Source organism: Hyla sarda, chromosome 6, assembly GCF_029499605.1.
Source record: "Hyla sarda isolate aHylSar1 chromosome 6, aHylSar1.hap1, whole genome shotgun sequence".
Lineage (NCBI taxonomy): Eukaryota > Metazoa > Chordata > Amphibia > Anura > Hylidae > Hyla > Hyla sarda.
In genome coordinates, this window is record NC_079194.1 from 141,464,494 (window position 1) to 141,594,926 (window position 130,433).

A 130,433-nucleotide genomic window follows, 5' to 3' on the forward strand; every position below is an offset into this window, starting at 1 on the left:
ACAGTGCGACCCAAAATCCATTGGTAATCCTCAGATTTCATAATGCCTTGCACACATTCAAGGCACCCAGTGCCAGAGGCAGCAAAACAACCCCAAAACATAATTGAACCTCCACCATATTTCACTGTAGGTACTGTGTTATTTTCTTTGTAGGCCTCATTCTGTTTTCGGTAAACAGTAGAATGATGTGCTTTACCAAAAAGCTCTATCTGGGTCTCATCTGTCCACAAGACATTTTCCCAGAAGGATTTTGGCTTATTCAAGTTCATTTTGGCAAAATGTAGTCTTGCTGTTTCATGTCTGTGTCAGCAGTCAGGTCCTCCTGGGTCTCCTACCATAAAGTTTTATTTCCTTTAACCCCTTAAAGGGGTACTCCGCCCCTAGACATCTTATCCCCTATCGAAAGGATAGGGGATAAGATGTCAGATCGCGGGGGTCCCGCCGCTGGGGACCCCCAGGATCTCGGCTGCAGCACCCACCTGGCAGCGCTGGAGGCTCTCATCCTAACGCCTCACGACCACGGTGACAGGAGATCGTGACGTCACGACTCTGCCCCCGTGTTACGTCACGCCCCGCCCCCTCAATGCAAGTCTATGGGAGGGGCGTGATGGCTGACACGCCCCCTCCTACAGACTTGCATTGAGGGGCAGGGCGTGTGTCACACAGGGCAGAGTCGTGATGTCACGATCTCACGTCACCGTGGTCGGGACCCGAAGCATCCAGCGTTTCCGGAAGCTGCAACAGGTGGGTGCTGCAGCCGAGATCCCGGGGGGACCCCCGCGATCTGACATCTTATCCCCTATCCAAAGGATAAGATGTGTAAGCACCGGAGAACCCCTTTACTAAGGTTCCCAACTGCAATGGTAACCAATTGGCACCCAGTCATAGTCATGGTGTGCCAATGAGCTGAAAGATGCTTAGAAACTTCTAATATGAAAAACAATAATAGATGGTAGAGCACTTGCACATGTCCTTACAACTGGAGTAATAAAAATTTCTTGGTCGCTTCTTCATTGGGGGACACCTTACTGATGGGTATATGCTCTTGCCACTAGGAGGCGCTGACACTAGAAAGAAAAAAGTTGGCTCCTCCCTGGCAGGATATACCCGCCCACCTGCAGTGAGGTAATCAGTTTTAGCTAGTGTCAGGAGGCAAGACACAGGTCTGGGAGCTCTCCAGACCTGGTCTTTTTTATTTTCTAGTAAGGGCTGTTTAGTTAGGTTTTTATCTCCTTTTTGTTTCCCTTTTACAGGTGGGGGTTCAGGAGCATGGCGCTACCTGTTCCCCCATATGCGGCTGAGGGGCCAGGGTCATAAGAGTATGCACCGTTACTCCTTCCCGCCAACGGCCAGTGCCTGGGGTTGCACCTTGGGTCCAGGTCCCCCTATTTTCCCTGCTCGTCTTGGGCTGTAGCAGCATGACGTGATGCAGGTGACTAAAATGCTGGCTGAAGACATCTCTAGGTGAGTATGTGAAGATAGGCAAGTATGTGAGATGGTCGGGTGAGTATGTTTGGCACCCTCTTGTGGCCTATAATTATATTGCGCCTTCCTTTCCATGCAACTTGTGACCTTTGGGGACACAAAATTTACAGTCTTAGCATGTACTATCTATCGCTTTTCAGCCTATTGGCTAAGATCTAATGCAGCACAGGTTCTTATCAGTTTAATATCTGATACTTTCCCTATCCGGGGACCATATAGTCAATGGATCTTCAGGACATGGCCAATTGGAAGCTGGCTTCCGTCGCCCCATGCATTGACCGCTAAGGTGGTATCAAAAAAAGATATGCTTATATGGGGGTCACACTGCATTGAGTCAGTGGAGGTATGCCTCTGGCATTTTCTGAATTCGCCAGGTTTCTCACTCTCTGGGAGACATGCGTGACTCGCTGTGGCGGGTCATGCCAGGGGTTTTTGATTCCTTGGAAGTATACCGGGGTTACAATCAGAACTGTTTCTCCTCTACCACCGGTTGTCATGACATGTTGGCCACTCCTCCACAGGCTGCCACAGCCGTGGCTGCTGTCCCGGGTAACCACGTCCAGTGCAAGGTCTCCATGGAAATGTCCCTGCGTGGCCACGGTTTGCATCTGCTCTCATTGGGCCGGACAGTAGTGTCACCTGTCACTCATCTCACAAATGCCGCTTCTGCGGCTGGATTCGGTACCCCACTATCTGTGGCAGGCGACCGCCGGAGTGCACTGTTGTCTACATGGACCCATACCAGTAAGCCAGACAGTGGTCTGCATGGTTTTTCTCTGCCGCACGTCGTTTCTCCAAGGACTGAAGTATCCGCGGCTGAAGTAACGGTACCCCACTACTAGTGCGAGGTGATCGCTGGAGTGCATCGTTGTCTACTTGGACCCATACCAGTAAGCCAGACAATGGTCTGCTTTTTTTTTTTTTTCTGCCGCCTGTTGCTTCTTCAAGGGTTGAAGTTCCGGTACCTCATTGCTAGTGTGCGGTGTCCGGAGAAGTGACCTGGCGTGTCCTGTGGACCCTATGCTGGGTGAAGAGGATACCATCCATGGCTCCTTAGCCTCACCCGATCTTCCAGGGTGACTCTGATTCTATTCACGGCTTCACTGCCTTTCCAGAGGCATCAAGGGGCCCAGTTATTGCTATCTGACCGTGTTCCCTTATCATCAGCGTCAGCAGGGGCACTCTTTACGCCAGACCGTTGTCTACACAGTGTCCTCCACTGTCGGTCTCCCATCTTTGGGCTGCCACGTGCAACGGTCTGCCGCGTGCAACGGTCTGAGGGTTCCTGCAGGCAAGGGTCTGCTGTTAGTCAGACAGTTTTCGTCTGCAGGGTCTCCTACACCACTGGGTGGCTCATACGTTTGGCTGCACTCCTGTGCCCCACTGTCTGTGGAAGGTTTCTGTCAGGAACCGGACCGGTATGCGGATAGGATACGGATAGTGCATCCTCCGTGTCAGTGAGGCGATGGCGTGGGCCGTACCAGGGGACCGGTTCTAAGAAGTTACTGGTTTTCACCAGAGCCCGCCGCAAGGCGGGATGGACTTGCTGCGGCGGTAACTCCCAGGTCGTATCCCCTCATAGCGACTCGACCTCACTGACAGCTGAGATAGGCGTGGTACACAAGGACAAGGCGAAGGCAAGTTCGGACGTAGCAAGAGGTCAAGGCAGACGGCAAAGGTTCGTAGTCAGGGGCAACGGCAAAGGGTCTGGATACACAGGCTAGGGATACACACAAAACGCTTCCTCAGGGAACTAGGGCAACAAGATTCGGCAAGGACAGGAAGAGGGAGTGGGTTTTTATGTGTAGGGAGTGATTACACTTAATTGGGCCAGGCACCAATTAATGGTGAACTGGCCCTTTAAATATCAGAGAGCCGGCACGCACGCGGCCTATGCCTCATATACCCCTGATGACGTGACTGCTGTCACGAAACATGTAGGGGAGGCATTGTTTGTTTGGTTTTAAGATACAGCGGAGTGTCCACAATATAGGTCCTGTAGCACTGCAGGCACAGGATATATACGAATTTGGAATACCAAATAGGAATATAATCATATTAGTTGGACAAGATTGGACAAATGGAGATTTGGAGGAAGATTCAGAATTTTTGAAGTTGTACGAGAATTCAGCCCAGGGCAGGAGGTCAACCCAATCATCTTGGCGGAACATCTTGGAAGTGGAACAAAATGAGCCATTTTGGAAAATCGATCAACGACCACCCAAATGACAGTGTTGCCACAAGAAGAAGGAAGGTCCGTGATGAAATCCATAGCTATATGGGACCATGGTTGTTCAGGCACAGGCAGAGGAAGGAGAAGACCAGCAGGCTTCTGGCGTGGAGTCTTGTCACGTGCACACACTGTACAGGCCCGTACAAAATCCGTCACATCTTTCTCCAGGGAGGACCACCAATAGTGACTGGCAATTAACTGTATGGTCTTTTTGATTCTAGCATGAACAGCCTGTGGGAGGAATGACCACATTTGAGAGTTTGGAGGCGAAGACGTGGAGGAACATAAGTTTTTCCCGGAGGAATTTGCACCAGAGAAGCAGGAGCAGAGGAGATCAGACAATCTGGAGATATGATGTGCTGAGGAAGAGTTTCGGATTCGGAGGCATCGGTGGAACGTGATAGTGCATCTGCCCTGACATTCTTGTCCGCAGGGCAAAAATGAATCTGAAAATTGAAACCGGCAAAAAACAACGACCATCTAGCCTGGCGAGGATTTAAACGCTGGGTGGACTGAAGATACGACAAATTTTTATGGTCCTTGTAGATGGTGATGGGATGAAGGGACCTTTCCAGAAGATGTCTCCACTCTTCAAGAGGCAACTTAATGGCCAATAATTCACGGTCACCTATAGAATAGTTTTATTCAGGAGGAGAAAAAGTTTTGGAGAAAAATCCGCAAGTGACGTTTTTTTCCCTTAGCGGTTTTTTGAAGGACAGCTCTGGCTCCGACTGAGGAGGCGTCAACCTCGAGGAAGAAAGGCTTGAGAGGATCTGGCCTGGACAAGACTGGTGCAGAGGCGAAGGTGGCTTTGAGGTGGTTAAAGGCTTCCTCTGCCTGCGGTGGCCAGGATTTCGGATTAGCATTTTTCTTAGTCAATGCTACAATAGGAGCAAAGATGGTGGAGAAGTGGGGAATGAATTGTCGTAATAATTAGCAAATCCGAGAAATTTTTGGATAGCTCGCAGACCAGTGGGGTGTGGCCAATCTATTACCGCCGATAGCTTGTCAGGGTCCATTTGAAGACCTTGAGCGGACATGATATATCCCAGGAAGGGTAGACTGCTGCGCTTGAAGAGACATTTTTCTATTTTGGCATAAAGTTGATTTTTGCGTAGGCGCTGAAGCACTTGATGGACATGGAGACGGTGTTCGTCTAGGTTGAGGGAAAAAATTAGGATGTCATCAAGATAGACTACCACACAGGAATACAGCAGGTCCCGAAAAATCTCATTGATAAAGTCTTGATATACTGCAGGGGCGTTGCAAAGCCCAAAGGGCATGACAAGGTACTCAGTGTCCATCTCTAGTATTGAAGGCGGTTTTCCATTCATCACCTTCTCGAATACGGATGAGATTATAGGCACCCCTGAGATCGAGCTTGGTAAAAAAAATTTTTGCTCCCCGCAGGCGATCAAGTAGTTCTGAGATGAGAGGCAGAGGATAACTGTTCTTTACAGTGGATTTGTTAAGACCGCGGTAATCAAAGCAAGGCCGTAGGGATCCATCTTTTTTGGCAACGAAAAAGAAGCCCGCTCCTGCAGGAGATGAAGATTTTCGGATAACCTTTTTACGGTTTTCTTGTATATATTCAGACATGGCCTGCGTTTCAGGAGCGGATAGTGGGAAAATCCTGCCAATGGGACAGTGAAAGGGTCTGTGTGGCGGTAAGACTTCTGCTTGCTTTTTAGAGAAAACATCAGAGTAGTCCTGGCTTTAGGAAGACCTGACAATGGTGTGGCGAAGGAGACTTGACAGGTGGGAACAGACTTGAGACATTGTTTGTGGCAGGAAGATCCCCAACTTTTAATGTCCCCAGTGGCCCAGTCGAGGATAGGTGCATGATGCTGGAGCCAGGGCAGACCAAGAAGAATTTCAGAGGTACAGTTGGGTAATACAAAAAATTCAATACTCTCCTGATGGAGATCTCCAGTGCTCATGAGTAGAGGTTCTGTGCGATAACGCACGGTGCAGACCAGTCTTTCTCCATTCACAGATGAAATGAAGAGAGGTTTGACGAGACGGTTAACAGGGATATTAAATTTATTGATGAGAGAAGCTTCAATGAAATTTCCTGCTGAACCTGAGTCCAGAAAAGCCACAGCGGAGAAGGATGTATTGGTACTTGGGGGTAGAGAAATCTGCACAGGTATAGTCAGACATTCACACCTAGTAATGCCTCTCCCACTTTAACTAGGTGCGCGCATTTTCCCTGACGCGGAGGACGAATAGGGCAGTCCTTTAGGAAATGTTCGGTACTAGCACAGTACAGGCACAAATTTTCATTTCTGCGGCGAGTCCTCTCTTCTTGGGTCAGGCGAGACCGATCCACTTGCATAGCCTCCTCGGCGGGAGGCACAGGAGTAGGTTGCAGTGGACTCTGGTAGAGAGGTGCCAAGCGAAGAAACCGCCTGGTGTGAACAAGATCCTTTTCTTGGTGGAGCTCCTGGCGTCTTTCAGAGAAACGCATATCAATGCGGGTGGCCAACTGTTCAGACAGGGTAGCAGGAATTTCTCGTGCGGCCAGAACATCTTTGATGTGGCTGGATAAACCTTTCTTGAAGGTAGCGCAGAGGGCCTCATTGTTCCAGGCAAGTTCAGAGGCGAGGGTACGGAACTGAATAGCATATTCGCCCACTGAAGTATTCCCTTGGACGAGATTAAGAAGAGCCGTCTCAGCTGAGGAAGCCCGGGTTGGCTCCTCAAAGACACTGCGTACTTTGGAGAAGAAGGACTGGATGGAAGCGGTGGCAGGATCATTATGGTCCCAAAGCGGTGTGGCCCAGGACAAGGCCTTTCCAGACAACAAACTGACCACAAAAGCCACCTTAGACCGTTCTGTGGGGAACTGGTCCGACATCATCTCGAGTTGCAGGGAACATTGAGACAGGAACCCACGGCACATCTTAGAGTCCCCATCAAATTTCTCAGGAAGAGACAGGCAGACTCGAGAGGTAGAAGCGGCAGCTCGCGGTGGAGGGGAAGCTGGAGCTGGTGGAGGAGATGATTGACGCTGTGGAAGCAGAAGCTGCTGGAACATGGAGGTCAACTGCAACAGTTGTTGTCCTTGTTGGGCGATCTGTTGAGACTGCTGGGCAACCACGGTGGTGAGGTCAGCAAGACTTGACAGCGGCACCTCAGCGGGATCCATGGCCGGATCTACTGTCAGGAACCGGACCGGTATGCGGATAGAATACGGGTAGTGGATCCTCCATGTCAGTGAGGCGATGGCGTGGGCCGTACCAGGGGACCGGTTCTAAGAAGTTACTGGTTTTCACCAGGCGGGATGGACTTGCTGCAGCGGTAACTCCCAGGTCGTATCCCCTCATAGCGACTCAACCTCACTGACAGCTGAGATAGGCGTGGTACACAAGGACAAGGCGAAGGCAAGGTCGGACGTAGCAAGAGGTAAAGGCAGGAGGCAAAGGTTCGTAGTCAGGGGCAACGGCAAAGGGTCTGGATACACAACGCTTTCTCAGGGCACTAGGGCAACAAGATCCGGCAAGGACAGGAAGGGGGAGTGGGTTTTTATGTGTAGGGAGTGATTACACTTAATTGGGCCAGGCACCAATTAATGGTGAACTGGCCCTTTAAATTTCAGAGAGCCGGCACGCGCGTTCCCTAGAGAGCGGGGCCACGCGCGCCGGGATGGGACAGAAGGAGGACGGGGCAAGTGAGAAGATTGGGATGCGACCCGCGGCCGGCGCGTCCCGCCAAGCGGATCGCATCCCCGCCGGTGATAATAGAGCAGCGCTCCCGGTAAGCGGGTCTGACCGGGGCGCTGCATGCATGAGAACGCTGCGAATGCTCCGGGGAGGAACAGGGACCCAGAGCGCTCGGCGTAACAGTTTCGAAGTGGAGTTTCTGTGTACTCAGGAATCCACCACCTGTCAGCCAGGCGAATGTCTCCGTAGTTTTCTGCTACATCTGGTCAACTACCATACACTTCCCACTCAGTGGGGGATGTTTTGGTAACCCACTGCTTAGGTGTGGTTCCGAGTGGGTCTCCCCATTTTGCTCTGTGAGCCATCTGCAATGCACCATATGCTTATTCATGGAGATTCCTAATTTACCAGGTTCCTCTCCACATGCCTGCCGCTCTCATGGCTCAAGGCTAGTAGCCCACTTATGGTGTGTGGTTCTGGATGCGGGACCCGGTGTGCCCATGGTCTCTATGCCAGGTGGCCAGACTGTGTCTGCATGACTTTTGAATCCACCAGGTCTCCTCCCCCATTCCTGCCACTTCCGTGGCCACAGTCTGGTGTCTCCTTCAATGGAAAGTTTACCAAAGTGTGCCTGTGTGTTCATGAGACCTCTTCTGGGTCTGCACGTTTCCTGCCCCAGATGCATCCCTCATCTCTTTTTTTTTTTTTTTTTAACTTGAATTTTATTAAACATTTTTCAAGTTAATACAAACAAGAGGTATCAAAATAAATATGGATCAGATTCGCAGTATTTAAAGCAAGTCAAGAGACCCAATTACATTCCATTTAGTTTAGCTATATGATCAATAGAGAACCAACACAAAAAAAAGGAAAATTAACCATAAAATAAAAGGTAAAAGGTGAAAGCTCCACGGGTGTGAGTCTAAATAGAGTAAGAAGCTAAAGTGGAGGGTGATAGTAGTATTAAAAAGGACTAAATCTGAACAGTATTTTGAGGGCTGTGTAGCCAAATGTCCCATCTGTATAAAAAGGAAGACAGTCTGTCCTGAGATTCGGCAATCTTATATTCATGCCAGCAGATGTTGTTAATTCCGGCAATTACCTCTTTCAAAGATGGTATAGTAGAGGAATTCCACCTACGTGCTATCTTCAACCTAGTAACTAGAATGGTATGCAAAATAATTGTTCTGTGTAAATGAGAGGAGTCCAGGTTTATATTAAGGATAGTTAATGTGTCTCTCAATATAACTGGAAATTTGCAAATCTGGGACAAAAACCTGCCTATCTTTCTCCAAAAGATCAGTAGAGGAGGGCATGAACACCAAATATGAGAGAGAGTACCGTCTCCATTACATCTCCAGCAAGTGTTTGGCGTATTCGTGAATTGAGCCATTCTCTGGGGGGTTAAATACCATCTGTGGAGTAATTTTTTAGCATTTTCTAGGTGATTAATACATTTGGATAGTGAGGGTATAATCGAGTGGGCTTGGGACCACTGGCGGTCTGAAAATTTAACACCAATTTCCTCTTCCCACTTCAATTTGTATATATCAGGTATGGAAATATAAGAATCTAGGAGAAGAGAGTAACAATATGAGATCCCCTTTATAACAGTGTTCGGGGTATTCAACCATTTGGTTAGTGCCGATGGCGGGGTCTGGGTTTCAATATTAAGCGGGGACATCAGGTGCCGTATTTGTAGATATTTATAAAAATCTTTGTTAGTAAGATGAAACTTACGTTTTATGTCTTCAAAAGAAGCAAAAACATCCTCTGACCAAAAATCAGCGAGTGAGTTTAGTCCTCCAGCTATCCAAGAGGTAATACATAAATTTGGAATAGCAGCCTCAAGAGTTGAGCATGAGGCTGTAGGAGCTGGCATGTGGAATATTTGCTTAGGAAGTACATACGAGGTCCACAAATTAATAATTGCTCCCAATGTAGGGTGTTTATTAAGTGGCCGCAGATTAAACAAGTATGATGCCGTTAAGAGATCGCGTAATGTGTGTCTTCCTATAATAACAGATTCTATATGTACGCAGTTTTTGGATACATCATTAGACCAAATACCAAATACATTTAAGTTGATCTAGAAGAACCGCCCTGTAGTATTGTAAAACTGAGGGGCAACCTACCCCTCCCTTATTGAGGGGTTTGTACAATATGTCTGCTTTGACTCTAGGTGCTCTATTTCCCCATATATAGTATATCAGAACAGACTGTAACTTTCTCATATAGGACAGTGGTAACAAGATAGGGACATTACGGAATGTGTACAGTATTCTAGAGAGGACCATCATTTTTATCGCTGCCAATCTCCCTAGCCAGGAAACACCAGCTGTAGACAAGTGCGATACTGATTGTTTAGTTTCTTTTAACAAGGTACTGTAGTTATCACGAGTCGTGATGAGGGATAGGACAGTTTAATGCCCAAGTATTGCAGGGACGAGGCTGACCAGCTAAAAGGGAACTTAGCTTTAAGAAGTTTAACTTTTTTGTCTGGGATACCTAGATTCAGTATTTGAGACTTGGATTCGTTGACCTTATAGTACGAGGCATCCCTAAACTCTGAAAGGATTTTAACAATAGAAGGCAGAGATGACTCAGGGCTGGAACAGAAAATAATAACGTCGTCTGCAAACAATCCTATTCGATGATCCCTGCCTCCAATATTTAGTCCGTCCATGATTGGGTCCGATCTAATTTTTTCTGCTAGAGGCCCCATCAGCATAGCGAAAATTAAGGGAGAAAGGGGGCACCCCTGTCTAGTTCCATTGGTAATAGGGAATTTACAAGAAAGAAAGCCAGATGAATAAACCGAAGCTTTCGGATTAGAGTACAGGGCGCCTATAGCTTTTTGGATATGACCCACAAGTCCAAATTTAGTTAATACAGAATTGAGGAAACCCCAGGACTCTATCAAAAGCCTTCTCTGCATCCAGAGATAACAGCAGAGAAGGCACCTTCCGGATTTCAGCCTCATGAATAAGGTCAATGAACCTATGTGTTCCATCTACAGTTTGTCTATTTTTTACAAATCCGACTTGATCACAATGTATTAAATTGGGAAGGATGTTATTGAGTCTGTTGGCAATGATTTTCGCATAAAGCTTTAGGTCGTTATTTAAGAGGGAGATGGGGCGAAAATTTTCAGGTCTATCTGGGACTTTGCGGGGTTTTGGAAGGGTCACCACCAAAGCCTCGAGCATTTCAGGAAGAATGCATCCTGAGTGGAAAATATAATTAAAGACTAATTGTAATTGGGGTGCTAAAATTCTTGAAAACTTCTGAAAATATTCACTGGTGAATCCATCAGGGCCAGGAGATTTACAAAGTTTTAGTGATGATATTGCTGACAAGATTTCCGTAAGTGAAATGGGTTCATTTATGGAACCAAGCGACTCCTCATCAACCACTGGTAACTTAATGGAGGACAGGAAGTTGTTAATGATCTCACTAGTGGGTTGTGGGGTATTAGGGTCCATTCTTAGGTTATACAGTTTAGTGTAATAATCTGCAAATGTGTCCGAGATCTTTTGAGGGTTAATAATTTTTTAATTATGGGCATTAAGTATAAATAGGATTTTCGTTTTTGCCATCATGGTTTTAAATTTATTGGCTAAAAGTTTGCTTGCCCTGTTCCCATGCCAATAAAATTGAGTTTTGGTTTTCTTTAACATATAATCAAATTTATACTGAAGGGATTGATACAGTTGAAAGCGGAGGGATGTAAGTTCTTTTAGTATCTGGGAGTCCTGATTTTGTTTGTGTAAGTTTTCTAGCTCTCTAATTTTATGGAGTAATTCTCGTGTTTTGGCTATCCTATTTCTTTTGTTAGTTGCGGCTATTTTTATAAATACTCCCCTTAAAACTGCTTTGTGAGCACACCAATTATTGAGTATACTCGTATCCTCTGGATTATTATTCTGGAAAAAGGATTCTAGTTCGTTTTCGACAGTGGATCTGGTCACCAGGTCATTAAGCAGGGAGTTGTTGAGTCGCCATGGTGAAAACGGGGGGGGGGGGGGGGGGGAATTAAATTCCTCACGGACGGATATCGAGACAGGGGCATGGTCAGACCAAGTAATGACTCCTATTGTAACAGAATTAAGTTTTTGGAGAAGCCATTTGTCCGTCACAATGAGATCTATGCGGGAATAGACTATGTGGATGGGAAAAAAAGGTGTAGTCCCTATCATTTGCATTGTAAACTCTCCATGCATCAAATAAATCCTCCTTAAATAAAATATTGCAGAGGGCAGTGTTTTTTTCCAAAGGTTTAGAAAAGGATTTATCTATTGTTGGTGACAAAACTTGGTTAAAATCACCGGCCAATAGTATTGAACCATATTTATGTTTATTTATTATTTCCATTATGTGGTTGAAAAATGTAGTTTGTTTTCTATTGGGGGCATAAAGTGAGATCAATGTAAATTTCTCATTATTAATATTGCTTTTAGTAATATGTACCTACCATTGGAATCGTAGATAGCCTCAACCAATTGAAACGCTATTGTATTTTTAACAGCTATCAACACACCTTTTTTTTTTTCGTTTTATTCGGGGTGAAAAAAATATGAGGAAATCTTTTGTTTTTAATCCTCACGGTGTCGGATTCAAGAAGGTGTGTTTCCAGAGTGCAAATAATATCGCACTTTAGGCGGGAACACTCATTCCAGAATAGAGACCTTTTAAAGGGGCTATTAAGACCCTTAACATTTATTGAGGATAGTTTAAAAACCATGTTGTAAAGTGAGGAGGAGTTGTGTGGGCGAGTCACTTACCCCAACCCATGACCGCTTAGTTCTCATGTGATCTCTAGAGCAGAGGATATATGGAGCACCCGTGGAGCTGTAATGAACAAATAATGTAAAAAAAACAACAAAAACAAGTATGAACAAGTGACATATGTTCAATCTGAGCTTGCCTATATCTATTGGTAAACATAGATCAGGCTAATTTGGGGGGTGGGGAAAAATAATCAGATTAAGTACAACAAGGTGCACCAATAGAGGTGCAAGTAAGTAGTCACAGTAGATTAGCAGTAAACAGATCCTGAAGAATCAAACATTGGTTAACTTAATGCAATAAACAAATGTATCCTGAGCAATTCTACAGTAGTACACAGAAGTTAGAAAAGTGATATCACTAAACAGATACGATTAAACAAGTCAAGTTGGAGAGTCATGCATACGGACAGAGTTCGGAGATCTGGGTGAAGAATTTGCTTTAGATGAAGGATGCTTTCGTGGGATCGGTCCCACTTTCCTCCAATCTTGGGTTAAAGGTTCAGCCTTCCTTTTTGGTGATTTTTCTTTATCTTTATCCGGGAGGGAATCTGGAAACCATTTTTCAATTAACTTTAAAGCTTCAGCTGGAGAACGCATTTCGTGTAAAGTTCCATTTTTGGTGACTAGGAGCTTGACAGGGAATCCCCATCTGTAAGGGACTCCCTTGTCTCTAAGTATACTTGTGGAAACTGAAAAGGCTTTTCTTCGTTTTAGAGTAACTGCAGATAAATCAGCATAGAGCGATATCTGAGAGAATCGGTCAGGAAGAGCAGGAGGCCTTTTGGCTTTTTTAAGTACTTCCTCTTTAAAATGGTAGAAGTGCAGTCGCGCCAAGACATCCCTCGGTACCTCAGCAGGTAAGTGCGACGGTTTTGGAATCCTGTGCACTCTGTCTATGATCATATCTCTTATCTGTTTCGGGAAGGAGGACAGTAAAGTAGTCAATCAGGAAGTCTCTGAGATCCGCCGCTTGCACAGTTTCAGGAATACCACGGAACAGGATGTTATTTCGGCGCGACCTATCCTCCAGATCAGCAAGTTTTAAATGAACTGCAAACATGTCTTCATTTAAGTCATTTTGATCATCCACTAGAGCATTGTGGGCCTCCATAAATTCACTCATTTTGTCTTCTAGGTGTCCCGTTCTCTCACCGATATCTGCGACTTCCTTAGTCAGTGAGCTCAGAGAGGTCATGAAGTCTTTCTGAAGATTTTCCCTGAATTCTTGAAAAAGGGATCTCATTGCAGCCTCCATATTAGATGGAATGGTAGAATCATCTTTAGATTGTTGAGACGCCATTGTAGTTGGTTGTGTTAAGGGAGATGATAGCTTAGGTGAGAGGGAGACCAGTTTAGCAGGTGACTGAGCTATGCGCTCGCGCGTGAGCTTGGCAACGATGTGGTACCTCCCGAAGTGGGTGAATAAAATTTGGTCAGTTTTGTGGGTGCGTTTTTTTTACCCCGTCGAGCAGGCATAACTTGTCATTGATAGGTTTCGAGTAAAAGTTGTCAGGTACGGATAAGTAAAGTCGTAAAGAGGTACAAACTGAGCAAGATGAATGGGTTTGCCAGGGTTAGCTGCTCGACAGCACCACCTACTGGTAGTAGAGAAGCAACTTGGTAGCTTGAAGTTAGGCACTGATCAATTAGGCAGGAGTCTCTACAGTGTGCTTATAGAGTTAATGCGGCTAGATGAAAGAATCCACCTCCCTGCCGTGCAGGAAGAACTTATGTATAGTTCTTAATCAATAGTTGGCAGTTCTATATAGGTATAGATCAAATAGATGTGCAAATATATGAGCTAGATGGAGTCACAGCGTTATGTTGCACAACAGCACCACCTAGTGGTAGAAGGAAAGCAGTGCTTTTCCTTCATGCAGGATGAAATTCAATTAGGCAGTATTTTTTAGTACTGTAGTGGAGAAGTGGCACAGAAGTTGTCATTTATCAGAGAAAGTTGCAGGTAGATCGACTCTCACAGGTAAGAGATGTAGAATTAAAGTAGAAGAGTCCACTGCCTATTGTATAGTGAAATTAAAGGGTGAAGTCTGTTGAACTCCTCTATTGTGTCCAATTAAGTGTAGCTTGAATATATATAGTGAAAGCAAAACGTTCTGTAGATTTAAGCTTTACTGATCACCAGTCTTTAGGTATGAGTCCCTGAAGAGCTTGAGTTTATGGCATATTCGACAGGGACAGCAGCAGGGAAGCCTCAAGATGGCAGGGGAGGGGTATGACGCAGCTCTAAATAGCCCAGGCACCCGTGAAGCGCCTCACACCAAGCACTGTGGGGACAACTGTGGCAGTCCCAGTAGAACTTCAGTCTCAATATTGGTGGGGCGATAGGGTGTTAATATGGGTGGCTGCAGGGTTGTATGGCTGCACAGGTACTCACTGTGTTACAGAGTGTCGGGAAGCTGCGTCCCTCAGAGGCCCCTTGCTGGTGTATTGCTGTGAGCGTAGCTGAGCTCCCCTCTCCTTGCTGATTCACAGTCCGAGCGCCGGAGGCGAGGCGCAGAACGGAGTTGCCTGTATGTCCTGTGAGCCGCGATCCGTGCAGCGCCAGTAATACTCCGCTGGTGTGGCTGAAGAGAGGCAGGAGAAGGAAAGCCCATTCCCCTGTCGGCGGTCCGTTCACTCTTGAGAGGCGCAGGAGTGGGTAAAATGGCGCCGTCGTCCTACCCGGGCCTCCTCCTCCCGCGGGCTGGCACGGGGTGGAGAAGCTTCTTGGGCCCCAAGTTCTTGCTGCAGGTTAGTCCCAAGGGTACCGCTGATCTCAGGGATGCTTTTGGGTGAGATTGGATAGGTTGTTAGCCGGGTTAAGCCGCTTTTCTCAGGAACTGTGAGGGAGCTACTCAGGCATGTGTCTGCTCTCCTCGGCGGTTAGCCACGCCCCCCTGCATCCCTCATCTCTTGCAACTGTTCCCCTTTTCTGGAAGTGCCACGTTGGTCTTTGAGGGACATGATGGTGACACACCATTGGGTTTTCCATTCAGTAGGATTTTGGGATGTCTGCGTTTTCCTTTGTGTCGGCAGGTTGGTTCCCCTCTCCTATTGTGAGGTAACCATGTCTGTGTCCCTACATATGCTAGGTCCTCTGCACATATACAGTCCGCCCTCTCTTCTGCTCGGTGTGGTGTGCCTTGGGCCTTACTGTAGTCTTGTTCGGCTCTGTAAGCGCTATCCTCTGCTTAGATGAAGCTCTCTCTCTCTCTCCTGTTTTTTTCTGGTTATCTTCCGCTGCTCCTGCAGCCTTGGCACTCTCCTCTGTTGAAGGAGTTTAAGCGCTCATGTATGGCTCAGCGTCAGCCAGTCTAGCCACTGCCTGTTGTTTGGGTTCGGCCATTGCTCTCTTCATCCTTTGACGCAATCTCCCTGGGATTTCTCCTTGACTGTGTCAATTGTGCGACACTGACACCACAGTCTCCTGGAGTGACCTCTCTGGGCCCCGTACCGGGGGTCTCTGCTGGGTTCCCTTTTTGTTTTTCCTTTGTTTTGTCCTGACAGGATGTTGCTTTGGAGTGCTCTGGTCTCCTTGGGCCGCTAGGGTCCAATTCTGGTTAGTCCTTGTGTCGGACACTATCCTAAACTGCTGTGGCGGGCCTTCCTTTTTTGCTTAGCCCTCCTGGTTTTATGGGCCTTAGCGTTTCCATTGTGGACAGTCCTTCTGTACTCCCGGATGGTTCTGGACTGGCTGGCTTCCTAGTCAACCTTTTTTCTTGTCTCTCCATATGGACCGTAGATTTAGTCTCAGCATGCAACGGTCCTTTTTCTTGGCGTCCTAGCCCATCTCCAGGGATGGGGGATCTTCCGAGAGCTTTGTTCCTGGACCTTGGTTGTACTCTGGCCTGGGGTCTTGTCCGCGAGCCTTACAGACGAGTGGGTTCGGTCTCTGACTGTTTACCCTTTTTTTTTCTAGTGATTGTTATTCCCACCCTAGGGGACTGCTTTGGTACGTCCCATCAGTAAGGTGTCCCCCAATGAAGAAGCGACCGAGAAAAGGAGATTTTTTTGTGCTTACCGTAAAATCTCTTTCTCGTAGCCTTCATTGGGGGACACTGCACCCATTCATATCTTCCTTTTTTTGTCCGGATGATCTTTTCAGAGTCATTTTCTGGGATTCTTTTATGGGTCCTTCAGACATATTTCCTTGTTGGCTTTTCCTACTGCTTTGTGACAAAACTGATTACCTCATTGCAGGCGGGCGGGTATATCCTGCCAGGGAGGAGCCGACTTTTTTTCTTTTTAGTGTCAGCGCCTCTTAGTGGCAAGAGCATATATCCATCAGTATGGTGTCCCCCAATGAAGGCTACAAGAAAGAGATTTTACGGTAAGCACAAAAAAATCTCCTTTTCTCGGTCGCTTCTTCATTGGGGGACACCTTACTGATGGGACGTACCAAAGCCAACATTTTTTATGAAAAATAAATAAATGATCTCCTGGGGCACTTCCTACCCTATACTGCTAAACAAAATTGCATATAAAACATAAAAAAAAACACATAGTCAATTCGAAACACACAAAAGAAATAATAGCAATAACACTGTCCTATCAAAAAATAAGGTGCTCCATCGGATCATTTCTTGTTTAACCTCCATAGGTCGAGTGCACATCAGCAGTGAAGTGACTTCTGTTCAGAGGAGCTCCACTAGCCGAGACTGTTCAGATTACGGTAGCTGAACAGAGAAAATGTTCTAATATTTTCTCCACTAAACAGACACCAGGCGGGAACCCAATGGACCTCACTGAAAGTCAATAGAACCCATTGGGTCCCATTGGTGTTTGTTTTCTATAAAAAGCTAAAGTCAACAGAAAAGTCAACATTCTGCCTTTGTTTTGATGTTTTACAGTTTTGTGCAGAATTCCTTTACAGGTATCAACCCCCCCCAATTGAGGTTTCACAGTCATTAAATAGCTTAGGGTACTATGACCACATAGTTTCTTGATATACCCCTCGGTTCCTGAGGTATGAGAGTATATAAGTTGTCTGAAAATTTAGTGAATAAGTAGGATGGTAGTGAACTTAATTTTAATAATGAGAGTGGCTATCAGGTGATGAGCGGGATTATACAGTTAGGGTGTGTGAAAGTTGTACATTGACGGGTGTGTATGTCTAATACACACCCCCAGACTATATAATCCCACCTTTTACCTAATATTCACTCCTATTATTAAAACTAAATTCACAGCTGTCCAACTGATTCCTTGAATTGTCTGACAACCTATACACTCTCACATCTCTGGAACAGAAGGGCGTAAAGTGGTTCTCCAGTGAAAAGACAACTCTCTCTGGGTCTCTTCTGCGCTCCCGTTAAAATAACAGGAGCACATGCTGTCTGCAGAACGTGCTCCTCTCAGAGAGCCGGGGTCTTGTTCAGGAGATCACAGGAGGTCCCGCGAACATACACTTATCCCCTATTATGTGAATCATAAGTTGTCTCTTACCGGACAACCCCTTTAAAGTTATGCCCATCACACTTATTCCCTGAATACGTCCCATATATCTCAGGAATGGAAGGGTGTATTAGGAAACTGTAAAAAGGTGTGTGATTGGGGTACCCTAAGATATTTAATTATCTATTTTTTGGGGGGTTGGTCATGGTCCTCTAAGAGTGTACAACTTCATCTACTATGTTTTCTACAAATTGTATGATCTGCTATGTCTGAGCATTACTTAGGGTACATTCACATGTGAATATTTTGCTGCGTATTTTGCTGATGATTTTCCTACTGGAAGGAAAATCAACAGCAGAAAATCTGCAGCAAAATAAGCTTCAAAATATGCATGTGTAAACATACCCTTATAATTAATCTGTATTACTTATTGAATAAATTAAATCATCATAGGCTGTCGCCTAGCACAACACCATATTTATGATTGGCATATACATAAGTAGCATTTTGTTTCATAATTATTTAACTAAACATGACATATCATTCACATATTTCACCACGGATACCACTATATGAATAAAAACTCTCAGAATAGTTAGAATCAATAAACTATTTAATGATCATAGGAGCCAGTCCCATGTTTACATGAAGAAAGTGGAAACCAGTACCTCGTCTGTACAGGAAACTGCACTGGATCACATATTACATTCTGTGTTATGTACTTAACATATTGTAGCATCTTATATTTCTATTATGAGTCTCTTACACTCAGAATGACCCAGCCTGGGTAAATACAAGTTTTAGGTGTAGAACTCCCTTCCCTCTAGGTTTCTGTAGATTGAATGCGGTTCCTGGGCAGAGGCTGTGGAGGGGCTCTCTTTGAGGGATCTGTATCTCCTCCCTCTGATTTCACATTAGGACCCTTGGCTGGCTGGGGGGGATGAGGTGGGGGCATGTTTGGTACTCTAAGACTTCCACCAACAATCCTCCTAGGTATGGGTCGGGGGCTCTGGAGTTCATCAGAGGCTTCATTATTGGTGGATACTCGAGGTTGTGCAGGTGGAGGGATACTGGGACGCAGAGGTGCCGGTCGCTTCACTGCAAAATAAAGAAAATAAATATTTTCCACCACATAAAAGAAAACAATAATGCATATTGGTGCTGAACACAAAGTAATTAGATAATAAAGATAAGAGCTGCAGCAGGGAAATTCTTTTCTTACCTTTACGAGCTGTAGTCGGGCTGAAATCTGGTTGATTTAATGTATTACTGCCCCCCTCAATAACAGGCAATCCCTTCAAAGGAACTGCTTTCATAGAAGGTTCTGGAGAAACACTCAGGACTTCGGCATCGCTGTAATAGTTATAAAACAACAACAAGTCAATAGCAAACTTTAAAAAGAGGCAAGAGGTTGGAGCCAGCACCATGAAGTCACTAGAATGGGGATGGGGGTAGCAGTTCCAATTGGGAACATCACAAGATTTACAGTACAGTCAGTGCCTCTGGATGGCTGGTATAAGTGTTATGTAAGTACTTGGTACATCTGGAGTATCAGTATTTATGGCTTTATAGTTTTGAAAAGTTGCTGCCTATTACAGAGATAAATGTACAAGCTGCATCCTATTACGGAGATAAATGTAGAAGTTCATCTACATATTATGTTTACATATATACAGAAGGAGGGAAGCTCATTTTGTAATGGGAGGTCATCAGTCTGAATTAGTTTTGTCATAAATCTATGTGTTCTGCTCAGTTCCTTGTCTTTGTTGCCAAAGTTTGTATAATTTGCAGAGCAGACAAACGGGAAGAGGTCCAAGCTTAACACAACTATGGACTCACCTTCCTAATATGGCTGGAGGTGGAGAGCTTGGTGTAGGGATGTGTTCAGTTTTTGAAGTCACCTCGCTCAGTACTGGAGCTTCCGATGCAGGTTCAGAGTCTTCTGGAACCCCAAAATCTACATCTACAAAATGCGATCAGAGAGAAAAAAAGGCTTCTGAAAAAGCATACATGGTTCTTGGCTCAGGTCTACTATAGCAGTACCACTATCATCACTTAGGATAAAATTCAGTACTTGGGTAGGGTCACACGTAAAGGATCTGCAGCGTATTTCACGCTGCGGATCGGCCGGTGAACCGACCGATTTTGTGCCTCCAACTGTTTAGTTAGATTTTTCATGTCTCATTCTGTTTTCTGGCAGAGACTTACTTGTCATTTGTGTGCCAATTTGATAAAGGAATATCTTAATAAATAAGCAAGCCAAATACGTTAGATAAAGGCTGGCGACACTTGATGATTTTGGCTGATGATATAATGATGGGGAAATCCTGACCATCCTTTGGCTGCAGATGTCACGGGAAAGATGGATCAGGCATATTGGGTTTCACCAAGCCCACTCTTTTAATCCTGCTGAAGACAGCAGTTCCCAGAGGAGCCTGAATATGGAGAGAGGGCTATGGCGGCTGCCGAATTCCCTCTCCTCATTGATATAAACACACAGACTGAGCATCAGCTGAAAAGGACTGACAGCTACTGCATGAGTATGGCTAGCTATAGACAAAATACCTTTGGCCAGATAGATCGAGAATACCTGAAGCCAGACTGACGAAACACAATGGGAAAAAAGAATCATGCAAAATCCTATTTCTAACTACATAGCAATACAAATGGATGCTTGGCTTATTCCTGGACAAACGACCAAACTGTTTTGGTGTATGAACAGCTTGAGACTCGTAAATCTATTTTACCTTCGGGGAAAACTTCAGCAGCACAACTTATCAATCCTTCAACTACATTCACTACCAGGATGGGGGAAGCAGAAGCCATGTCAATTATAGATGGATCACTGCAAAGATGGAAAGAGCATATGATGAGAACAGGAGTGCTTTTCATATGGCTTCATATTATGTCCAGACAGAACAAGGTATTGTTCTTACCCTTCACTATGAGCCCATAATAGATTGGGACCTAGCACAATCGCTATGTTACTAGGGGTCATCTTGTTCACTTCCTGATGTTCCGCCAACTTTGCCAGAAACTTTATTAAATACCTGGAATAGACAAAATCTACAAAAGTGATCTTTAGAGAGACTGAATGAGTCTTCTCACACTCACACACTCACAGAATCACAGACAAGGGGGAGCGTTGTTTATTGGTCCTGGCAGGCTAATAAACTAAACCATTAATAACTTCTGTTGACTTAATGCATCTTCTCTTATAAACTGTATACCTAGATTTAATAAACTATCTATCTATCTAAACTAACTATCTAATTCTTAGACACCGTAAACATTGACTAGACAGTATACGTTTTTGGCACTCAGTGTTGCATCCTAAGCCATGTCCCTTTTAGAAATAGCACATTTGTGAAGAGGTTGAGGACATTTTACAACCTATCACGGCGCAATTGACGTCCATGCAGCGACAAATTAAGACTGTACTTGACAGGGCAGACGACATGGAGAATAGGCTTAGGTGCAATAATATCTGACTGGTGGGCCTGCCCGAAAAAGCTCCTTCAGAGACCTTTTCACCCTACTTTACAGTGGAGAGGGCTCATCGGGTCCCGGCTCTGCCCCCCCCCCCCAGGGGCCCCTTCTAGACCATTCCTGGCGAAACTTCTCCATTATAGAGACAGAGACGCTATCCTTAGAGCTGTGCAAATTAAAGGAGAAGTACGCTATAATGATAGCAGGGTGGCATTCTATCCGGATTTCTACGTGGAGCTGCGAAAAAAGAAGGAACCAGTTTACTGAAATTCGCTGCCGCCTCCATTTCAAGGGATACCGCCATGCAATGCTGTTCCCGGCCCACCTTCGGGTGGTGGATGCGACAAATACCCGATTCTTCACGTTCCGACTGAGGCTTTGCAGTGGGTGGATGTGGCTCCGGACTGACCATTTGAAAATATCCTTGTCTTCACTTCTTATCTGCCTTAATGTGTTAATTAGCTAGAGTAAGGGGTTAGGATGTCTCCTTAAGTCCCCTTCCTTGAGTTTTGGTCATGGACTTACTCTGCAGATTTTCCTCTCCTCATGCTGGGTCCCTTTTGTTGGCCCTTTTCTTTAGTTAGTTGGAGTTGGGTTGGTGGGAGGGTGTGGGACTGTTTGGATCACTAGGACTTTTGCTACCGTTAGGTTAGTGTTTCAGGGTCTAGGTCTACACAAGTTTATAGTGTTAGACAGGGTTTTGTTGGGGATGCATTTGTTATGCTTAGCATTTGTTTGTGTTTATTTTCCAGTTTTTCTGTCTGGTCCTTTGTTTCACCTGTGGTATGCAAGGTATATGTTCCCGGAGTCCCTCAGGTGGTGGACTTATGTCTCAGGTGCACCTTTACCTATGATCTGTCCCTTTGGTAGGGAGGAGGTTTCCCTGCCATGTTGTATTTATACTGTCGATTGTCTTTTCAGGTACAGATAATGGGATCCCTTAAAATAGTGAGTTGGAATGTTAGAGGCCTTAACTCCAAATTCAAGTGAGCTCTGTGTCTGGACTATGTAAAAAAGCAGTCCTGGACCTGATTTGCTTACAAGAAACCCATTTAACTGGTCAGAAAATACTTGCCCTAAAGAGAGCATGGATAGCGAGAGGTTACCATTCTACTTATTCTTCCTCTGCGCGGGGAGTGTCTATTTTGGTAACTAAATCCCTTCCCCTGGTCATTAATCAAGTGGCTTGTGATCATTTTTGTAGGTTTGTGATAGTCCAATGTTCCCTACATACCTTTAGTTTCCAGTTGGTGTCTGTGTATGTTCCCCCCTCCGTTTCATGTTGAGGTCTTAGACTGTATTAAGTCCAAATTGTTAACATTTCCTTCTCTGCCTGTTTTTCTTATAGGTGACTTTAATGCGGTCCCGGATCCAAGTGTCGATCGTACTGATGCAGCAGTACCTGGGTCTCCTGGTCTTAACAACTGGAGTATACCGCTGTCCCTTATTGATGTTTGGCGCTGGAAGCATCCATCTGACCCATTATTTTCTTTCTACTTAGCGGTGCATAAATCATTCTCCAGGATAGATCTGGCATATGCCTCTTCTGATCTTCCACCTCTGGTAAGAGATGTCTTGTACACCACTAGGGGGGATCTCTGAACACTCAGCTCTTATATTGTCCTTGGGTTTGGGCCCTTGTCAATACTCCAAGGTCTGGCGGATGCATCCTGGCTGGCTGCAGGAGGAGGTGGTGACGGCATCATTGTAGAAGCCCATAATTGCTTTTGGGAACACAATAGGTCCCATCCTGACAACTTAGTGCAATTTGGGGATAAAAATGGCAGGTGGCTGGCAGGGGCGGACTGACACCACTCAGGGCCCCCGGACCAAATAAAGCAAGGGCCCCCAGCAAGACTCCACCCCTGGCCCCACCTCTGCCCCGCCCAGTATGTACATGAATATTTGCCATAGAATAGGGGGTGCAGTGCACTTGAGGCTATGGTGTACTTTGAGGGATGGCAATGCCAATAACCTTAACTACACCAAGCGATTAAAAACACTGAACTATACTCCTCCTTTTTGTGCCAACTTGGGATCTCTGTCTGTGATACCCAGTCCAACTTGGCTCCAGCCTTCACTCACCTTAAAGAGGTACTACAGTGGAAAACATTTTTTTAAATCAACTGGTGCCAGAAAGTTAAACAGATTTGTAAAATGACTTCTATTAAAAAATCTTATTCCTACCAGTACTTATTAGCGGCTGCATACTTCAGAGGAAATTCTTTTCTTTTTGGATTTTTTTTTCTGTCACGACCACAGCGCTCTCTGCTGACACCTCTGTCCATTTTAGGAATTGTCCAGAGCAGAATATGTTTGCTATGGGGAATTTCTCCTGCTTTGGACAGTTCCTGACAGACAGAGGTGTCAACAGAGAGACCCGTGGTCATGACAGAAGAGAAATCCAAAAAGAAAAGAATTTCCTCTGTAGTATACAGCCGCTAATAAGGAAGGATTAAGATTTTTTAATAGAAGTAATTTACAAATCTGTTTAACTTTCTAGCACCAGTTGATTTAAAAAAAATAAAAAAATAAGTTTTTCACCGCTCCCTACATGATGGCACAGTCAGATATATAACTCATCTCTGACTGTGCCATCATATAGTGAGCGGTGAAAGGCAGGTAAAAAATAGCAACTAGTCCATTTATAAGCCGCACACTTTACCTTTTTTGCCTCCTGCTTGGGTGAGGCCGAGTCCTCTAAGATTTATTACAGAAATAGCACAGCAGCACAGAGGGAACGACAGTTCCCTCCAGAAATACTCTGTGCTGCTGTGCTATTTCTTAAATAAATCTTAGAGGCCTCAGCCTCACCCAAGCAGGGGGTGGGAAAAGGGCCGTAATACACAAAATGCACTATATCTACACAAAATGCACTATATCTATTTAGCTGTAGATTAAAGTGCTGCTTTAGACAGCAACTCACAAATGATGTCTTCTCTAATCAGCCTTGTTCCCTTCTCTTCTCCACCTGGTCTGCGCCATCATGACCATTTCTTCCAGCCACAATTCTTCACCATTAAACCTGCAAAACAAACCTATTAGGCTCCACACTTTTTTTCCATGGGTGACAGAGGGGTGTAGAGGAGTGTACAGGGGTGACAGAGGGGTGTAGAGGAGTGTACAGGGGTGACAGAGGGGTGTAGAGGAGTGTACATGGGTGACAGAGGGGTGTAGAGGAGTGTACAGGGGTGACGGGGGTGTATAGGAGTGTACATGGGTGACAGCGGTGTATAGGAGTGTACATGGGTGACAGAGGGGTGTAGAGGAGTGTACATGAGTGACAGCGGTGTATAGGAGTGTACATGGGTGACAGAGGGGTGTAGAGGAGTGTACAGGGGTGTAGAGGAGTGTACATGGGTGACAGGGGTGTAGAGGAGTGTACAGGGGTGACGGGGGTGTATAGGAGTGTACATGGGTGACAGCGGTGTATAGGAGTGTACATGGGTGACAGAGGGGTGTAGAGGAGTGTACATGGGTGACAGCGGTGTATAGGAGTGTACATGGGTGACAGAGGGGTGTAGAGGAGTGTACAGAGGGGTGTAGAGGAGTGTACATGGGTGACAGAGGGGTGTAGAGGAGTGTACATGGGTGACAGAGGGGTGTAGAGGAGTGTACATGGGTGACAGAGGGGTGTAGAGGAGTGTGCATGGGTGACAGGGGGCGTAGGGGGTGACAGAGGGGTGTAGAGGAGTGTACAGAGGGGTGTAGAGGAGTGTACAGAGGGGTGTAGAGGAGTGTACATGGGTGACAGAGGGGTGTAGAGGAGTGTACATGGGTGACAGAGGGGTGTAGAGGAGTGTACATGGGTAACCGAGGGGTCTTGAGGAGTGTACATGGGTAACCGAGGGGTCTTGAGGAGTGTACATGGGTAACCGAGGGGTCTTGAGGAGTGTACATGGGTGACAGAGGGGTGTAGAGGAGTGTACATGGGTGACAGAGGGGTGTACATGGGTAACTGAGAGGTGTAGAGGAGTGTACATGGGTGGCAGAGGGGTGTAAAGGAGTGTACATGGGTGACGGGGCGTAGGGGCTGGCAGAGGGGTGTACATGTGTGATAGAGGTGTAGAGGAGTGTACATGGGTGGTAGAGGGGTGTAGAAGAGTGAACATGGGTGACAGGGGGCGTAGGGGGTTACAGAGGGGTGGACAGGCATGACAAGGTGGTAACAGAGGGGTGGACAGGCGTGACAAGGTGATAACAGAGGGGTAGATAGGGGATGGACATGGGTGACAAGGATGTGGTCAGGGGTGGACAATGGAGAGTGAACATCATGGGTGACAGGGGGATGGACAGGGGTGACAGAGAAGTGGATGGGGGTGGACATGCATGACAGGAGGGTGAAAAGGGGGTAAAAGAGGGGTGGACAGGAGTGGGAGAGGGGTGGACTAGGGTGACAAAGGGACAGAGGGGTGAATAGGGGGTGGACATGGGTGACAGAGGGGTAGACTAGGGGGTGGTCAGAGGGTTGGATGGGGGGTGATCATGGGTGACAGAGAGATGGACAGGGGGTGACAGAGGGGTGACCAAGGTGGACATGGATGACAGGGGGGGTGGACATGGGAGACAAGGGGGGGGGGTGAACAGGGGTGACGGGGGGGTGAACAGGGGTGACAGGGGGGTAAAAGAAGGGTGACAGAGGGGTGAATAGGGGGATGGACATTGCGGATAGGGGGGAAGTCTGGGGGGGTGGTCAGAGGGTTGCCCAGGGGGGACATGGGTGGACATGGATGACAGGGGGGATGGACATGGGAGACAGGGGGGATGGACAAGGATGACGGGGGGAATGGACAAGGATGACGGGGGTTAAAGGGGTGAATAAGGCTGTGGACATGGGTGACAGGGGGTAGATTGGAGGGTGGACATGGGAGACAGGGGGTGAACAGGGGTGACAGGGGGGTGAACAGGGGTGACAGGGGGTCAGAGGTGTGGACGGGCGTGACAAGGGGGTAAAAGAGGGGTGGACAGGGGTTCACAAAGGGACAGAGAGGTGAATAAGGGGGTGGACAGGGGTGGCCAAGGTGGACATGGATGACGGGTGGGGTGGGGGGGGGGGGGTTGAACAGGTATGACAGGGGGGTGGAAAAGGATGACAAGGGGGTAAAAGAGGGGTGACAAATGGGACAGGGGTGAATGGGGGATGGACATGGGTGACAGGGTAGACTGGGGCTGGACAGGGGAGGTGGTGAACATGGGTGACAGGGTGGACAAGGCAGACATGAATGAAAGGAGGGTGGACATGAATGACGGGGGGGGGGGGTGATGGGTGGCCCGGGGGGAAGGGTAACAGAGGGGTGGAAAGGGTACAGTACCTTAAGCAAGCCGGCACAGGGCGCAGCTTGCAGTTCCACGGCATCTTCGGCACCATTTTCGCCTTACTGTGCCGGAGGGGGACGCTGGGTGCGCAGTACGCACGTATGCTTCCCTTCCCCCCTCCGGCGCTGCCAGTCACAGGCGCACAGGCTGGGGCGGGAAATTATACAAAAAATAATAATTCACGCCAAAATCCCACAGCATCAGGGGAGCACGGCTTGATCTAGGGGGGGCCATGGTCCCCTCTCGCCCCCCCTAGCGACGCCACTGGTTCTCCGGGGGGCGGGCCCGCCGGCTAAATCACAGACACCGCGGTAGCGGTGCCGGGCCCGGGTGTCACGGGAAATTGAAATATATATTTTTTTGAAATTTTATTTAAAGTGACAGGCAGTGGACAGCGGGCCCCCTTCCCGGCCGGGCCTTAGGACGTCGGCCTATTGGACCGGCCTGTCAGTCCGCCCCTGGTTGCTGGCATATTTGGCTAGAGAGAGCAGGCCTGTCGTTGCTATACCCTGTATTAGGGGGGCTACTGGGATACTAGAAACTGACCCTGTGGCTATTAATGTGTTTCAGGACTCTTATAGTGTTCTCTATACCTCTCAATTACCAACTGTTCCAGACTGTTTAGTGTCTTTTTTGCAGAGTTTGCCTCTTACGCCCTTAACCACGGCCCAGGCAGCCGCATTAGATGCCCCTTTTTCTTATGAGGAAGTCTCTTTGGCTATTGCTTCTCTGCAATCAGGAAAGACCCCGGAATTGGATGGCATGATTGGAGACTGGTACAGGGCGAATGAGGAGCGGCTAATTCCTATGTTACAAAATCTTTTCAGTGTGGCCCTGGAGACTGGGAGACTCCCTGACTCCATGAGGGAGGCCCTTATTGTGGTGCTTTCCAAGCTGGGTAAGGATCCAACTCTACCGGATTCCTATAGACCTATTTCCCCCCTTAACATAAATATCAAACTTCTGGCTAAAATATTAGCTAATCAGTTGCATAAGGTTGTAGCCACTGTCATCCATCCTGACCAGACGGGCTTTATGCTGGGGAGAGCTACAGAAATGAATGTCCAGCGGCTGCACCTTAACATAGCTGCGGCAGAAGGGGGATACCTCTGGGGGATATGTGGTTAGCTTGGACATCTATAAAGCCTATGATTCTATGGAATGGCTCTTTCTGCAGGTTGTTTTGGGGGCCATACGGTTTGGTCCATGGTTCCGGGCGTGGGTACGGTTGTTGTACGATAGCCCTAGGGCTAGGGTGCAAACTAATCTGTAGGTCTCTGAGTCATTTCAGCTGGGTAGGGGGACGAGGCAGGGTTGTCCCTTGTCTCCCTTTTTGTTTGCCCTGGCAGTTGAGCCCCTGGCTGCAGCCATCCAAGTGTCCACCTGTATTCATGGGGTCTGTAGAGGTTCTTTGGAGGAAAAGGTGTCCATGTATGCGGATGATACGCTAGTTTACTTAGCAGATGTCCAGGATTCCCTGATGGCCTTATTTACTCTCCCTGATGATTTTAGTTCCTTTTCCTGTCTCAGGGTTAATTGGGCTAAGTCTTCCTTGATGTCTATCTATGGCAGCAGACCCTGTACCATCTCTTCCTCATGGGTTGCAAACAGTTACTCAATTTAAATATTTGGGAGTAGAGGTTTCTGCTTGTGTGAAGGATTTTGTATGGTTGGATTTAGATCCTTTGTTGTTGTCTGTGATAGCTAAATGCCAGGCCTTTTCCCCTCTGCTCCTTTCCCTGGCTGGCAGGATTAATATATTTTAAAATGATACATCTACCTAAGTTTTTTTTTTAAATATAGTTTCCATCTCTCTCCTGTGATTCCCCCTAAGAGGTTCTTTACGAAGTGGCGTTTTGAGATCCTTCTATTGGCAAGACAAACCACCACCATTGGGTCAGGCACTGCTCCAGGCATCCAAACAGAGGGGTGGCTTTGCTGCTCCTAACATGCATAATTACTTCTTAGCATCTCAATCGGTGTATGCTGCCTGGTCGATTGACCTGGATCTGGCGAATGCTTCTACTGCTCTAGCGGGAGCTTTCATGGGTTCGTATGAAACATTGACCAAAACCCTATATAGATATACTCCTACTTCTAGGTTGTTGACCCCTATTAAAACCGTGGCTGAGGTTTGGTCGGTGGTCTCTAGACAAAGTCTCTAGTCAAAGTCGCCATGCATTTGTTTGGGGAGTTTCCTTCTTTCCCCTCATTTCAAGAACTATGGGACCGCTTTCATCTCCCTTGGAGTGCCCAGTTACGGTATTTCCAGTTGAGACATGCTGTGGTGGTGCAGTTTGGCTCTCTTAATGTGACCCCGGCTTTTTCTAATGTGGAGCTGCTTCTGGGTACCACTGACCTCACTAAACCTCTGACTCAGGCATATGCATTACTGCAATCGGCGGGTCCGGATCCGTTTGAGTTGGCTTTTGTAAAGTGGATGGATGATGTTCCTGATTTGACGGTATATCAGTGGCGAGAAATTACTAAAACCTACTACCCCACGGTGGTTAGTGCTAGGGATCTACTTATTCAGGTTCGGCTCATCCTACGTCTATACTACACTCCGGTTAGGTTGTTCCGAATTGGTGTCTCTTCTTCAGATGCTTGTTTTCAGTGTAACACAGCTGTGGGCTCTATTATACATGCTATGTGGAGTTGCCCTTGTGTAGAACCCTTCTGGAGAGAGGTGATGCAGTTCTTGACAGATCACTTGGAATTCCCCTGTTTGTCATGTGTTCTCCCCTGTTTGTCTGTTGGGTGTTAATAATGACCTGGCCTTGGGCCCCCATAGGCGCCTACTTATTCGGTTTCTATTGTTCTCCGCACAGAAGGTTTTGATTATAGCCTGGAAGGATGCTTTCCCTCTCCTCCCATTACATGGTGGTTCAATTCAGTTAACAAATATGTACCATTGTACAGGACACTGTACATTAGCCGCAAATACCCCAAGAAATTTGAAAAGGTCTGGATGCCCTGGCTTACTGATAGGAGAGTCGGTTGTACCCCCAGAACTGGTCAGTTCTCCTGGGTAGGTTGATTGTCCCTATCCTCATCTAGGAAGTGGTGGGGTACTCCTGGAGTGTGTGTGTGCTGTCTGTGTTTTTGTTTAATGTCTTGGTGTCGGTTGGGTGTAGATCTCCTTGATTGTCTATTTCAGTGGTGCCCTCTTACTCCAAATTTGGCTTATGTTACTGGGGGCGGTTGGAGGGGGGGCTCTATGCTTGGCTGTATGTTATTGTATATCTGTGTTGTTTAAAAAAACAAAAAAAAGTAAAGAATAAATACTTTCAGAAATAGCACATTTGGCCACACCTCTTATGGACATAGCAGAAAAGTGTCCAAAAAGTATCTAAGATTTATAATGAATGTGGCACAAGACATGTAAGCCAATTTTCTAGCACATAATGTAATTGTAAATCTGTCCCTATGTGTCTACAAATCATACATTGTTTCATGAGGTGTCTGTCCAGACCTATTTGCAGATATACCGTATATACTCGAGTATAAGCCGACCCGAGTATAAGCCGAGACCCCTAATTTCAACCCAAAATCCCAGGAAAAGTTATTGACTCGAGTATAAGCCTAGGGTGGGAAATACCTCATCCCCCCCTGTCATCATCCAGACCCGTCATTAACATCCTCATCATCCCCTTGTCATCATCCCACACATCCCCCCTTCATCATCCCCTTGTCATCATCCCACACATCCCCTTATCATCCCACACATCCCCCCTTCATCATCCCCTTGTCATCATCCCACACATCCCCCCTTCATCATCCCCTTATCATCCCACACATCCCCCCTTCATCATCCCCTTATCATCCCACACATCCCCCCTTCATCATCCCCTTATCATCCCACACATCCCCTTATCCCACACATCCCCCCTTCATCATCCCCTTGTCATCATCCCACACATCCCCCCTTCATCATCCCCTTGTCATCATCCCACACATCCCCTTATCATCCCACACATCCCCCCTTCATCATCCCCTTGTAATCATCCCACACCCCCCCCTTCATCATCCCCACCCCCCTTCATCATCCCCACACCCCCCCCCTTCATCATCCTCTTCTCATCATTCGCCCTCAGTGGTCTTCAACCTGCGGACCTCCAGAGGTTTCAAAACTACAACTCCCAGCAAGCCCGGGCAGCCATCGGCTGTCCGGGCTTGCTGGGAGTTGTAGTTTTGAAACCTCCGGAGGTCCGCAGGTTGAAGACCACTGCGGCCTTCAACCTGCGGACCTCCAGAGGTTTCAAAACTACAACTCCCAGCAAGCCCGGGCAGCCATCGGCTGTCCGGGCTTGCTGGGAGTTGTAGTTTTGAAACCTCCGGAGGTCCGCAGGTTGAAGACCACTGCGGCCTTCAACATCATCCAGCCCCCTCTCACCCCCTTTAGTTCTGAGTACTCACCTCCGCTCGGCGCTGGTCCGGTCCTGCAGGGCTGTCCGGTAAGGAGGTGGTCCGGTGAGGAGGTGGTCCGGGCTGCTATCTTCACCGGGGGCGCCTCTTCTCCGCGCTTCCGGCCCGGAATAGAGCCGTTGCCTTGACAACGACGTATCTGCGTCGTTGTCAAGGCGACGTGACTATTCTGAGGCCGGGCCCGAAGCGCTTAGAAGAGGCCTCCCCGGTGAAGATAGCAGCCCGGACCACCTCCTCACCGGACCACCTCCTCACCGGACAGCCCTGCAGGACCGGACCAGCGCCGAGCGGAGGTGAGTACTCAGAACTAAAGGGGGTGAGAGGGGGCTGGATGATGTTGAAGGCCGCAGTGGTCTTCAACCTGCGGACCTCCGGAGGTTTCAAAACTACAACTCCCAGCAAGCCCGGACAGCCGATGGCTGCCCGGGCTTGCTGGGAGTTGTAGTTTTGAAACCTCTGGAGGTCCGCAGGTTGAAGACCACTGCGGGTGGGGGAGTTCACTCGAGTATAAGCCGAGGGGGGTGTTTTCAGCACGAAAAATCGTGCTGAAAAACTCGGCCTATACTCGAGTATATACGGTATTGCTATAAAAAGTATTTGATTCTCCACAATTTCTTCTATTTTACTATATTTGTCACACTTGAATATTTTAGATATCCAAATAAATTTAACGGTGTATTTGTCATTATAAAAAAAAAACTTCTGACACATCCTAGTTATTTCTCTATGCCTGATGTTGGATCCGGTGAGAGAATATACATTGACATCCCCTTTACTGGGGTCGCCCCTCAGAGTAGAAACAACTTTTACCTGAGGTTGTTGTAGTTTTCAGTGGGAAGCTTCTGGAGAACTTCCCTGTAACTCTCCTGACGTTGTTCTGTATCTTTGATGCTGGAAGATAATGCAAAGAAGATAAAATGTTCTTATAGCAGAAGTCTCATAAATATCAGTTTCTGTCATGATCTCAGATACCTGGCAGCTTTCATCCAGTCATTGAAGAGTTCTGATGTCATCAGTGGCTCTGGAAGCTCACGGAGATATGACTTTAACGCACCTACAGAAAGGGTCATATTAGAGGGTTACGGGGTAAAAGAAAACAGTGGCAGAAGGTTTGACACATGGGCAAGGAGGCATTTGTAAATGCATTTTTCTCCTTACCCCAGATAAATGCCTTGGCCACTAGGTGTTTCCTTTCTCTGCAAATTGCTATCCACTGCCTAATGTTAGGTGAATTCTAGTTACAGATATAGCAAGATAAAACTTGGAAAGTGGGGTGGGGCTTAGCCACTTTCAGAACAGGAGGAGAAATGTGGCTTTTAATTTTGATGTGTACACTTTAAGTCTGACGCCTGACTACAACAATATGAAATGATAAACGATGCAGTCATTAATCAGCAGGGCCGAACCTCTGGGCCCCAATCTAGAAGTAAAGACCTAGAAGAACTCTTAGATGAGATTGAGCAATTCCAACAATTACGTGTAGACTCTCTATTAACTTCCACTGGATTTTTTAAAGATTTTTCTTCCTGATTGTTCTTGGAGCTGGACATTTCCCTTATGGTATTATCTATCCTGGACTCTACACATTTGCTGACCAGCAGTTGCTTGGTCCGTGCAACGGAATCTTCAGGATCTATCTAGAGGATAAGCAGACTATATCCGTTATAATAAAATGTGGTCTGTCTGTGATAATAGCTATACTACCACATGTAATATTGTTTGCAGGTCGGAGGAGACAGCAGCTAAATGTTTGGTTGTTGTGCATCTGATCTGCAAAAGGTATAACGCCATTGCCACATGATCGGGTTATCCTTTAATAGACATTGGGTAGAAAATATCTATCCTCAATGAATAATTTGCCGCTGTGTATCTCTTATACCAGTGGGAAATGTAACTGTATTGCTGTATCACTTTTTTTTTCATTATGCAGATTCTGAAGATAAAACCTTCATAAAAAAAAAGAGGAGGAGAAACTTGTGAGGAATTTACTGACCTGCAACTGCATGAGGTTCAGACATGAATTCACTCAGATCACTGGCGCCTGCATCAAGGCGAGCCTTCAGTTTCTTGAGGACGGATGCTCCTGCAGCCAATCGGAATAGACCCTGGTGTAGAAATACTGCTTGTAACCTTGAGACCTTGTATCTGTTAATACGCTGAAACCTAAACATCTCTATGTAGATAATGCTTCTAAATGAAGCTAGAAAAGGCTGGCACTTAAGAGGACTTGACAGCTCTTCTGGCATGTCTGTGTTTTACCATAAAATGAACAACGTAAAAATCAACATTTAAGATTTAAAGCAAAACTGAGCTGTGTCCTTAAAGAGGTACTCCGGTGAAAACATTTTTTTTAAATCAACTGGTGCCAGAAAGTTAAACAGATTTGTAAATTACTTCTATTTAAAAATCTTAACCCTTCCAGTACTTATCAGCTGCTGTAAGCTCCGGAGGAAGTTCTTTTCTTTTTAAATTTATTTTCTGTCTGACCTCAGTGCTCTTTGCTGACACCTCTGTCTGTCTCAGGAACTGTCATGAGCAGGATAGGTTTGCTATGAGGATTTGCTCCTGCTCTTGACAGTTCCTGAGACAGACAGACAAGTGTCAGCAAAGAGCACTGTGGTCAGACAGAAAAAAATTTCAAAAGAAAAGAATTTCCCATGGAACATACAGCAACTGATAAGTACTGGAAGAGTTAAGCTTTTTAAATAGAAGTAATTTACAAATCTGTTTAACGTTCTGGCACCAGTTGTTTAAAAAAAAAAAAAATTCGCCGGAGTACCCCTTTAAGGGGTTAATCCACTGGACAAATTTATGAAAGTGAGCCCTTTTTTTAATCCTGTTCTCAGCCCCACTATAACCCAGTGAACAGCCTGTCAGTTTCCCTTTAACTCCTTCCTGACCCATGATGTACATGTACATTATGGGTCGGGTGAGGGGTCATGACGCGGGCCTGCGGGTTGGGTCTGCTTTATAACCAGAAGATGTCTGCTGCTATCAGCAGCTGACATCTGACAGTAATGATGGACATTGGAGATCGCTCCGGTGTCTGTCATTTAACTGGTTAAATACCGTGATCTATAAAGATCACGGCATTTAAACATTTAAATGTGGCTATTCACTGGTGTCTAGTTGTCCCATAAGGGGCTATGGGATGCTAGGGAAGCCCGAGGGCTTACCTTGTCATCGGCGTCTTTCCTGGCTCTGTGATTGTTGAAGGCTGCTGTTGGCAGCCCTTAGCAATCGAGCACAGTTTTCATGGATCAATGTAATGCAATAGCATTACATCGATCTATGTTAGCCATCTAATGATGGCTTATATTAGGGCCCTAGGTAGGGCCAAAAAGTGTGTATAAAAAAAAGTGAAAAAAAAAGTTTGTAAAAATGATTTAAAATTTTTTTTTTACAAAAAACTGTACAAAAAATAAAAAATAAACATATTTGGTATCGCCACTTACGTAATTGTCTGAACTCTAAATTATTGTGATGATACTGTATGATGAATGAGCTTAACACAAAAAATTGCAGATTTTTTGTTACATTACATCACAAAAAAACATAATAAAAAAGTGATCAAAAAGCCAGAACTACACAAAAGTGTGCCGTTGAGAACTACAGCTCATGGAGCAAAAAATTAAACCCTGACACAGCTCTATAGGTGGAAAAAAGTTATAGAGGTGAGAACATGGTAATACATTTTTTTTTCCAAACTTTTTTTAACCATAAAATTAAACAAAAATTATTCAAGTTTGGTATCATTGGAATCATTCTGACCCATAGAATAAAGTTGGCATGTCATATTTAACGTATTTTGAACTCCGAAAAAAAAATTGCCCTACAAATTAAATTGTGCAATTCTATATTTTTTTTAATTTTGTACTGCATATCATTTTTTTCTGGCTTTGTAATACATTATATGAACAAAAAAAAAAAAAGTATCAGTGGAAAGTACAACTCGTCACACAGAAGGTAAGGAGGAAAAAAAACGTGACCCAGAAAAAAAAATTAGCTGGGTCATGAAGGGGTTAAGCTCCAGCATTTCCCTGCTTCTCCTTTCCTCTGCCATTCATCCTGCTCTTCCTCTACTCCTTCATTCACTCCTCTTCTCTTCTGGCACAACAACCCTCATTATCCCTCCTCCCACATTCATCCTTCTTTTTCCCTCCTTCATTTCCAACCCGTCCTCACCTCTTCATGCATTCCATGCATGAGCAGTAATTTTACACACGCAGATATGGGCACAGCAATTTCACACTTAAACCGGGAAAGGTGTGTTGTCAGAGGAAGTCCATACACATCTGCAGATGGCTGTTTCACTGGCATTTGCGCTGTAGGTAAAACAATAAAGAAATCTGATAGGTAAGTGTTTACCTGCTACATGCGAAAATTACAAGATACACACCACAATTGCCTTGTATTGGGCAGAGAAAAAATGTCAACATCTTAAACCATTCCCATCCAGTATATCATGCAATTAAATCCCAGATATGTAACAATGCAGTAGCGAGGAAGAAAAAACCCTTTCAAAGGGCGCTGCTGTTGTCCTAGTGAGATGAAGATAAGAAGCCTGAGGCAGAAATATTTTGCAAGGTAAAGCTTCTTTATTGGTGCAGAATCATAGCAAGCAGGGATACAGACAGGATAGCGCTTTTCGGGGGACAGCGCCCCCTTCTTCAGACCACTGATCTGAAGAAGGGGGCGCTGTCCCCTGAAACGCGTTATCCTGTCTGTATCCCTGCTTGCTATGATTCTGCACCAATAAAGAAGCTCTACCTTGCAAAATATTTCTGCCTCGGGCTTCTTATCTTCATCTCACCAGGACAACAGCAGCGCCCTTTGAAAGGGTTTTTTCTTCCTCGCTACTGCATATCTCTCCAGGACTGGCTAGTCCTGTCCTGTACCCTGGGCTTAGCAGCTGCATCCGGTGGACTATCATCTATACCACTAACCCCACTGAGGGTCTACATGCAAGTTTTTTGCTCGCTCAAGGTGAGCATCCATAACCTACTCTTCGACTACCCCCCCCCCCCCCCCACCTGTCATCAACGGTATCACACTAGGCGCCTTCCCGTCGGTCTTTCCTTTTTTTGCTCCTTTCAGATATGTAACAATGTCATTTCTATCTATCAGTGTGGTAAAAGTGGTTAATAAAGTAACTAAAGAAAATATTTTACAACTGTTTCTTTTTTTATATTCTTAATTCCTCACTATTTTCAGAAGACTATCCTTGTCTCAGTTGCTGAGAAACACCCCTATAGCACAATGATTCCACCACCATGCTTCACTATAGAGATGGTATTGGGTAGGCGACGAGCAGTGCCTGGTTTCCTCCAGACATGACGTTCAAAAATGTCATTCTAGATTTCATCTGATCAGAGACTCCCGTTTCTTGCAGTCTGGGGTGTTTTTTTGCAAACTCCAGGCAGACTTTCATGTGTCTTGAACCAAGGAAAAGTTTCTTTATGGCCGCTCTGCGCCCAGATTGAGTGCTGCAGTGTTGATTGACCTACTGCTAGTTTATTCCATCTGCACACAGGAGCTTTGGAACTCTGCCAGGTGACCACTGGGTTCTTGGTCAGCTTCTCTTTCTAATTATGGGGATTAAGTGAAAAATGATGGGGAAAAATAGAGAAGGAAAGGAAGCTTAAAGCGGCGAAAGGGATTATTCTCTAATAAGACTTGTTCTACTGATTTATGCAAAGTTATTGAAAAGCGCAATGGTCATTGAAATAGCAAGGAGTAGACACCGAAACCCAGTCATCTTCACAAAGATCCAGACCAAACACATTGCTATTGAAAGCAATGTTTAAAGAGGTACTCCGGTGGAATTTTTATTTTTTTTTATCAACTCTGGCTGAAAAGTTAAACAGATTTGTAAATTACTTCAATTTAACCCCTTAAGGACCAAAACAATTAGGTCTGTACGCCCCTAAAAGACCAGGCCTGCTTTTTCAAATCGGGATGTCTGACTTTATTAGAGTATAACTCTGGTAACGTTTTGCCAAACACGATAATTCTGACATTGTTTTTTTGTCACAAGTTGTCCTTCATGTACAGAGTAAAAGTAAGCCGATATCATTTGTAGTTTTTTTTTTTACAATGCAAAAAATCATGAAATTAAAAAAAATTATTTTTTTGTTATTTTAACACATAGTATGCACATATTTATACTTTCTGACCAAATAGTTTATGAAACTTATACTTTCAGATGTCTACTTTTTTTAAAGCGTTTTTTTATTTTTTATTAACATTGTAAATTAAATAGAAGCCTAACAATTGCACTTGAAATTTTCAGTATGTTCAAAATTTGAAAAGAATATCTTTTTATGTGCTATGCAAGGTTTGCAGAAATTTAAAGGTGGTAGAACATAGGAACCCCCCCCCCCCCCCCCCTAAACGAGCCCATTTTAAAAACTAGACCCCTCCAAGGTATTCACTAGGGGGTACAGTGAGTATTTTAATGCCATAGTTTTTTGGCAGGAATTATTACAAAGTCAGTGTTAAAAATTCGAAATTAGCTTTTTTCCACAAATGCATCATTTGTGGGACATATATTTTTTGTACATCACTTCTGATATTGAAAAAAGCACCCTATATTTTATTAAGCTGCTCCTCCCGTGTTCGGAAATACCCCCGCTTAGGACATATTTGGTTCCTTGGCTGCGTGGTGGGACCCAGAAGGAGAGGAGCGCCATTTGGCTTTCAGGGCATAATTTTAGGCCGAATGGATTATAGGCTGTACTTCATGCCTGCAAAGGGTTTTATCTGCCAGAACCATACAGAACCCCCACAAGTGACCCCATTTTGGAAACTACACCCCCTATAGTATTCCTATAGACAAAAAGGGTCAGACAGAGTATTTCACACCGCGGATGCGGGATCACTGCTGCAGCTGGGTAGCTCAGTATGTCCGCTTGTGACTGCTGGCGGGAAATCCGCCGCAATGAGTGGACGCACAAAGCTACCTAGCCGCAGCAGGGAGCTCATTGTTGTGATCCTACACAAAAATGCATACGTAGGATCATACAGCGGACAACTGCAGCATATTACATGCTGCGGATGTCCGCTGTGTGATCCCACACATTACGCATTTTTTTATTATATTTATTTAATAAACATGTTTATTTTATTGTAATTTTTTACACTTTTTTCCTTTTTTTACACTTTTTTAAATATTTTTACACTTTTTTAACTTTTTTTTTTACCCATTTTTAAAACACTTTTTATTAATTTATTTATTTATTTTTACACTTTTTTTTTAATGCTTTGGAATACTTAGTATTCCAAAGCATTGAAGTTATATGCTGCCTGACAGTTTTCACTAGCAGGCAGCATATCAGGTCGTGCCTCTGGCACGTCCTGACAGGCAATAGCCAGGGCAGACCTGGGGGGCTTAGTAGGACCCCCGGCTGCCCAGGTATGAAGCAGCACCCCGCGATCGTTGCGGGGTGCTGCAGGAGAGACAGAGGGAGCCCCCTCCCTCTGTCAAACTCCTTAGAGCTCGCGGTCACTTTCGACCGCGGCTGTAAGGGTTAAACTGCCGGGAGTGAAGTGAACTTCACTCCCGGCAGTGCGGCAGGCCCCGTCCAGCCGCGTATTAGACACAGCACTCTGCGATCGTGATGCAGGGTGCTGCAGGGAAGACAGAGGGAGCCCCCTCCCTCTGCCATAACACTTACAGCCGCGGTCACTTCCAACCGTGGCTGTAAGGGTTAAAACTGCCTGGACTGAAGTTTACTTCAGTCCCGGCAGTGCAGCATGGTCCCGGCTGTGTGATACAGCCGAGTCCCTGCTGCGATCTCGTGGGTGCACTGGGCAGCACCCACGAGAACCATGGATGAGTATACTCGTCCTGGTGCGGGAACGTGCATCCGCCTTGGACGTGTATACACGTCCATGGTTGTTAAGCTGTTAAAAATCTTAATCCTTTCAGTACTTATCAGCTGCTGTATGCTCCACAGGAAGTTCTCTTCTTTTTGAATTTATTTTCTGTCTAACCACAGTGCTCCCTGCAAACACCAGGTTTGCTATGGGGATTTGCTCCTACTATGGACAGTTCCTGACACGGACAGAGGTGTCAGCAGAGAGCACTGTGGTCAGACAGAAAATAAATTCAAAGAGAAAAGAACTTCCTCTGTAGTATACAGCAGCTGATAAGTACTGGAAGGATTAAGATTAAGCATAAACTCATGTTGACAACCATGTGAGTATCTAGACGCCTCAAAGAAGTACCGTATTTTTCGCTGTATAAGACGCACTTTTTCTTCCCCAAAACGTGGGGGGAAAAGTTGGTGCGTCTTATACGGCGAATTTACGCCCGAGGCTGCTGAGGGCGAGAGCGGGAAGTCAGCTGTAAGTACAGAGGCTGCGGCGGTGCGGTACAGCGCTGACTACCCGTTCCCCACCCGCAGCAGCCTCATGACCCCCGGTGAATTTTTCACCTCTCACCGGCTATGTTTATTGCCCTACTCCTGGAACATACAGTTCCGGGCGCCGGGCAAGTGAATTACTAATAACTGTATACTAAAAACCAGGGGGCCTCCAGCTGTTCTGAAACTACAACTACCAGCATGCCCGGACCGGCAAAGGCTGTCTGGGCATGCTGGTAGTTGTAGTTTCACAACAGCTGGAGGCCCCCTGGTTTTTAATATACAGTATTAGTTTTTACCTGCTCTGGCCGGCCCCCGCCTGCAGCCGCACACAGGAGCCGGCCCGGGCAGATAAAATCATAGGTTTTCCTATGCCGGACATAAGGATGTCCGCGGGTCACTCACCATTCCCCGGCCGATGCGCGTCCTCCTCCGGTCTTCCTGCGATCCTCTGCCTCTCTATGGTTGTACGCACGGGACCTCAGTGACGTCCCGTGCGTATAACCATAGAGGCACCGGAGGAAGACTCGCGCCGACCGGGGCCTGGTGAGTGACCGGCGGTGTGTAATCTTCAGCGTTCCGGTCACCGCTCCTCCGGTCCCGGCACCTACTGCTATGGTCCATAGGCCATAGCAGTAGATGTGACACTGGGCCAGAGGAGCGGTGACCGGAACACTGTGGGGCAGCACACAGAGATACAGCCTCCAGCCATACACTGTATATGGCTTGAAGCTGTATGTCTGTGGGGGGGAGCTGCCTACTATTGCGGGGGAACTATACTGCCAGCCATTGTGGGGGAACTATACTGCCAACCATTGTGGGGGAACTATACTGCCAACCATTGTGGAGGGGGGGGGGGAGCTGCCTACCATTTTGGAGGGGGGGGAAGCTGCCTACCATTGTGGGGGAACTATACTGCCAACCATTGTGGGGGGGAGGGGGGAGGAGCTGCCTACCATTGTGGGGGAACTATACTGCCAATTATTGTGGGGGAACTATACTGCCAATCATTGTGGGGGGGAGGGGGAAGGAGCTGCCTACCGTTGTGGGGGAACTATACTGCCAACTATTGTGGGGGGGGGGAGGGGGGAGGAGCTGCCTACCATTGTGGGGGAACTATACTGATATAAAATATTTTACTACAGTATTTGGTTCAGAATCTTTTTTTTCTAGATTTTCCTCCTTTAAAATTGGGTGCGTCTTATATGCCGGAGCGTCTTATATGGCGAAAAATACGATATATTTCATCACTACATCACTAAAGTGCCTTTCAAAATCCTGCTGAATCTGGGACCCTTAGGAGGGATTCTCATGGAATCATAGATATACATGTGAACAGGGCTCAAATCCTGCAGGAATGCATGGGAACAGAGTTTCTGCACTTTTTCCACAGCAGGAACACTAGTGGGGGATATCTACCAAAACCTGTGCAAAGGAAAAGTTGCCCATAGCAACCAATCAGATCGCTTCTTTCATTTTGCAGAGGCCTTGTTAAAAATGAAAGAAGCAATCTGATTGGTTGCTATGGGCAACTTTTATCAAAGGTTTTGATAAATCTCCCCCCCCCCCCTGTTCCCATTAGCAGCACAGTTTTTTTGCCTCCTTTTGAGCCATAAATAGGTGAAAAAAACAGCTTAAAACAAAGGCTAAAAAACATAGCTGTTCAGTAAAATATTTCTGAATACTATGAATAGTCATTTCCCCTATTTATATGAAGGATAGCCTTATGCTTATCCCATGCATGTTTAAACTCCTTCACTGTATTTGCAGCGACCACTTCTGCAGGAAGGCTATTCCATGCGTCCACTACTCTCTCAGTAAAATAATACTTCCTGATATTACTGCAGAAACCTTTGCCCCTCTAATTTAAAACTATGCCCTCTTGTAGTAGCTTTTCTTCTTTTAAATATACTCTTCTCCTTTACTGTGTTGATTCCCTTTATATATTTAATAGTCTCTATCATATCTCCTCTGTCTCTTCTTTCTTCCAAGCTATATATGTTAAGGTCCTTTAACCTTTCCTGGTACGTTTTATCCTGCAATCCTTGTACTAGTTCAGTAGCTCTTCTCTGAACTCTCTCTAGAGTATCTATATCCTTCTGGAGATATGGCCTCCAGTACTGCGCACAATACGCCAAGTGAGGTCTCACCATTGTTCTTTACAACGGCATGAGCACTTCCCTCTTTCTACTGCTTATACCTCTCCCCATACATCCAAGCATTCTTCTAGCGTTTCCTGCTGCTCTATTACATTGTCTTCCTACCTTTAAGTCTTCTGAAATAATTATTCCTAAATCCCTTTTCTCAGATACTGAGGTCAGGAATGTGTCAAATATTCTATATTCTACCCGAGGGTTTTTACATCCCAGGTGCATTATCTTCCATTTATCCACATAAAATTTTAGTTACTCTACTTTACCTAAATCCTTTTCCATTTGGTGTTTCCCTCCAGGACATCAACCCTGTTACATATCTTTACCATGATCTTAAAAAAGACATTCTAGGACTATACAGAAGAGAGAGATAATATAGACACTTACCACTCTCCTTTAAAGTGTCTCTTAGCTCCCCAAGTGCTTCAGTCAGATGAGCCAGGGACTTTTTATGGTATTCTGCCTGCAGTTCCAGAAACTGGAAATAGAGAAAGAAAGCTGAGAAGAATCTACATATACACAGCTCTGCTATACTGTGAAACTGTGGAACCAAAAAACCAATGCTAACCCATTACACAATGCAATTTAGTACAGTATTAAAGAGAGAGTCTGACCCTAACCTTCAGTCTCTCACAACTATTTACTAGGAAATATTGCTCGCTGTTATCAGCCATTTCAAGCTGAAAGGATGCTGACCATATTAGAAGTGTATAAATCTTATGCCAAAAAGTAACCAAGAGAAAAACAGCTAAAATTTACAAAACTTTATTAATGTCCAAAAAATCTTTTTACTAAAATCGGTTATATTTCTTACAAATCACTAGGTATCCGGAGTAAAAGGACACCTCTCAGGTGCCCTAACTCGAAATGGGACAATCCCCCTTAACAATCAACAAAAACAATGCCTTGCATCAATTCCTAAACCCGACGCATTTCCCCGTATCACAGATTATTTTACGGTTCATTGTTACGCCTAGCGCTCCGGGTCCCCGCTCCTCCCCGGAGCGCTCACGGCATCTTTTTCCCTGCAGCGCCCCGGTCAGTCCCGCTGACCGGGAGCGCTGCACTGTCAGGGCCGTTGGGGATGCGATTCGCACAGCGGGACGCGCCCGCTCGCGAATCGCATCCCAGGTCACTTACCCGTCCCGGTCCCCTGCTGTCATGTGCTGGCGCGCGCGGCTCCGCTCTCTAGGGCGCGCGCGCGCCAGCTCTCTGAGACTTAAAGGGCCAGTGCACCAATGATTGGTGCCTGGCCCAATTAGCTTAATTGGCTTCCACCTGCTCACAGACTATATCTGATCTCCTCCCCTGCACTCCCTTGCCGGATCTTGTTGCCTTGTGCCAGTGAAAGCGTTTAGTGTTGTCCAAAGCCTGTGTTACCTGAACTTCTGCTATCCATTCTGACTACGAACCTTGCCGCCTGCCCCCGACCTTCTGCTACGTCTGACCTTGCCTCTGCCTAGTCCTTCTGTCCCACGCCTTCTCAGCAGTCAGCGAGGTTGGGCCGTTGCTAGTGGATACGACCTGGTTGCTACTGCCGCAGCAAGACCATCCCGCTTTGCGGCGGGCTCTGGTGAAAACCAGTAGCCTCTTAGAACCGGTCCACTAGCACGGTCCACGCCAATCCCTCGCTGACACAGCGGATCCACAACCCGTAGCCGAATCGTGACAGTAGATCCGGCCATGGATCCCGCTGAGGTGCCGCTGCCAAGTCTCGCTGATCTTCCCACGGTGGTCGCTCAGCAATCGCAGCAGATTGCCCAACAAGGACAGCAGCTGTCGCAGTTGACCGCCATGTTACAGCAACTTCTGCCTCTGCTACAGCAGCAACCATCTCCTCCGCCAGCTCCTGCACCTCCTCCGCAGCGAGTGGCCGCTCCTAACCTCCGCTTGTCCCTGCCGGACAAATTTGATGGGGACTCTAAACTCTGCCGTGGATTTTTGTCTCAGTGTTCCCTGCATATGGAGATGTTGTCGGACTTGTTTCCTACAGAACGGTCTAAGGTGGCGTTCGTAGTAAGCCTTCTTTCAGGAAAGGCCTTGTCTTGGGCCACACCGCTCTGGGACCGCAATGATCCTGCCACAGCCACAGTCCAGTCCTTCTTCGCTGAAGTCCGAAGTGTCTTTGAGGAACCTGCCCGAGCCTCTTCTGCTGAGACTGCCCTGCTGAACCTGGTCCAGGGTAATTCTTCCGTTGGCGAGTACGCCATACAATTCCGTACTCTTGCTTCTGAACTATCCTGGAATAACGAGGCTCTCTGCGCGACCTTTAAAAAAGGCCTATCCAGTCGCATCAAGGATGTGCTGGCCGCACGAGAGATTCCTGCCAACCTCCAAGAACTCATCCATTTGGCTACCCGCATTGACATGCGTTTTTCTGAGCGACACCAAGAGCTCCGCCAGGAAAAAGACTTAGATCTCTGGGCACCTCTCCCACAGTATCCGTTGCAATCTACGCCTGGGCCTCCCGCCGAGGAGGCCATGCAAGTGGATCGGTCTCGCCTGACCCAGGAAGAGAGGAATCGCCGTAGAGAAGAAAATCTCTGTCTGTACTGTGCCAGTACCGAGCATTTCTTGGTGGATTGCCCTATCCGTCCTCCACGCCTGGGAAACGCACGCACGCACCCAGCTCACGTGGGTGTGGCGTCTCTTGGTTCTAAGTCTTCTTCTCCACGTCTCACGGTGCCCGTGCGGATTTCTCCTACAGCCAACTCCTCCCTCTCAGCCGTGGCCTGCTTGGACTCTGGTGCCTCCGGGAATTTTATTTTGGAGTCCTTTGTTAATAAATTCAGCATCCCGGTGACCCGTCTCGTCAAACCGCTCTACATTTCCGCGGTCAACGGAGCCAGATTGGACTGCACCGTGCGTTACCGCACAGAACCCCTCCTGATGTCTATCGGACCCCACCACGAAAGGATTGAGTTCTTCATTCTCCCCAACTGTACCTCTGAGGTCCTCCTCGGTCTGCCATGGCTCCGGCTTCATTCCCCCACCCTTGATTGGACCACCGGGGAGATAAAGAACTGGGACTCTGCCTGCCACAGGAAGTGCCTCTCCCCCCCTCCCAGTCCCATCAGGCAAGCCTCTGTGTCCCCTCATGGCTCCCGTCCTTGTGTCTCCCTGCCCCGTGCCAAACTTCACCCTCTGCCCTCCCTCCCCATTCCAACTCCTGCTGTACTGCCTCCCGTTGAGGAAGCCCCCCATTCTTTCCCGGTGTCCTCATTCCAGGGGAGGCAGTTACCGGACAAAAAAAAGGGGAGACCTAAGGGGGGGGGTACTGTTACGCCTAGCGCTCCGGGTCCCCGCTCCTCCCCGGAGCGCTCACGGCATCTTTTTCCCTGCAGCGCCCCGGTCAGTCCCGCTGACCGGGAGCGCTGCACTGTCAGGGCCGTTGGGGATGCGATTCGCACAGCGGGACGCGCCCGCTCGCGAATCGCATCCCAGGTCACTTACCCGTCCCGGTCCCCTGCTGTCATGTGCTGGCGCGCGCGGCTCCGCTCTCTAGGGCGCGCGCGCGCCAGCTCTCTGAGACTTAAAGGGCCAGTGCACCAATGATTGGTGCCTGGCCCAATTAGCTTAATTGGCTTCCACCTGCTCACAGACTATATCTGATCTCCTCCCCTGCACTCCCTTGCCGGATCTTGTTGCCTTGTGCCATTGAAAGCGTTTAGTGTTGTCCAAAGCCTGTGTTACCTGAACTTCTGCTATCCATTCTGACTACGAACCTTGCCGCCTGCCCCCGACCTTCTGCTACGTCTGACCTTGCCTCTGCCTAGTCCTTCTGTCCCACGCCTTCTCAGCAGTCAGCGAGGTTGGGCCGTTGCTAGTGGATACGACCTGGTTGCTACTGCCGCAGCAAGACCATCCCGCTTTGCGGCGGGCTCTGGTGAAAACCAGTAGCCTCTTAGAACCGGTCCACTAGCACGGTCCACGCCAATCCCTCGCTGACACAGCGGATCCACAACCCGTAGCCGAATCGTGACATTCATCAGGGGTTATCTTAAGCGCACTCATGAGAGTAGCTTGAGAAATAGATGCTATTCATTCCATTCTATATAGTGTGCAGAAAAAGCAAAGCAATAATAAAGCCACAATACATAACTTTGCAAGCGATACACATAAAACACAGAGATTATTCTTGTGATATAGATTATTTTTTCATCTTCCATAGAGGGTTACTGGCGACTCTTTTATATCTAGAAGTCCAATAGATGACCTTTGGAGGAACCGATGATTCCTAAAATGCAAATAAAGACAATACAAGCAGACAAACAAATAGTTTAGCACAAAAAAATCTGTATAAATGACATTAAAGCAACAAACAAAGCACATATAGCCTATTAATAGCACGTATATTAGAGAAGAGATAACAAGACAGAATGGAATGAATAAGATACTGTATTTCATAGGACTGTAACTTATGGCCCAATGTTTTCACATCATCACCATTTCTTAGATCAAATTGCAATGAATACGTATTTCTCTATTCTCATAAGTGGCCTCCAACTAGGAAACGATAGAAATTGTATGATGCACACTTTCATCTATATACTATTAAGAAAATTCTAAATTTCAAAAAGTATACCTCCATATGTGCCATAAATAAATTCAGTCTGTTGCCTAAGAACTCGGATATCACTCAGATCAGCTCAGATATCAGCAAGATTCAATTTCTATACTGGGTCTATAAAAGATATCGATAATGACCCAATCAAAAAAGCCCATTGCATTCTATCATAGCACTCCAAAGAAACACATATAGTTAATTACCTTCTCAGGAGTATAAAGCCCAACTCCATATAAGAGATATAATCACATAACACTGTTTCATTAAACTTGTATGTATACCACCTCTCAACTATGGATATAGCTTAAAACGGAACCTGATGGTAGCAAAAGAAAGGAGGTAGGTATCAATTATAAGGGAACTCCTCCAACTGTCATTATTATTATAGAATCAGTGAGGAGCAGCAAAAATAGCAACCACCAAACTCCTTACCTCTCAAAATTTCAGACAGTGATACGTCCAGTGATACTATAAACCAGTTCCATTCTACTGCTTTTCACACCTAGGTGAATAGCACAACATCAATAGTCCTCAGTATTCCACAACGGTACTACCGACACATGGGAAACAGATATTTAAGGCAGGCTAGGGCTCCTATACAGCTACCACAATCAGGAATCCGTGCTGGAGTGGTCACCGTATGTGCTCATGCAGGGATGTAGGTAAGATATTCATCTGTCGGTAGTACCGTTGTGGAATACTGAGGACTAATGATGTTGTGCTATTCACCTAGGTGTGAAAAGCAGTAGAATGGAACTGGTTTATAGTATCACTGGACGTGCATCATACAATTTTTATCGTTTCCTAGTTGGAGGCCACTTATGAGAATAGAGAAATATGTATTCATTGCAATTTGATCTAAGAAATGGTGATGATGTGACAACATTGGGCCATAAGTTACAGTCCTATTAAATACAGTATCTTATTCATTCCATTCTGTCTTTATCTCTTCTCTAATATACGTGCTATTAATACGCTATATGTGCTTTGTAGCCTTAATGTCATTTATACAGATTTTTTGTGCTAAACTATTTGTTTGTCTGCTTGTATTGTCTTTATTTGTATTTTAGGAATCATCGGTTCCTCCAAAGGTCATCTACTGGACTTCTAGATATCACAGAGTCGCCAGTAACCCTCTATGGAAGATGAAAAAATAATCTAGATCACAAGAATAATCTCTGTGTTTTATGTGTATCGCTTGCAAAGTTATGTATTGTGGCTTTATTATTGCTTTGCTTTTTCTGCACACTATATAGAATGGAATGAATAGCATCTATTTCTCAACCTACTCTCATGAGTGCGCTTAAGATAACCCCTGATGAACCGTAAAATAATCTGTGATACAGGGAAATGCGTTGGGTTTAGGAATTGATGCAAGGCATTGTTCTTGTTGATTGTTAAGGGGGATTGTCCCATTTCGAGTTAGGGCACCTGAGAGTTGTCCTTTTACTCCGGATACCTAGTGATTTGTAAGAATTATAACCGATTTTAGTAATAAGATTTTTTGGACATTAATAACATTTTGTTAATTTTAGCTGTTTTTCTCTTGGTTACTTTTTGGTCTATGACAGCTATAGGGGATCTACAGGTCCCCATTTGTCAGTGATTTGTTGTTTTATAAATCTTATGCTCATCATCATCCTTATTTGATATCCCATATCTCCAGTGCTGAAACCTCAAGAAACGGTTAGATTAGGGGCCAAAGAATTATTTTTAGATCCACTAGTGGGTTTGGCAAAATCTGGGTTGATGAAATAATAATAATAATTTTATTTATATAGCGCCTACAGATTCCGGAAAGTAGCCTCAGTTCTGCACAGTCAAGTACAAGACAATATTCTGTGTAGAGATTTTTCCTCCTTCAGTACAATAGAAATAAAACTGAAAATGATACAAGAAGAAAGATGAAAAGGAGCAACTCACCCAAGACCCGAGAGGCGGTAGCAAAGTCTTCACTTTATTGCATATCGTGCAGACATAGATGCAAGCCACGGGGGGCAGATGTCACAGTGGGGGAGTAGCAGACAACGGCAGGCCACGGTCCGTATCGTGCTATCAAAGCACTTCGTCAGGCCCCTGCCGCGTCTGACGTCAGATCCTGTCTTATCTATTTCTTGTTGCCATAGTGATACAAACAAAATGTTACAAAAACGTGCAACCCAGTGAATTAAAAACAAATAGAATACAGAAAATCCTAAACTTAATTGCGAGCAACAAATCATTATATAAAAGAGGAATTATAATTATAATAGAACACTAAGTTCATTTTTATCGTTCAAACCTATTGCGCCGGTGGCCTCCAGCCGGAGAATCCACCGTGCCTCTTAAGCCAATAGGGTTTGGTCTCTATTTTTTCCTCTAAAATTAGTTTCTACTCTCTCAATACCTGAAAACCTGAACATGTTCGGATCAGAGTTATGACATTCGGCCATATGTGAAATGAATCTTGGAACTCCTTTACCTGTCCGTAAGGATCTAGCATGCTCGCGGATCCTATGGAACAATGGGCGTATCGTTTTGCCTATATAATATAGGCCGCATGCACATACTAAGCAATATACTACATACTTAGACCTACAGGTAATAGGCTGTTTTATGTGTATTGTATGTGCACCTAGTTGCAAGACTTTTCCTTTGATGCATGCACTACAGAAAGAGCAGCTGCCACAGCGAAACATACCTATAGGTCTGGTGTCGGTAAGCCATGATATTTTGTTTTATTATGTTGCTGTTTCTTTTTCAGAAAATCACCAATTGTTCTATTATGTTTAAATGTTACAATTGGCCTATCTGCAACAAAGTCTTTCAACTCTGTGTCTTTTTGTAAGATAAACCAATTGTTATGTATGGCTTTGCTGACAATTTCGTTCATAGGAGTATTTGTAAATGGGAAACAGAACCTATCAGAAGATTTTTTCTCTTGTTTAGATTTTGGAGTAAGGAGGGAATTACGGGATAATTTATTAACTTTATTCTGTGCCTGATGTATCACATGCATTGGGTATCCCCGTTCAGTAAACCTCTGACTAAGATCTTTTAATTGCTCTTCATACACATTATGATCACTATTTATACGTTTTAAACGTGCCATTTGGCTAAATGGGATACTATCTTTCATTTTACTTGGATGAGAAGACCCATAGTGTAGTAATGCATTTTTAGACGAGGGTTTTCTGAAGCCGGATGTTGTAATTTTTTGGATATATCTATCACTATTAATAATAACACAATTACAACATCCGGCTTCAGAAAACCCTCGTCTAAAAATGCATTACTACACTATGGGTCTTCTCATCCAAGTAAAATGAAAGATAGTATCCCATTTAGCCAAATGGCACGTTTAAAACGTATAAATAGTGACCATAATGTGGATGAAGAGCAATTAAAAGATCTTAGTCAGAGGTTTACTGAACGGGGATACCCAATGCATGTGATACATCAGGCACAGAATAAAGTTAATAAATTATCCCGTAATTCCCTCCTTACTCCAAAATCTAAACAAGAGAAAAAATCTACTGATAGGTTCTGTTTCCCATTTACAAATACTCCTATGAACGAAATTGTCAGCAAAGCCATACATAACAATTGGTTTATCTTACAAAAAGACACAGAGTTGAAAGACTTTGTTGCAGATAGGCCAATTGTAACATTTAAACATAATAGAACAATTGGTGATTTTCTGAAAAAGAAACAGCAACATAATAATAACAAAATATCGTGGCTTACCGACACCAGACCTATAGGTATGTTTCGCTGTGGCAGCTGCTCTTTCTGTAGTGCATGCATCAAAGGAAAAGTCTTGCAACTAGGTGCACATACAATACACATAAAACAGCCTATTACCTGTAGGTCTAAGTATGTAGTATATTGCTTAGTATGTGCATGCGGCCTATATTATATAGGCAAAACGATACGCCCATTGTTCCATAGGATCCGCAAGCATGCTAGATCCTTACGGACAGGTAAAGGAGTTCCAAGATTCATTTCACATATGGCCGAATGTCATAACTCTGATCCGAACATGTTCTGGTTTTCAGGTATTGAGAGAGTAGAAACTAATTTTAGAGGAAAAAATAGAGACCAAACCCTATTGGCCAAAGAGGCACGGTGGATTCTCCGGCGCAATAGGTTTGAACGATAAAAATGAACTTAGTGTTCTATTATAATTATAATTCCTCTTTTATATAATGATTTGTTGCTTGCAATTAAGTTTAGGATTTTCTGTATTCTATTTGTTTTTAATTCACTGGGTTGCACGTTTTTGTAACATTTTGTTTGTATCACTATGGCAACAAGAAACAGATAAGACAGGATCTGACGTCAGACGCGGCAGGGGCCTGACGAAGTGCTTTGATAGCACAATACGGACCGTGGCCCGCCGTTGTCTGCTACTCTCCCACTGTGACATCTGCCCCCCGTGGCTTGCATCTATGTCTGCACGATATGCAATAAAGTAAAGACTTTGCTACCGCCTCTCGGGTCTTGGGTGAGTTGCTCCTTTTCATCTTTCTTCTTGTATCATTTTCATGTGGACTGAATCGTACTGTGTGAGCACCACCCTCAGCATGCACATTGCTTCCTACGCTGATTCCATATTAACAGGAACATATACATATCTTTCCAGCCCTATACTACTGGTGCCAGGTTTCTTTGCATTCTTCTACATTGATAGAAATAAAACTGAGATTTGGGAGAGACCTGTACTGTGAAGACATTACCATCTATTCCAGAGGTGGAACTCCCTCTGGTCAGCCTGGATGACTGTTCTTTCAAACAGTATGATCCTATTACATGCAATCTTTAGAGCTGTTATTATGCACTGCGTGGCACTGTTATATGCAATCTGACCTCCAGTACCTGCAGGCTGTTTTGCTGTTATAAATACATTGCATGGCTCTATTATATGTAGTTAGCGCATAATAATAGCCATACAGTGTTGCTCTGTTATGGATGCATTGTATGGCCCTGTTATATTTAGTCTGTATGGTTCTGTTCATGTTGCACTGTAATAACTTATTTACTACCTGGACAAGTCTTTAAGTTGACATTTTTTGACACTGTTACTTACGTCCAGCAATTTGACGAAGGGGTATTGTCGCTGAAAACATGAGTATTGTGGATTTTTGGCAATATTCTGCATTTAGTTATTAACTTCTGTTCCTAGCTCCTGGAATTTACCTGCAGTCCCAAAGGACAAAAGACATTGGGCCCCATTTACTAAGAGTGGAGTGTAGTTTTCTTTGAGGGTTTTTGTTCCCGACAGGTATTTTTCCATGATATTTACTATTGTATCTTAAATTTGGCGATTTTTCCTACATTTTGCTCTCTTTGCACATGCTCTGAGCTGTCGAGTTTTCCAGAGCCCAAATCCATCACATTTTATGTGGAAACATTAGTAAATTTGTAGGTTTCTTTCGAAAATGTAGTTTTTTTTTTTTTTATACATGCACCCTTTCTCTGATGACCACACCCCTTTGTACGGTTTTCTGAGTAAAGTGGAGAGTTAGTAGGGTTTTTTGTCGGAAATTCTGGCGCATGACACATGCAACACAAAAAACCCTACAAAATCTACTTAATAAGGAAAAGCCTTATTAACCCCTTAACGACGCAGGACATATATTTACGTCCTGCGCCGGCTCCCGCGATGCGACCCCGCATCACATCGCGTCGGTCCCGGCGCTCATCAACGATTGCGGCAATGTGCGGTGTTAACCCTTTAGAAGCGGCGGTCAAAGCTGACCGCCGCTTCTAAAGTGAAAGTGAAACTATTCCGGCTAGTCAGTCGGGTTGTTCGGGACCGCCGTGGTGAAATCGCGGCGTCCCGAACAGCTTACAGGACACCGGGAGGGCCCTTACCTGCCTCCTCGGTGTCCGATCGACGAATGACTGCTCCGTGCCTGAGATCCAGGCAGGAGCAGTCAAGCGCTGATAACACTGATCACAGGTGTGTTAATACACGCTAGTGATCAGCATAGGAGATCAGTGTGTGCAGTGTTATAGGTCCCACTGAGCTGTCTGGCCTGGTTAGTTACAGTCTGTATAGTCCTGTTATTTATATTATGTATGGCCCTGTTACATATATGATGTATGGCACTGCTATTATCTATTGTATGGTCTTGTTATGTATGTGTTGTAAGGCACTGTTAGTTATGTATTGTATGGTACTATTATGTATATGTTATTTAGTCCTGTTATGTAAGTAATGTATGGCACTGCTAGTTATGTATGGTATGGCCCTGTTAGTTATGTATTGTACAATCATATTATATTGATGTTGGATGACAATGCTAGTTATGTACTGTATGGTCCCCATTACTTGCACTTTGTATACCCCTGTTAGTTTTATCTAGTAAGGCTCTGTTACTTACTGTTACCTCTTTATGATACATTTTAGCAATGTTATCTGTACATTCTTGATTGAGAAAATAAAGTCCAAACAGAAATCCCAATTATCATATGTGAGTAAGTGATTGGGAGGGAGGGGGAGACATTTGCAAATTTTGCTTCAGATTTTCACAAGCTGATTTTGCAACCCTTTGACCTCAATAGGTAGCAAAATCCACTGCAGAAAATCTGCAGCAAAATACACAGAAAAATATGCATGTGTGAATGCACATTAAAACTATCCAGACAGTAGATTTATCTGCTTAGGTCAGCTGAAAAAAGGGGACTTCTATTGGGGCCCTACACCAAATGAGTATACAGTCCAATATATGACGTATAAAAAAAAAGTATTTATTGGATTAAAATGCATTTTAATACAATAAAAAAAAAAAGTATTTGTCTTATATTGAGCTGTATCCTCCATTTGGTGTATCGCCCCGAGAGATGTCCCCTGTTTTGAGATCCCTAAGCTGAGGCATCTATTACCTGGATCGATTGTACCAGCCGACCCCATAGAAAAGCCGGAGGGACCACAAGGCTGCTGACCACATTCATGTTCATGGGCTTACAGGTGTTGTGCTCTAAGCATAACACGATCCCGTAAGGATCTCATTCTACCTTTCTACTATTGTGTACGTCCCATACAGTCTTCACGAGATACATCCCTGTTTCTTCCTTTTTTTTTCCCCCCTTGCTTGCACCCTTAGGGTATGTTCACACTGAGGAATTGGCGAGGAATTCTCACTTAAAAATTCTGCTGCGGAATTTCCGTCTTTTTTTCCGCGTGGAATACAGGAGGAAACTGTTTTTTTTGTTGTTGTTTTTTTAGCAGAATTTCCATGCAAATTCCGCGCGGAACGGCGTTAGGCTGAAAAAAAAAATGTAGTTGATTTCAATGGGACAAAGACGTGGATTCTGCATGAAGAAAGAACATGTTCATTCTTAATGTGGAACGGAATTTAGTGTTGGAATTCCACTTGCGGAAATTCCTCAGTGTGAAGTAAGGAGCAGAAATACAGTTAAACTCTATTGGGTTTTTCACTGCTGACTGAATTGGAGGAATACGTAAATTCCTCTCCAATTCCTCAGTGTGAACATACCCTAAAACTATAGTATTTTAGATTACAAGCAGGCTCCCCAGAAAGCTAGGACGCTTACCCGAATGAAGTAATTTTCATATTCAGGCTCCTTGGAACTGAACTGATAAAGATCAGATAAATAATCATCCTGCAACAGAAACAGAAAAGTATATAAGTTATACAGAAACATAGTTATACTTTCCTCCTTTTAGAATCAGGCTAAGTTTACTCATATTTTGGTCAGTATTTGGACCACATTTTGGTCAGTATTTGTAGCCAAAACACAGAATATGGAGCAAATCTTTCCGTTATAATTTTCCAGACTGTGTCAATTCCATTTCTAGTTTTAGCAAAAAGTTTTTGCAAAAAAAATAAAAATAGTGACCGAAATGAGCTCCAAAATGATGACCAATTACTGAATTCTTCCTTCACAAACCTTGCTCTGGTCAAGTCTCCTTCTCAGCTCCTCTTCTTCCTCTTTCAGACTCTCCAGCTTGGGTGGAGCAATGGTGCCACTACTTCCAGGGCTGCCTGACATATTCTTCTGGGCTTGAAGCAGCCTAAATGAAATTATCAGACAGAATGGTGTCTTTACCTGCAGTGTGATTTATCCACCTACATCTGACAGTACAGCACTACTCTAGTGAAGCCCAAAGTCAATAACCACATTAAGCAAAGCAATAGTCACTATCTGCAGCAGTGTGAAAATAGGTGAGACTGTTGTAAGGTGAAATCCAAAAGGCATGCCTACATATTACATTGTGCAGTGAAATTGCCTTACTCACTGTCTATGACACAGAAATACTGTGCATAGACATCACCTGCACCACATGCATTTACCTATCTTTAACAATATAACAGTGCACACAGGCATCACTTGCACTCACCTAGTTTTTGCATTGTTCCAATCAGTCAGGAGTTTTTGTAGCTGTTTCCTGTGTTTTAGAATTGTGGGTAATTCTTCCTGAGAGGGGGAGATTAAGCTTTAGAGGGGTTGACCCAACTTGCAAAGTTATGTCCTATTCACAGCAGTCGGAGCCCCCAATCTGGACGTGGGGGTCCAACTGCTTGGACCCCCCACAATCTCAAGGCAATGCACGTTCCATCATTCCATTCTGACAGGAGACTCAGATCTCCATTCTTGAGATTGTGACGGTCCCAGAAGTCAGACCCCTCTCCATCAAATAGTTATCACCTATCAATGTTATAAAGTTCCTGATAGTCACATCACTAAATATACTTACGTACTACCCTAGTACGGCTATAACAACAATGTGGTGGCCCAGTACAGGAGTTGCACCCCTTTACCCTTGCTGCCCTGTCAGGCAGCCTCCCTACATTGTCCCCTGGGCCCACCTGCATCTGTTACCCTTGCATATTCATTTGTATGTGTGTTATCTCCTGTAATATACCTGTAATGTGTTATAGCTTTAAGAATAGTTGACATGTGATTAACCTGATGTCATGTGATTGTAACTCAGTGAGGTGTCAGTGACCATGTGACCTATGGGACCCCTCCTAGTCTCCCACATATAAGCCCTGGGTGGAGCTAGCTCAATCTCTTGGAGTCTTTGCTGAACTACAGTGAGGTCAAGTCCTAGGTGTGTGTCTGAAGTCCAGAGGAGGCCTAAAGTCAGTCAAGCAGCCACGGATTCTCAAGTCCATTGCCCCACAGGTCAAGTCAAAGCCTGGTAATTTACAGAAGGGGTAAAGTCAGTTATAGTCTGTCATAGTCAAGTCATCCTGTCTCAAGTCAGCTGGGCCTGCATCCAAATTGTCCAAGTCCGCTATAAGTCCCAGCACTGAAGTCACTGGTCACCTCTGTGGCCCTAGCCAAGCTGTATAGAATGTTACACCTGTCTGACTCAGTAAAGCTGCCGTTGTCTTGTAACTTGGCTTCGGAGTAATTATTTGCCCCCATGCCTAGCCCAGAATCCAGCGGTATTCCTTTGGGTGGTGTAGAGGATAAACCACGCCCTGGTGTCACGAACAAAAGGGGTTAATTCCATCTGCCCTCATCACACCCTCACCACAACAAGGTATGTCTGATATTTAATAGGGAATTAAATGTCACAATTACTAACTTTCTATATATTACCCATATAGAAACAATGTGACACTTTCTGTATATATCTGAACATTACTGTAGTTGTTGGGCGGCAAAATATTTTGACCTTGGAGGAAGATGGTAAAAAGCAGGGAACTGGGGAGGGACAATAATAATCTTATGTCAGCGTCCCATTACCTCACTTAACTTGTTCAATGGCTGCAGGACGTCTCTTTCCATATTCATTTCATACTCTGCCAGTGTCTGAGCCAGAGATCCCTCCACACAGCAGCCCATCTCCAGAGTCCTCCTAAAGGAACAACATAAGATGGCGGTTATTCTTCAGTCCTGAGTCCAGTCACCTCAGATCCATGTCTGACCACTGCTCTCACCTCAGACTCGACTCGCTCTCTATTTCCTTCATACAATCAGCCATGGCTAAGGACAGAGACATCAAAGCAAGTTTTTTCTGAAAAGACAAAGATTCCATAAATCATCAGGTGACAAAAGCATTGATCAGTGTACGGAGGCTCCCCAGCCCCAAATATAGAGCCCCTATCTTCTCAGCTCACCAGCCTCTTATCCATGTCAGAGCTTGCTGGACCTTGCATACAATTTGCCAGACGCTTTCCAACAAGATGAGCCACGCGTTTCATAATGTCTACCTGCTGATCTGCCTGGGGAGACAATACATGAAAATCATAAGAGAAAAAGAAAGAGGGAAAAAACTGAGGGCATCCTGTAATCCTACACACCCCACAATGCCGTCCATATAATATCATCTTGTATATAATACCCATCAAACGTATATAGCACCTATCATCATGTGAGACACCCATCAAACTGTATATAACATAAATATACTTAAAAAAAAAAAAAACAGCTGTCGTTCCAATGTTGGATGGTGTTATATAAACAGTGAGTCAGACGATTTTCCATAGACTTTTTTTTAGAGCACATTACAAAATTTTAAAAAAATTCATTTTTTTACCTATTTTACGTCCACATCTTTCTTGTGATTTTACAATTTTATTTATAAAAAACATAAGAAACTATGTACAGTAATGATATACCAAAGTATGAATGTAAGAACAATGTATAAGTAAATAAAAAAACAATAGATGTCAAGCGGCTTTCTGGCTGGCAAACTCGATAACACAATAAAAGTACAGTTGCAGAAAACTATGCACTAGCAAATGCAAGGTATTTTCAGCTAAACATCTTGACAGACAGGACACAAACAAGACAAATAAGAACAAGAAGAAGGAGAGAAAAGAATGAGAAAATAGTGGAAGAAAGGGGAAGGGGGTTTACTCTCAATGTTTACAGCGAAGGAGAGAGATTCTCAAGCCACAGTTGTCTAATCTGACGATTCCAATGTTACCTCCAATGCTCTGACCCATTACCAAAATAACTGAATTGGTGTGGCTAGTTCCCTCCTCTCTAGCAGCTGTAGCAGCTGCACATATAGAATAGACACCAATTTGAACGGTAAGCCAGAATAAAAACAGAGATGTTCAAAGGGGGTTTATTTCCTAAACAGGAGGAGACCCCAATGTATAGAGGAGATGAGATAGCTTGGCATCAAGAAGCCATGCACCAGGACACCAGGGAAGGAAGGCTGGTGAAAGATCCCAGATCCATCAGAGCCCTGATTCATTTGGAAAAGGAGCATGTTATACCCAATGGCTGGTGGGGTTCCAAATCAGATGGAAAGGCTGGATTATTAAGGAAAGTTCTGAGAGCATCCACATGCCAACATGGGTGATATGAGAGGAGGCCTATTTCATTGAGAAGGCTGAATGAAGTCCGTTAGCTTCCTCTCTGTCCACCGTGAAGTTCAAAACTTTTGATTTAAGCAGATTAACCTTATTGTTCAGAGCTCAAAAGATCTTAAAAACTCCTTGACAATGTTAGGAAGGTCAATGAATATCTCTAGCAGGAAAAAAACAGGTCCGGGGATCATCGGCGCAACCGCCTTGAAGTAACTCGAACTTCGCAAGATGTGATGAATCTGTATGTTTTTTTTATTCCATAGAGACGTGTTTCGAGACTACACACTGTCTCTTTTTCAATGTAAAATGGCATACTATTTAAACCTAAAAAGGCGCTAAAACATGGGGTGATTGACAGGTTGCGGTATTCACACGTCACCTGCGCTGGAAAAACGCAGGCAGATGACGTTCAATGTAAACAGGCACACTATAAATAATATATATAAATGTAAAAAGAATGGTTTTGCAAAGTATAGACTTTACTTTGTAGGCAGACATCTCCCATATGCACAGTGCAATTGGAGAACAGGATCGGGGAGTCTCGGCTGAGGTGCGGGACTTAGCACATGTGCCTGGTAGGATTAAAAGACTAATCATGGACATACATGTCAGTAAACTGCTGTGTTTAGAACTTCTTAACTACCATATGAGGGTAGTAATGGATGATGAATTATGTTTACCTTATTAATAGATAATGTAGTTTGTATACAGTGGGGAGAAAAAGTATTTAGTCAGCCACCAATTGTGCAAGTTCTCCCACTTAAAAAGATGAGAGAGGCCTGTAATTTTCATCATAGGTATACCTCAACTATGAGAGACATAATGGGGGTGAAAGAATACAAGAAAATCCCATTGTAGGATTTCTAATAAATAAATTGGTAAATTCCTTGGTAAAATAAGTATTTGGTCACCTACAAACAAGCAAGATTTCTGGCTCTCACAGACCTGTAACTTCCTCTTTAACCCCTTAAGGACCAAGCCCATTTTAACCTTAACCTGTTCAGGACCCAAGGCGTAATTTTATGCCCTGGCGCCCTGGAACTTAAGGACCCAGGGAGTAAACTTACGCCCTGGCGTATTCTTGTCCCTGCCGCTCGCCGGGCAGAGATCGGAAGCGGATGTCTGCTGAAATGCTTCAGCAGGCTTCCAGGGCAAACGCCGAGGGGGGCCATGTAGGCCCCCCATGTCGGCAATCGCCGCAAATCGCAAGGGAAATCGTCCCTGCCATCTGCGGTGATACTGGGCTGATCGGGTCTCTGGGACCCGACCGCCTGGTAATTTTGCATGATCCCGGTTGTCACAGACAGCTAGGACCATGCTGGAGTATAGGAGCGAGGTGGCAAGCCTGCCACCTCCTCCTATCCCCTGCGATTCCTCGGTTAGCTAACCGACCAATCGCAGGGGGGGGGCGGTTATTTCCTCCCGCCCTGCCCGGCCCCTGAAAGTCCGGAGAGGATGGGAGGAAGACCGGAGGACGCGGCGGGGGACGGGGGAGTGCTGGGGCCTGGCCCCGGTACTTACCTCGTCCCTGAAGACCCGGATCCCGGCGGCTGTGGCGACAGGTGAGTGGATCTTAGGCGGCGGCGCGGGACCTTTGCAGCAGTCCAGACTGCCGTAAAGCGATCTGGACTGCTCCATCTGGTCCCCTTACACTACAACTCCCAGCATGCCCAGACAGCCCTTGGCGTCTGGGCATGCTGGGAGTTGCAGTTTTGCAACATCTGGAGGTCCACAGTTTGGAGACCACTGTGCCCTTCCAGATGTTGCAAAACTACACATCCTCAGCATGCCCTTACTGTCCAGGCATGCTGGGAGTTGTAGTTCTGTAACATCTGGCCCTTCAGATGTTGCAGAACTACAACTCCCAGCATGCCTGGACAGTTTTGGCATACTGGGAGTTGTAGTTTTGCAACAGAACCACTGTATTAGTGGTCTGCAAACTGTAGTCCTCCAGATGTTGCAAAACTACAACTCCAAGCATGCTTGGAGTTGTAGTTCGGCAACCTCTGGCTCTAAAGTTGTTGCTGAACTACTACTTCCAGCATGCCTGAGAATGTTTGGGAGTAGTGGTTTTGCAACAACTGGAGGCACACTGGTTGGGAAACATTGTCTGTTTCCTAACCCGTGTGCAGGTTGTACAGGGTACATTCACATGGGCAGGGGGCTTACAGTGTGTATCAGGCTGCAAGTTTGCGATGCAGCAAATTTTGCGCGGCAGCTCAAACTCCCAGCGGGAAACTCACTGTAATCCCCCGCCCGTGTGACTGTACCCTAAAAACAGTACACTACACTAACACAAAATAAAATAAAAAGTAAAAAACACTACATATACACATACCCCTACACAGCCCCCCTCCCCAATAAAAATGAAAAACTTCTGGTACGCCACTGTTTCCAAAATGGAGCCTCCAGCTGTTGCAAAACAACAACTCCCAGTATTGCCGGACAGCCGTTGACTGTCCAAGCATGCTGGGAGTTTTGAAACAGCTGGAGGCACCCTGTCTGGGAATCACTGGCGTAGAATACCCCTATGTCCACCCCTATGCAAATCCCTAATTCAGGCCTCAAATGCGCATGGCGCTCTCTCACTTCGGAGCCCTGTCGTATTTCAAGGCAACAGTTTAGGGCCACATATGGGGTATCGCCGTACTCGGGAGAAATTGCAAACAACAAACAAATTTTGGGGGGCTTTTTCTCCTTTCACCCCACTGGTGTCTGACAGAGCTTTGGAACAATGGGCTGTGCAAATGAAAAATTTTGTGCAGCCCACTGTTCCAAAGATCTGACAGACACCAGTGGGGGGTAAATGCTCACTGTACCCCTTGTTACGTTCCTCAAGAGGTCTAGTTTCCAAATGGTATGCCATGTTATTTTGCTGTCCTGGCACCATAGGGGCTTCCTAAATGAGACATGCCCCCCGAGCAAAATTTTCTCTCAAAAAGCCAAATATGACTCCTTCTCTTCTGAGCATTGTAGTTCGCCCGTAGTGCACTTCAGGTCAACTTATGGGGTACATCCATACTCAGAAGAGATGGGGTTACAAATTTTAGGGGGTATTTTCTGCTATTAACCCTTGCAAAAATGTGAAATTTGGGGGGAAACACATTTTAGTGAAATTTTTTTACATATGCAAAAGTCGTGAAACACCTGTGGGGTATTAAGGCTCACTTTATTCCTTGTTACGTTCCTCAAGGGGTCTAGTTTCCAAAATGGTATGCCATGTGGGGCTTTTTGCTATTCTGGCACCATAGGGGCTTCCTAAATGCAACATGCCCCCAAAAACCATTTCAGAAAAATGTACCCTCCAAAATCCCCTTGTCGCTCCTTCGCTTCTGAGCCCTCTACTGCGCCCGCCGAACACTTTACATAGACATATGAGGAATGTGCTTACTCAAGAGAAATTGGGCTACAAATATAACTATACATTTTCTCCTTTTACCCCTTAAAAATTGGGTCTACAAGAACATGCGAGTGTAAAAAATGAAGATTGTGAATTTTCTCCTTCACTTTGCTGCTATTCCTGTGAAACACCTAAAGGGTTAAAATGCTGGCTGAATGTCATTTTGAATACTTTGGGGGGGGGGTGCAGTTTTTTATAATGGGGTCATATGTGGGGTATTTCTAAGATGAAGACCCTTCAAATCCACTTCAAACCTGAACTGGTCCCTGAAAAATTGTGATTTTGGAAATTTTGTGGAAAATTGCTGCTGAACTTTGATATCTTCCAAAAGTAAAAACTCATCAATTTTATGATGCAAAGATAAAGTGGACATATTGTATATGTGAATAAAAAAAATTATTTGGAATATCCATTTTCCTTACAAGCAGAGAGCTTCAAAGTTAGAAAAATGCTAAATTAAATTTTTCATCAAATTTGGGGATTTTTCACCAAGAAAGGATGCAAGTTACCACAAAATGTTACCCCTATGTTAAAGTAGAATATGTCACATAAAAACAATCTCGGAATCAGAATGATAACTAAAAGCATTCCAGAGTTATTAATGTTTAAAGTGACAGTGGTCAGATGTGCAAAAAATGGACGGGTCCTAAGGTGTAAAATGGCTGGGTCCTTAAGGGGTTAAGGACCGGGCCAATTTTATTTTTGCGTTTTTGTTTTTTCCTCCTCGCCTTCTAAAATCCATAACTCTTTTCTATTTCCATATACAGACCCATATAAGGGCTTGTTTTTTGTATGGCTCATTGTACATTGTAATGAAATCTCCCATTTTACCATAAAATGTACGGCAAACCCAAAAAAATATTTTTTTAGGGAGAAAATTTAAATAAAAACCACAATTTTGCACTTTTTGGAGGGTTTTGTTTTCACACTGTACACTTTACGGTAAAACTGACATGTGTTCTTTATTCTGTGGGTCAATTAGATTAAAATGATACCCATGGCTAGATACTTTAATATTTTTTGTATCGCTTTAAAAAAATCTAAAACTTTTTGTACAAAATCAGTAATCTAAAATCGCCCTATTTTGACCACCTATAACTTTTTCATTTTTCCGTATATAGGGCGGTATAAGGGCTCATTTTTTGCGCCATCATTTGTACCTTTTATTGATACTACATTTGCATATATAAAACTTTTAGATCATTTTTTATAAAAAAATTTGGAATAAAATGTGACAAAAAAGCAGAATTTTTTGACTTTTTTTTTTACATTTACGCCGTTCAACGTATGGGATTATTAACAGTATATTTTGATAGTTCGGACATTTACGCACGCAGTGACACCAAATATGTTTATAAAAAAAAAATTACGCTTCTTGGGGGTAAAATGGGAAAAACTGACAATTTTCATTTTTTTGGGGGGGGGGGGGGATTTATCCCTTTTTTTTTTACTTTTTTTTCACATTTTTCAATTTTATTTTAATTTTATTTTTTTTACACTTTTTATGTCCCTATAGGGGACTATCTATAGCAATCATTTGATCGCTAATACTGTTCAGTGTTATTCATAGAGCATAGCACTGATCAGTGTTATCGGTGATCTTCTGCTCTGGTCTGCTCGATCTCATACCAGAGCAGGAGACGCCAGGAGACGGACGGAGGCAGGTGAGGGGACCTCAGTCCGCCATTACAGATGATCGGATCCCCGCGGCAGCGCTGTGGGCGATCCGATCATCTATTTTAACATGAGCATTGCCGAAGATGCCGTGATCTGTACTGATCCTGGCATCTGAGGGGTCAATGGTGGACATCCATGTGATCGCAGATGTCGGCCATTACCGGCGGGTCCCCGGCTGCTGCTAGCAGCCAGAACCTGCCGTGTATGATGCGAGCACCGCTCTGATGCGAGCGGTCATACACAGGACCTAAATGTATCCTGGTGCACAAAGTACAACAAGGATGTACATTTACTTCCGTGGTCGTTAGGGGGTTAAGTTTCTCCTCTGTCCCCCACTTGTTACCTGTATTAATGGCACCTGTTTGAACTTGTTATCAGTATAAAAGACACCTGACCACAACCTCAAACAGTCACACTCCAAACTATAATATGGCCAAGACCAAAAAGCTGTCGAAGGACACCAGAAACAAAATTGTAGACCTGCACCAGGCCGGGAAGGCTGAATCTGCAATAGGCAAGAAGCTTGGTGTGAAGAAATCAACTGTGGGAGCAATTATTAGAAAATGAAAGACATACAAGACCACTGATAATCTCCCTCGATCTGGGGCTCCACGCAATGGTGAGCAAAAATCCCATAACCACACGGGGGGACCTAGTGAATGACCTGCAGAGAGCCAGTACCAAAGTAATATAGGCTACCATCAGTAACACACTACGCAGCCAGGGACTCAAATCATGCAGTGCCAGACATGTCCCCCTGCTTAAGCCAGTACAGGTCCGGGCCCATCTGAAGTTTGCTAGAGAGCATTTGGATGATCCAGAAGGGGATTGGGAGAATGTCATATGGTCAGATGAAATCAAAGTAGAACTTTTTGGTATAAAAACTCATCCTGTTTGGAGGAAAAAGAATGCTGAGTTGCATCCAAAGAACACCATACCTACTGTGAAGCATGGGGGTTGAAACATCATGCTTTGGGGCTGTTTTTCAGCAAAGGGTGAATGATCCGTGTAAAGGAAAGAATGAATGGGGCCATGTATCATGAGATTTTGAGTGGAAACCTCCTTCCATCAGCAAGGGCATTGAAGATGAAACGTGGCTGGGTCTTTCAGCATGACAATGATCCCAAACACACCGCCCGGGCAATGAAGGAGTGGCTTCGTAAGAAGCATTTCAAGGTCCTGGAGTAGCCTAGCCAGTCTCCAGATCTCAAACCCATAGAAAACCTTCAGAGGGAGTTGAAAGACCGTGTAGCCCAGTGACAGCCCCAAAATATCTCTGTTCTAGAGAAGATCTAAAAAATGGGTATGTGCAGCTCAGAATTAATTAGCCGAGGTATAATGATATAGTTACCAGCCAGAAATAGATTGTCCCAGAGGGCTAGTGTCCACAGACACTTGAATGGGCCAATGTCTGCAAATGCTGAATTGGAGTGCTGGCATGGGCTTCCACGGGTGGTTTGCCTGCCACAGACCAGGTGGATGCCGCTAGGATGGTGAAGATAGCAGCTTGCATATTTCCAATGGCCGGACCTCGTGGTGTCCCGTGACGTCTGACGTCAGTGGTATAATGAATGGGCTGGATACAGAAGGCTGGATTCAGGAGGGCTGCGGCTGTTGCAAACAATTAGATGCCGGACCATCAATTGAAATGCGGACTTGCAGATAGCAGTGGTGCGTTAGAAGTGCATTCAAAATTAATTCTTGACACGTTTCAGGGCACTTATCAGAAGGGTCCTTTCCTCAGTAGACGTGTGTGACCTTGTGAAGACTTATAGAAAATGTTTGACCTCTGTCATTACCAACAAAGGGTGTATTGAGATGAACTTTTGTTATTGACCAAATACTTATTTTCCACCATAATTTGCAAATAAATTCTATAAACATCAGACAATGTGATTTTATGGATTTTTTTTTCTCATTATGTCTCTCATAGTTGAGGTATATCTATGATATTTTTTAAGTGGGACAACTTGCACAATTGGTGGCTGACTCTTTTTTGCCCCACTGTATATATTTGTATTCTTATACCTATGGTATAGAGCTTTTCATGGGAATAGAGATATATACCCATTGAATGGCAGGGATCGAATATATATACTGATATGAGGGGGAAATAGATGTGATCTGTTTAATGGATATACTGGAGTGATTTATGTAATAAATTTGCATGATAAATAAATGAGAACATTTATAAAGGAATGCATGATGATTAATTGATGAATTTAAGAATGAATACATGATGATGGCATGTATGCTGTATCCCCATATATCCCTTTGTTTCAGCATTAATTCTTAAATTCATCAATTAATCATCATGCATTCCTTTATATATGTTCTCATTTGTTTATCATGCAAATTTATTGCATAAATCACTCCAGTATATCCATTAAACAGATCACATCTATTTCCCCCTCATATAAGTATCAATATTTGATCCCTGCCATTCAATGGGTATATATCTTTATTCCCATGAAAAGCTCTGTTCCATAGGCACAAGCATACAAATATATATATATATATATATATATATATATATATATACACACACACACACTACATTATCTATTAATAAGGTAAACATAATTCATCATCCATTACTACCCTCATATGGTAGTCTAGAAGTTCTAAACACAGCAGTTTACTAACATGTATGTCCATGATTAGTCTTTTAATCCTACCAGGCACATGCGCGAAGTCCCGCACCTCAGCCGAGACTCTCCGATCCTGTTCCCCGATCGCACTGTGCATATGGGAGATGTCTGCCTACAAAGTAAAGTCTATACTTTGCAACACAACGGATATTAATTCTTTTAACATTTATATATATTATTTATAGTGTGCCTGTTTACATTGAACGTCATCTGCCTGCGTTTTTTTCAGAGCAGGTTACGAGTGAATATCGTGACCTATCAAACACCCAATGTTTTAGCGCCTTTTTAGGTTTAAATAGTGGGCTTGTGTTTTTATGTATAATATGCCATTTTACATTGAGTAATCTGGAAACGTGTATATTATTGGCTATGGAATAAAGAAACATACAGCTTCATCACATCTTGCGAAGTGCGAGTTATTTCAAGACGGTTGCGTCGATGATTCCCGGACCTGTTTTTTCCTGCTAAAGATATTGTCCATCAGTGAGGAATCTCTGAACCTCTGAACTACCGATTCCCGGGAGGCTGCAACGTCCATTGATGCTTTGATAGGTGGTTATGTCTGATACACAACCACAAAAGATGAGAAGAATCGGCCCTACCTTTCTAATTATAAACCTGCAACATGCATTTAAGGTGCAGACATACTGTCCTATGAGAAGCTCTGCTGCTTTTTGTTTTATGTACAGATTTGCAGCATGTGTTTGCTATGGGGATTTTCCCCTACTCTGGACAGTTCTTAAAATGGACAGAGATGTCAGCAGAGAGCACTGTGGTCATGATGTCAGCAGAGAGCACTGTGTTCTAAAAAGAAAATAATTTCCTCTGTAGTATACAACAGCTAATAAGTACTGGAAGGATTAAGATTTTTTAATAGAAGTCATTTACAAATCTGTTTAACTTTCTGGCACCAGTTGATTAAAAAAAGTTTTCCACCCGAGTACTCCTTTAAAAAGTTCAATAAAAAAAAAAAAACTCCTGGAGAAGCCCAAAAATCACTCTCAATGGCCCCAGCAGACTCCAGTTTCATGCTGCATTGGAAGCCTTTATTTTCCTGTTTTAGCAGCTGGGCGCCTGCTGCTGAATACTACATTTCCCATGATGCCCCAGTATCTTAGTGATGATGCAGACCTGTAATGTCACGTCAAAAAAATCGCACCCACACAAGAATAGTGGGGATGTGAGATACCAATTTACAAAAGAGTTCCACAACTTGTTTCGCAAGGATAGAATGAACAGAAAAGGTGGTGGAGTCTGTCTGTATGTAAGAAGTGGTATGAAAGTCAGTGTGAACGATGCCATAGTGTGTGATGATTCTGAGGAGGTGGAATCACTGTGGGTAGAATTACAAAAGGAGGGAAATACTGAAAAAATAATATTTGGTGTAATCTACAGACCCCCTAATATCACTGAAGAGATAGAAGGTCGGCTGTATAAACAAATAGAGAGGGCCGCCCGGGCAGGTACAGTGGTAATAATGGGAGATTTTAACTATCCAGATATAGATTGGGGCCGGGGGTTGGCTAAAACTACAAAGGGGAGAAAATTCCTAAATTTATTGCAGGATAATTTTATGGGCCAGTTTGTGGAGGAACCAACAAGAAGTGATGCCTTGTTGGATCTGATCATTTCCAACAACGCAGAGCTGGTTGGTAATGTAACTGTGCGGGAAAACCTTGGTAATAGCGACCACAATATAGTTACTTTTGACTTAAAATGTAGAAAACAAAGACAGACGGGAAAAGCAAAAACATATAACTTTAAAAAGGCAAACTTCCCTGGGTTGAGGGCTGCACTACAGGACATAGACTGGGGGGAGGTGTTCTCAAATACTGATACAGAAGGTAAATGGGACATCTTTAAATCAACTCTAAATAACTATACAGCTAAATATATACCAAAGGGGAACAAATATAAACGATTAAAACTAAATCCTACATGGCTGACAAATGAGGTTAAAAGAGCAATAAACAACAAAAAAAATAGCCTTCAAAAAATACAAATCGGATGGGTCAGCTACAACATTTAAACAGTACAAGGAGCTTAATAAAATCTGTAAAAATGTAATAAAAACAGCAAAAATTCAAAATGAGAGACAGGAGGCCGAAGAAAGCAAAACTAATCCTAAATATTTTTTTAGATATATAAATACAAAAAAACCAAGGGCAGAGCATGTAGGACCCCTTAATAATGATAATGGGGAGGTTGTCACGTGCGATCAAGAGAAGGCGGAGCTACTGAATGGGTTCTTTAGTTCTGTATATACTATGGAAGAAGGAGCTGACATTGGCCAGGTCAGTGCTGGTAACACATCATGTAATGTACTGAACTGGCTTAATGTAGAGATGGTACAAGGTAAGTTAAGTGATATAAATGTAAGCAAATCTCCAGGGCCGGATGGACTACACCCAAGAGTTCTTAGAGAGGTAAGTTCAGTAATATCTGTACCCTTGTTCATGATATTTAGAGATTCTCTGGTGTCTGGTATTGTGCCAAGGGACTGGCGCAAGGCTAATGTGGTACCAATCTTCAAGAAGGGCTCTAGGTCTTCGCCAGGCAATTATAGACCGGTAAGTCTAACGTGCATTGTGGGTAAATTGTTTGAAGGACTTATAAGGGATTACATACAGGAATACATAGGGGATAATAGTATTATAAGTGATAGCCAGCATGGGTTTACTAAGGATAGAAGTTGTCAAACCAATCTAATTTGCTTTTATGAAGAGGTGAGTAGAAGCCTTGACAGAGGAATGGCTGTGGATATAGTGTTTCTGGATTTTGCCAAAGCGTTTGATACTGTCCCTCACAGACATCTGACAGGTAAGTTAAGGTCCTTGGGCTTGGAAACTTTAGTTTGTAACTGGATTGAACACTGGCTCATGGATCGTACCCAGAGAGTGGTGGTAAATGATTCGTACTCTGATTGGTCCCCGGTTATTAGTGGTGTACCCCAAGGTTCAGTACTGGGCCCGCTGCTGTTTAATTTATTTATCAATGATATAGAGGATGGTATTAACAGCTCTATTTCTATCTTTGCAGATGACACCAAGCTTTGTAGCACGGTACAGTCTATAGAGGATGTGCATAAGTTACAAGATGACTTGGATAGACTAAGTGTCTGGGCATCCACTTGGCAAATGAGGTTCAATGTGGATAAATGTAAAGTTATGCATCTGGGTACTAATAACCTGCATGCGTCGTATGTCTTAGGGGGGATTAAACTGGCAGAGTCACTGGTAGAGAAGGATCTGGGTGTACTTGTAGATCACAGACTACAAAATAGCATGCAATGTCAGGCTGCTGCTTCCAAAGCCGGCAGGATATTGTCATGTATAAAAAGAGGCATGGACTCGAGGGGCAGGGACATAATACTCCCCCTTTATAAAGCATTGGTACGGCCTCACCTGGAATATGCTGTTCAGTTTTGGTCGCCTGTTCATAAAAGGGACACTGCGGAGTTGGAAAGGGTGCAGAGACGCGCGACTAAACTAATATGGGGCATGGAACATCTTAGCTATGAGGAGCGATTAAAGGAGTTACAATTGTTTAGTCTTGAGAAGAGACGTTTAAGGGGGGATATGATAAACGTATATAAGTATATAAATGGCCCATACAAAAAATATGGAGAAAAACTGTTCCAGGTTAAACCCCCCCAAAGGACGAGGGGGCACTCCCTCCGTCTGGAGAAGAAAAGGTTTAGTCTAAAGGGGCGGCACGCCTTCTTTACCGTGAGGACTGTGAATTTATGGAACGGTCTACCTCAGGAACTGGTCACAGCAGGAACAATTAACAGCTTTAAAGCAGGGTTAGATACATTCCTGGAACAAAATAACATTAATGCTTATGCAGAATTATAGAACTACATCCCTTTCCCTTATCCCCTTACATCCTTCCCTTCAATCCCCTGGTTGGACTTGATGGACGTATGTCTTTTTTCAACCATACTAACTATGTAACTATGTAACTATGTAACTTCCAGGAGGTGGAGATGGGTGGGTTTTATAGAAAAAACTGGCAAAAATACAATACTTCTCAATATAAGTTTTTGCCAGGAGTACCCCTTTAAGATGAACAGGAAAACAGCCCAATAATTACTGAACAGTAACAGAGCCTTTCCTAGTTTTGGCATTACACATATATGAGCAATGAGTGTCTGGCAAAGAAACACTTCATTGTGCGGACATTTCATCCATTTCTGTCCATGCACTTTTGAGTTGTCTGTGTTAAAATTTCTCTCTTTTAATGAGACAGTCACTTCCGTTTCTGCTGATGGATGGTCTCTAAATACCTGTTGTGGTTACTGCTGCCTCAATTTATTGTTCCCTACCACCTTGCCCATTTCTTGCAATGCATATGCCTCTTATGAACAATAATGTACGAGATAAACGGTGCACCACATTTCCTGCTTTCTTACTCATTTTGCAGGATGATACTCATAGACTTGGACTCTTACTCCATGATCTTTACTTTTTGTTGGTACCCTTTTTGTTTTTATAGGACTTTTTCATCGCTTGTTATTAATTTTTTTTTAGTGTATGAAGTGACAAAAAATATGCATTTCTGGTATTGGTATTTTTAGGTTTACAGCATTGAGTGAGTGGTTTATTTAACGTTATATTTGAATATTTCAGACATTTTACGCATACGGCGATACCACATACGTTTATTTTAGTTTATAGCATTTTATTTGAAAAACAAAAAGATTAAAAAAAAGGAGATGGGGTGACTCAAACCGTCACGCCCCCTCCAAAAGATTTGCATTGAGGGACGTTTTTGTGACGTCACCAGGGCATGGCCGACCACCACAGCTCGAAAACAGCGTTTGGAACATTTACTTCCGAACACTGGCCAGTGGAGTACCCCTTTAAGGGGTAAAAATTGTTTTAGTCAGTATTTTCTAAAACCAGTAGAAGAACTATAATGGAAAGAACACAGGAACACAGTGAAAAAACTATAATGTAAAGAACTGCATCTTTTTCTGTGTTTTAAACCCATTCCTGTTTCTTCCTAAAATACTGACCTGAAGAAAACATTTTAGGTGAACCCAGCCTTATCCTGTATATACTGTAAGTGATGTACTGTGTATAACAACCATCATCCTGTATGTAACACAATTCTACTTTTTATAAACCTCACCATCCTGTAGTTTACACTCATACTACTGTGTAGCAACCATCAATCTGTATATAACTTAGATTTTATATATATATTTTATACACCCGCCATCAGTGCTGTATCGGCACCACGCTAAACAAGGGAGCCTAAAGAATATATATCTGTGAATATCTTGCAATGTACTTACATGATTCCTGATGATCGTCTACAGCGAGAAACGCGTTGAATCTGTCTATCTATGGACTATTTAGCCATAATTCTGGGGAGACTAAAAGAGCCGGAGAGTTTATAGCCAAAGACGCAGCACCTGAACTATCAATCGAACCAGGAGAAATGGTCTTCATTATCTGACTGCAGACCGGCACATTGAAGCAAGTTCTGGAAACCAGGTTCATTTGTTCTTATTCTACTGTTTGATGTTGGAACTGTATATGCACTGTGCACGGGACTGCCATCCTAGTGCAAACCACAGAGAATAATTTCGAGGTACGTACTTGGTATTTGTCAGGACTGTTCATACTGATATATAAAAATATACGGCTTGTGCCCGAATACAGGCTTAGTTTGAACTCGACATCATTAACTTTGCTTGATTGACAGTTCTCCTTAAAGGAGTAGTCCAGTGGTGATTCAGTGGTGAGCAACTTATCCCCTATCCTAAGGATAGGGGATAAGTTGCAGATCGCGGGGGGTCCGACCGCTGGGGCCCCCTGCGATCTCCTGTACGGAGCCCCGACAGCCCGCGGGAAGGGGGCGTGTCGACCTCCGCACGATGCGGCGTCCGACACGCCCCCTCAATACAACTCTATGGCAGAGCCGAAGCGCTGTCTTCGGCAATCTCCGGCTCTGCCATAGAGATGTATTGAGGGGGGGTCGACACCCGCTATCTCGGCGGAGAGCTGGGGCCCCGTACAGAGAGATCGCAGGGGGCCCCAGTGGTCGGACCCCCCGCGATCTCAAACTTATCCCCTATCCTTAGGATAGGGGATAAGTTTTTCACCACTGGACTACCCCTTTAATATAAGTGTGAACTAAACACAAGATAATAATGGTGTGCAGAGTAATGCATGATACAGATGCTTCAACAGGACTGCAGATATAATATTGAACTGTAGCAGGTAAAACCCCATACCGGCATCAGACTCGTATTGGTCCCAGCGCTACAATATGGTATGGCATTTTTTTATGCACATTGTTGCAGTTTTTTGTATATTATCTATTTGCACTAGCACTTTGAGTGGCGGCCGTGTTCTTTCACGTAAAGATATATATGAATAAATCTAAAATCAGCATGATTATATGCCTCATGTTTCTTCAGTGCAAGAAAAAAAAATATATATATATATACAGTGATCCCTCAAGTTACAATATTAATTGGTTCCAGGACGACCATTGTAAGTTGAAACCATTGTATGTTGAGACCATAACTCTATGGAAACCTGGTAATTGGTTCTAAAGGCACCAAAATGTCATCCAAAAATTGGAAAAAGTGAGGATTAAAGAAAAATAAGTAGATAACTAATATAGATAAAGCAAGTCCTTACATATAAAAGTAAGAACGATCTGCTGGGAGCTGTAAATCACTGTCTAAGTCAGTGTTTCCCAACCAGGGAGCCTCCAGCTGTTGCAAAACTACAACTCCCAGCATGCCCGGACAGCCAACGGCTGTCCGGGCATGCTGGGAGTTGTAGTTTTGCAACAGCTGGGGCCACCCTGCTTGGGAAACACTGGTCTATGTAGAGGACAGGAGCTTCTTCAGGGTCCTGTACAGTACACAGTGTCCTAAAAAGTAATGGAATCACCCTCACCTGGTGTCCAAAGGAGCAGGTAACCCTGGTACAGGTAAAGTGTACAGAACATGTAATACCCCTCTGTACTGTAGGGGGCGCTACTAGACACTCTCAGTGCATACGCTTCAGTAATACAGGGGTTTTACCAGTGAATGCCCATTCTGATTGGTTGGTTCTTCCGGCCATTGACAGGTATCACAGATCTGGACTGTCTGTACATTGTATGTTGAGTCTGGTTTCAACTTACGATGGTCCAGAAAAGACCATTGTATGTTGAAACTATTGTATGTTGAGACCATTGTAAGTTGAGGGATCACTGTATATATATATATATAATTTTTTATTCATTAGCATTCTACAATATATAACAGTCATCATCCTGTATATGACAATTATCCTGTACGTAACAATCATACTGTATATAACACAGTTATCCTGTATATAGTGTAACCCCTCTGAGAAGACCACTCAAAAATGTAATGAAAAGTGGTCTTTTAGTGAGGGCATGACCTTCTCAAAGAAAATAGCCACAGTGCATAATATATGGCGGACAAAAAAATCAGTCACATGAAAGAGGATAAGGGAGTGGTCTTCGCATAGAGGTGGTCTTCAGGAGAGGTTTCATTGTATAACACCATTATCCTGTATGTAACACCCAGCCTACTGCATATAACATCCATTATCCTATAGATAACATTATCCTCTATACTACACCCATCATCCTGTATAAAACACAGTAGTATATTAGTTGTAATAGGACTTTTACTTACAGGTAGTAAATCCTCAGTCAGGAGGTCGGTGACATCTTGTGATCTGAAAAAATGAAATGTCGATTAATAGGATAAAACGTCAAAGAAAAAGCAGAATATTAAGACTCTGGATGAAGTGTGTGAAGGAGTCAAGTAAGCCGAGGCCAGGAGAGCGGGTAGTAGTGATTAGGAATGAGTGAAACATTTTTAAAACAGTCACTATTGAGAGCGTCTCAGCATCACCATACAAAAAAAGCAATACTGTGCAATCTCCTCTGGCATTAATAGAGACTCCGATACAGGGTGCTCACGTTCAACATGTAGATAGACACAGAATATAGAACTGGAAAGCACGGAGCACTCACCTGGACTTCTCTTGTCAATCAGACATAACTCTTTATTTTCATATTACTGTAGCGGAGAGGGAAGGTGGCGTGGGAGAGAAAGATGGGCGACAGTCCGTTTCGTGCCACATGCGATTAGTCAGTCCCGACGAAGCGCTTGTGGCGTGATATGGACCGTCGCCCATCTTATGGAGGTCTAGGTCTAGGGACGTCTCTTATGTAGTTAGGCCACAATGTCAAACATATTCCCCAACAATGACTTTTACAAGAGCTTAATGGTAAAGGCATTGTTTGGGTTTTTATGACATATCTGTTTTTATTAAATAATTTAAATAAAGAAACACAAACAGTACAAAATATGGCTCCAGATCATGTGCATCATGTGATATAAGGCATTAAAGAGATTACACAGGGCCATATTATCAAGGCAAATATACCAGAACTCAGTCACCAGAAAGGTAACAGACACATCTCATCTGATACAGGAGGGCAGGTGGTCATAGGTAAGTGACTCTTTCAGACTATAGCTCAGTAGCACATGTGGAAGTTGGGCAAGCCAATCCCGCCCTTCTCTTTACTATGAACCACCAGGCAACCACACAAACTGCGTCACCAGTGTTAGAAGGTTAGAGAGAAAGAAGTACAAGATTCTAGGCAAGATATCTATTTTAATGGAAGCCATCTTACCGAATCATGAGAGAGTGAGAAGGCCCCAGTTTTTAAGATCATGTTCAATATCTTGAAAGTGGTGTAAATAGTTGGCTGCAAACAAATCATTGAGGTCAGCAACAATATTAACACCAGATATAGAAGAGAATGAGGTTGGGTATTAAAGGGAAATTGGGAGGAAATCCATCAAAAAGTATCAGGCGACATACAGTGTGGGTGAAAAGGAGACCGATGAGGGGTCACTGACTGCTATACATTCCTGAAAACTGAGATCTGTCCCTTCGAAGATCGGCTTCCATCTTCACTGAATTTCACGCTGGAGGCGGGACTGCTGGCTCAATTTGAATATTCATTGTCGCAGGTCATGTGAGTGCTCAGTCAGTGCAGCGCTCACGTAACCTGCGACAATGAATATTGAAATCGAGCTGGTGGGCCCGCCTCCAGCACGCAATTCAGGGAAGATGGAAGCCGATCTTCGGAGGGACAGATCTCCAGTTTACGTATAGCAGTCAGTGACCCCTCATCGGCCTCCTGTTCACCCACACTATAACCCAGTGTATTGGGTTTAGTGTGGGTGTACAGGATGACCGTTTTCCTTTAAGGAGTTCAGCTTTATGGGTGTTAACCGTAAAATTACTAAAGGCACCTTATTCCACAAATTCTGCCAAAATAGCTGGTAGAGAAACCTGCAGAAACATGACACACAGATGTGACATACAGTCATTCGGTATTCGATTGCTATTCCATGGTGATAACATAGCAGGAAGGGGCAACCAATTCTCATGTCTTAGTGGTCCAAGGAGACAGAGAAAAAAAAACAGAATGCCTGGTAGAGCCGCCATGGGGCGTTCCAGAGCAGCAAGGATTTTAGTAGATCCCCCAAGTGTAAGAAGCTAGCGGTTTTACCCTTAAAGAGGATCATGAGCTTAAAGAGGAAACCCCATCTATATGGGTTCTCCTTTTCACAGAGCACTTCCAGATGTGGTTTCAGCAGTTGACATAGCTGCAAGGTATGTCTAGGGAGGTAAGGTAAGAGAGTAATGGACACTCCATCCAAATCAACAGGGCCATGATCTCTAGCGGACATCATAGTTTTGTCCTTTTCATTGAAAAAGTGCACATGGCATATAACATCACATGGTGGCGCGTTATCAAGAGGTTTAGAGCTGATAGAGCGACGGATTCAATCTAATTCAATAGCATTAGGTTCCTCAGAGCCAAGTAGAACAGAAAACACTTTTTGAGCAGTAATACCAAGGTCAGTAGGGAGCACTGATTTGTGTATGCCCCGTAGCTGTAGGTTGTTGCAGCGGTGGTGATTCTTAATGTCCTTCTGCATGTAAAAAAGATTAGTGATTTTAGTAGCATGCTCTTGAAGGACCTTCTGGTGCAAGTCCAGCCTGTCATGCACCATGTCTTGTTGTTTATCAAGCTTCTCCATGTGCGGAGACTCCACCTCCAATTTGGTGTACATCCATTTTTTTCTATGATGTTATGTGACAAACAACCAACCCCCTTCACCCCCCACCTCCCCCCCCAGCCTCCGTTTCTGGCCTTTGTTACTTTTTCTGTTTACACCATTCCACATGCGTTGTCAAGAATGTTATATTTAAATAGTTCGGACAATTATGCACTTGGTGATACCAAATATGTATTTATTTTTCGCTGCACAACCAATTACAGAAAAGAAGGTCGTCTACATGCAGCTGTCAGTTTTGACAATGGCATCTAAATGCTTAATAGCCCAAGTTCATTACTCCGAACGCTGTGTGCGGGCTTCCGTGTTCGCGGCCTCGGGGCGTGACGTCACGCCCGCCTCCTCTACCAAAGTCTATGGGAAGGGGGCGTGACAGCGGTCGCGCCCCCTTCCCATAGACTTTCGTTGAGGAGGCGGGCGTGACGTCACGAGGGGTCGGGCGTGACGTCACGCCCGGCGGCAGCGAACACGGAAGCCCGCACACAGCGTTCGGAGTAATGAACTTCCGGACGCTGCGTGCGGAGCTCCGAAAGGCAGGGCAGCGCACAACCCCTTTAAGGGGCCCATGAAATTTCTGAAGACTTTCAAATTCATTGTATGACCCTGCTCAATGTATACTGTATGCCACTGTAATGTGTGCTTTGTATGGTATTACTATTTGCACCCTTTATTGCATTGTTATTTACAGATTGCATGAAATTATTATTTTGACATTATTTGTCCCTGTTGTTATTGCATTGTATTGCACTGTGATTTGTACAAGGGATGACGTTAGAAATGGGTGAATTCCCTATTACAAAACTGTGTTTCCTGTAAATAAAAAATGAAGCCTGAAATGCTTAAACACAAATCCATGTTCAGCTTTCACTGTCTCAAATAAAGCTCTGTAACAGGAAGTGCTTTACATACGTCAAACGTTTACATGACAAATTTTTACTTATTTGTCACATACTTGTACACTATTTGGCCAAATACTTTGGATACTGATTGTCACTGTTACAGTATTTGTTTGCTCTATATCCTTGTAGTCTATGCTGTATATGACACTAATGACTGTGCTGTGTATAGTATCATAATTTGCATACTGTAAGGCACTGCTATTTGGAAATGTGAATTTGGATCAGCTATTAGCATACTGTCATTTGTGGCTATATCACTTTTTATTTGCATTTGTTTTCATAAAGCGGCTTATTTTTTATGTTGGGAACTATAGGTTATAATATGACTCAAAGTGACCTGATTGCCAGCTATTTCCTTAATTTGATCCATACTGTATGTTTATATATTTTTTTAAGGGTGGCACATAAATAACAGTTTACATGGTGTGCCATGTGGTTGCACTTTGTAGCGACATATTATTTTACCATAAAATGGACTACAATTTTTTTTTATTTTGACATTGTTCAATGTACATTAAAATTTACATGTTGGCGGCATTCCTCTGCATTGTATGATTAAAACGATAATCAATTTGTATAGTTTGCATCATGTATTACTACTTTTGCAAAATGTTAAACTTAAAACATTTTTTTTTTAAAGTTATTGGGTCAGAAAAATGCGATTTAAATATTACTTTTCTACCAAAGCAATTGAATGCATTGAGTTTTCTGTGACAGGCTGTAAAAGCAGATCTGTCATGGCATGCCATAAGACCTTCCGAAGGCATCAGGCTTCCATGACAAGAGATCGGCTACATACAATCTTGTCACAGGGAGTCAATTTGCCCCACTGAACACTAATGATGTGGTATATAACTGTTTAAAGGGGTTATCCAGGAAAAAAATAAAACTTTTTTTTATATATATCAACTGGCTCCAGAAAGTTAAACAGATTTGTAAACTACTTCTATAAAAAAAATCTTAATCCTTTCAGTACTTATGAGCTGCTGAAGTTGAGTTGTTCTTTTTAAGTGCTCTCTGATGACACGTGTCTCAGGAACCGCCCTGTTTAGAAGCAAATCCCCATAGCAAACCTATACTACTCTGTGCAGTTCCCGAGACAAGCAGAGATGTCAGCAGAGAGTACTGTTGCCAGGCAGAAAACAACAGCTCAACTTCAGCAGCTGATAATTATTGAAAGGATTAAGATTTTTTAATATAAATAATTTACAAATCTGTTTAACTTTCTGGAGCCAGTTGATATAACAAAAAAAGTTTTTTCCTGGAATACCCCTTTAAATGCTCGTCAGTTTTACAAGCACCATCTAAATTGCTCAGAGCCGGCTATTAGCAGCAGCACTCAGCTGGCACCGCTGGGTATGGAGTAAACTCGAATCCCAAGCCCATTCCTTACATTGTTGACAGCTGCAGGAGGAGTATACTTATTCTGCGTTGTCAACAGGTTAAGGCTTTCTGGTCCCCTCTTCTCCCCCAACCACTTTAGGGGTGTTATGATTTAATATGTAATGGGAATTGCACCTTCACTTCTACTTGTTATACTGGTTATACTAATTTTTGCCTTTCTCAGCATCTTATGGGCTTTCATTGATTATTTTAAGACACTAAAACTGCCAGTATAACTTGACAGCTCCAGACCTTCAGAGAATGATAGGGGTTAAAGGGGTTATCCACCATAAGGTGATTTTAGTAAGTTCTTACCAGACAGTAATGGACATGCTTAGGAAGGATCTGCGCTTGTCTTGGGGCTAAATGGCTATGTTGTGAGATTACCATAACACTGGGGCTAGCTTTTTGTGAACTGGGTATTTCCTGTTGGATTTTGTTCTCAAACTACAGATTCCATAGTTCCATGCTTGTAAGTTTGAGGTTACTTTTTTCCCTCCCACACATCAGCCACCCCAAACATAGAAACACAAATGAGTGGCTGTCACGATGCCGGCTGGCAGGAGGTGGATCCTCTGTGCCAGAGAGGGGTTGGCGTGGACCGTGCTAGTGGACCGGTTCTAAGTCACTACTGGTATTCACCAGAGCCCGCCGCAAAGCGGGATGGTCTTGCTGCGGCGGTAGTGACCAGGTCGTATCCACTAGCAACGGCTCAACCTCTCTGACTGCTGAAGATAGGCGCGGTACAAGGGAGTAGACAGAAGCAAGGTCGGACGTAGCAGAAGGTCGGGGCAGGCAGCAAGGATCGTAGTCAGGGGCAACGGCAGGAGGTCTGGAACACAGGCTAGGAACACACAAGGGAACGCTTTCACTAGGCACAAGGGCAACAAGATCCGGCGAGGGAGTGCAGGGGAAGTGAGGTATATATATGGAGTGCACAGGTGAACACACTAATTAGAACCACTGCGCCAATCAGCGGCGCAGTGGCCCTTTAAATCGCAGAGACCCGGCGCGCGCGCGCCCTAGGGAGCGGGGCCGCGCGCGCCGGGACAGGACCGACGGAGAGCGAGTCAGGTACGGGAGCCGGGGTGCGCATCGCGAGCGGGCGCCACCCGCATCGCGAATCGCATCCCGGCTGGAGGCGGTATCGCAGCGCACCCGGTCAGTGGATCTGACCGGGGCGCTGCAGTAACGAGAGTGTAGCGAGCGCTCCGGGGAGGAGCGGGGACCCGGAGCGCTCGGCGTAACAGTACCCCCCCCCCTTGGGTCTCCCCCTCTTCTTTGAGCCTGAGAACCTGAGGACCAGACTTTTATCTAGGATATTGTCCTCAGGTTCCCAGGATCTCTCTTCAGGACCACAGCCCTCCCAGTCAACCAAAAAAAAGGTTTTCCCTCTGACCTTTTTGGAGGCCAGTATCTCCTTTACAGGGAAGATGTCCGAAGAACCGGAGACAGGAGTGGGAGAAATAAGTTTAGGAGAGAAACGGTTGAGGATGAGTGGTTTAAGAAGAGAGACATGAAAGGCATTAGGAATACGAAGAGAAGGAGGAAGAAGAAGTTTGTAAGAGACAGGATTAATCTGGCACAAAACTTTGAAAGGACCAAGATAGCGTGGTCCCAATTTGTAGCTGGGAACACGGAAGCGGACATATTTAGCGGAGAGCCATACCTTGTCTCCGGGAGAAAAAATGGGGGGAGCTCTTCTTTTCTTATCAGCAAACTTCTTCATGCGTGATGAAGCCTGTAAGAGAGAATTTTGGGTCTCTTTCCATATGGTGGAAAGATCACGAGTTATTTCATCCACAGCGGGCAAACCAGAGGGCAAGGGAGTAGGGAGGGGGGGAAGAGGGTGACGGCCGTACACCACGAAAAATGGGGATTTGGAAGAAGATTCAGAGACTCTGAAGTTATACGAGAATTCGGCCCATGGTAGAAGATCTGCCCAGTCATCCTGGTGGGAGGAAACAAAATGCCGTAAATAATCACCCAGGACCTGGTTAATTCTTTCTACTTGCCCATTGGATTGAGGATGATAAGCAGAAGAAAAGTTTAATTTAATCTTGAGTTGTTTACAGAGAGCCCTCCAGAATTTTGACACGAATTGGACGCCTCTATCCGAGACGATCTGCGTGGGCAACCCGTGAAGACGAAAAATGTGTACAAAAAATTGTTTTGCCAACTGAGGCGCTGAAGGAAGACCAGGAAGAGGAATAAAATGTGCCATCTTGGAAAATCGATCAACGACCACCCAAACAACAGTGTTGCCACGGGATGGGGGTAAGTCTGTAATAAAGTCCATACCAATCAGAGACCAAGGCTGTTCGGGGACAGGCAGAGGGTGAAGGAGACCAGCAGGCTTCTGGCGAGGAGTCTTGTCCCGGGCACAGACAGTGCAGGCCCGCACAAAATCAACAACATCCGTCTCCAGAGTCGGCCACCAATAGAAACGAGAGATGAGTTGCACGGATTTCTTGATGCCCGCATGGCCTGCGAGATGGGAGGAGTGACCCCATTTGAGGATTCCGAGGCGTTGGCGTGGAGAGACGAAGGTCTTCCCTGGAGGAGTTTGCCTGATGGAGGCTGGAGAAGTGGAGATCAGGCAGTCAGGAGGAATGATGTGTTGCGGAGAGAGCTCTACTTCCGAGGCATCCGAGGAACGAGAGAGAGCATCGGCCCTGATGTTCTTATCGGCAGGGCGAAAGTGAATTTCAAAATTAAACCGGGCAAAGAACAGAGACCACCTGGCCTGGCGAGGATTCAGCCGTTGGGCAGACTGGAGATAGGAGAGATTCTTGTGATCGGTGTAAATAATAATTGGAAATTTAGATCCCTCCAGCAGATGCCTCCATTCCTCAAGTGCTAATTTAATGGCCAGTAGCTCTCGATCCCCGATGGAGTAGTTCCTCTCCGCCGGAGAGAAGGTCCTAGAAAAAAAACCACAGGTAACAGCATGCCCGGAAGAATTTTTTTGTAGAAGAACCGCTCCAGCTCCTACTGAGGAGGCATCAACCTCCAATAGGAAGGGTTTAGATGGGTCAGGTCTGGAGAGCACGGGAGCAGAAGAAAAGGCCGACTTGAGCCGTTTAAAGGCGTCTTCCGCTTGAGGAGGCCAGGACTTAGGATTGGCATTCTTCTTGGTTAAAGCCACGATAGAAGCCACAATGGTGGAAAAATGTGGAATAAATTGTCTGTAATAATTGGCGAACCCCAAAAAACGTTGGATAGCACGGAGTCCGGAGGGGCGTGGCCAATCTAAGACGGCAGAGAGTTTGTCTGGATCCATTTGTAGTCCCTGGCCAGAGACCAAGTATCCTAGGAAAGGAAGAGATTGACATTCAAACAGACATTTCTCCATTTTGGCATAAAGTTGATTGTCACGAAGTCTCGAGAAGAACCATGCGGACATGCTGGCGGTGTTCTTCTAGGTTGGCAGAAAAAATCTGAATATCGTCCAGATACACAACAACACAGGAATATAAGAGATCACGAAAAATTTCATTAACAAAGTCTTGGAAGACGGCAGGGGCGTTGCACAGGCCAAAGGGCATGACCAGATACTCAAAGTGTCCATCTCTAGTGTTAAATGCCGTTTTCCATTCATCCCCCTCCCTGATGCGGATGAGATTATAAGCACCTCTTAAGTCCAGTTTGGTAAAGATGTGGGCACCTTGGAGGCGATCAAAGAGTTCAGAGATAAGAGGTAGAGGGTAGCGGTTCTTTACCGTGATTTTATTAAGACCGCGGTAGTCAATGCAAGGACGTAGGGAGCCATCTTTTTTGGACACAAAGAAAAATCCAGCTCCGGCAGGAGAGGAGGATTTGCGGATAAACCCCTTTTTTAAATTTTCCTGGATGTACTCAGACATAGCAAGAGTCTCTGGGGCGGACAGAGGATAAATTCTGCCCCGGGGTGGAGTAGTACCCGGGAGGAGATCAATAGGACAGTCATAAGGCCTGTGAGGAGGTAGAGTCTCAGCTTGTTTTTTGCAAAACACATCAGCAAAGTCCATATAGGCCTTAGGGAGACCGGCTACAGGGGGAACCACAGGGTCACGGCAGGGAGTACTGGGAACCGGTTTAAGGCAGTCCTTGAAACAAGAGATACCCCAGCTCTTGATCTCCCCCGTGGACCAATCCAGGGTTGGGGAATGGCGTTGGAGCCACGGTAGTCCAAGGAGAATTTCGGAAGTGCAATTGGGGAGGACCAAGAACTCAATCTTTTCTTGATGAGGTCCGATGCACATTAGAAGGGGCTCCGTGCGGTAACGTATGGTACAGTCCAATCTTTCATTGTTAACACAATTGATGTAGAGGGGCCTGGCGAGACTGGTTACCGGGATGTTGAACCTGTTGATGAGAGAGGCCAAAATAAAGTTTCCTGCAGATCCGGAATCCAAGAAGGCCATAGTAGAGAAGGAGAAGGTAGATGCAGATATTCGCACAGGCACAGTAAGACGTGGAGAAGCAGAGTTGACATCAAAGACTGTCTCACTTTTGTGCGGAGTCTGCGTGCGTCTTTCCAGGCGGGGAGGACGGATAGGACAATCCTTCAGGAAGTGTTCGGTACCGGCACAGTACAGGCAGAGATTCTCCATGCGGCGTCGTGTCCTCTCTTGAGGTGTCAGGCGAGACCGGTCAACTTGCATAGCCTCCACGGCGGGAGGCACAGGAACGGATTGCAGAGGACCAGAGGAGAGAGGAGCCGGGGAGAAAAAACGCCTCGTGCGAACAAAGTCCATATCCTGGCGGAGCTCCTGACGCCTTTCGGAAAAACGCATGTCAATGCGAGTGGCAAGATGAATGAGTTCATGTAGATTAGCAGGAATTTCTCGTGCGGCCAGAACATCTTTAATGTTGCTGGATAGGCCTTTTTTAAAGGTCGCGCAGAGGGCCTCATTATTCCAGGATAGTTCAGAAGCAAGAGTATGGAATTGTATGGCGTACTCGCCAACGGAAGAATTACCCTGGACCAGGTTCAGCAGGGCAGTCTCAGCAGAGGAGGCTCGGGCAGGTTCCTCAAAGACACTACGAATTTCCGAGAAGAAGGAGTGTACTGAGGCAGTGACGGGGTCATTGCGGTCCCAGAGCGGTGTGGCCCATGACAGAGCTTTTCCAGACAGAAGGCTGACTACGAAAGCCACCTTAGACCTTTCAGTAGGAAACTGGTCCGACATCATCTCCAAGTGCAGGGAACATTGTGAAAGAAAGCCACGGCAAAACTTAGAGTCCCCATCAAATTTGTCCGGCAAGGATAGTCGTAGGCCTGAAGCGGCCACTCGCTGCGGAGGAGGTGCAGGAGCTGGCGGAGGAGATGATTGCTGAAGCTGTGGTAGTAGCTGCTGTAGCATCACGGTCAGTTGAGACAGCTGGTGGCCTTGTTGCGCTATCTGTTGTGACTGCTGGGCGACCACCGTGGTGAGGTCAGCGACAACTGGCAGAGGTACTTCAGCGGGATCCATGGCCGGATCTACTGTCACGATGCCGGCTGGCAGGAGGTGGATCCTCTGTGCCAGAGAGGGATTGGCGTGGACCGTGCTAGTGGACCGGTTCTAAGTCACTACTGGTATTCACCAGAGCCCGCCGCAAAGCGGGATGGTCTTGCTGCGGCGGTAGTGACCAGGTCGTATCCACTAGCAACGGCTCAACCTCTCTGACTGCTGAAGATAGGCGCGGTACAAGGGAGTAGACAGAAGCAAGGTCGGACGTAGCAGAAGGTCAGGGCAGGCAGCAAGGATCGTAGTCAGGGGCAATGGCAGGAGGTCTGGAACACAGGCTAGGAACACACAAGGGAACGCTTTCACTAGGCACAAGGGCAACAAGATCCGGCGAGGGAGTGCAGGGGAAGTGAGGTATATATATGGAGTGCACAGGTGAACACACTAATTAGAACCACTGCGCCAATCAGCGGCGCAGTGGCCCTTTAAATCGCAGAGACCCGGCGCGCGCGCGCCCTAGGGAGCGGGGCCGCGCGCGCCGGGACAGGACCGACGGAGAGCGAGTCAGGTACGGGAGCCGGGGTGCGCATCGCGAGCGGGCGCCACCCGCATCGCGAATCGCATCCCGGCTGGAGGCGGTATCGCAGCGCACCCGGTCAGTGGATCTGACCGGGGCGCTGCAGTAACGAGAGTGTAGCGAGCGCTCCGGGGAGGAGCGGGGACCCGGAGCGCTCGGCGTAACAGTGGCATTCTATTCAAAAGACCAGTGTTTCCTAACCAGGGTGCCTAAAGTTGTTGCTAAATTATATTTCTCCCACTCAGCGATCGCTCCACCCATTGAAGCAGGACAGGCTCCCTGTCATCACCTGACTAATGATGTCACGTCTCGATTCACTGCAACCTGGGAAAACCCAAGACGTGAGTAATTTTGTGTGCTGTTAAAGATAAATATCGGGGCGAAAATCACAAAATTGTGAGACCACCATCACACACACATCAAAGTTAGTGTAGTATTATGAACTTTACAGCCCCTGTTGCATAGTCACACAAAAAAATAATAATAATAATCCTGGAATACCCTTTTAAAGTTTTCCTAAAATCTTGTGTACCCTTTGGGGTTGGATTTAGAATTGTGGTTAGAATTACAGAGGCACAATCAGCATGCCACATGCTTTGTTCCACATTCCATTCTTTAGAAGTTGTAAGGTATCTATAAGACAGTATCTAAGGGGTGGCTGTGGCATGAGGAAAGGACTGTGTATAAATACAGTGGGGAAAAAAAGTATTTAGTCAGCCTCCAATTGTGCAAGTTCTCCCACCTAAAAAGATAATTTTTAAGTAATTTTCATCATAGGTGTAACCTCAACTATGAGAGACATAATGAGGAAAAAAAACATAAAATTCCATTGTCTGTTTTAAAAAAAATGTATTTGCAAATTATGGTGGAAAGTAAGTATTTGGTCAATAAAAAAAGTTCATCTCAATACTTTATATACCCTTTGTTGGCAGCGACAGAGGTCAAACATTTTCTGTAAGTCTTCACGACTCTTGCTGGTATTTTGGCCCATTCCTCCATGCATATCTACTCTAGAGCAGAGATGTTTTGGGGCTGTCGCTGGGCAAACCTCCAAAGGTTTTCTATGGGGTTGAGATCTGGAGACTGGCTAGCCCACTCCAGGACCTTGAAGTTCTTCTTACGAAGCCACTCCTTCATTGCCCAAGCAGTGTGTTTGGGATCATTGCCATGTTTCATCTTCAATGTCCTTGCTGATGGAAGGAGGTTTTCATTCAAAATCTCATTATACATGGCCCCATTCATTCTTTTCTTTACTCGGATCATTTGTCCTGGTCCCTTTGCTGAAAAACAGCCCCAAAGCATGATGTTCCACCCCCATGCTTCACAGTAGGTATTGTGTTCTTTGGATGCAACTCAGCATTCCTTCTCCTCAAAACAAGATGAGTTTTTATACCAAAAAGTTCTACTTTGATATGACTATATGACATTCTCCCAATCCTCTTCTGGATCATCCAAATGCTCTCTAGCAAACTTCAGATGGGCCCGGACATGTACTGGCTTAAGCAGGGGGACACGCATGATTTGAGTCCCTGGAGGCATAGTGTGTCACTGATGTTAGCCTTTGTTACTTCGGTCCCAGCTCTCTGCAGGTCATTCACTAGGTCCCCCTGTGTGGCTCTGGGATTTTTGCTCACCGTTCTTGTGATCATTTTGACACCACAGGGTGAGATCTTGCATTGAGCCCCAAATCGAGAGAGATTATCAGTGGTCTTGTATGTCTTCCATTTTCTAATAATTGCTCCCACAGCATACAAAGCTGCTTGCCTATTGCAGATTGAGTCTTCCCAGCCTGGTGCAGGTCTACAATTTTGTTTCTGGTGTCTTTCAACAGCTCTTTGGTCTTGGCCATAGTGGAGTTTGGAGTGTGACTGAGGTTGTGGATAGGTGTCTTTTATAATGATAGCAAGTTCAAACAGGTGCCATTAATACCATTAAAATAGGTAACGAGTGGAGGACAGAGGAGACTCTTAAAGAAAACGTTACAGGTCTGTGAGAGCCAGAAATCTTGCTTGTTTGTAGGTGACCAAATACTTATTTTACCAAGGAATTTACCAATTAATTCCTTAGAAATCCTACAATGTGATTTCCTGTATTCTTTACCCCCATTCGGTCTCTCATAGTTGAAGTGTACCTATGATGAAAATTACAGGCCTCTCTCATCTTTTTAAGTGGGAGAACTTGCACAATTGGTGGCTGACTAACTAACATAGCTTGTAATATGTATCTATAAATATGTCTGAAGAGGCCCAGTTGCAGGTGCTTGCTATATTGTGCCGCTGTTACGCCGAGCGCTCCAGGTCCCCGCTCCTCCCCGGAGCGCTCACGGCGTTCTCCTGTTCGCAGCGCCCCGGTCAGACCCGCTGACCGGGTGCGCTGCGATAATGTCCCCAGCCGGGATGCGATTCGCGATGTGGGACGCCCCCGCTCGCGGTGCGCATCCCGACCCGCTTACCAGACTCGTTCCCCGTCTGTGCTGTCCCGGCGCGCGGCCCCGCTCCCTAGGGCGCGCGCGCGCCGGGTCTTTGCGATTTAAAGGGCCGGTGCGCCACTGATTGGCGCATGGGTTTTAATTAGTGTCTTCACCTGTGCACTTCCCTATAATACCTCACTTCCCCTGCACTTCCTTGCCGGATCTTGTTGCCATTGTGCCAGTGAAAGCGTTCCTTGTGTGTTCCTAGCCTGTGTTCCAGACCTCTTGCCGTTGCCCCTGACTACGATCCTTGCTGCCTGCCATGACCTTCTGCTACGTCCGACCCTGCTCTTGTCTAATCCCTTGTACCGCGCCTATCTCAGCAGTCAGAGAGGTTGAGCCGTTGCCGGTGGATACGACCTGGTTGCTACCGCCGATGCACGTCCATCCCGCTTTGCGGCGGGCTCTGGCAAAAACCAGAAGCAACTTAGAACCGGTCCACCGACACGGTCCACGCCAATCCCTCTCTGACACAGAGGATCCACCTCCAGCCAGCCGAATCCTGACAGCCGCTCTATTGTTGTGCTGTTGTCATTTTATTTTTTTTTGTCTGGAGTTGGTTGAAGGCTCCAAGGTATTTGAGGGGTCTCTGTTCTTAAGTTTTCTGCAAGACTGTAGAAAACTGACATGGTTGCCAGTTCACTGAGCCGTGCACACCTTCTCTCTCATATTTGCATCTTCCATCTCGCAGAAAACTTTAGGGTGTACATAGTGAGGAAGAGGAGGGCACTGACAACAAGAGCCATTTTCTACCATCTCACTGAAAAATTTGAAGGCACACAGCATGGAATAGAAGGGTGTAAGGCAACCAATGGTGAAAAGGACACTGACAGCCAGCAGCGTTTTCTACAATGTTGCTGAAAACTTAGCAGATTGTAGAAAATGCTGCTGGCTATTAATGCCCTCCTCCTTCCTCTTTTCCGCTATATGTGTCCTAAAATTTGGGATGCAAATAAGAGAGACAATAGGGAAATTTATCAAAAACCTGTGAAGAGACAAAGTTACCTAGTTGTTACATTCTTAACAAGGCAATAAACCCCAAACAAAAGAAACACTATCACTACAAATAAGTAGAAAAATAAATAAATCTTTATTATATACGCCCCCTGAGGAAGCTCAATGGAGCGAAACATATGTAGGGGTTCGGCACACACTGTGGTACAGTTTGTTATGTGATCGGTACTGGGATTTTTTTTTAAATCCCTATCTCTACCACTCAGTCTTATTATCAGTATTATTGTGCAATACATTATCCTATGCAATTTTCTGTTACTATTACGAGTGGGTTATTTTGGATATATTGAACACTATTTGTTGCTACCTTGTTAGCCTTCCATAGTATGTGTTTACTACAGGGATTGTCAATTGTGCCATTATTTTTATGACCTTTTAATTGATATATATTTTTTCTGTTTATAATAAAGATTGATTTATTTTCTACTTATTTGTAGTGATAGTGTTTCTTTTGTTTGGGGTTTATTATCTCTATTTGGGCACTATTGTATTTATATTTTTCCTGGCTATAGGATTCTCCCTGTAAGATGTTTTTTGGAGTATATTCTTAACAATGCCTCTGAAAAATGTAAGAAGCGAGCTGATTGGTTGCTATGGGCCACTGGGCAACTTTGCCTCTCCATAGGTTTTGATAAATCTCCCCCAAGGTGTACTGCAGCTTACAGTTTTCTACAATTTTGCAGAGAATAGCTCTGACAAATGAACTACTCCATAGCCTAGACACCCTTAATCTGGCCCTGCTAGTCAATAACAGATCTGTTCTTTTAAAAAAAAGATTGGTTAGTGTGAATCACCCCCTCGTACAACTTTCAGTAGGCCTCATAAGATCTGTAGTAAAGAGACGTGAATCTAAGGTTAGGCAAGTTATCTACACATGGAGAAGATTCACTCGTTGCTCTTACCCACAAAGCTCTCTACTGCGCTGCGCCTCCCTACAATTGCTACCCCATCTCGGTCTACCACTCTACTCCCCCTCTACAGTCTGCTGCTAATCTAAAGATATAATTTTCCATAATCTGAGCCTCTCACTCCTGTCTCCAAGAAGCACAATAGGCAATCCTGGAACAGGTGGTATTAACCCAAGGGTAACAGCGAAAGACCTATAAAAGACTGTACAAAAACACAAATCCCATTGTTTGTGTTCACACTATGAATTTTTGTTGCGTTTGTAACATGCTTTTTTTCAAAGATGAACTCATCGACAGATATGGGAATTCATTAATCAAAAGAGAAAACACATGTTTAAAACCCAACAACAGTGTACACTGTGAACCCAAAAAACAAAAAAAAACAACAACACTTTTCTAAGTGTCTTTGCCTTTGACCACAATTCTTTTGGGAAAGCATTCTATTGACACATAAGACTAAAGTGGATTTTTTTTAGCAAAACTACACAATTCTACATCCAGAAAAAATAACACTACACACCAACACCTAATCCTTATCCCACCTGTGAAGCATGATAGGGAAAGCATTACAGTTTGGGCTGCTTTGCTGCCTCGTGACATGGACACCTTGTAGCCATTGGGACAACAATGAATTCAACATTTTTTAGGAGAATGTAAGGCAGCAGTCCATTACCTACATAGAAGAGACATTGAACCAAAAAATGTGCAGTGCTCACTCACATATACCTTGCGATTGGTTGACACACTCTTTTGCCATCTCAGGACCCTCGGTAACCATGCAAGGAGAATCAAAGAATAGTAAAGAAAGGACTGTCCAGCAGCCACCCCAGTGCGGTATATCTTTATTTATTAAGATTGAATCTCAAGGCAAAGTGTATCACCAAGTAAGCAACGTTTCAAGCAGCTTGATAAAAAGTCTTGTAACTGTAATGTGTCTGCCGCACTGAGTAGTGGTCTTCCACTTCGTATTAAATTATTGCTCCCACATTTGTTATATAGTGCACTGATAAATAGTAGAATATAAAACTACATTTTTAATGGTCCTACTAAAATCCAAAAACCATAACACAAAAGAAAAAAAGAAAATAAATCAACTAGCACATAATATGAATAACCTAATAAACTTAACTGGCCGCCATCTTATTTTCACCCAAATTAATGGTTCATGATTAGTGGTATTCTACTTGGAGATAAAAGTCCATACAGGCATAATATCATGCAGCAATTATTTTATCATCTGCTGCTATTGATAGTTAATAATGCTGTATATAATCACAGGCAGTACATACACCATAACAAAAGATGGAGGGATCTTCAATACATCATCGAATTTCCCATTTGTTAGAGAGCAAACATGAACATGTATCCACTAAGTGCACAGCTCCATCCCCCACACACAGCTCTACCCCTCCCCCTCCCCTGCTCTGTCTATGTGGAAATCCTATAGCCCGACGCCCGGGACAAGTAGTTTTGGGCTTCGGGCAGGTGAATTGTTTATAGATTTAGCCCTGTATCAGGCGAGCAGGGACAGACAGACTTCCTTCCCCCTTATTTTTCTTTAATGTCGGTGTGAGGCGCAGTCTGCAGTCTGTACCTCACACCGGCGCTCAGAGTGTATGGAGGGGGCGGCGGCCTCCAGCTGACTGCAGACCCCCCTTATCTCCCCTCCCGGAGGATGGACGGAGCTCAGAAGACACAGAAGGGGGAGAGAGAGGATGTTGACAGCTCCGTGCACAGCTCCATCCCCCACACACAGCTCTACCCCTCCCCCTCCCCTGCTCTGTCTAGACAGGACCTAATCCACCACGGGGAGGTTGCTTGTTTGCACGGGGAAAACACAGAGCAGGGGGGGAGGGGGAGGACGGAAATCTCACCTCACACCGGCCGGGACTACAGCTCTGATGTCCACTCATGGCGGCTCAGGTGAGGAGGCCGAGAATGCAGACGGCGACAGGAGGGGTGGTTGTATATGTAGGGTGTGAGTGTATGTGTGATGTGTGTATGTAATGTATGATGGGGGGGGGGGCAGCGGCAGGTGTATGTATGATGTGTGCATATGTATGGTGTATATCAGTGTTTCCCAACCAGGGTGCCTCCAGCCCTGGGCATGCTGGGAGTTGTAGTTTTGCAACAGCTGGAGGCACCCTGGTTGGGAAACACTGGTGGATATATATGGTGTGAGTGTATGTGTGTATGATGTCTATGTGTGATGTGTATGTAATGTATGATGTCTATGTGTGATGTGTATGTAATGTATAATGTCTAAGTGTGATGTGTATGTATGTGATGTATGATGTGGGGTGGGCAGCGGCAGGTGTATGTATGATGTGTGTATATGTGTGTATGTAATGTATGATGTGGGGGGGCAGTGGCGGGTGTATGTATGGTGTGAGTGTATGTGTGTATGTAATGTATGATGTGGGGGGCAGTGGCGGGTGTGTGTATGATATGTGTATGCATGAATGTTTTGTATAGGAGCGGACTGTCACGTCGGGCATTAGGGCAGTTGTGCCATCTAATTTTGCACTAAATTGCACCCCCAGAATCCTGCCCCCTTCATACTCACCCGACGACCAAGAGCCCCACGGATGCACACAAACACGCCCAAACCAAAACTACAACTCCCAGCATGTTGGACCATAACCTAAACTGTAGAACTATAAAGTGCAACATGCTGGGAGTTGTAGTTTTGGTTCGGGTCAGCTGCAGAGCTATAGGCTGCATCAGGGCATGCTGGGTGTTGTAGTTACTAACTGCAATTCCCAGTATTCCTTGACACATCCTATGGCTCTGCAGCTGACACAAACCAAAACTACAACTCCCAGCATGTTACACAATAACCTTAACTGTAACACTATACAGTGCAACATGCTGCAACACCCACACAACCATAGACTGTATCAGGGCATGCTGGGAGTTGTAGTTATCTACTAACTAAATGCAACTTCCAGCATTTTCTGACACAAAATGCAGCACATAAACTGGAGAAGCAGAACCCCCCCCCCCCCCAGTAACACATAAGTTCCTATTGAGACTGAAAAATAGTGATTAAAATATTTTAAAAAGTGCGGATACATGTGAATAAGCCCCTTTCCTAATAAAAGTTTCCAATTTTCTTTAAATAAAAATAATGTACAAAAATAAACATAAGTGTTATCGCTGCATGTGGAAATGTCCAGACTATTAAAATATGAATATTTGGAAATGTAAAAAATAGTCCAGAATTGCTCATTTTTGGTCACTTCATATTAGAAATTTTTTATAAGGTGATCAAAAAGTTACATCTAGACTTTTCTGGGCTTGTCTCGGGTGTAAGAGGATCTAGCTACAGCTCTCCCTCCGCTAATAGTCTGACATGCTGCGATCACCTATTAACCATTAGATCATCGCTGTCAGCAGTGTCTAAAGGAATCTTATATCCATCCCTGGTGGTCTAGTGGGGGGGGATCAGACTATTTTGGTTGAAATTATTTTATCTACCAGGACAAGTAGATTTTCTTGAGGGACAAGTAGATTGTGTTCCGCTTTAGTCCCTTGGACAAGTAGTTTTTTTTTTATTTCCACACCCCTGCACTTCACGTGTTTATTCAAGGGTGATATTGTTTATGGCACATATAGTCCCGATACACGCCCCATATATGGCAAATGTCCTTGTGTGTATATACCAATATATTGATCCAAATGTTATGGCCATATATTATACTTTAATGCTGTATATATTGCACCATCCTTTCCCACAATTGCACTTAATCCTATGATTGCACATATGTTTCTTATCAATTGCACATGTCCATATAATGCACAATAGCGTTGGTGCACTTTATACAGTCCCCCACTTCAGAATGAATATTACTTGATCATAGTCTTAAATTCACTTAGCTTACTTATATTCACTCCAATAATTAATGTTCAAAGTGCAAACAGCATTATGGCTAGAGACTGGTATTGTTGTATCACAGTACCATTTGCTTCATTATACAGCATTTACTTTGTTATAACTAATTAAAAACCCGTTTGTCAGAATTTGCTCCACGGCATTATGGACAGTTCCTCCTGGATGTAGTTCACATTACGGATTCGACGCGTTTCCTGCTTTTATCATTCGTCAGGAATTCATTACTACAACACTGATGGTGGCCGTGCACCAGTTAGACTAAGCGCTTCCTTTTTATAGTGCTAAACACTGCCCCTTCATTTCCGTCCCTAATACTACTGGCCCAGTTGCTATAACGTACCCCTTATCGTAGTCATGTATTTACTCCGGGATCGTAGCTATTCAATGGGATCGCTTTCGAGGCCATTCATCACTCAACAACTGACTAGCTTGTGTGTCATACGCGTCTGTATAGATTATCACTTTACAACTCATAGAAATAGTAATCAAGCACGTAGGTGGCCATTAGCAACTCATAGACATGCAAATAGAAAGAGCGAACGGCTGTATACACTTCATAGATTTAGATGTAAAGAGAGTGAACGGGCGGTCCCATAGTGACCTACAGATCAGGAAAAGACTCACATCCGTATCACTTAGGTGTCATACGATAAGGATGGCGCATTGACCGGCGGATACAATATCCATCTGCCCCGATCATGCTGCACAACAATAGGATGAGGTAAACAGTTATCCGCACAGGTGTTTGTCTAAGATAATAAGAACATGTGCCTAAGATGAAATATACATTCTATACACCATAGTGGAGACTAAACCACAAATATTATCTTTTCTGTTGTTTAAGAAGTTATTTAAAAGAGGTCCATCTGCTTATTATTTAGTCCCCTATCTCTATAGACTAATGTATAGAACTAGATGAAACACGTATAGGATATATGATGATTTAAACCTTTAGGTTTAACAGCTTGTAATTTAAAAATCCATTCAGCCTCCCTTTGTTATAATAGCCTGTCCCACTTTCCTCCTCTGGAAGGGAGCTTCACCACCTCAATTATTTGCACTTTAAGGCCTTTGTGATTACCCTTGTGACACTTTTTAAAGTGTTCTGCTACAGGTGATGGCGCTCATTGACAATGTCCCCTATGTGTTCCTGAATGCATTTTTTTTTAAAGGGGGAAACATCTTGCCCACATAGTTTTTAGGACAGGGGCAGGATAGCAAATACACAACTCCCATAGTGTTACAATTTCCAAAGTGCCGCATCAGATATACCTTGCCTGTACTTACACTTTTAAAAGTTTTGCTGGGCATTATCACATGACAATTGGAACACTTGCCACAGGAATATGTACCTACTACTTTTTTGGTCAACCATGTTTGTGGGGGGGAAATGGGAGCCAAGTAGCTATGTCTTAAGTGATCTTTTATGTTTTTTCCTCTCCTATATGTAATTGCTGGGATCTGGAATCTGATCGGAAACGATTGTATCTGATTTCAATATATCCCAGAAGAATGCCAATATCCTTTTGACATCTTTTGCCTTCTCATCATAAGTCCCTATTATACAGGGAAGTACCTGTTTTTGTTCCTGATTTTTGTGGGTCAGGAGGTCATCTCAATTACTAATTAATGCCCTAATGTAGGCTTTTTTTAAGGGTCCAATTAGGATATCCTCTGTTCTTTAGTCTCGTACGAAGTTCCGCTGCCTTTATTTTGTACTCATTTCTGGTAGAACAGTTCAGTCTTAATCTTAAATATTGACTGGTAAGAATAGCAAATTTAACGGGGGCAGATGTCAGCTCCCCCATTGCAACAGGGTATTAGTGGCAGTGTCTTTTCTGTAAAGGGTGGTGAAGATTTGTTGGTTCTCTGCAATTTTTATCTTTAGGTCCAGAAAAACCAACTCTGCCTGCTGATAGTATGGGTGAACTTCAGACCCATATCATTAGAGATCAAGACAGAGAAATGGACTGAAGAAAGGCCTCCACTGTTGATGTCCAGATCAGGAAAATGTGTAGTTTGTAGAAAATGTGTAGTTGTGTAGTTCTTTCCAGTCTGACCACAGTGCTCTCTGCTGAAACCTCTGCCCGTATCAGGAACTGTCCAGAATAAAAGCAAATCCCCATAGCAAACCTCTCCTGCTCTGGACAGTTTCTGACAGGGCAGAGAGCACTGTGGTTAGACTGGAAAGAACTACACAACTTCCTCTGATAAGCTGATAAGTACTGGAAGGATTAAGATTTTAAAATAGAAGTCATTTAAAAATGTAAAATCAAAGAGTGGACCACCAACTGAACTAGAAAACAGTGAACGAATACAAGGTATTGACCACAAAATGGACATCTGATGTCAACCCTCAGGCAAAAGACAGTAAGGCTGGGTTAAAATTACGGAATTTAGTGTAAGCTCAGAATTGATTCTGGCATAAGTTTCTGCCTGGCGAGTTTGTTGTTGATTCTCCGATCCTGGGTTAACCCTGTAGACACTGCGGTCACTAAGACCGCAGCATCTATTAGGGCAACAGAGGAAGGGAGCTCCCTATGTCGCTGATCGGTGCTCTGCAAAGTAAAAGCAGAGTGCCGATGGCTGCCATGGCAACCAGAGGACTGACAGTGGCCTCCGTTGTCATGGCAACATGAGTGATCAGTCCCTACCTAAGGTAGGGACTGATCTATCCTATGCCTATCAGTACTGACGGGCATAGGCATAATTATGTGTATAATAGTAAAAAAGATTTCAATGCAAGACACCCTACAAGACCACCCATCTCCCATGCTACAGTTAGCAAACTGCTTGCTAAGTTTGGTGAAACTGGTTCAGTGTTGGATTTGCCAAAATGTGGACGCATGAAATCTATCACTAATGAAGAAACATCAGTGGCTGTCCTAGCTTCATTCAGCAAGAGCCCACAGCGTAGCACTCACCGCATGTCACTGGAGAGTGGCATTAGTCCAACATCCCTTCGGCAGATATTAGCTACTCATAAATGGCACCCTTACAAACTCCAGCTACTGCAGCATCTCAACGAGGATGACCCAGATCAGCGCACTGAATTTGCAGAATGGCAAAACAAAAATTGGAACAGGACCCTCAGTTTACGCAGAAGATTTTGTTCAGTGATGAGGCAAACTTTTATGTGAATGGTGAAGTTAACAAACAAAACCACCGCTATTGGTCTGACACTAACCCACATTGGATAGATCCCTCCAAGACTGTTGGAACATAAAAATTGATGGTATGGTGTGGTATATGGGGTACAAAGATAGTGGGGCCATTCTTCATCAATGGAAACCTCAAGGCCACTGGATATGCGAAATTGCTACATGATGATGTGTTTCCCTCTTTATGCACTGAAGCTGGCACGTTCCCTGAGTTTTTCCAGCAAGATGGTGCCCCACCACATTATGGGTGTCAGGCCCGAGCATTCCTAGATGAACAGTTTCCTGGAAAGTGGATTAGTTGTCGTGGGCCAGATGAATGGCCCCCCAAGGTCTCCCGATCTGACCCCCTTAGACTTTTATCTTTGGGGTCATCTGAAGGCAATTGTCTATGCTGTGAAGATACGAGATGTGCAGCACCTGAAACTACGGATAATGGAAGCCTGTGCTAGCATTTCTCCTGCAGTGTTGCTATCAGTGTGTGAAGAGTGGGAGAAGAGGGTTGCATTGACAATCCAACACAATGGGCAGCACATTGAACACATTAATAAGTGGTCAGAAACTTGTAAATAACTCATGAAAGAATAAAGTTAAAACCAAGCACAAAAACACAGTTTTTCCTGTGAAATTCCAAATAAGTTTGATGTGTCACATGACCCTCTTCCTATTGAAAAAACAAAAGTTGGATTCAAAATGGCCGCCATGGTCACCCCCCCTCGCATATACTAATGTGCCACAAACAGGAAGTCAATATCACTAACCATTCCCATTTTATTAAGGTGTATCCATATAAATGACCCACCCTGTATTTTTGCACCCCAAGGCCCCTGTAATTTTATATGATGCCAACAAAATTTCCTAAACTAAAAGGATGCCCCAGAATCCACACAGCACGCCTTCATGTCTGATGCCTGTGTGAGATACACGTAGCGCACAAAGACCACACATGGGATATTTCTAAGCACGTCAGAATTCGGGGAATAAATCTTGAGTTTTATTTCTTTGTCAACACCTACTGTGTTACAGGAAAAAAATGGATTAAAATGAATCCAAAGAATAAAATAAATGTAATTCTTCCTCCACATTGCTTTTATTTCTGTGAAACGCCTAAGGGTTAATAAACTTCTTTAATTTAATTCCGACTAATTTAAGGGTGCAGTTTATAAAATTGGGTGATTTATGGGGGGTATCTAACATACAGGCCCACTTCAGAGCTGAAAAATCAGATTTTGCGATTTTTTTGAAAATCTGGAAAATTGCTACTAAACTTATAAACCCTTTAACATTCTAAAAAAGTTAAAGAATGTTTATCAAATAATGGGAACATAAATAAGACATAGTGTAGATGTGAATTAATCATTAATGTTGTGCAGCATGTCTATTTATCATACAAGCAGAAAATATCAAATCTAGAAAAATAAAAATTTTTCATTTTTTCCGCAATTTTTTTTTATTTTTTTTTACATAAAATGCTAAATATATCAATAAAAATTTACAACTAATGTAAAGTACAATATGTCAGGAAAAAAACAATCTCAGAATTGCTTTCATAAGTAAAAGCATTCCAAAGTTATTACCCTGAAAATACACCCTACCCCAAAAATAAGCCCTAGCTGGATTATCGGGGTGGGCTGCAATATAAGTGGTCCATTGGCAAGTTAAATGAGTCGGGGCAGGGACGCTGTCGCTTTAAAACGTCTGTGCGTATGCACGCCCAACATCACAGACGTGTCCCTGCCCCGGCTGCTACCGGTAAGCAGCAGAAGGAGATCCCGCCGCCGCCAAGAGCTGCAGCTTCAGTTGCGGACGCTATGAAGGTGGGGAAGTGCTGGTTTATTATGGCAGAGGGGTGGGGGGCACTGTAGGAGTGTGGAAGACGACGGGGGAAGGGGAGGATGGGGGTCTGTAGCAGTGTGGAGGATGGGGGGAGCTGCAGGAGTGTGGAGGATGGGGGGCTGCGGGAGTGTGGAGGATGGGGGGCTGTATAGCAGTGTGGAGGATGGGGGCTGTGGAAGTGTGGAAGATGGGGGGGTGCGGCATCCTCCATACTGCTACAGCCCCCCATCCTCCACACTGCTAAAGCCCCCCATCCCCCCACAGCCCCCCATCCTCCACACTCCTGTAGCCCCCATAAATAAATAAGCCCTACCCTGAAAATAAGCCCTAGTGTGTTTTTTGTGACTAAAATTAATATAAGACCCGGTCTTATTTTTGGAGAAACACGGTAAGTGGACGCATGTCAGATTTTGAAAATGTACTGTTGAGTAAAGGGGTTAAAGGGGGTACTCCGGTGAAAAACAATTTTTTTTTATATCTGGTGCCAGAAAGTTAACCAGATTGTTAAATTACTTCTATTTAAAAATCCTAACCCTTCAGCTGCTGTATGCTCCACAGAAAGTTATTTTCTTTTTAAATTTCTTTTCTGTCTGACCACAGTGTTCCCTGCTGTCATCTCTGTCTGTCTCGGGAACTGTCAAGAGCAAATCCCCATAACAAACCTATCCTGCTCTTGACAGTGACGGACAGAGGTGTCAGCAGAGAGCACTGGGGTCAGACAAAAAACACATTTAAAAAGAAAATAACTTCCTGTGGAGCATACAGCAGCTGATAAGTAGTGGAAGAATTAAGATTTTTAAATAGAAGTAATTTACAAATCTGTAAAATTTTCTGGCACCAGTTGATTTAAAAAAAACTAATTTTCACCGGAGTACCCCTTTAAGCCATTACACACCATTTAAAGTGACTCTGAATAATCACAAATAAAGTTCAGCTGTTCTAGTAGGATGAGATTTGGTTATTTGCATCTCAGAATAAAAGCCATGGTCTGCAGAGAGCTTCCATAGCATCCGAGGGATGTCATTATTGAAAGGTATCTGACTGATACAGAAGGGTACAACAGAATTTCCAAAGCATCAGATTTACCATGGAACACAGTGAAGACATCATCAAGTGAAGAAAATATGACACAACAAAGACATTACCAATAACTGGACGTCCCTCCAAAATTGATGAAGAACACTGGTTAGGGAGACTTCCAAGAGGCCTACTGCAACATTAAAGGAACTGCAGGAAATTCCAGCAAGTACTGGCTTCGTGCTACATGTGACAACAATCTCCTGTATTCTTCATAAGAATTGGCTATGGGGTAGAGTGGCAAAACGGAAGCCTTGTCTTACAAAGAAAAATATCTAATTCTGTTAAACTTTTTGGCTCAGAAACAACACTGACAATCACCCAACGAACACATCCCCACAGTGAAGCATGGTGGTGGCAGTGTCATGCTTTGGGGCTCATTTTCTTCGTCTGGAACCTGGCCCTTAGTTAGGGTGGAGATATTCATGAACTGTCCAAACAACATGCAATCTTGGTACAAGATATTCAGGCGTCTGTTAGGGTACGAACACGCTGTGTTCCTGCCCCCATTAAAGGAGTAGTCCAGTATTGAAAAACGTATCCTCTATCCTAAGGATAGGGGATAAGTTTTAGATTGCGGGGGGTCCGATTGCTGGGACCCCCTGGCTGTCCAGCCAGATAGTGCGCGTCGACCACCGCACGAAGTGGCGGTTGACAAGCCCCCTCAATACAGTGCTATGTCAGAGCCGGAGATTGCCAAAGGCAGTGCTCCGGCTCTCCAATAGAGTTGTATTGAGGTGGTCGACATGCCCCCTTCCCGCGGACTGCCAGGGCCCCCTACGGGAGATCAAGAGGGGTCCCTGCGACCGGACCCCCGCGATCTGAAACTTGTCCCCTACTCTTAGGATAAGGGATAAGTTTTCCCATGCTGGAATACTCCTTTAACCATATCCATCGCCATTCCATCGAAAACTGCGCTGTCATATACTGTTAACGGGACTTATAACTGGGGCTGTTGGTCTTTGAAACAATGCATATGTCCGAAAATGAGTCACTAAGTGTCTCTGTTCGGCCATAGAAGTGATTGGTGTCTGCTGCTCCTGATAACAGTATATGTCAGCATCGTGTTTTTGGTGGGATGCTGACAGATATGATTAATGAGGCAGGAACGCAGTGTGATTGTACTCTTAGAAAGATGAAGATGACAATGACCAAAGCACACATTGAAAGCCACAAAAGCATGGCTTTACCAGAAGATTATTAACATTTTGCAATCAGGTTATAGTGTGTTATTTATTTTTTATTTATCTATTTTTGCAATTGAATTATGTTAAGTTATAGGTCACATTTAGGACTTGTCCGCACTACCATCATTAGGCCAGCAGAATTCTGCTGCAGAATTTAGCTTGCAGCAGAATCCCATTGTTGGTTCAGAATGCAGAATTGCCACTGGCGGAAAGTTTGTCCTCTTATGTCATGTTCATTCTTTGGGCGGAATTCCGGGACTGCATTGGCATCTGGAGATGGCAAAATCTGCGCGGTCCTACCGCCAAAGTTATTGGCAGCACGAGCTGCAAGCGTAGCGTGGACACCCTAAAGGTGGAAAAAGTTCTGACAAGTGATTTATCTTTGTCTCATTATTTAACGTCACAAGGACCTGGCATTATAAAAATATGTGAAGACTTTTATATCCACTGTACATTTGGGAACTTGTATCCATACAGGACTGGGGGTGTTCCACTATAGGATACATCGTATAATTTGAAACCTTTAGTTTATTTATATTATATATATATATTAGAGAGAGAGAGCACTCTCCAGCTATACATACAGGACTTGGGTGTTTTACTATAGAATATTGTATATTTGAGGACATTTTGCATCTCTCCCCTGACGTCACCCGCAGGACTGAGGTAAATATTACTGTCTTTACTTCCTCGTCAGATCCCGGTGTCCTCTGGCTCCTCTGTGACCCGCAGCCTCCTCTGGGTCGTGTGTGAGGAGCCTGGCCCAATGTGAGCCGCTGGACAGGAGAGAATGGGCTCCTGGTGGGGGCCCCGGACGTGCAGAGATAAGTTGTAGTGATCCAGAATGTCGCACATGGGAGGGGTAGGGGGGCTCTTACCTGCCGGGGCCGTGGGGGACCAGCTGCTGCCGCATACGATTGAGCTGCCTCTGGATCATGGTGCAGGTGTCCCGTCCTTGTGCGGGTCTCCTCGCTATCGGGCGCTGGGTGAGGCCGATGTCTCCTCCTCCGGAAGGGCTGCGTTGTCTCTTCTCCGAACTTCAGTCTCGAAGTTTATAGTTCATTTCTCAGGGCGTCTCTCGGGTGTTCACCTTGTTGCTAGTGCTGTGCAGAGCAGCCCCCGGAGAGGAAGCCCCTCCAGCCGCCATACAACACTGCCTCATACATAGCAGCATTTGTAACTGCCCGGCTGTCCTCACACACAGTCCTTATAGACCACTGACCCTATACCTACCCTCATTCACTGCAGCCCATGTACCTGCCCTGCTGCCTGCATACACAACTGCCCTTGTACCTGCCTTACTGCCCCCAGCACACATACACAGCAGTCACTGTATCCACACCACTGTCCCTGCCTGCAACATACATACACAGCAGTCACTGTATCCACACCACTGTCCCTGCCTGCAACATACATACACAGCAGTCTCGGTATCCACACCACTGTCCCTGCCTGCAACACACTTACACAGCAGTCTCTGTATCCACACCACTGTCCCTGCCTGCAACACACTTACACAGCAGTCACTGTATCCACACCACTGTCCCTGCCTGCAACACACATACACAGCAGTCACTGTATCCACACCACTGTCCCTGCCTGCAACATACATACACAGCAGTCACTGTATCCACACCACTGTCCCTGCCCGCAACATACATACACAGCAGTCACTGTATCCACACCACTGTCCCTGCCTGCAACACACATACACAGCAGTCACTGTATCCACACCACTGTCCCTGCCTGCAACATACATACACAGCAGTCTCTGTATCCACACCACTGTCCCTGCCTGCAACATACATACACAGCAGTCTCTGTATCCACACCACTGTCCCTGCCTGCAACATACATACACAGCAGTCACTGTATCCACACCACTGTCCCTGCCTGCAACATACATACACAGCAGTCTCTGTATCCACACCACTGTCCCTGCCTGCAACATACATACACAGCAGTCACTGTATCCACACCACTGTCCCTGCCTGCAACACACTTACACAGCAGTCTCTGTATCCACACCACTGTCCCTGCCTGCAACATACATACACAGCAGTCACTGTATCCACACCACTGTCCCTGCCTGCAACATACATACACAGCAGTCACTGTATCCACACCACTGTCCCTGCCTGCAACATACATACACAGCAGTCACTGTATCCACACCACTGTCCCTGCCTGCAACATATATACACAGCAGTCACTGTATCCACACCACTGTCCCTGCCCGCAACACACTTACACAGCAGTCTCTGTATCCACACCACTGTCCCTGCCCGCAACACACGTACACAGCAGTCTCTGTATCCACACCACTGTCCCTGCCCGCAACACACTTACACAGCAGTCTCTGTATCCACACCACTGTCCCTGCCCGCAACACACTTACACAGCAGTCTCTGTATCCACACCACTGTCCCTGCCTGCAACATACATACACACACAGCAGTCTCTGTATCCACACCACTGTCCCTGCCCCCAGCACACATACACAGCAGTCACTGTATCCACACCACTGTCCCTGCCCGCAACACACTTACACAGCAGTCTCTGTATCCACACCACTGTCCTTGCCCGCAACACACTTACACAGCAGTCTCTGTATCCACACCACTGTCCCTGCCCGCAACATACATACACAGCAGTCTCTGTATCCACACCACTGTCCCTGCCTGCAACACACATACACAGCAGTCCCTTATTCTGCCACTGCCCCATACCTGCCCTGAGGTACCTGCACCATTGCCCATGTAATGCTCCTGTCAGCAGGCATACACAGCAGTCCCTGTATCTACAATGCTGAACCGGCACCTACCCTGCTGGCCCTATACCCCCACAGCTGCCTCTTCTTCATACATTGCTTCCCCTGTACCTGCCCTGTTGCCCCTCTACCTGCACAGCTGCCTTCTCCTACATATACACAACTACCTCTGTACCTGCACAGCTGCCTTCTTCTTCAAACACAGCTGCCCCGGTACCTGCACAATTGCCCCTATATCCGTGCTGCTGCATCCGCCTATATCTACAGCTGCCAATGTACCTGCCCTGCTGCCCCTATACTTGCAGCGCTACCTCTTCCTTTATACACAGCTGCCCCTGTACTTGGGCAGCAGTGTATGAAGAAGGAGGCAGCAGTGCATGTTCCTTGTATCTGCCCTGTTGCCTCCTACTTCATACACAGCGGCCTCCCTACCTACCTACCATGCTGCCCTTCTACCTGCACTCCTGTCTCCTGCTTTATATACACAACAGCCCGACACCTGCACTGCTGCCCTCTTCATACACAGCTACCTTTGTACATGCCTGCTGCCTCCTACTTCATATACACAGCAGGCCCTGTACCTACACTGCTTCCTTCTTCTTCATACACAGCTGCCCCTATACCTGTCCTGTGGCCTCCCTACTTCATACACAGCTGTACCTGCACTGCTACCTCCTACTAAATACACAGCTGTACCTGCCCTGATGCCTCCTCCTTTGCATACACTGCAACACCTTTACTTGCATTGCTACCTCCTCTTCCATATACACTGCAGTCTCTGTACCAGCACTGTTACCTCCTCCTTCATATACACAACCCCTACACTTGCACTGCTGCCTCCTCCTTTATATACACAGCTACCCCTGTATCTGCACTGCTGCCTCCTCCTTTATATACACAGCTACCCCTGTACCTGCACTGCTGCCTCTTCCTCCATATATGCAGCTGCCCCTGTACCAGCACTTCAGCCTCCTACTTCATATACATAACCCCTACACTTGCACTGCTGCCTCCTCCTTTATATACACAGCTGCCCACTACCAGCACTGCTTCCATCTCCTCCATATACACAGCTTCCTCTCCTCTTCCTCCATATACAGATGCCACTGTACCAGCACTGCAGCCTCATTCTTCATATACACAGCTGTCACTGTACCTGCACTGCAGCCTCCTCCTCCTGCATATACACCACAGCCCTTGTTCCTGTAATGATCATACCTCCATATACAGAGCAGCCCTTGTACCTATACTGATGACTCCTCCTCCATATACAGAGCAGCCCTTGTACCTATACTGATGACTCCTCCTCCATATACAGAGCAGCCCTTGTACCTATACTGATGACTCCTCCTCCATATACAGAGCAGCCCTTGTACCTCTCCTGATGACTCCTCCTCCATATACAGCGCAGCCCTTGTACCTCTCCTGATGACTCCTCCTCCATATACAGAGCAGCCCTTGTACCTCTACTGATGACTCCTCCTCCATATACAGAGCAGCCCTTGTACCTCTACTGATGACTCCTCCTCCATATACAGAGCAGCCCTTGTACCTATACTGATGACTCCTCCTCCATATACAGAGCAGCCCTTGTACCTCTACTGATGACTCCTCCTCCATATACAGAGCAGCCCTTGTACCTCTACTGATGACTCCTCCTCCATATACAGAGCAGCCCTTGTACCTGTACTGATGATGACTCCTCCATATACACAGCTGTCCCTACACTTGCACTGCAGCCTCCTCTTTCATATACACAATTCCCCCTGTAACTGCACTGCTGTCTACTCCTCCATATACACAGCTGTCCCTGCACTTGCAGTATGGCCTCCTTCATATACACAGCTGCCCCTGTACCTGCACTACTGTCTCCTCCTCCATATACACAGCTGCCTTTACACCAATGCCCCACTGTAGGTATACACAGCAGCCCATGTATCTGCTGCTTTCTATTGTGCACACATACAGTCATGGCTGTAAATGTTGTCACCCCTGAAATTTTTCAAGAAAATAAAGTAATTCTCACAGAAAAGGATTGCAGTAACACATGTTTTGCTATACACATTTATTCCCTTTGTGTGTATTGAAACTAAACCAAAAAAAAGGGAGGAAAAAAAGCAAACTCCAAAAATGGTCTGGACAAAATTATTGGCACCCTTAACTTAATATTTGGATGCACACCCTTTGGAAAAAATAACTGAAATCAGTTGCTTCCTATAACCATCAATAAGCTTCTTACACCTCTCAGCCGGAATGTTGGACCACTCTTCCTTTGCAAACTGCTCCAGGTCTCTCTTATTGGAAGGGCGCCTTTTCCCAACAGCAATTTTAAGGGTATGTTCACACTGAGGAATTGGGGCGGAAATCAAGCAGAAATGTTCTGCCTCAAAATATTGTTACTTTTCCACAAGAACTCACAGAGATTTGGCGAGGAATTCCGTGCGGAAATGCAGGTTTCATGCGGAGGAGGAGTATCAAGTATTTCTATTCATAAAATGTTTAAATTTTTTTTCATGCGGAAATTCTGCGCGAATTCCGTGCCAATTCTGCGCCAATTCCACGCGGATTCCGCGTGGAAATGCTTCTGACTCAAAAAAATATATATAACATTGATCTCTATGGGAGAACAACGCTGATTCCGCCTGAAAGAAAGAACATGTTCTTTCTTCAAGCGGAACAGACTTCCTTGTCAGAATTCTGCTTGAGGAAATTCCTCAGTGTGAACTGAGGGGCAGAAATTCTGCACAGCTCTATGGGGGTTTTCACTGCTGAATGAATTGGAGAGGAAAAAGCGAGCAGAATTACTCGTGGAAATTCCTCTCCAATTCCTCAGTGTGAACATACCCTAAGATCTCTCCACAAGGGTTCAATGGGATTTAGATCTGACTCTTTGCTGGCCAATTCAGAACTCTCCAGCGCTTTGTTGCCATCCATTTCTGGGTGCTTTCTGACATATTTAAAAATAAGGTGCAGCTCACAACAGAAGGACCGAGGCAGTTAAAGCTAAAGCCGGACCCCACCGGCAACAATAATATAAAATAATGAAAACCTATAGCTTATGCCTCTAGGACCTCACCAATGGTGCATAATGGTGTGGGCAAAGATAGATATAACAGCGTTTGTTCAAAAAAAAAATTAATTCAGATTATAAAATATAAAATGTAATATAAATTCATTTGAATATTAATTTATTCATATATTTTTGACATTTTTGATATCTCACTAGGGCCCAGTGAGATTTTCACTAGATAAATGCCAGTGTAATGTGATATTTTGTTACTGTTTTACTTATTTATATTACATTTTATATTTTATAATCTGAATTAAAAAAAATTTTGAACAAACGCTTTCTGACATATGTTTGAGGTCATTGTCCTGCTGGAAGACCCAAGATCTCGGATACAAACCCAGATTTCTGACACTGGGCTGTACAGTGCGACCCAAAGTCTGTTGGTAATCCTCAGATTTCATGATGCCTTGCACACATTCAAGGCACCCAGTGCGAGAGGCAGCAAAACAACCCCAAAATATCATTGAACCTCCACCATATTTCACTGTAGGTACTGTGTTCTTTTCTTTGTAGGCCTCATTCCATTTTCGGTAAACAGCAGAATGATGTGCTTTACCAAAAAGCTCTATCTTGGTCTCACCTGTCAACAAGACGTTTTTCCCAGAAGGACTTTGGCTTACTCAAGTTCATTTTGGCAAAATGTAGTCTTGCTTTTTTATGTCTCTGTGTCAGAAGTGGGGTCCTCCTGGGTCTCCTGCCATAGCGTTTCATTTCATTTAAATGCTCCCTGAGCCTGCAGTACAGCTTGAATATCTTTGGAACTTGTTTGGGGCTGCTTATCCAACATCAGGACTATCCTGCATCGACACCTTTCATAAATTTTTCTCTTATGTCCACGCCCAGGGAGATTAGGTACAGTGCCATGGGTTGCAAACTTCTTGATAATGTTACGCACTGTGGACAAAGGCAAATCTAGATCTCTGGAGATGAACTTGTAACCTTGAGATTGTTTATATTTTTCCACAATTTTGGTTCTCAAGTCCTCAGACAGTTCTCTTCTCCTCTTTCTGTTGTCCATGCTTAGTGTGGCACACACAGACACACAATGCAAAGGCTAAGTGAACTTCTCTCCTTTTTATCTGCTTTCAGGTGTGATTTTTATATTGCCCACACCTGTTTTTTGCCCCCAGGTGAGTTTAAAGGAGCATCACATACTTGAAACAATCTTATTTTTCCACAATTTTTAAAGGGTGTCAATACTTCTGTCCAGTCCATTTTTGGAGTTTGGTGTACAAAAGTACACACCAGCCAAAAGTACACACCTGCTGGTGTTGTAGACAAATACTGTTTTAAGCATACTGTAGCGCATTGTCCTCCCCGTATATCTAAGTGGTGTACCATTTTGTTCCTGTTAACCCCTTAAGGACCACAGGCATACGGGTACGCCCTGACATCCTGGTACTTAAATACCAAGGGCATATCTGTACGCGCATGGGAATTCCAGGATGCCTACTGATGCCTACAGGATGCCTACTGGTGCGAACCACTGGGGGGGGGGTCCTGAGACTCTCAATTCAGACCAGCCAATCACTACCCTGCTGGGCTGTGATCGGGGCCGGCGAGGGTCTCCTAACTTCGCCTGGCCCAATTGGGGTCCCCTCAGGAGCACAGGAGCGGCGGGCAGGAGCGGTGGCAGCAGCGGCGGTTGTGCGGGCGGCAGGATACAGCAGGAGGTGAGGCCTGTTCACCTCCTGCTGTTGCTTAGCAACAACACAGAATGCACGGCCAAAGGGCATGCTGGAAGTTATAGTTTTGCAACAGCTGGAGCTCCAACTACAACTCCCAGCATGCCCTTTGGTAGTCTGTGCATGCTGGGGGTTGTAGTTATGCAACAGCTGGAGGCACTTTTTTTTCTATAAAAAAATGTGTATCCAGCTGTTGCATAACTACAACTCCCAGCATGCACGGACAGCCGAAGGGCATGCTCGGAGTTGTAGCAGTGTGCCTACAGCTGTTGCAAAACTACAACTGTCAGTATGCCATTTGGCTGTCAATGCATGCTGAGAGTTGAAGTTTTGCAACAGCTGAAGGCACACTGGTTGCGAAACAGAGTTTGTATCCTAACTCAGTGTTTCGCAACCAGTGTGTCTCTGGCTGTTACAAAAATACAACTCCCAGCATGCACTGAGAGACCGAACATGCTGGGGGTTTCCAGTTTTGCAACAGCTGGAGGCACACTGGTTGCAAAACACTGAGTTACGTGAACTCTCAGTGTTTCGCAACCAATGTGCCTCCAGCTGTTGCATAACTACAACTCCCAGCATGTATGGTCTGTCAGTGCATGCTGGAGGTTGTAGTTTTACAACAGCTGAAGGTTTACCCCCCAATGTGAATGTGCAGGGTACATTCGCACGGGCGGGGGTTTACAGCTAGTTCTCTGCTGCAAGTTTGAGATGCAGCAAATTTTCCGCCGCAGCTCAAACTCACTGTAAGCCCCCGCCCATGTGAATGTACCCTAGAAACACTACAATACACCTACACAAAATAAAAAGTAAAACACTACATATACACACCATTACACAGTCGTCGTCCCCCCCTCAATAAAAATAGAAGACGTCTTGTACGGCGCTGTTTCCAAAACGGAGCCTCCCGCTGTTGAAAAACAACAACTCCCAGTATTGCTGGACAGCCACTAACTGTCAAGGCATACTGGGAGTTTTGCAACAGCTGGAGACACCCTGTTTGGGTATTTTGGTGGCAGATGCAAATCCCCAATATAGGCCTCAAATGCGCATGGAGCTCTTTCGCTTTTGAGCCCTGTCGTATTTCAAGGCAACAGTTTAGGGTCACATATGGGGTATTTCCGTACTCGGGAGAAATTGCGTTACACATTTTGGTGGGCTTTTTCTCCTTTTACCCCTTATGAAGGTAAAGTGGGGGGGGTCTACATCAGCATGTTAGTGTAAAAATGTTTTCTTTTTTACTTTACACTAACATGTTGGTGTTGCCCCATACTTTTAATTAGTACGGAAATACCCCATATGTAGACGCAAAGTGCTCTGCGGGCGCACAACATGGCTCAGAAATGAGAGCGCACCATGTACATTTGAGATCTAAATTTGTGATTTGCACAGGGGTGGCTGATCTTACAGTGGTTTTGACATAAACGCAAAAAAATAAATACCCACATGTGACCCCCTTTTGGAAACAATGCCCCATCACAGAACGTAACAAGGGGTATAGTAAGCCTTAACACCCCACAAATGTTTGATGAATTTTTGTTAAAGTTGGATGTGAAAATGAAACCCAAAAAAAAGGTTTTTACTAAAATGCTCGTGTTACCCTATATTTTTCATTTCCACAAGTAAAATAGGAGAAAAAGCCCCCCCAAAATTTGTAGCTCCATTTCTTCTGAGTATCGAAATACCCCATATATGGATGTAAAGTGCTTTGCGAGCGAACTACAATGCTCAGAAGAGAAGGAGCGCCATTGGGCTTTTGGAGAGAGAATGTGTCCAAAATTGAAGGCCATGTGTGTTTACAAAGCCCCCATGGTGCCAGAACAGTGGACCCTCCCCACATGTGACCCCATTTTGGAAACAACACCCCCACGTAATGTAATAAGGGGTACAGTGAGCATTTACACCCCACAGGTGTCTGAAAGATTTTTGGAACGGTGATCCGTGAAAATGAAAAATGATCTGTCAAACGCCAGTGGGGTGTAAATGCCCACTGTACCCCTTATTACATTACGTGGGGAGTGTAGTTTCCAAAATGGGGTCACATGTGGGGGGAGGGTCCTCCGTTCTGGCACCACGGGGGCTTTGTAAACACACATTGCCCCCGACTTCTATTCCAATCAAATTCTCTCTCCAAAAGCTCAATGGTGCTTCTTCTCTTCTGAGCATTGTAGTTTGCCCGCAGAGCACTTTACATCCACATATGCGGTATTTCCATACTCAGAAGAGATGAGGTTACAAATTTTGGGGGGCATTCTCTCCTATTACCCCTTGTAAAAATGTAAAGTTTGGGGGAAAACCAGCATTTTAGTGAAGAAAAAAAAGAATTCATTTACACATCCAACTTTAACGAAAAGTCGTCAAACACCTGTGGGGTGGGTGTTAAGGTTCACCATACCCCTTGTTACATTCCTTGAGGTTTGTAGTTTTCAAAATAGTATAGTTTGCTGTTCTGGCACCATAGGGGCTTCCTAAATGCAACATACCCCCCCAAAAACCATTTCAGGAAAATTTGCTTTCCAAAAGCCAAATGTGACTCCTTCTCTTCTGAGCATTGTAGTGTGCCCACAGTGCACTTGATGTCCACTCATGGGGTAATGTAATATAAATTCATTTGAATATTAATTTATTCATATATTTTTGACATTTTTGATATCTCACTAGGGCCCAGTGAGATTTTCACTAGATAAATGCCAGTGTAATGTGATATTTTGTTACTGTTTTACTTATTTATATTACATTTTATATTTTATAATCTGAATTAAAAAAAATTTTGAACAAACGCTTTCTGACATATGTTTGAGGTCATTGTCCTGCTGGAAGACCCAAGATCTCGGATACAAACCCAGATTTCTGACACTGGGCTGTACAGTGCGACCCAAAGTCTGTTGGTAATCCTCAGATTTCATGATGCCTTGCACACATTCAAGGCACCCAGTGCGAGAGGCAGCAAAACAACCCCAAAATATCATTGAACCTCCACCATATTTCACTGTAGGTACTGTGTTCTTTTCTTTGTAGGCCTCATTCCATTTTCGGTAAACAGCAGAATGATGTGCTTTACCAAAAAGCTCTATCTTGGTCTCACCTGTCAACAAGACGTTTTTCCCAGAAGGACTTTGGCTTACTCAAGTTCATTTTGGCAAAATGTAGTCTTGCTTTTTTATGTCTCTGTGTCAGAAGTGGGGTCCTCCTGGGTCTCCTGCCATAGCGTTTCATTTCATTTAAATGCTCCCTGAGCCTGCAGTACAGCTTGAATATCTTTGGAACTTGTTTGGGGCTGCTTATCCAACATCAGGACTATCCTGCATCGACACCTTTCATAAATTTTTCTCTTATGTCCACGCCCAGGGAGATTAGGTACAGTGCCATGGGTTGCAAACTTCTTGATAATGTTACGCACTGTGGACAAAGGCAAATCTAGATCTCTGGAGATGAACTTGTAACCTTGAGATTGTTTATATTTTTCCACAATTTTGGTTCTCAAGTCCTCAGACAGTTCTCTTCTCCTCTTTCTGTTGTCCATGCTTAGTGTGGCACACACAGACACACAATGCAAAGGCTAAGTGAACTTCTCTCCTTTTTATCTGCTTTCAGGTGTGATTTTTATATTGCCCACACCTGTTTTTTGCCCCCAGGTGAGTTTAAAGGAGCATCACATACTTGAAACAATCTTATTTTTCCACAATTTTTAAAGGGTGTCAATACTTCTGTCCAGTCCATTTTTGGAGTTTGGTGTACAAAAGTACACACCAGCCAAAAGTACACACCTGCTGGTGTTGTAGACAAATACTGTTTTAAGCATACTGTAGCGCATTGTCCTCCCCGTATATCTAAGTGGTGTACCATTTTGTTCCTGTTAACCCCTTAAGGACCACAGGCATACGGGTACGCCCTGACATCCTGGTACTTAAATACCAAGGGCATATCTGTACGCGCATGGGAATTCCAGGATGCCTACTGATGCCTACAGGATGCCTACTGGTGCGAACCACTGGGGGGGGGGTCCTGAGACTCTCAATTCAGACCAGCCAATCACTACCCTGCTGGGCTGTGATCGGGGCCGGCGAGGGTCTCCTAACTTCGCCTGGCCCAATTGGGGTCCCCTCAGGAGCACAGGAGCGGCGGGCAGGAGCGGTGGCAGCAGCGGCGGTTGTGCGGGCGGCAGGATACAGCAGGAGGTGAGGCCTGTTCACCTCCTGCTGTTGCTTAGCAACAACACAGAATGCACGGCCAAAGGGCATGCTGGAAGTTATAGTTTTGCAACAGCTGGAGCTCCAACTACAACTCCCAGCATGCCCTTTGGTAGTCTGTGCATGCTGGGGGTTGTAGTTATGCAACAGCTGGAGGCACTTTTTTTTCTATAAAAAAATGTGTATCCAGCTGTTGCATAACTACAACTCCCAGCATGCACGGACAGCCGAAGGGCATGCTCGGAGTTGTAGCAGTGTGCCTACAGCTGTTGCAAAACTACAACTGTCAGTATGCCATTTGGCTGTCAATGCATGCTGAGAGTTGAAGTTTTGCAACAGCTGAAGGCACACTGGTTGCGAAACAGAGTTTGTATCCTAACTCAGTGTTTCGCAACCAGTGTGTCTCTGGCTGTTACAAAAATACAACTCCCAGCATGCACTGAGAGACCGAACATGCTGGGGGTTTCCAGTTTTGCAACAGCTGGAGGCACACTGGTTGCAAAACACTGAGTTACGTGAACTCTCAGTGTTTCGCAACCAATGTGCCTCCAGCTGTTGCATAACTACAACTCCCAGCATGTATGGTCTGTCAGTGCATGCTGGAGGTTGTAGTTTTACAACAGCTGAAGGTTTACCCCCCAATGTGAATGTGCAGGGTACATTCGCACGGGCGGGGGTTTACAGCTAGTTCTCTGCTGCAAGTTTGAGATGCAGCAAATTTTCCGCCGCAGCTCAAACTCACTGTAAGCCCCCGCCCATGTGAATGTACCCTAGAAACACTACAATACACCTACACAAAATAAAAAGTAAAACACTACATATACACACCATTACACAGTCGTCGTCCCCCCCTCAATAAAAATAGAAGACGTCTTGTACGGCGCTGTTTCCAAAACGGAGCCTCCCGCTGTTGAAAAACAACAACTCCCAGTATTGCTGGACAGCCACTAACTGTCAAGGCATACTGGGAGTTTTGCAACAGCTGGAGACACCCTGTTTGGGTATTTTGGTGGCAGATGCAAATCCCCAATATAGGCCTCAAATGCGCATGGAGCTCTTTCGCTTTTGAGCCCTGTCGTATTTCAAGGCAACAGTTTAGGGTCACATATGGGGTATTTCCGTACTCGGGAGAAATTGCGTTACACATTTTGGTGGGCTTTTTCTCCTTTTACCCCTTATGAAGGTAAAGTGGGGGGGGTCTACATCAGCATGTTAGTGTAAAAATGTTTTCTTTTTTACTTTACACTAACATGTTGGTGTTGCCCCATACTTTTAATTAGTACGGAAATACCCCATATGTAGACGCAAAGTGCTCTGCGGGCGCACAACATGGCTCAGAAATGAGAGCGCACCATGTACATTTGAGATCTAAATTTGTGATTTGCACAGGGGTGGCTGATCTTACAGTGGTTTTGACATAAACGCAAAAAAATAAATACCCACATGTGACCCCCTTTTGGAAACAATGCCCCATCACAGAACGTAACAAGGGGTATAGTAAGCCTTAACACCCCACAAATGTTTGATGAATTTTTGTTAAAGTTGGATGTGAAAATGAAACCCAAAAAAAAGGTTTTTACTAAAATGCTCGTGTTACCCTATATTTTTCATTTCCACAAGTAAAATAGGAGAAAAAGCCCCCCCAAAATTTGTAGCTCCATTTCTTCTGAGTATCGAAATACCCCATATATGGATGTAAAGTGCTTTGCGAGCGAACTACAATGCTCAGAAGAGAAGGAGCGCCATTGGGCTTTTGGAGAGAGAATGTGTCCAAAATTGAAGGCCATGTGTGTTTACAAAGCCCCCATGGTGCCAGAACAGTGGACCCTCCCCACATGTGACCCCATTTTGGAAACAACACCCCCACGTAATGTAATAAGGGGTACAGTGAGCATTTACACCCCACAGGTGTCTGAAAGATTTTTGGAACGGTGATCCGTGAAAATGAAAAATGATCTGTCAAACGCCAGTGGGGTGTAAATGCCCACTGTACCCCTTATTACATTACGTGGGGAGTGTAGTTTCCAAAATGGGGTCACATGTGGGGGGAGGGTCCTCCGTTCTGGCACCACGGGGGCTTTGTAAACACACATTGCCCCCGACTTCTATTCCAATCAAATTCTCTCTCCAAAAGCTCAATGGTGCTTCTTCTCTTCTGAGCATTGTAGTTTGCCCGCAGAGCACTTTACATCCACATATGCGGTATTTCCATACTCAGAAGAGATGAGGTTACAAATTTTGGGGGGCATTCTCTCCTATTACCCCTTGTAAAAATGTAAAGTTTGGGGGAAAACCAGCATTTTAGTGAAGAAAAAAAAGAATTCATTTACACATCCAACTTTAACGAAAAGTCGTCAAACACCTGTGGGGTGGGTGTTAAGGTTCACCATACCCCTTGTTACATTCCTTGAGGTTTGTAGTTTTCAAAATAGTATAGTTTGCTGTTCTGGCACCATAGGGGCTTCCTAAATGCAACATACCCCCCCAAAAACCATTTCAGGAAAATTTGCTTTCCAAAAGCCAAATGTGACTCCTTCTCTTCTGAGCATTGTAGTGTGCCCACAGTGCACTTGATGTCCACTCATGGGGTAATGTAATATAAATTCATTTGAATATTAATTTATTCATATATTTTTGACATTTTTGATATCTCACTAGGGCCCAGTGAGATTTTCACTAGATAAATGCCAGTGTAATGTGATATTTTGTTACTGTTTTACTTATTTATATTACATTTTATATTTTATAATCTGAATTAAAAAAAATTTTGAACAAACGCTTTCTGACATATGTTTGAGGTCATTGTCCTGCTGGAAGACCCAAGATCTCGGATACAAACCCAGATTTCTGACACTGGGCTGTACAGTGCGACCCAAAGTCTGTTGGTAATCCTCAGATTTCATGATGCCTTGCACACATTCAAGGCACCCAGTGCGAGAGGCAGCAAAACAACCCCAAAATATCATTGAACCTCCACCATATTTCACTGTAGGTACTGTGTTCTTTTCTTTGTAGGCCTCATTCCATTTTCGGTAAACAGCAGAATGATGTGCTTTACCAAAAAGCTCTATCTTGGTCTCACCTGTCAACAAGACGTTTTTCCCAGAAGGACTTTGGCTTACTCAAGTTCATTTTGGCAAAATGTAGTCTTGCTTTTTTATGTCTCTGTGTCAGAAGTGGGGTCCTCCTGGGTCTCCTGCCATAGCGTTTCATTTCATTTAAATGCTCCCTGAGCCTGCAGTACAGCTTGAATATCTTTGGAACTTGTTTGGGGCTGCTTATCCAACATCAGGACTATCCTGCATCGACACCTTTCATAAATTTTTCTCTTATGTCCACGCCCAGGGAGATTAGGTACAGTGCCATGGGTTGCAAACTTCTTGATAATGTTACGCACTGTGGACAAAGGCAAATCTAGATCTCTGGAGATGAACTTGTAACCTTGAGATTGTTTATATTTTTCCACAATTTTGGTTCTCAAGTCCTCAGACAGTTCTCTTCTCCTCTTTCTGTTGTCCATGCTTAGTGTGGCACACACAGACACACAATGCAAAGGCTAAGTGAACTTCTCTCCTTTTTATCTGCTTTCAGGTGTGATTTTTATATTGCCCACACCTGTTTTTTGCCCCCAGGTGAGTTTAAAGGAGCATCACATACTTGAAACAATCTTATTTTTCCACAATTTTTAAAGGGTGTCAATACTTCTGTCCAGTCCATTTTTGGAGTTTGGTGTACAAAAGTACACACCAGCCAAAAGTACACACCTGCTGGTGTTGTAGACAAATACTGTTTTAAGCATACTGTAGCGCATTGTCCTCCCCGTATATCTAAGTGGTGTACCATTTTGTTCCTGTTAACCCCTTAAGGACCACAGGCATACGGGTACGCCCTGACATCCTGGTACTTAAATACCAAGGGCATATCTGTACGCGCATGGGAATTCCAGGATGCCTACTGATGCCTACAGGATGCCTACTGGTGCGAACCACTGGGGGGGGGGTCCTGAGACTCTCAATTCAGACCAGCCAATCACTACCCTGCTGGGCTGTGATCGGGGCCGGCGAGGGTCTCCTAACTTCGCCTGGCCCAATTGGGGTCCCCTCAGGAGCACAGGAGCGGCGGGCAGGAGCGGTGGCAGCAGCGGCGGTTGTGCGGGCGGCAGGATACAGCAGGAGGTGAGGCCTGTTCACCTCCTGCTGTTGCTTAGCAACAACACAGAATGCACGGCCAAAGGGCATGCTGGAAGTTATAGTTTTGCAACAGCTGGAGCTCCAACTACAACTCCCAGCATGCCCTTTGGTAGTCTGTGCATGCTGGGGGTTGTAGTTATGCAACAGCTGGAGGCACTTTTTTTTCTATAAAAAAATGTGTATCCAGCTGTTGCATAACTACAACTCCCAGCATGCACGGACAGCCGAAGGGCATGCTCGGAGTTGTAGCAGTGTGCCTACAGCTGTTGCAAAACTACAACTGTCAGTATGCCATTTGGCTGTCAATGCATGCTGAGAGTTGAAGTTTTGCAACAGCTGAAGGCACACTGGTTGCGAAACAGAGTTTGTATCCTAACTCAGTGTTTCGCAACCAGTGTGTCTCTGGCTGTTACAAAAATACAACTCCCAGCATGCACTGAGAGACCGAACATGCTGGGGGTTTCCAGTTTTGCAACAGCTGGAGGCACACTGGTTGCAAAACACTGAGTTACGTGAACTCTCAGTGTTTCGCAACCAATGTGCCTCCAGCTGTTGCATAACTACAACTCCCAGCATGTATGGTCTGTCAGTGCATGCTGGAGGTTGTAGTTTTACAACAGCTGAAGGTTTACCCCCCAATGTGAATGTGCAGGGTACATTCGCACGGGCGGGGGTTTACAGCTAGTTCTCTGCTGCAAGTTTGAGATGCAGCAAATTTTCCGCCGCAGCTCAAACTCACTGTAAGCCCCCGCCCATGTGAATGTACCCTAGAAACACTACAATACACCTACACAAAATAAAAAGTAAAACACTACATATACACACCATTACACAGTCGTCGTCCCCCCCTCAATAAAAATAGAAGACGTCTTGTACGGCGCTGTTTCCAAAACGGAGCCTCCCGCTGTTGAAAAACAACAACTCCCAGTATTGCTGGACAGCCACTAACTGTCAAGGCATACTGGGAGTTTTGCAACAGCTGGAGACACCCTGTTTGGGTATTTTGGTGGCAGATGCAAATCCCCAATATAGGCCTCAAATGCGCATGGAGCTCTCTCGCTTTTGAGCCCTGTCGTATTTCAAGGCAACAGTTTAGGGTCACATATGGGGTATTTCCGTACTCGGGAGAAATTGCGTTACACATTTTGGTGGGCTTTTTCTCCTTTTACCCCTTATGAAGGTAAAGTGGGGGGGGTCTACATCAGCATGTTAGTGTAAAAATGTTTTCTTTTTTACTTTACACTAACATGTTGGTGTTGCCCCATACTTTTAATTAGTACGGAAATACCCCATATGTAGACGCAAAGTGCTCTGCGGGCGCACAACATGGCTCAGAAATGAGAGCGCACCATGTACATTTGAGATCTAAATTTGTGATTTGCACAGGGGTGGCTGATCTTACAGTGGTTTTGACATAAACGCAAAAAAATAAATACCCACATGTGACCCCCTTTTGGAAACAATGCCCCATCACAGAACGTAACAAGGGGTATAGTAAGCCTTAACACCCCACAAATGTTTGATGAATTTTTGTTAAAGTTGGATGTGAAAATGAAACCCAAAAAAAAGGTTTTTACTAAAATGCTCGTGTTACCCTATATTTTTCATTTCCACAAGTAAAATAGGAGAAAAAGCCCCCCCAAAATTTGTAGCTCCATTTCTTCTGAGTATCGAAATACCCCATATATGGATGTAAAGTGCTTTGCGAGCGAACTACAATGCTCAGAAGAGAAGGAGCGCCATTGGGCTTTTGGAGAGAGAATGTGTCCAAAATTGAAGGCCATGTGTGTTTACAAAGCCCCCATGGTGCCAGAACAGTGGACCCTCCCCACATGTGACCCCATTTTGGAAACAACACCCCCACGTAATGTAATAAGGGGTACAGTGAGCATTTACACCCCACAGGTGTCTGAAAGATTTTTGGAACGGTGATCCGTGAAAATGAAAAATGATCTGTCAAACGCCAGTGGGGTGTAAATGCCCACTGTACCCCTTATTACATTACGTGGGGAGTGTAGTTTCCAAAATGGGGTCACATGTGGGGGGAGGGTCCTCCGTTCTGGCACCACGGGGGCTTTGTAAACACACATTGCCCCCGACTTCTATTCCAATCAAATTCTCTCTCCAAAAGCTCAATGGTGCTTCTTCTCTTCTGAGCATTGTAGTTTGCCCGCAGAGCACTTTACATCCACATATGCGGTATTTCCATACTCAGAAGAGATGAGGTTACAAATTTTGGGGGGCATTCTCTCCTATTACCCCTTGTAAAAATGTAAAGTTTGGGGGAAAACCAGCATTTTAGTGAAGAAAAAAAAGAATTCATTTACACATCCAACTTTAACGAAAAGTCGTCAAACACCTGTGGGGTGGGTGTTAAGGTTCACCATACCCCTTGTTACATTCCTTGAGGTTTGTAGTTTTCAAAATAGTATAGTTTGCTGTTCTGGCACCATAGGGGCTTCCTAAATGCAACATACCCCCCCAAAAACCATTTCAGGAAAATTTGCTTTCCAAAAGCCAAATGTGACTCCTTCTCTTCTGAGCATTGTAGTGTGCCCACAGTGCACTTGATGTCCACTCATGGGGTATTTCCATACTCAGAAGAGATGGGGTTACAAATTTTGGGGGGCATTTTCTCCTGTTACATTTCTTGAGGGGTGTAGTTTCCAAAATAGTATGCCATTTTGGGGATGTTTTTCTGTTCTGGCTCAACAGGGGCTTCCAAATGTGACATTCTGAGACCTCTACTGTGCCCGCAGAACACTTTACATACACATATGAGGTATTTCCTTAGTCGAGAGAAATTGGGTTACAAATTTTGGGGGGATTTCTCTCCTTTTACCCCTAGTAAAAATTCAAAAACTTGGTCTACGTGAACAAGTGTAAAAAATGAAGATTTAGAATTTTCTCCTTTATTTTGCTGCTATTCCTGTGAAACACCTAAAGGGTAAACCCACTTTCTGAATTTCATTTTGAATACTTTTGAGGGGTGCAGTTTTTTATAATGGGGTCATTTATGGGGTATTTCTAATATGAAGGCCCTTCAAATCCACTTCAAAACAGAACTGGTCCCTGAAAAATTCAGATTCAGAAAATGTTTTGAAAAATTGGAAAATTGCTGCTGAACTTTGAAGCCCTCTGATGTCTTCCAAAAGTAAAAACATGTCAACTTTATGATCAGTGGCGTTGCTAGGGTTGGTGTCACCCGGTGCGGTAGAAAATGGTGTCACCCCATACCTTCCCCCCCCTCAGTAAGTTTTTAGCCTGTTGTGACAGATACCACTGGTGTAGCGCATTGTGAGAAATTCCAGTATAATCACCCTCCTTCCTCCAACTTCTCACCCCACCTTTCTCTTCCATCACTTTCTAATTCCCGACCACTTGCTCTATGTTCTTCACCCCCTACTCTTTCTTTCCATCTCAATTTCTTTCCATGCTACCATGTAAGTTGAATCATCTTGCTTGAGACACACCATCCATGGTACACGGGTGCAGCTGGCCTCGCTCGTGGACAGTGGGTCCTCTCACCCATCCTTACATGTATGTCGTGTCCCCGGACCACAATGTCTCTCTCATGGGTATATCAGGGGTCTTGTACATACAAAGGACTCATTATGCAGACACCTACCGTTTGTTGGTCTGTCGAATGTCTTAGGCGCTATGTACTTGTGAACTTATATAATTATTGTTGAATTCCTCGGTTGACTCAACTGTTGTGTCTTGAAAATTCATAAATAAAGAATTGATAAAAAAAAAAAAAAAAGAAATTCCAGTATAATAATCAGATATACCAGTTGCCACAGAATAGGAAAGTGTTAAAGAAGTTTTCACCATTAAAATATACAGCTCCCAGAATTACTTAAAGGGGTACTCCACTGGAAAACATTTACTTTTATATCAACTGGTGCCAGAAAGTTAAACAGATTTTTAAATTACTTCTATTTAAAATCTTAATCCTTACAGTACTGTTGTATTCTCCACAGGAAGTTGTGTAGTTCTTTTCAGTCTGTCCACAGTGTTCTGTATGTCCATGTTAGGAACTGTCCAGAGCAGGATAGGTTTGCAATGGGGATTTGCTCCTACTATGGACAGTTCTTGACATGGACAGAGGTGTCAGCACAGAGCACTGTGGTCAGACAGAAAATAAATTAAAAAAGAAAAGAACTTCCTGTGAATCACTTATACAGCAGCTAATAAGTACTGGAAATATTAAGATTTTTAAGTAGAAGTAATTTATAAATCTGTTTAACTTTGTAGCACCAGTTGATTAAAAAAATGTTTTCCAGTAGAGTACCCCTTTATGCAGTGGTAAGGTTATGCTGGGAGTTGTAGTTTTACTCACCATAACTGTAGAACTTACAAGTGACTCCAGCTCTGATAGGACATAGTGAAGAGAATACACAATGATATCAGTGACTACAGGTGACGTCTTCTCTATAGTCTTTCCTTATCTAATTCAGATGGTACATACCGCCTGGACTTGTTCCAGCTAAAACTTCTGTCTGTAGAATGTGACGCCCAGATGGCTCCTCACTATGTCAGCGCATTCTCATCCTCTATATGAAAACAAGTATTATTATAAACCTGCCAGACACTGTATCCTCTAAATATAATACTACTATACACTACACTCTTTGATTATAAACCTTCCATACACCATACCCACTGAATAATACTACCACACACTGTACATTCTGAATATAATACCAACACATACTGTACCCTCTGAATATAAATCTGCCACATACTGTACCCTCTGAATATAAATCTGCCACATACTGTACCCTCTGAATATAAATCTGGTGGTGTTGCTAGTGGACGATGGGGGTGCTAGTACTGGGGGGGGTGTTGCTGGAGGATGATGAGGGTGCTACTGGCCATCCCCCCTGGAAGTATCACCCCCATCATCCATCGGCAGGATCATCCTCCTGGCAGGAGCACCCCCATCATCCCCCATCAGGATCTGCTGATAGAGGTGCTGCTGCTGGGGGGGGGGGGTTTGCTGGTGGATGATGAGGGTGCTACTGCCAAGGGGGGGGGGGAGCATTAGGTAGGCAGCAGTTTCCCCACATTAGGTGTTACGCCGAGCGCTCCGGGTCCCCGCTCCTCCCCGGAGCGCTCACGGCGTCTCTCTCCCTGCAGCGCCCCGGTCGGTCCCGCTGACCGGGAGCGCTGCACTGTCATGGCCGTCGGGGATGCGATTCGCACAGCGGGACGCGCCCGCTTGCGAATCGCGTCCCAAGTCACTTACCTGTCCCGGTCCCCGGCTGTCATGCTCTGGCGCGCGCGGCTCCGCTCTCTAGGGCGCGCGCGCGCCAGCTCTCTAGATTTAAAGGGCCAGTGCACCAATGATGGTGCCTGGCCCAATCTTCCCAATTAGCTTGTTTAGTTTCCACCTGTGCACTCCCTACTTATACCTCACTTCCCCTGCACTCCCTGGCCGGATCTTGTTGCCCTTGTGCCTAGTGAAAGCGTTCCCTTGTGTGTTCCTAGCCTGTGTTCCAGACCTCCTGCCGTTGCCCCTGACTACGATCCTTGCTGCCTGCCCTGACCTTCTGCTACGTCCGACCTTGCTCTTGCCTTATCCCTTGTACCATGCCTATCTCAGCAGTCAGAGAGGTTGAGCCGTTGCCGGTGGATACGACCTGGTTGCTACCGCCGCTGCAAGACCATCCCGCTTTGCGGCAGGCTCTGGTGAAAACCAGTAGCTACTTAGAACCGGTCCACCAACACGGTCCACGCCAAACCCTCTCTGACACAGAGGATCCACCTCCAGCCTGCCGAATCGTGACAGTAGATCCGACCATGGATTCCGCTGAGGTGCCGCTGTCAAGTCTTGCCGACATTTCCACGGTGATTGCCCAGCAATCCCTAATGATCACCCAACGAAATCACCAGCTGGCATACTTGACCACCGTGACACAGCAACTTCAGTCACAGATACAGCAGCTGCTGCCGCAGATACAGCAACTTCAGTCACAGACACAGCAGCTGCAACTGCAACAACCATCTCCTCCGCCGGCTCCTGCAACTCCTCCGCAGCGACCGGCCGCTCCTAACCCCTGCTTGTCCCTGCCGGACAAATTTGATGGGGACTCTAGACTCTGCCGTGGTCTCCTGCCTGGGAAGGCCCTGCCATGTGCCACACCGCCCGGAGCACCTCTCTCACAGTATCCTTTGCAATCCACCCCTGTGCCTCCCGCCGAGGAGGCTATGCAAGTGGATCGGTCCCGCCTGACCCCTGAAGAGAGGACTCGCCGCAGGAAGAAAGAAGATTTACTTCTATACTGCACTGTGCGTTACCGCACAGAACCCCTGCTCTTGAGCATGGAACTTTTTGTTTTGCCCAAATGCTCCTCTGAAGTCCTCCTCGGTCTGCCATGGCTCCAACCCCCATCCTCTGCCCTTGTCTGGACCACCGGGGAGATCGGGAGCTGGGGTGCTTCTTGCTACAGAAAGTGCCTCACGTCTGCTCCCAGTCCCGTCAGTCAAGCCTCTGTGTCTCCCCCTTTACCTGGCCTCCCCAAGGCCTGTCTGGACTATGCTGTGTCTCCTCCTCACGGCTCCCGTCCTGTTGACACTCTGCCCCGTGCCGGGCTTGACCCTCTTCCCTCCCTCCCCACCCCCACGCCTTCTTGTGTGCCCGCTGTTGATGTGGTTTCCCGGGGCTTCGCCACCATCTGGAAAAAGACTCTGAAATTCCTCATGCTGGCCTCATCCCGGGTGAAGAAGCTTGCCGGAAAAAAGAGAAGAGCTCCTCCTATTTTTGTGTGGCTCTCCGCCAAGTATTTCGGCTTCCGTGTCCCCAGTTTTTATCTCGGACCACGTTATCTTGGACCCTTTGTAGTCGAGTGCTCAGAGGAGAGATCTTGGGAACCTGAGGACAACATCCTGGACAAAAGTCTTATCCTCAGGTTCTCAGGCTCCAAGAAGAGGGGGAGACCCAAGGGGGGGGGGGGGTACTGTTACGCCGAGCGCTCCGGGTCCCCGCTCCTCCCCGGAGCGCTCACGGCGTCTCTCTCCCTGCAGCGCCCCAGTCGGTCCCGCTGACCGGGAGCGCTGCACTGTCATGGCCGTCGGGGATGCGATTCGCACAGCGGGACGCGCCCGCTTGCGAATCGCGTCCCAAGTCACTTACCTGTCCCGGTCCCCGGCTGTCATGCTCTGGCGCGCGCGGCTCCGCTCTCTGATGATGGTGCCTGGCCCAATCTTCCCAATTAGCTTGTTTAGTTTCCACCTGTGCACTCCCTACTTATACCTCACTTCCCCTGCACTCCCTGGCCGGATCTTGTTGCCCTTGTGCCTAGTGAAAGCGTTCCCTTGTGTGTTCCTAGCCTGTGTTCCAGACCTCCTGCCATTGCCCCTGACTACGATCCTTGCTGCCTGCCCTGACCTTCTGCTACGTCCGACCTTGCTCTTGCCTTATCCCTTGTACCATGCCTATCTCAGCAGTCAGAGAGGTTGAGCCGTTGCCGGTGGATACGACCTGGTTGCTACCGCCGCTGCAAGACCATCCCGCTTTGCGGCGGGCTCTGGTGAAAACCAGTAGCTACTTAGAACCGGTCCACCAACACTGTCCACGCCAAACCCTCTCTGACACAGAGGATCCACCTCCAGCCTGCCGAATCGTGACATTAGGTAGCATAAATTCCCCACCTTTGGTACCAGTTACCCCACATTAGGTAGTAATTTCCCCACATCAGGTAGCATAGATTCCCCACATTAGGTAGCACAGACTCCACACATTAGGTAGCAGTTTCCCCACATTAGGTAGCACAGATTCCCCACATTAGGTAGCAGTTTTCCCACATTATGTAGCAGTTTCCCCACATTAGGTAGCAGTTTCCCCACATTAGGTAGCATAGATTCCACACATTTGGTAGTAGTTTCCCCCATTAGGCCGCAGGTTCCCTTGCATGTTCCCCACAATAGGTCAAAGTCTCCCCACATTAGATCGCTGGTTCAAACAAACCCCCCCCTCCCCCCACACAAAAAAAACACATATACACACAACACAGAGACACACACAGATAGATAAATAGATAGAGAGAGAGAGACACACTCACAGAGAGACACGCACACAGACAGTCACACGCAGTCACACGCAGTCACACACAGACAGAGAGTCACACACAGACAGAGAGCCACACACAGACAGAGATAGCGACAGACACACACACAAACACACACAGACAGAGACACACACTCACAGACAGAAAGAGACACACACACAGAGAGTCACACACACACAGTCACACACAGACAGAGTCACAGACACACAGAGTCACACACATACACAGAGAGTCACACACACAAACAGACACACAGACAGAGACACACAAACAGAGATAGAGTGAGACAGACACACACTCACTCACCCATCCAGTGCAGCGCCCCTTCTCTCTGGTCCTACTAGTACGGAGACAGCGCAAGTGAGACAACGCAAGTGATGACGGGGGGGGGGGGGGTGCTAGTACAGAGACAGCGCAAGTGATGACGGGGGGGGGGTGCTGCTAGTACGGAGTCAGCGCAACTGAGGACCGGGGGCGTACCTGGTGTCACCCCGTGCGGGCTGCACCCCCCGCAACGCCACTGTTTATAATGCAAACATAAAGTAGACATTTTGTATATGTGAATCAATATTTAATTAATTTTGTATGTTTATTTTCCTTACAAGCAGAGAGCTTCAAAGTAAAAAAAAAATTTAAATGTTACATTTTTTCATGCAATTTGGGAATTTAGCACCAAAAAATGATGCAAGTATCAACCAAAATGCACCACTATGTTAAAGTAGAATGTCACGAAAAAATAATATCGGAATTAAATTCATGAGTAAAAGCATCCGAGAGTAATTAATGCATAAATTGGCACTGTCAGAGACAAAAACTTTTGATATGTTGTAAAACATGCAAAACCAATAGGTTTTGCAATTGCTTTCATTAGAAAATTTTCAGTATTTCATACTGAAAAAGCCAGTCAAACAACTGCCCCCCCCCCCCCCCGCCTGCTTGGACACATACTAGTCCTGCTATGTCCATGCGTCATCACCTATGTCATGGACACACTTTCTTGATTGACAGCTGTTAGCGCAGGGCTCACAGCTGGAGGAAAAATCCTCCAACTGTCAGCTTGTGTCCCACTACTGTCAGTGAGGGCAAGCTGGGAGTTGTAGTTTTGCTAATGCTAGGGGAGACGTGAGCAGACAGCATACTGAAGGAGGGGGCGGAGACCTGCACAGTGAGGCCACGCCCCCTCCCTTTGAGAGGAATTCAGACTAGTGAGCTAAATTAAAAATGTAATAAAAAAATAAATAAAGGTGCGAGACACATAAAAATTAGATGTACATGGTCAGGATTAGGTACTGAGTGATATATTAAAAAATGTTTTTTGTTGGCTCTGACGGGTACGTTTTAAAGTGACAGTGGTCAGATGTGCAAAAAAATGCTTTGTCCTTATGGTGAAAATGGGCTTGGTCCTTAAGGGGTTAAAGTCTTAAGGGCCTAGATACAGGCAAAAGTACACACCTTCTGGTGTTGTAGACAAATACTGTTTTAAGTGTACTGAAGCGCATTGTCCTCCCCTCATAAGTGGATACCACATACATACATCTAAGTGGTGTACCATTTTGTTCCTGTTAAAGTCATAGGGCCTAGATACTGTGAGAGGCCAGGCAAAAGTACACACTTGTTGGTGTTGTAGACAAATACTGTTTTAAGCGTAGTGGAGCGTATTGTACTCCCCTCATATGCGCACTAAGTATGTCAGGCAGAGAAGTGCCAAGACGTGCACAGAGTGGCGGCAGAGGCCTAAATTCATCAGGCAGAGGTCGCAGCAGACTAGGGGCGAGTGGCAGCAGGAGACGCAGCGAGAGGCCTGATCTCCCGGTATCAGCTAACGGTGGTATATTGACCAGCAACCATCTTCCGTCACCGATTGGTTAACACGCTCATCCACTTCATCACAAGTGACATCTGACACCCCCAGTCAACAGTCGGTGGGTTCCTCAGACACAACTCTCAGTTGGCATGGCCCGGGAGCAGTCCCTGTCCTCCCATTGCCTCTGTCCTATGCTGTTCCCTCCCCCACAGAATTATCTTATGCTGTGGGTTCAGCTCCACTATTTAGTGAGGACGATATACTAGAGGATTGTCAGCAGCTACTGCCCAGCCAAGAAGTAAAGGAGACATCTGCCACTTCCTACGCTATGCGGGCAAGCAATGATGAGGAGAGTGGCGTGGGAGGTGGTGTTGCGAAAGTTCAGGCTCCTGAAGCAGACACTGTTGAGGAACCTGAGGAGGACATCAGTGATGTGCAGACACAACTCGATGATAATGCCGATCGCACTTGGGAGCCGGGTGCAGAAGGGGCTTCATCATCATGAGCAAAAGAGGATTGCAGGTTGCCCGTGAGGCAGCAGCTGAGCCAGCAAGGTGGTACCCTGGTTGGCAGTCAACATGGTGGCAGCAGTGGAAAGTTTGGAGCCAAACGTGCCCGCGGTAGACCACCTGCTTCGCGGCAGCCTACCTTCCCGGGAGGTAGTGGAACAGGGGTTCCTGGAGCCGACGGCAGTAGCAGTCAATCAATGCGGACTGTTCGTGGGAGAATCGGCTACTTGGCGGCATGGTAGTTTTTCATCAAGCATCCGGAGGATGTTAACCTGGCCACATGCAAGATGTGTCTGCAGAAGGTGAAACGTGGCCAGGGTCTCAATGTTGGCACCACGGCCCTGCGTCAACATATGCAGCGTTACCATAAAGCAGCCTGGGAGAACCGTGGCTCCAGTGTGGTGGTTCAGCCTGCTGCATCACCCAGTGGCATGCCACTCCTTGTTTCAGCCAGGACAATATATGTCCTTTACGGCCCACTGGGTAAATGTGGCTCCTGCACAGCCACAATAGCAACTTGGACAGGTGGCAACACCGCTTCCGCCTCCACGCTCTCAGGCTGTTGGTCCTGTGACAGTGTGCGACTCCGCCTCCTTATCCTCCACCATGTCCTCAGCCTCCACGGCACGGACAAGTCTCAGTGCCCCTCCAGCATACCATGTGTGGCACGGCGGTGTCACGCTGTTCTTCACAGTTTGCCTTGGCGAACAGAGTCACACAGGGGAGGAACTGCTAAAAGTCATTCATCAAATCGAATCATGGCTTACTCCATGAAAACTGGAAATGGAACCATGGTGACCGAAAACGGGAAGAAAAAATTTTCTGCGCTGCAACTAAGCCTGAGACATGCGCCCTGCATGGCACACGTATTCAATCTGGTTGTCAAGCAGTTCCTGAGATGTTGCCCCCATCTGCAAGACATCCTAACAATGGGAAGGAAACTTGCATGTACTTCAGCCACTTGTACACCGCAAAGCACACCCTCCTTGAGCTGCAGCGTCAGAACGGTATCCCCCAACATAGTCTGATTTGCGACGTTTCCACAAGTTGGAATTCCGCCCTCCATATGTTGTACCGACTATACAAACAGAGAAAAGCCATCACCGATTTCTTGATGATCCAAGCAGATAGGGGGGCTCACTTGCTTGTGTAGTGACCGCCGAATTTGACAGCGGGAGGACTTTTGGCTCTCCACCCTATTGGACCCTCGCTACCGGCACAAAATGGGGGCCTTTTTTACACCCACTGAGAGGGAGGACAAACTGACCTACTAAAGAGACATCCTACGTAGTCAGTTGGCCAATGCCTATTTGCGCCATCGTCCATCCTCTCACAAGTCTGACTCGGGGGGGCCCTGTGCACTCGCCTTCCACTGCCATGGCTGCTGGGGAGGGTGGGGTGGCAGGAGCAGTACCAGCTCCATCAGCAGCAGCCTGAGACTACAGTCGCTGATGAGTAGCTTTCTTCACCCGCATAGCGAAGCAACTCCTCAGCAGCAGGTAGACCTGGAGCAGGACCTGAACCAGCAGGCGGTGGCATACCTTGTCATGACCATACCAACACACCTTGAAGATCCGCTGGACTTCTGGGCAGCCAAACTTGATTTGTGGCCGCAACTAGCAGAGTTTTCCCTGGAAAAGCTGTCCTGCCCAGCCAGTAATGTGCCATCAGAGCGGGAGTTTAGTGCGGTGGGGCCATAGTAACCCCAAGGAGAACTCAACTGTCCATGAAAAATGTGGAGAGACTGACCTTTGTGAAGATGAATCTGGCATGGATCAGCCAGGATTTCCACCCACCAATGCCTGATGCACCACAGTAGATTGACCATGGTGCCACACTAACACTTCAGAAATATGGACAGTGCAAAACATATTTAAAGGAAAACTGTCACATATTTTCTCCCGCACTATCCACAGGTATTGGTGGATAGTGCAGGACGCTGATTAAAACGAGCCCTACCTTGGTCTTATCCGCACTGCCGTTCGCCTGCAATTGTAGTTTTAATCTCTGTGTATATCTTGCTGTAACTGGCAAAGGCGGGGCTTCTGCGGGCTAACGGACACTGACGTCAGCGCCGCTCATGAATATTCATCCCTCCCTCTGGTTAAGAGCGGCGAAGAGAGGGAGAACAGGAGGGATGAATATTCATGAGCGGCGCTGACGTCAGTGTCCGTTAGCCCACAGAAGCCCCGCCTTTGCCAGTTAAAGCAGGATATACACAGAGATTAAAACTACAATTGCAGGAGAACGTCGGCGCGGATCAGACCAAGGTAGGGCTCGTTTTAATCAGCGTCTCCCGCACTATCCACCAATACCTGTGGATAGTGCGGGAGAAAATATGTGACAGTTTTCCTTTAAAGGTGCTGCTCCCCAGTTACAGACATTCCTCGACATCAGACCACAAGTAAGTATTGAGGATATGCATTAGCTAAAACGTAACTTTTCTTAGGATAAAATATATGTACCCAAATCCTTTTTTTAAATCAAACAAAAGGAAAGGTTTGCAAAAAACACCATGTGCCACCTACACCACCAAGTATTCATGTGATGCAAAGACCTCTAAAAGGTGGAAGGGAACAGCGTAAGATCCTTTGTAACCAGTGGGGGTAAAAACTTCCCCTGTAAGGCCCTACTCTCGCATTATTAATTCTCTTCTTGGCAAGTGTTACTCTCCCTTAAAAGGGCAGCCCCACAAAGGAACCTATCCCTATTTCCACCTACAAACACTGCCATTTCACAGGGTTTTTAGGTGGAAATAGGGAGAGTTTACTGTGTGGGGCCGCCCTTTTTAGGGTGAGTAACACTTGCCAAGAAGGGAATTAATAGGGCGAGAGTAGGGCCTTACAAGGGAATTTTTTACCCCCACCTGCTACAATGGACAAAACGTTGTTCCCTTCCACCTTTTCGAGGAAAGTGTTATTCGTCTTAAAAAGGGCGGTCCCACACAGGAAGCTCTCCCTATTTCCACCTAAAAACCCTGGCAGTGTTTGCAGGTGGAAATAGGGAGAGTTACCTGTGTGGGGCCACCCTTTTTAGGGAGAGTAACACTTGCCAAGAAGGGAATTAATAATGCGAGAGTAGGGCCTTACAGGGGAAGTTTTTAACCCCACCAGTTATGAATCATACGTTGTTCCCTTCCACCTTTTAGAGGTCTTTGCATCACATCAATACTTGATGGTGTAGATGGTACATGGTGTTTTTTGCACACCTTTCCCTTTGTTTTATTAAAAAAAAAATTTGGGGTACATATATATTATCCTAAGAATATTATTAAAAGTTACGTTTTACGTAATGCATATACTCAATACTTACTTGTGCACACTAAAACTTTTAGAAAAAAGACCTTCAGCCTACCTGCCTCAGCTACTATTCTGATCCTGCCACCCACCTGATGCCACACATCTGATGCCAAGTTCTCCTTTTTTCACCCACCTTCGTCACCAGGTACTCGTATTGCCACCCACTGCCCCACTATGTCACTGGGTCACTTTCAGGACTCCTGAGGCTGCTGATGCCACCTCCAGGCTGTCTCATGCTGCCAACATATGTTCTCCTCATGCTTCCGCCACCTCCAGGCTGTGTCATTTAGCCACTATATGGTCTCCTCATGCTGCTGCCACCTCCAGGCTGTGTCATTCAGCCACTATATGGTCTCCTCATGCTGCTGCCAACTCCAGGCTGTGTCATTCAGCCACTATATGGTCTCCTCATGCTGCCGCCAACTTCAGGCTGTGTCATTCAGCCACTACATGGTCTGTTCTTGCTGCCGCCAACTCCAGGCTGTGTTATTCAGCCACTATATGGTCTCCTCATACTGCCGCCAACTCCAGGCTGTGTTATTCAGCTACTATATGGTCTCCTCATGCTGCCGCCAACTCCAGGCTGTGTCATTCAGCCACTATATGGTCTCCTCATGCTGCCGCCAACTCCAGGCTGTGTCATTCAGCCACTATATGGTCTGCTCCTGCTGCAGCCAACTCTGGGCTGTGTTATTCAGCCACTATATGGTCTCCTCATGCTGCCGCCAACTCTAGGCTGTGCCATTCATCCACTATATGGTCTGCTCTTGTTGCCGCCAACTCTAGGTTGTGTCATTAAACCACTATATGGTCTCCTCATACTGCTGCCAACTCCAGGCTGTGTCATTCAGCCACTATATGGTCAGCTCTTGCTGCCGCCAACTCTAGGTTGTGTCATTCAGCCACTATATGGTCTCCTCATGCTGCTACCAACTCCAGGCTGTGTCATTCAGCCACTATATGGTCGCCTCATGATGCCGCCAACTCCAGGCTGTGTCATTCAGCCACTATATGGTCTCCTCTTGCTGCAGCCAACTCTAAGCTTTGTTATTCAGCCACTATAAGGTCTCCTCATGCTGCTGCCAACTCCAGGCTGTGTCATTCAGCCACTATATGGTCTCTTCATTCTGCCGCCAACTCCAGGCTGTGTCATTCAGCCACTATATGGTCTTCTCATGCTGCCACCAACTCCAGGCTGTGTCATTCAGCCACTATATGGTCTTCTCATGCTGCCACCAACTCCAGGCTGTGTTATTCAGCCACTATATGGTCTCCTCATACTGCCGCCAACTCCAGGCTGTGACATTCAGCCACTATATGGTCTGCTCTTGCTGCCACCACCTCCATGCTGTGTCATTAAGCCACTATATGGTCTCCTAACACTGATGCCACCTCCAGGCTCTGTCATTGTGCCGCTATGCGACAGTGATTCTAATAACAGTATTATTTCACTAACCCAGCACACACCCTATGCGTGTTACAGCAAGGCAAAGTGTTCTACACCCCTATTGAGGCTCTCTGTAGGCCAAAAATAGCCGTTTTTAATACAGATTTGCCGCAAATAAATGTTTTCGGAAAATGCTGTGAATCCGCCGAATCGAATTTTTCAGAAATTCGCTCATCTCTAGAGAATAACATGATCATCTTACAATAGCTACTTGTCAATGGTAGGATATATAAGGAATAAGCAAGTGAACAGTCAGAAATTGATGTTGGAAGCAGGAAAAATGGTCCAGTTTAAGGATCTGAGCAACTTTGATAAAGACCAAATTTAGATGGTAACACTTCTGTGTCTGAGATTCTATTCAGGGGTATTCCAACTCTAAAAATAATAAAAGTGAGCCATGGTACTATTAAAATATAAAAAGAAACCATACTTACCTGCCCCATTTCTCCATAGCTGCTGTTACAAGAGCTCACAGTCCTCAACACTGAACTCTATTTCCTGGTTCCTGTCATACGTGT

General features: G+C 45.2%; 1 protein-coding gene and 1 pseudogene across 2 annotated transcripts; one reads left to right on the forward strand and one right to left on the reverse strand.

The window, feature by feature from the left end:
• The first annotated feature begins 1,613 nt into the window (after positions 1-1,613).
• On the forward strand, positions 1,614-1,769 carry LOC130278171 (U2 spliceosomal RNA; annotated as a pseudogene).
• A 16,399-nt stretch (positions 1,770-18,168) lies between these two features.
• Positions 18,169-119,331, reverse strand: SH3BP1 (SH3 domain binding protein 1). 2 transcript variants are annotated; one of them, XM_056525293.1, is made up of 18 exons: positions 119,256-119,331; positions 72,575-72,617; positions 55,969-56,073; positions 55,789-55,865; positions 55,595-55,706; positions 54,237-54,313; positions 53,786-53,909; positions 53,429-53,497; positions 41,707-41,797; positions 34,986-35,125; positions 32,794-32,905; positions 31,773-31,854; positions 31,611-31,691; positions 20,504-20,617; positions 20,315-20,412; positions 19,407-19,530; positions 18,790-18,920; positions 18,169-18,665 (listed from the first exon to the last, which is right to left on the reverse strand). In XM_056525293.1, the coding sequence occupies exons 3-18, from the start codon at positions 56,050-56,052 to the stop codon at positions 18,391-18,393; spliced, it is 1,791 nt and encodes a 596-aa protein (XP_056381268.1). In that variant the 5' UTR covers positions 56,053-56,073; positions 72,575-72,617; positions 119,256-119,331; the 3' UTR covers positions 18,169-18,390. The 2 variants fall into 2 exon arrangements, with proteins under 2 accessions (XP_056381268.1, XP_056381267.1); XM_056525292.1 differs by lacking the exon at positions 119,256-119,331 and adding an exon at positions 99,761-100,177.
• Positions 119,332-130,433: the final 11,102 nt, after the last annotated feature.

Bases quoted from the DNA above. Each gene is read 5' to 3' on its own strand.
- SH3BP1 (XM_056525292.1), bottom strand. From the start codon at position 99,819: ATGATCCAGAGGCAGCTCAATCGTATGCGGCAGCAGCTGGTCCCCCAC. The intron at 53,910-54,236 runs GTGAGTGCAAGT...AATTTCATTTAG, and splicing joins TGGAACAATGCAAAAACTAG to GCTGCTTCAAGCCCAGAAGA. The intron at 53,498-53,785 runs GTTTGTGAAGGA...TTTCTGTTGCAG, and splicing joins GGAGACTTGACCAGAGCAAG to GATGATTATTTATCTGATCT.